Genomic DNA, 121,168 nt, shown 5'->3' on the forward strand with positions numbered 1-121,168 from the left:
CGCCACACTGTGATGAAACCCCAAAAAGACTGTGGGGAAGCAAATGCAAAAATCATTCTTAATTCCACAACTAATAAGAGGCCAGCAGTAACAGTTACTCCTTACCACCAGTGGCACAGGTAAGACTGGCCTTGGGAGCAGCGTAGCTCCTGGAGCCCTAAGTCCACGACTTTCTCCTACACCCAAGGAACATATTGAAATAGTATGCGTTTACTGTATTACAGAGATTATTTTAATCCTCTTAAATTTATATTGGTAAAAGTCTGTTAATTACCAAATCTAGGTCCTTTAACTATTATCAATATATAGGAGGTTGTTTTCTCTTTTTCTTTTCTCCCTCTTCCTTCCTCATCCCCATGTTAAATCAGCTCCCGCCGCAAAGGGTTTATAGGGGGAAAAAAGAGAGACATCTGTAATACTCTCAACAATAAAGATAAATTTTTTTTAAAAATCAGCTCCCTCCCCTTACTGGTTGATAGGTGCCTCCAAAGTTATATTCATTTTCTATTGCTTTCTATATATTTAAAACCTATTTGATTGGGGGGGAAAAGACATTTGGAATCCATAATACCCACTAATGTAATTGTATTATCTAAAATGTCAGAAAAAAATCTGTGTATTGAAAATGGCATCTCTTTTAAGAATGGTGTACAGCATAGGGAAAAATTAGGTTTACAGTGTGAGTGTGTAAAACACTGAGTGTATTCTTGTATTATTTATTACTGGATTATTTTCTGTATGAACTGTAAACCTACTTTTGCCCCATACTGTATATATGTGTGTGCACATACTTGTGTCTTTGTCTTTGTGTTTTATAATTGAAATGGGAAAGCATTAATAACAATGCATTGATTTATGGCGGCCCAATTTAAGCTTTCTCCCACAATTTACTAACATAACTCAGTTATTTCCTGTACGCAGACCTTTGCTTCAATCAGTCATTTCCCACATTTTGACTTCCTGTTGTGAAAAGAATGCATGAATAAACCAAAATCTCTCACAACCATGTCTGATAAGCTAATATCCAGAAATGTTTTCAAGTATTTCCTCTCTATAAAAGGAGCCCATGGGCACCACACTGCATATTAGCCTCTATTTTAACTGAGAAAAAGATTTAAAATTGCCTCCCTTGCTTTTATTTACCCCAGTACATTTGTGTAACCCTTGGCGAGGTAATCTGAGGAGGTTTTAATCTAGCTCCGATTAGTCGAAGATTGCAATAAGACCGTTATCAGCAGCGTGTCAGTTTTAGCTGTTGGAGTGAGCTGTCTCTGACGGGCTGCTTCTGCTGCATCCCATAGGTTTTGGTGCATTGTGGTGTGAGATTATTTGTCTGGATGTATTTATTTTCTAATTTCCTTTGTGATTTTTTTTCTTTGACCCAATGGGTGTTCATGAGTGTGTTAATTTCCACATACTTGTGAATTTTCCAGCTTTCCTTCTGCTATTGATTTTTAGTTTCATTCCATTGTGTTCAGAAAAGATACTTGGTATGAATTCATTCATACTTAAATCTGTTAAGACTTGTTTTATAACCTAACATGTGATCCATCCTGGAGAAAGTTCCATGTGGGCCTGAGTTGACCACAGTCCCAGCCTCCATGCTACCCAGAGGTGGGTGGGGCCTCTGCTCTGAAACGAGAAGTGGTTATAGCCCAGGAAGGGGTGAGCAACAGGACACAGGGTGGGTCTGGGGCTCCTGGGTGGGGTCTCTGCATTTATCTTTGTTCTGTGGTCTCCACTTCATCTAATTCGCTGTTAATAATGTGGTTAAAGCAAGTCTTATTAATGATTAATAAGAGGGTTGGGGACCTGGCCGGTTTGGCTGCATGGTTAGAGCCACAGCCTAAGGAGAGAAAGGTCTTGGGTTCGATTCCTGGTTAACGAACGGCATGTACCTCTGTTGCATGTCTCTCACGGCAATGTTTTTTATTTTTCTCTCTCTCCCCCTCCTCCCTCCTTTCCATTCTCTCTCTCAAAAAAAAAAAAAAAATAATCAATGGAAAAAATATCCTTGGGTGAGGATTTTAAAAAACAAAGAAAAAATAATAACAACAGGGTTGGAAATGAAGATTTTTATAACCCTTTGCTTCCTCCCCAATTCTTTAATCCTCGCCGTGAGAAACATCAATGGGATGCCTCCTGCATGCGCCCCCACCGGAGATCAAACCCACAACCTAGGTGTGTGCCCTGACTCAGAACCCACCCCGCAACATTTTGGTGAATGAGATGACGCTCCAACCCACTGAGCCATCCGGCCAAGGCCCCCAAACATGTTTTAAATTTCTTTATAGTCTGGGCACACGTTGTTCAGGCTCAATTAGCCTCAGTTCTGTGAAGACTTCTGTTCTTGGAGGGGCTGGGCCCAGGCTCTAGCTGGGGCGCTCCCGCCCGGTGTCGGCCGTTGGGGGTTGTTGGGCGGCGCGAGGCGGACCGAACCGGCGGCTCTGGCTGAAGGCTGAGCGGCCGGCAGAGCATCCCAGGCAGAGGCTGAGGCGGGACGGCGGCGGGGGCCAGAGCCCCTGGGAGACGCGGCCGGCCGAGATGCTGGCGGGAAACGTGGTGGAGGCGTTTGAGAAGAAGGAGGACTGCCGGGAGCCGGTCCATGCTTGCTGTTTCAAGGGACCTGGCATATATGGCATACTGTTCTTAATATGTTTGCTCACCTTCTAGGCACTATGCGTTTTAACCAAGGTCTCTGAGAAAGGTTGTTTCCCCAGGTAGGGATTTTCCCCTGAAGTTAGGGAGGGAATAAAACCTCTTAACTAAGTGCCAGGCGGGTAATTAATCACTTTAACTATGAACAATCATGCTTAAGCTACATAATCTTTACTCCCTGGAATGGAGATAAGAAACGCCCTAACCTTTGTAATAGAGATTGATAGGATTGAATCAACTGGTATAACTACAGATGTAGCAAGACAGAGAGAGAGACAGAAATTGGCACAGAACCTACACAGAACATTCTCTAGAGACAGAAGAACTTCGCTGGAGAGAACATGGCAAAAGATCCTGGACAGAAACTGGCCTCAGAACCTAGAGACAGAACCTAGCGAGGGAACATGGCAAAAGATCCTGGACTGAACCTGACTACAGAAATTGGCAAGAGAACCTGACTAGAACCTGGTGACTGAACCTGGCTGGAGAACCTGGACAGAACCTGGCTGGAGAACCTAGTGAGGGAACATGGCTACAGAACCTGGCTGGAGAACCTGGAGAACCTAGCAAGAGAACATGGACACAGAACCTGGCTGGAGATCCTGAACAGAACCTCTCTGGAGATCCAGACCAGAACTTGGCTGGAGATCCTGGCTGGAGATCCTGGCTAGGCTGCTGATCAACTGAACACTGTCTCCGTGTCATTCCTTCTTCGCCGACTCCGTCCACACCTTTGGGGACCCCTGGACCCGCTGGGGTTGGACCCCAGCAGAGGACGAGCCCTGGTGCGACCGCTAGGACCTCCAGCAGGATCTCCAACTTGCTGCCGAGCTTGGGAAGACATCACTGGGTCGGAACCGAGGCGGAGGACTCCCTCCAGCAGGTGCACACAACCGTCGGGAGCAGCCGCAGGAGACGGAGGATCTGACCGAGCAGATGGAGCGCCCGCCGCAGGTGCAGGAGCAGCGATCGAAGGTCCATGAGTACCTCGTTGTCCTAACCAGGGAGCTGGATGAAGCCAACCAGCAGCTTGTTGCGGGCAACGAGGCCGCCCACCAGATGTTCCTGGGTGTGATGGAATTGGTCGGAAGCCTGAAAGCCAGCGTCCACCGCCTCCAGAGCCGAGTGGAGGAGCTGGAGTCATGTAGCCAAGCGGGGAGGAGCCAGGGGAAGCATGGCCCGAAGTCCGCCCCCGGCTTCCCGGGTGGGAGAGAGCTGTGTGACCTACGCCAACACTGCGTGTGTGGCCACGTGTTTGCAGAAAAGCTCGCTTCCTTGCCAGGTCAGCCCAGCCCCTGCACGGAAGAAAATAAGCTGCTGTCGGAGGCTGTGAGGACGCTGCTGGCGCAGCTGAGCCTGGAGCAGCAGAGGCGGGGGGGCCCTGGAGCAGCAGAGGCGGGGGGGCCCTGGAGCAGCAGAGGCGGGGGGCCCTGGAGCAGCAGAGGCGGGGGGCCCTGGAGCAGCAGAGGCGGGGGGCCCTGGAGCAGCAGAGGCGGGCGGCCCTGGAGCAGCAGAGGCGGGCGGCCCTGGAGCAGCAGAGGCGGGGGGCCCTGGAGGAGCAGAGGCGGGGGGCCCTGGAGCAGCAGAGGCGGGGGGCCCTGGAGCAGCAGAGGCGGGGGGCCCTGGAGCAGCAGAGGCGGGGGGCCCTGGAGCAGCAGAGGCGGGGGGCCCTGGAGCAGCAGAGGCGGGGGGCCCTGGAGGAGCAGAGGCGGGGGGCCCTGGAGCAGCAGAGGCGGGGGGCCCTGGAGCAGCAGAGGCGGGGGGCCCTGGAGCAGCAGAGGCGGGCGGCCCTGGAGCAGCAGAGGGGGGGGGGGGCCCTGGAGGAGCAGTTCGGGCTCGTGCTGGAGGAGAACGAGCAGCTGGAGCGGCAGCTGCGGGCCGCCAGCGCCTACCGGGCCCGGGCGCTGGAGCTGGAGGCCGCGGTGGCTGAATTGCGGCGGGTGCTGCAGGCGGAGCGTGTCTTCGTGCCTGGGATCGAAAAGCTGGTGCCCGACTCCCTATGGGCCCCGTTCAGAAAGCCCGGCCGGAGCCTGCTGGACGAGATGCCCCTGGCGGTGCCCGAGGCCCAGCGGAGGCCCCTCCCGGAGCCCCTCCAGCGCAGCCGCAGCCGCAGCAGCGAGACGGTGCTGAGCAGCTTGGCGGGCGGGGACGGCGGCCAGAGCCACGAGGGGACCTGCATCCCGAAGGCCAAGGCTGTGAAGCAGAGCGGTGTGTCCCGGCTGCAGGAACTCGACACACAGAATAGCGCCCTGAAGGCCAGGTCCGAGGAGCCGCTGAAGGAGTGTCAGCAGCAGAAGCGGGACTCACTGTCCCACAAGGCTGTGCCGATTGCCAGGGCTCCGGCCAGGGCCCCCGCTGCCAGGGCCCCACCCCCCGCGGGTGCCAGCACCAGCACCAGCACCAGCACACCCCCTCCCAGATACAAAGCGCTCTTTAAGGAGATCTTAAGCTGCATCCAAAAGAGGAAGCAGGTCGACAAGCAGAGGGGGAAATACCGCCCTCTCCCCTCTCCTTAATGGGGCCCCCAGCTCCCCTGCTCATTTCCTATCTCCCATCACCCCTCTCTCCCTCAGACCTGTGTCTGTAGACCCCTGAAGCCTGAAGCTGCTCACGGCTTTGCTTACTTAGCAAGTGTGTGTGTGCAGTGAGGAAAGAGGATGGCTCCTGGTACCAGTTTCCTAACCCAGGTCCCTTTAAGCCCCGCAGTAAGTCCCTCCCCTGACACACTGGCCTCTGGCTGCCACTCCTTCTGCTGCTCTTCCCTGAGAAGCCCCAGAAGCCCTGAGGGCAGGGCTGTGCTCCCGGAGAGGTGGGCCTGGCGCTTCCATACTCACATGCACAGTGCCTACTGCATTGGGAAAGGGCAAGGGAAACAAACTACACGCAGGCAGCCCCTGCTGCCTCCCTGTTTCTGGAAAATGTGGAAGTCAGCCGCCAACTTGAGCTGTCCCCAAGCACTGTTGGAGACTGTGGATTCGTGAAGAAGACCGTTCGGGAGAAAGTAGGGGTCTGATCCAAAGAAACAGTATTAACCCAGTAATTGCATATATTTTTCTAAAAACCAAATAAAACTACCTTTGAAAATGAAGAAAAAAAGGACTTCTATTCTTGAATTCTATGTGATTTCCCTAATTAATACAAATGAATTCTTAGGGAAAAAAAATCAGAGAAAAAAAATTTTACTTGAGCTTGTGCAAGTGAATCTTCGTTCTTATAATGAAAACAGCAAAAGTAAATAGGTTGGGATGAAAGCTGATGGAAGAGTCAGAGGCTCACAGCTGGCACTGGCCCTAGACTCAGGAGCATCAAAATTCCCGGAGGACCCTCTGGGGACCAGGGCTGATCCTGTTAGTTCCAAATTACACCTGATGCTTTGTTCCCTTGAAGGCTAAGTCCAATACCCTTCATATGGTGGAAAGCCCATTAACATTCCGAACTGAATTATTACAACAGCTGTTTCTAGCCCTCCCAAAGAAAATAAGATAGCTGTTCAAAGAGCAGCTGGGTGGGGAAGAAAGGAGTGGGGTAGGCAGGTGGCTCCAGTCAGCACCTGAGCCATGTCTGTCTAGAGGTGCTCGCAGCTTAGGCCAGGCAGCCAGAGACCTGCCTTCCAATTCTGTCTCCAACACCATTTGCCACTGCCGAGTGCTCGGCTGAGTGTCTGGGCCTCGATTTCCTTGTCTGTAAAAATGAGATGTATCACGCCATCCCTCTCACTAGACCAGCGGTTCTCAACCTGTGGGTCGCGACCCCTTTGGCGGTCGAACGACCCTTTCACAGGGGTCGCCTAAGACCATCCTGCATATCAGATATTTACATTAAGATTCATAACAGTAGCAACATTACAGTTATGAAGTAGCAACGAAAATAATTTTATGGTTGGGTCACAACATGAGGAACTGTATTTGAAGGGCCAGAAGGTGGAGAACCACTGCCCTAGACAATGCATGTGGAAACACCTGGGGTAAGCCCAGAGAAGGGGGCATTCACGGCTCACATGCCACAACCTGCCACTCACTGAATAGGGTTCTCCTCTGGGCTCGCTCTCCCATTCGTGCTTTCCACAGTTCATGGGCGATGGCTCCAAGCTTCTAGTGCCCTTTACGGTACTATTCAAAGGAGGCTTGGTGCCGATTGTGGCTCTGCTGCCAATGCCTGCTGCAATCCTGCCATCTGGTGGACATTTCTGCAGGCTCCCGCGACCAGAGCTTCTTGAATTGCATTCAATGTGCTCGTGAATCACCTTGAGGATGCTGTGAAAATGCAGATTCGGACTCAGTGAATCTGAGGTGGGATTGGAGATTCTACAACTCTCACCTGTTCCCAGGTGATGCCTATGCTGCTGCTCTGCAGGCCACACTTTGAGCAGCAGGTCCTGGAAGGGCTGAGGGACTGAAGGAAGAGGCAGGGAAGCAACGCCTGCGTGGGAGTCCCTGCTGGGTGCCAAGTCCTCAGGCATCAGCAACCCAGTCTGGCCTCTCCAATGCTAGGGCAGCAGTTTGCCCTCTGACCTCACTTCTTTTACGGCTCTGAGAAGAATTGTTGCTTTACCAGCATGTTCATCTTTGTACTTGCTAACACAGAGTGGCCACTCCAAGCTTCTTACATGCTAGACTAGAAACCATGCATTCCTGTCCAAGTAGCTCTAAAATGCACAAGTGCAAGTAGATATAAAAATGTGCTCAAATGCAAAATAAGAGGCATGCATATAGCAAAGGAAGAAATACTGTCGAATTTTGCAGAAAACACTATTCTTGTGTTTCTAAAAATTAACCAGAAAACTATTAGCAGTAATATGAGTTCAGAAAAGTGAAGGAGATAGAAATACCTTCTTGAAAATCAATTGTGTTTCTACATATCATCAATAGACAGAAAAAAAATAACAGGAATAATACCATATTTACAGTAGTATCAAAAAAATTGGAACAAACACAATTCTAGACATGACAGATGGAGTCAATAAAAAAAATTGTGTTATGTGAATATAAAGTAAGGCAGAGTGATTGGCCAGAGCTTAGAAGGAGAAATACAATAAAAATGACCTCAATTTCTACTGTGGAAGCTCTCAAATTGTAACAAACAGAACTTCTTTAATATGCTTATTCCCAAAAATTTGTATTTTGCTATGTCTGAGGGAAGGCCAATAGGAAACCTGGGCTTAAAAACATAGTTATTTAGTGTTTATAATTCCCCAAGACTCTACTGAACTACATGCATTGCTAGTGAAGAACAATTGAACAATACAAGGCTCTTTTGAAGGTAACAATGTTAGCTTCTTCCTATCAGATTTGAACTTATGAAGTAACAACTACTAAACTATACACCACTATTGTTTAAATTTTGTAAAATCAGTGGTATCAAAGATAACAGAAAATTCCAACTATTCAAAGTTAATATGTACATGTCAGATCAAAATTAATAGCACAAAGAAGAAAACACTTTTTAATAAATAGTGGGACATGCCGAAACCAGTTTGGCTCAGTGGATAGAGCGTCGGCCTGCGGACTGAAGGGTCCCAGGTTCGATTCCGGTCAGGGGCATGTACCTGGGTTGCGGGCATATCCCCAGTGGGAGATGTGCAGGAGGCAGCTGATCGATGTTTCTCTCTCATCGATGTTTCTAACTCTCTATCTCTCTCCCTTCCTCTCTGTAAAAAAATCAATAAAATATATTTAAAAAATAAATAAATAAATAAATAGTGGGACAGCAACAATATTAAATCTAATGAAGGTTTGCCTTTGATCCATACATCACACCATACGTTACCATAAACTTCAGATGAATTAGAATTAAACACAAAACATCATCATGATTACAAAAAGCTAAAAAAGAACAGAATGACATATTTATTCCAGCTGTGGAAGAGAGCGTGAAAGGAGGTATCAGAATTGAAACAGACATGTTCAAGCATACATTGTAAAAACAACTCTTGAATAAGGATAGGCTGATCGAGCAAAACTCAGTCTTCCCAAATGGAGGTTTCTCAAGAGTTTGATTTGAGAAACCTAAATATAGATATTCTAAATAGCTTTTAATATGTAGTAAGACAACAGACACACACAAACTTGTTCTGTTTTAATTTTTCACACCCTGCAGTGGTTCTCAACCTTCTGGCCCTTTAAATACAGTGTCTCATGTTGTGACCCAATCATAAAATTATTTTTGTTGCTACTTCATAACTGTAATGTTGCTGCTGTTATGAATCATAATGTAAATATCTGATATGCAGGATGGTCTTAGGCGACCCCTGTGAAAGGGTCATTTGACTGCCAAAGGGGTCGTGACCCACAGGTTGAGAACCGCTGCTCTAGAGGTTACCATCATGTTTTGTTTAAGTGATTGCCCTTTTTTTTTCTTTCTTTCTTTTTTTTTTTTTTATTTCAGAGAGGAAGGGAGAGGGAGAAAGAGAAACATCAATAATGAGAGAGAATCATTGATTGGCTGCCCCCACTGGGGATGGAGCCCACAACCCGGGTATGTGCCCTACCTGGGAATGGAACCTTGATCTCCTGGTGGGGTGAAGTGACTGCCTCTTGAATAGTCCTCAGAATAAATTTTTTCATGCCGTTTCCCGTGCATTTATTTTATCTTCTTTAAATGTGTCCTTGATTAGAAAAAGTGTAGTTCTGTGCGGATCTTTTCTTTAATCCGGGCCCATGCACATCTGCTTGCTTATAATTGTACCAGGCAGTACACATGTGCACTGTTCTCAATCAAGTGTCGGGAGAGGCTCAGAATCATCTGCTTGGTGCGTGTTCTCCTCATGGTGTCACAACCAATTGCACAACAACAAGTGAACATGTAGCTGACCACACAATAATCATGCCACATTATAAATGTGACTTGATGTGTAAGCTAGTTTATAAAGGCCAAATTCTGTTCTATTAAAGTCCATGTGTTGCATATAAAATTTTGTGCAGTTGCATGAACATTGAGTAAACTTGTGCATATGTCAAGTTTTAGTTTTACGGGAATGTGAGACACATTTACAATGTCTTTTTTAATCTTCTCAAGAAGTCGAAGATAAAAGGAAAGGAAAGAGAAGTCGAAAGGCTTTGCCCATGGTCACACAGCTAGCTAGTGTCGAGTGCAATTTGGACTCGGGTGTCTCGGAAGCCCATGCTCTTTCCACTGCTAGTAAATTACATTTCTGCTTTCTATCTCGTGGGAAAGCTACCTGATCTGATTGTCTTAATGGAGGGAAACTGGAAATAAGCTATTGGCTTCACCACAAAACAGCAAGATAATCTAAAATGGATGTGCTATTTGTTCAAGCCCATTGACCGTGCCTGAGGCCAGTGTCCAGCTATTTGCCTCAATGGGCAATAATGGTCAATAGAGTCTCCAGGTCCCATCTGCTTATTGGCTCCCTTTACAGGAGGGTTAATGATCCAGATATTGAACCACAGAATGCTTGGCCAAGAAGTACCTCAGTCTCCCTATTTTCCGACTTCCCCCAGGATATAGGAGCTGGTCAGCCATCATTCGGGGTGGGAGGATCTTAAGCAGCTTCCACTTAGTGTCTCCACAACTCAGATTTAGTCATTCTCCTAACATGTCTGTCCCAATTACACACCTTGGTAGTAGAGAAATTGTCTCTACTAACAGAGCCCCTCAGCTTAATTACATTGTTTGATTCATCCAGAGCAACTTTGCTGCCATATCTCATGAGCGTTACCTGGAAATAAAGTCATTTCTGATTCTATAGCTATGAGATTTTCAAGTATTCAAGCATTCTCTTTGTGCATAAGACTTCAGGTATCACTTCTGTGAGTCAACTGAGGTGAGCTCAACTACTGTTACTGGGGAACTTAGAATCTTTGAACAGCAACTGGCCAATCCTTTATCCTTTTTTTCCTTCTTCAGTGTCTCTTTCAGAGTCAATGATTTCTGAAGGGGTAGGTGGATGGTCTTTCATTTGCTACTGCTATGAGTTGAATTGTGTGCTGCCCTCCCCAAATTCATATGCTGAATTCCTAACCCCCAGTTCCTCAGAACGTGACCCTATTTAGAAATAGGGATTATCACAGATGTATTTAGTTAAGATGAGTCATCCTGGAGCAGGGTGGGCCCCCTAAGTCAATATGACTGGTGTCCTTATAAAAGCAGAAATTTGGATGGACACATACGCACAAGAGGATCCCACATGAACATGAAAGCAGAGACCAAGATGATGCATCCACAAGTCAAGGAATGCCAAAGACTGTCAGCAACCAACGAAGCTAGGAGAGGCATGAATCAGATATTTCCTCACAGCTCTCAAAGGAACCGACCCTGCCAACACTTTGATCTCTGACTCTGGTTTCAAGAACTTAGAGACATACATTTCAAGAACTTTGAGACATTAATTTCTGTTGTTTAAGCCACCCAGATTGTGTCACGTTGTTCTGGCAGCCTAGGAAGCTAATACAGGGAGCAATGGTCGAATGACCCATCTCCACGGCTTATAGCAATCAGTTCACCTATTGAATTACCTTGGGAGTGGTATCAATGACCTATTGACTCCATTTTTCTATATGGAAACCCCCTTATAGGCTTCCCTTATGACATTTTCTGAGGTGTACAGAAGTAAGGAGGCCAACTGTCCCATTTTGCCTGGGACTAATGAAGTTCCTGGGACATAGGACTTGCAGTTTTAAAACCAGGACAGTTCAAGGTAAAGCAAGATGTGTCAGTCATTTTACACGAGCCCTCTTTCTGCTCAGGTCCTTCTAGGGCAGTGGTTCTCAACCTTAGCTGCACATTAGGATCGCCTGGGAATCTTTTTAAAATCCTGATTTCTGGGCCTCATCCTCGGGAAATTCTGTTTCTTTGTTACTAATGTGGCCCCACCCCATAACAAAGAAAGAATTTCCGGAGGATGAGGCCCAGAAATCAGGATTTTAAAAAGATTTCCAGGTGATTCTAACGTGCAGCCACGGTTGAGAACCACTGTTCTAGGGCCCAGTTGGGCCCAGAGCAACCATCTGAGTTCCCTCAGCTGAGCCAGGTTACCACAAGAATTGGGGAATTCTGGGCAGAGGAGATACATGTTGTGAAAGGGGTGAAAGCAGTGAAGAGGTCTGGAACAAGATAGGAGGTTCTGAGAGGACGATGGCAGGGGTGCAGGCAGGGCGTGAAGATGAAGTGGAAAAAGCTGTTTCAGGGTCCAATTGCTAAGAACCTCTGGCCCCATGTTCAACAATCGTACATCATTCTATCCTGTAAGAAAAAAGGTGGCCTCTCAGAGAGTTTGAAGCAAGAGAGTTGCCATCAGAGCAGATGCTTTAGGAAGATTATCATAATTTATTCATGTTGTCCTTTTGTAAACTGTGGAGAGACCATCGGTATAAAAGAGACCTAAAGACGTACAAACCAACTTCAATATATGGGCTTTGTTTGAAAAACTGGGGAAGGAGATTATGAGACAATAAGGGAAATGTAAACACTGCATATTTAACGATATTAAAGGATTTAAAATGTTTAACTCTGGTTATGTTTTGTTGTTGTTGTTTTTAAGGGAAGGGAGAGGGAAAAGGTATTAACTCGGGAACTGAGAGAGGAAGACCCAGAGCGAGAGAGTGAGTGCTTTGCTAGCCACTGTACCCTTTCAAACATTCCCCCGCCAGTCACTGCGGGGAAGGAGAGGTGAGGGGTGAAGTGGGGACCCACCTCCAAACTGTGTCTTACAGTCTAAACCTGACCTTCGAGGCTCTCCATATCTAGATACATAAGCATTCCTCCCCAACCTTTTCCTGATAGGATGAGGCATCAATGACACATGGAAGCCACACACGTCAAAGAACTTCGGGGGGAGTCTGTGCCTTGGGCCCTTGTCACCGGCCGTGTCTGCGGCAGAGAACCTCAGACGGTAGGGGAGGCCGCGTTGTCCTGGGTGACACGCCTTCTTTGAGCGTGAGGCAGTGTCTGAGCAGAAAGGATATCAAGAGATTATGGAGGGCCCTAACCGGCTTGGCTCAGTGGATAGAGCGTTGGCCTGCAGACGGAAGGGTCCCAGGTTCGATTCTGGTCAAGGGCATGCACCTTGGTTGCGGGCACAGTAGGGAGTGTGCAGGAGGCAGCTGATCCATGTTTCTAACTCTCTATCCCTCTCCCTTCCTCTCTCTAAAAAATCAATAAAGTATATTTATTTTAAAAAAAGAGAGAGATTATGGAGGGTCCGCGAGAAGGATAAGTTACTCTGGCTCAGCCTTGGACTTCGTCTTAGTTCTCAGGCTTTGGTTCTCATGAAAGGGCTTGCGGTGTGATCTCGGGCAGGTCGGTCCTCTCTCTGAGCCTCCGCGACCTTATCTGCAAACCCCGGGAGGCGGCAGAGGTGTCCTAAGGGCCTCCAGCTCCGACATCCTCTGACTCCCCCGGGAGGTGCAGCAGGGGGTCTCCGCTGCGGAAGCCGACTCCCAGCTGGGCCGTAACAAAGAGCCGGGGTCGCGGGCACGTCCCGCCCCCCGCAGGTTTTGGAAACGCCTTCAGACCGAGGGGCGGGGCTTGGTCACGCCGCAGCCAATCAGCAAAGGCCCAGGGCGCCGGGGCGGGGCCTCCGCGAGCAGCGGCGGCGGCGGCCGGGCTGGGTCCGAGCATCCCGCGGCTGCGGACCTCCGGGCCGGGACATGGCGACCGTCCGGGCCTCTCCGCTCGCTGCCCTGCCGCTTCTCCTGGCCGTGGCGGGAGTCGCGGAGGTGGCAGGGGGCCTGGCCCCGGGCAGTGCGGGTGAGTGACTGCTGGAGCGGCGGTTCGGGGCGGGCCGGGGCGGCCGCCTCAGCGCTCCAAGATGGCGCGGGGCTGGGAGGGGGGGCGCGCGACCCCCAGACCCGGCCGAGTCCGGTGACCCAGGGCCGGAGGTCCCAGCCGGCGGGGAGGGGTTCCGGGGCGGGACGAGCGCGGACCCCGCTCCACCGTCGCCTTCCCCGCCCCAAAGGTCTGCTGAGCCGGGAGCGGGGACGCAGGTTCGAGGCCTTGCTCTGTCACCCACCCCACCGGGCATCCCAGTTCGTCCCTTATCTGCTCACCAGACTCGGGGGTCTGTCCCGAAAAGCGTGAAATGCCTTCGCCGCGGATCGTCGCGAGGGTTGGACGGGTCTGGGAGGTGCAGCCAGCCCACCGCCGCCCTGACCCGTTGTTGTGACTGGACCCTCGCCGGGTTCCGAAAGGCAGACCTCGGGCGGCGAGCGTGGACGGGCCCAAGTCCCAGAGGAGAAGGGGCCAAGCCTTCTGACCCGATGGCGCTGCGGGCGCCGGGCTCCGGCTGGAAACGCTAAACCATCAGGCAGCCTCGCTCTCCGGGGGCTGGCAGGCTGGAGCAGAGTTTTGGACTTCGGTTCCTTTCGGTTCTGGCTCCGGAGGAATTAAACCAGAAGTGGCGAGGAAAGTGGTCAGGGCTTACTGCGTCTCCTTTGCTGGGCTTTAGGAGTTGATGCGAATACCTGCCTGCCCCCCAGTAGTTCTCTGGCTAGAAAGTGGGGTGCATACAGCAGGACACAAGCTGTGGAATGCAAGGCAGGAGTGTCCAGAGCAGATGAAGGGCTGTGGGTGCACAGAGGGAGGGAGCTGACCTCCGCCTCGGGTGGAGGAGAACTGACCGGTCCTCCAGCGAGGCACTGTACCAGCGAGGCACTGTACCAGCGAGGCACTGTACCAGCGAGGCACTGTACCAGCGAGGCACTGTACCAGCGAGGCACTGTACGTGCAAAAGGGGTGGAGCGGGTGCATCGTTGACCGCGAGAGCTTGCACCGGGAAAGAGCAACACCAGCCCCGACAGCTTACAGTGTTAAAGCTTGGAGGGGTTGTGGTGTTTTTTTTAGGCAAAGAAAGTCTTTAAAGAAGGGAGAGAATTAAGTCAGGAACCTGGGATTAGTTCATTGCATTGGGTTCTAAATTTAGCTGTCAATTAGATGGAAATCAAATGAGAAAGAGAGAGAGAGAGAGAGAGAGAGAGAGAGAGAGAGAGAGAGAGAGAGAATGCTTTGTATTCTTGCTAAATCAGCTTACCTTTCCGGGCCTCATTTGTCTCATTAAGTTAAAGATACTGAACTAAAGTTTTTCCAAAGTTATGGCCCATGGTTCATTCTCATCTCACAACTAGTTGGTTCTGTGGTTGATTGTAGAGTAGTAGAGTGGAGTAGTTAAGAATACTTGAACAGGTTACTTAGCCTCAGTCTTTTATTATATATATATAGAGCCATATATAATAAATTTTTGGTGTGGGAATTGAGGTAATACACGAAAAGCATTTAGAATAGCATATAGTAAGCACTGAGATGTTAGCTATTGAATGAGTTTGGGAAACGCTGCACATTGTACCCCCTTTCTTATAAATTCAAAAAGCTTGTTAGAATCCCTTGAAAGGGTCCAGGGATTCCTGTGGTAAAGAAACTTGTTTGCTGGGGGAATGGGCAAATGAGTGCTAATGAATATGGGATTTTCTTTAGGGTAATGAAAGTGTTCTAAAGTTAGATTGTGGTGATAGTTGCACAACTCCATGAATATACTAAAAACAACTTAATTGTAAAAGGAGGATTTTGTGTTACGTGATTGTTACTATCTAAAGTGAGACATTAAAAATTTAAGAGTTCATTTGAGCAACAAATGATTCAAATGGGCAGCACCAAACAGGACATGACAGGAGTTCAGCAGAAAGACTTCCATAGAGAAGAGGTGGAAGCAAAGCAGAGACATTATTTGTTTGGCGATAGTTTAAGTGGATACCTTATTCAGGAAAGCCTAGGTGGCTGTTTGTGATTGATTGTCCTTAGGTTTCAATTCCTTAGCCTTAAGGTATTATAAGGTTAGGGTTTGGATTGCTTAAGTAGGCTACTAAGGAAAGCAGTAAAGCCACCTCAGTCTAATGGCCTTGTTTAATCAATTTATCATGATTTATATCAATAAAATTATTATCCTCCTATATAATAAAACCCTAATATGCAAATCGACTGAACAGCGGAACAACCGGCAGAAGGACTGGTCGCTATGATGCACACTGACCACCAGGGGGCAGACGCTCAATGCAGGAGCTGCCCCCTGGTGGTCAGTGAGCTCCCACAGGTGGAGTGCTGCTCAGCCAGAAGCCGAGCTCACAGCTGGCGAGCCATTTGGCAGTGGTGGTGGCAGCGGGAGTGTCTCCCACATCCCTGGCAGCGCTAGGAGCAGCGAGCAGGTGGGCAATAAGGACCGAGGGGTCCAAGACTGTGAGAGGGATCCCGGACTGTGAGAGGGCGCAGGCCGGGATGAGGGGACCCCCCACACTCACACACACAGTGCATGAATTTCGTGTACTGGGCCTCTAGTAGAAATATAAAAACTCGTTTGCTTCTAGAACTCTTTTCCCTTCTTAGCACCTGGGCTAGATGATTTCTAAAGGCCCTTCCAACTCTAAAAGTCCATGACAGCATAGAGTTTGCATTGTTTGATTAAAAAGAAAAATTTCAGTTTGATCTAAATGTGAGATTTGTCCCTTGTACTAAATTCTAGGAAACATTTATTACCTGTTTCTTTACATAAAGGCCATTGAGTACTACAATGGACAAAAGCTTCCTCTGTGTATCTGCAGAAAGTGTGGAAAATGTTCTTCAATCCTAAGCAAAAGTTGAGAACACAGTATTAAATTGTATTTCAGTGAAGGCTGAGCTTATATTCCTGCTCTTTCCCCTGTCCTTTCCCCGTTCAAGATTGGATACGCCTGTTTACTCTGGTATAAGATTTTACAAGTCTTATCTGTTCTGACACAGATTTTCATTCCTATTCTGGGGAGGGTGTCGAGGTGAGAGAGTGATATTACTTGCTCAATGATTATCATCTCTTGGGAAGTTTGGCCACACCCTCTACATTGGAGTAATGCCACACTTCCCATTCCAGTGCACTTTCCTTCCACCCCTGTCCTCCCACCGCCCCCTGCACCCCAACACACACTTCTAGTGTTCCCTTTGAAGGATGGGATGGGACCTTAAAATGCAGTGGATCTGTCATGCGCCTGATAATAACTCTGTTTCTATTTAAGATGTTTTGTTACAGAACAAAAGAGGCGAAGAGCAAAATTACGGGCTAGGTTTCAATAAGTTGACATTTGAGGAATTATATAATAGTCAATCCAGAATCCTGAAAAAGAATGTAATAAATTTTAAGTTAGAAAAAGCAAACGGCTATCTGGAGGAAAGTAATAAGAAGCAGATTTTATTTCCAAAGAAGTATCTTGGCCCACACACTGCAGAAAGAGCTAGAGTTGGTGATAGACCAGATATGACAGTTTATTCTGGTATACTGCTAAAAGTTCCTGTCTTATATCCATAGATTTAGGCAACCTTTCATTAATCATACTTTCCACCATGTGCCACTTATGGAAAAAAGTAGAATAATATCAAGAGGTGTTTTTTTATATATTAAAAATGTGGGTTTTAAAAGAGCAAAACAGATACTACAGGTGTTTATTCAAAATATATTTATTTATTGAGTGCTTACTGCTCACTATATGTCAGGTACTCTTCTACGTGTGGGATTGATGTTCTTGAGGAGCTTACATTCTAGGAGCGGAGATGTGGTGGCCTGTTTCTCTCTTCTCCATGTCCCGCATGGAGAAGGAAACAGTCCATTTGCTGAGTGGAGGAGCTGGGGATTAAGAAATTAAAGAAAGACCAAGATGCAGAAATAGATTTTAAGCTGGGGCCAGGTGGGCGCCATCCTCTCTGATGGAGAGGCGGCAAAAGCGGGCTGAGCTACACAGCAGGTTTATTTTAAAGGCCTAGATTTACATATCTAGTTCCGCCCCTGCCTGATTAACATGTCCAGCCTTATTGGGGAAGCATGTTCCCAGGAAGTGGCTCTGCCTATGCTCTGAGTTCAGCTGACAATAATTATAAGAAAATGCCTAGGTGCTTCCCAGGTGGCCCTCTACACGGAGAGATAGACAATCAACAGATAAATAAGATGATTTCTAGTAGTGATAAGGATGCTATGAAGGAAACCAGATGATAACATAGAGAATTCTGTGAGTAGAGAGAGAGTGGTTCTTTACATAGTGATGACGAGAGGCCTCTTTTAGAAGGTAAAGTTCAGAACCAAGATCTGAAGACATGAAGGTGCTGTCCTTAGGAACAGAAACCAAGGCGGCTCAGGATTAGGGGATTAGTTATGTGGCCTCTAAGAGGGGAGCACATAGAAATCCAAGGGTAAAAAATTCAGCACAACACAACCTCAGAGACTATTTTGGAAACTACAGGACTGCCAGGAGTCAAGACTCCTTTTGGAGACAGTCTCTCTGTACCTCTGATTGGTTCTGTCTCATGCATCTCTTGTATTTCCTACTCTCCACCAACCAGCTTCTTCTTTTAACTGCACCACCATGAAACTTCAATTTTTCCCACCCATCTCTTCTTGACCTTATGGCTGCAGAGCCCACCACCAACTGGTTGCATACCTCTGTGCCTAACTAAGTATATGATTGGGATCAAATTTATCTTTTGACTTAGGCCAAACTCAGAAGATGTTTGTTAAATTATGGGTTGGTGACCATATGAAATGTGGTACTGAAGTGGTACAGTGAGAGAAATACAACTTTTTGTACTTTTTTCCCTAATACAAAGGCATTTTATAAGTAGAAAAGTATTACTCAATAACCAATGAATACAAATTTTTGAGCTGAGCACTGTGCTAAATGGGTACAAGAAGTTTACAGCCAGTCTGGGGATACCATAAGTACAAACATGAAATGATGAGAGAAGAGTTAAGTTAAAGTTTCTAGTCCTGACTAGAATAGTAGGGCTTTAAATAGCCAAGAAAAAAAAACCAAAAAAAACCCCAACATGGCTTGGATTTGTTGGAAAGAAAGGCTCACTAAGTTAGGTCAGCAGGAGAGGGCACTTGAGCATTTCAGGCAGAAAGCCGTGTTCAAGGTAAATGTCGGCTTTCCTTGTTAAGAAATAATAGAATGTCAGGGCAGGAAAAGTTAGAAGATTTGCAAAATTTAGAATTAGAAAAGCAGGAAGCCATTATAGGCTCTTGATTAGAAGAGTAATAAAATGAAAGGGCTATTAAAAAATTAATCTGGCCCTAGCTGGTTTGGTTCAGTGGATAGAGCATCGGCCTGTGGACCCAAGGGCCCCGGGTTTGATTCTGGTCAAGGGCATGTACCTTGGTTGCAGGCTCCTCCCCAGCTGGGCCCTTGTTGGGGCTCATGCAGGAGTCAACCAATCAGTGTATTTCTCTCATCAATGTTTCTCTCTGTCTTTCCCTCTCTCTTCAACTCTCCCTAAAAAGTCAATGGAAAAATATCCTTGGGTGAGGATTAACAAAAAAATAATAATAATCTGGCAGTCATATCGGTAATAGAATTAAATGAATATACAGTAGGTCCTCGGGTTACGTCGGAGATCTGTTCCTACAGCGCGACGTATCGCGATTTTTGCCGTAAGTCGGAACCCACCTACATAAGCACCTACGTCGCTCACATGGAGCACATACATAGCAGTAATGAAGTGAAACAATAAAAAAAAAAATTTAAAAGAAAGATAACAATTCCTGACCTTTACTTGTGGTAAATAAATAACAAAAAACATAAAGCACATATGTACATACGTTGAAATGACGGAACTTTTTTTTTTATAAATAAATGGGAGATGGTGATGTAACCATAAAACGACGTGTCGAGTCCAACGTAACCCAAGGACTGTCTGTAATTGGTTTTTGCAGCAGTGCAATATAAGGCAAGCAATGGAGAAGTTTATCTGTAACTTGCAAGTGATTCAGAAAGAAATAGAATATCTGTCCAGATAGATAGGTAAAGCAGTACAACAAGATGATAAGATGTTAGTAATATTGAATCCAGGTAGTTGGGTATATGGATAATCATTTTACTGTTTTTACTGTTCGGTTCTTCATTGGCTGTTGATATATATCTATATCTATATATCTATGTATCTATATATATCTATATCTATATGTATATATACACACATATACACACACACGTATATTAAAGGGATAAATGCAACAATTGCAATAATGCATTTATAAATTAAAGTTGCAGTTGTCATTTAAACATTTTTAAAGTAATTGTCCATTTCCAGACTGTTTTGGAAATAAAAATTTGACTAAGAGTAAGAACAGATTTTTTATTTTTTATTTTATTGATTTTTTTACAGAGAGGAAGGGAGAGGGATAGAGAGTTAGAAACATCGATCAGCTGCCTCCTGCACATCTCCTACTGGGGATGTGCCTGCAACCAAGGTACATGTCCTTGACTGGAATTGAACCTGGGACCTTTCAGGCCACAGGCTGACGCTCTATCCACTGAGCCAAACCGGTTAGGGCCTTTTTTTTAAAATTTTTTTATTTTTTTTAAAGAACAGATTTTTTATTAACATGTCTTTTTTATTTAGAATGACCTTTTTCTAGTATCAGCTCAGATATAGTTTTTCCCCATCAATAGTTTGGAATACATATGTTCGGTTTTAGTAATTTTTTAGGAAGGCATTAATTAGAGAGAATCTTTATTTTCTTTAGAAAAGAAAACAAGCATGGTTTTTCATTAACCAAATTGAATTATAGCTTTTGAGAGGCTTCTGTGGCAAATTCTCTTTTAACTTCAAAAATCCTATAATTCTATGAATATTTTAGTTTAAATTAGGGTGTGTATTTATTTTTTTAAATGCTGGTTGGTCTTAGAAGTTGCATTTTTCCCTTGTGGCTGGAGCATGTGCTTCCTGCTTACTTGCCTATCTTTAGTACACATGTGGCCCAAACCAGCGGCCAAACTTTGATGTTTCTAATTATTGGATAATTTGGCTTGCATAGTTCTGGGTTACACTAATACCTTCTTAAACACAAGATACATGGCCTTTAGTATCAGTTTTTTGTCTATTAATTTTATAATTACAGACTCTTGGAATAAGAATGCAAAATAAGACATTCATTCTTATGTCTTTAATGAGAATAACACTATTTTCATTATATCAATATCAATTTTTATTTTGATTTACCTTTATTTGTTCAATTCCATTTTGTGAGAATAAGTGTTTTTCTTAAAGACTAAGAAATTAGATTAGAATCAAATTATAAACACAAATTTCCGGAATTCATTGTCTTTTGTATAAAACATTAGGCCTTGGAGAGTTTTTTGTACTATAATAGTTGACTGACCCAATTAATCCATTTAATAGCTCTAAAAAGCACAAAGAACTTTAATTGCCACATTAATTACATTTGAAACCCTTCTCCCCATTCTTAATGAAGACATATGAATTGATGCCTATTTGTAGACATTTATGTCTTGAAAAATATGCGTTATTAAAGATTCTAATAACTTTTTGTTGTCCCAGAGGAAGAAATGTGTACCAACATAATAATGGTTAAAGTTAAGAATAGAGTGTGGAAAATGTGATGGAGCATAGGTTCCCTAGACTGTTCAAGGGAGGGTGGCAGTTTTCTCCAGGGAGGAAATGTACTATTATAGAGGAATGCTTGATTGTGAGGGGGAAGGGAGTTATTGCCAGAAAACTTCAGGCTGACCTCTTTTACCCTGTTTTGTCAGAAATATCAGGCATTTGGAAAGACTAAAAGAAAATATGTCAAAATGTTAACATAGGTTCCAGCAGGACAGTGAGAGCATAGGTCATTTTTTTAAATCCTCACCTGAGGAAATATTTTTTTGATTTTAGAGAGAGAGGAAGAGGGGGGATGTTGATCAGTTATCTCCCATCTACACCCCGACCAGGGACTGAACCAGCAACCTAGGTATTGTCCTGACTGATAATCAAACCTGAAACCTTTTGGTGTACAGGACGACGCTGCAACCAACTGAGCCACCTGGTCAGGCCTTTTCTTCTTTTCTTAATTAAAAGAAAAAAAAGTTATTTCAAAATTTTAACTTGGGGGAGTCACTCCACTATAAATTTCACCTTCACCTTTAAGTAGGAAAAAATAGGCTTTTTATATTTATATTTTAAATAAAACCTTCCATTGTTATTGAAGTTTTAATTATAACACATTTTGTGTCTCTGTTCTTTAGACCTTTCCTCTAAGAAACTTTTTCAGAAATCCCTAGGCCCAAATCAGACTCTTGTCTGCCTGATTGTTTACTTTTTGCTAAGCCTCTGCTTATTGGGACCATATGTTATCCTGAGCTATGTATCATTGCTCATGATCAGCTGGATTTTCTGCCCTCATGTGACCTTTATGTTAGACTAGAGCATTGATGTTCACTTTGGCGTTCCACAGCAGGCACACTGGTGTGCCACAAGAATTTTTAAAATATGCAATACCTGCCTGGCCGGTGTGGCTCAATGGTTGAGCATCGACCGTGAACCAGGAGGTCAGGGTTCGATTCTGGTCAAGGGCCCATGCCTAGATTATGGGCTCAATCCCCAGTAGGGGAGCATGTAGGAAGCAGCCAATCAATGATTCCCTCTCATCATTGATGTTTCTATCTCTCCCTCTCCCTTCCTCTCTGAAATCAATAAAAATATATTTTTAAAAAAATGCAATACCTGACTATTTAGTCAGGGCACTGACCTCTCTTCCCTTAGATTGTCAAATTAAAAAATGACAACAGCCAACACAATAGTTGTCTACTGTGAATAAATCAAAATTTTGCCACCCTGGCCTGTGTGATTCAGTTGGTTGGGCATTATCCTGTGTACGGAAGGGTTGCCAGAAGGGTTGCTGGTTAGATTCCTTGGTCAGAGCACATGTCTGAGTTGTGGGCTCCATTCTCGGTAGGGGACATGTGGGAGGCTGCTGATTGATGTTTTCCTCTCACATTCATGTTTCTCTTTCCCTCTTCCTTCCTCTCTCTCTAATAATCAATTTTTTAAAATCTTTAAAAAATTGTGCCATTTTTTTTTCAGATCAGCAAAATATATATATTTTTGATGTGCCACAGGATTTTAGTAATTAGTTTATGTGTGCCATTAGATGAAGAGGGTTGAAAATCACTGCTCTAGAATAGTAACACACCCCTCCTGATTATCTGTATAGCCAATTTATGAATTTTTCTGGGCCCATAATGCTGTTCAGCAACATTTTTTCTTTTCTCTAATTTGATATTTGGCAAACTGACACTCTGAAAATGTTAAGTGGCATCAAAAAAGTTTTCTGTGCTGTGAGAAATCAGTCTACTTAGATGCCTTTATAGGAGATTAATAATGAATATTAGCATTTTAAAGTATTCATGAAGTCCTGCAATGAAGAATTCTCTTTATCATTTCCATATTTATTTGTATATGGAACTTTTTCTCTTAAGGGATAGATAATAACTCATGAAACAGTGTTTAATAGAACACAAGTTTGAGAAACATATTTATACTAGAGGCCTGGTGCATGAAATTCATGCACAGGGGGCGGGGTGCCCTCAGCCCAGCCTGCAAACGATACCCGAGGCCCCTCCCCTCCCTGCCCTCCACGTGGCTGGGACCCCTCCCCTCTCCTTTCTCCATGCAGCCGGGGTGCTAGCCCAGCATCCCTAGCCCTAGCCTCTGACCCAAGGCCCCTTCCCTCCTTCCGCATGGCCAGGGTGACGCCACCAGTGTCCTGCCCTGGCCACTATGGGCGCCGCCATATTTGTTGCAGAGTGATGGTTAATTTACATATTACTCTTTTATTAGATAGGATACCTTCTTTCTCTGTTCTTCAGAGTGGCTGTTCCAGACCTCTACAATTTCAGTCCAAGCCTCCAACCCCATCTCAACCCTTTTTGTTTTCAGACCTAATCACTATTTCACTGAGAAAATGTAGGCTGTATTGATTTATGAGTGCCCTTTCATCCTTTCCTCTTGTCTAGACTTTGTTCTACCATCAGACTGTAACCTGGATGAAGTCAGAGAGCATAAAACATTTATTCATTATTATATCCCTAGTCCCAAATACAACCCACATCCTATATTCTGGGTATACAGCAACTGGTATACAGCAATTCAATTCTGCACTGACCACCATAGTTAGAACAGACCATACAAGTTGAAGAGCACGAGCCTTAACAAGACTGCCCTTACTTTAGACACCAGCCACACTTTGGGGGTCCTCAGGCCACCCACACTTCCAACCAGCTGGCTATAAATCCAGATTTACCATGACACCCTCAGAATGAATAATTCACTGCAATGATTTGTAGATCTTGGGGAAGTACTATAATTATGTTTACAGTTTTATTATAAAGGATACAAATCAGGAGGACCAGTCAAAAGAAGAAACATACATGGTCAGGTCTGGGAGGAAATGCAGAGCTTCTGTGTCCTTTCCTCATGGAATCAATGTGCATCATCCTCCTGGCACATCAGGGTCTTCACCAGCCAGGAGAGGTTCACTGAGCTTTGGTATCTAGAGATTTTATTAGGATTCCGTCACATAGATGATTAATTGAATTATTGGCCATGAGGTTGAACTCAATCTTCGTTTCCCCTGTCCTGCTAGAGGTTGAGAGATCGAGGTGATATCCTGAGGATCAAAGCAACTCTCTTATCACGTGGGTGACCTTTCTGTACCTGATGATATCTAGGTGAGACCTTGGGTCACTTCCTAAACATAACAGAGGCATCCCTATTACTCAGGAAATTCCAGGGGTTTAGAGTTTCCCCAGAACCATGGACAAAGGCCAGTCTAAAAAATTGGAAAAATCTTCCCTTGATCCTGTATCCTCCTATAACTACCACTCTGTTTCCCTTCCATTACTGCTAGACTTCTCTAGAGCTAACTTTATTTGCTATAAACAAATACTTCCTCATCTCTGGTTTACTTCTTAATATCATTCACTTCTACCAGCTTCACAGAAAGTACGTTGTGGCCACTAAGTGGCCTCGTCATTAGTAAACCCATTTCTTTTTTGGTCTTCAACTAACCCGACTGTTCTGGTGTATGACACTAGCTACTCCCTCTTCTGTGATGCCATTGCTACCTTTCTGACCATTCCATTTCAATCTCTGTCTTTGTTTCTTCCATGTCTCAGATATTGCTGTTCTTTAGAATTTGATGCTGTGTTCACTTCTCACTAGAAGCTCTCCTTAGTCAATGTCACTGATTTCCATATACCTTCTTTATGCTGATGTTTCCAAATTTGGATCTTTAGACTTGGCCTTACCTACAATCCAGACTGGACTTCTGACTTTACTGGAATTTCTATCTGGATGTCCTGTAGGAACCCTAAATTTAACATGTCCAAAACAAAATTCACTCTTTTTTTCTTTTTAATTTAACTTTACATTATAAGTATAGTACTAGAATAGAGTCCATAGGGCAATTGTAAGCATTGAATAAGATAATGCATAAAGCAGCCGAAACCAGTTTGGCTCAGTGGATAGAGCATCGGCCTGCAGACTGAAAGGTCCCAGGTTCGATTCCGGTCAAGGGCATGTACCTGGGTTGCGGGCATATCCCCAGTAGGAGATGTGCAGGAGGCAGCTGATCGATGTTTCTCTCTCATCGATGTTTCTAACTCTATCTCTCTCTCTTCCTCTCTGTAAAAAATCAATAAATATATTTTTTTAAAAAAGATAATGCATAAAGCAAACTTAGTAAAATTCTGGCACATGGAAAGTACACAGTGCATTAGCTATTATTACATGACAATCTCTCCTATGAGACTACAAGCTTTTTGAGGGCAAGAACCAACCGAGCATTGTCCTTGGCTTCTACTAGATACACAGTAAAGTTTTGTTGAATTAAAATGAGTAATAATAATCTGTTGAATAAATTGTTTGTTGTAACCATTCAATTTAGCTTAATTATTTTGTTTATTTAAAGTGGGCAACTTTGGGTATTTGTTTTTTCTTCCTAGGTGCATTGTGTTGTGATCATTCCAAGGATAACCAAATGTGCCATGATGTGTGTGAACAGGTAAGTGTACATAATAATTCTAGAGGGTATTAGTTATGTAATTGTTTATAATTACATAAATGGATGCAATGCATGATCCTGGATTGGATCCTGGAATTAAAAGATTGCTATAAAAAGAACATTATTGGGATAAATTGGTGAAATTTGAATATAGACTATAATAATATTGGATCAGTGCTTGCTCTGAACCAGAATTTGGTGATTGTATTGTGGCCAGGTAGGTGGAGCAGCCTTTCCACCTTGTTCTTAAGAGATGCATGCTGGAATTTAGGAATGAATGTTGTGTCTGCAATGAATTCTAAAATGTTTCATCAAAATAATAGTAATATATGTGTTTATGCAGAAAGTTAAACCATATGTTACAAAATAGTGGGCCAATCTACATGAAGACTGGATGTTCACTGTACAACTTTTGAAACTTTTCTGTAGGTTTTAATTTTTCTTGTTGAGCCTTTTCAGGCGAGTTTTACTGAGACAATACCTAAAGTCTTAAAGTCTTCCCTTTCTTTCATCATCTTGGTTGTGTAGTTTTAGCCTTAGTGCTTGAGAAGTAATGGCCTCTATCACCTTTTGGAGTTCTCAAGTAATTACCTGGATTTTGTCACTGCCTAAAACCAAGAAAGCTATCTAACTGGGATTAAAAGTACTCTCAAGCAATATTATGAATTTAGAAAGATTTTTGCAAAATACTTTCTAATTATAAAACAAGACAGTGACTTGGCTTGCCTCAGAATTCATGTTGAAACACTATAGCAGATTAAGTTTTCTACAAATTTATTGCCAGAAAAATAGCTTTTAAAAGCAAAAATGGCCCTTTGATGCTGTCACCATAAGGGAGTTTTTAAAAGCTCTGCTACTTTTGGAAACATTGCTTTCCTGACTTTTTGCTTTGTTTCTTCTTGTTTTTTTCCACTAGGTGTTCTAATAGGGTGAATGATTTTTATGAGCCACTTGTAACAGGCAAATTCTAATTTCTTAAACTCAGAAATGTTGGAAATTCTATCACTTAGTAAATTAAATGAATACTGTAGTTACCCTAATATAGAACATTCTTCCCTGACCTAGTTTCACTTTAATTGAGAAATTAGGCAAAGAAATAAGGCAAATTGGACCCTAGATATTGCTCTTATTAGTAGTTACACAAGTGTTGAATGTAACTTTTATCTCCAGGTACACACTAAACTGCAGAATTAGATTTATTCCCAGATGGGGAGAGAAGTAAGGTCTGGGTTACATATGTTCACTTTCTTCTACCAAACTCAGCAGTCGGGTAAGTCATTCAGCTAGTCAGTCTTCACAGTCACTTGGAGGCGTGAGTGAGTGAGCCATGTGGAGAGAAGCCAGGCTGCTAAAACTAGCAGAGCTCACTCAAAATGAAAGGAAATACCCGGAGTAAGGAATAATTATTTCTTCAGTAGAGAATAAAGAAAGTATGGAGTCTTGATGACATTTAGGTTTTAAGTTGGAATGAATAGTAGTATCCCTGACGGTTATGGGAGGTTGGGAAAATTTTCTTTTGGGGACGGGGAGGGGAGGGGAAGGTGAGTTGCTGAATCATCAGTGAAAACCACTGTGTGAAGACATTTGGAAATTTGGAATTAAAACTTTAGAATTTGAATTTAGATAAGTTAGGGCTGGTGTTTTATAATAGTCAACGAAAGAAGGTATCAGATGTCAAGGAGTTTGTGATCTGAGAAAAGGCCCTTAATTTTTAAAAGAAAAATTAGGAGAGATACTCTAGAGAAGGGATTTTGTTTGCTTTGTTTATGCTGAATCTCTCACTCACTGCTTAGACTAGTGCCTCACATGAAAACTCTCAATAAATATTTCTAGATTGACTGACTGGGGTGGTGGGGCTCAAAAGTCATAGTGCAGAGATTTAAAACCTTTTTTTACATTTAAATTTATTATGTAATATTTCAAGTTTGCAAAAATGTATTGTTTATATATATATACTAGAGGCTTGCTGCCCGAAGATTCGTGCAAGAATAGGCCTTCCTTTCCCTGGCTGCCGGCACTGCCTTTGCTCTGGCCAGAGCCGCCTTTCTACCTTCCCACACTGCCCAGAGGCCTGGAGAGGCTGGGGCGGGGCGGGACACAGGCATCCTGCCCCACCCCCAGCTGCTCAGTGGGTGCGCGCTGCCCACAAGCCCGCCATCTTTGTTGGGTTAATTTGCATGCTCACTTCTGATTGGCTGGTGGGCACCGCGAAGGAATGGTCAATTTACATCTTTCTCTTTTATTAGTGTAGATATCAGTATCTTTCCAGCTGTTATAAATTCTTTGAATATAGAGATTGTAATCTGTTTTATTCATCTTTGTTGTACTCATATCATACCATTGCTTAAGGAAGTTGGTCAATGAATGTGTACAAGTTGTTTGGTGAAGACATGGATGCAATGAAAGGAAAATGTAGGATATTATTTGGGGAAGTCAGTAAGTCAGTGCAGGAAATTAAGATTTGTTTCAAAAAGAGAGTCTTTGCTTGTTTGAAGACAAAACTAAATAAGTTATGACAGAAAGAAGAGATAAGTATGAGTTAAAAACCTCTCAAGATCAGGAGTGTAAGCTCTGTGATCTGATTATTTCTGCCTTGAATGGGGTACAGTTTTGGTTATTAAATTTTTTGCTCTTAGATGATTTGTGTAATCATAGTACATATTCTGATATACTGGGTAAGTATTCATCTTTCTTAAGTGTGATTATCAGTTTAGTGAGAAAAGTAACTGCTTCTGTTCAAGTCTTTCTTATCTAAAAATGTACATGCTGCCTCTGTAAGCTAAATTAGTTATTTAACTTATTTATAGTCCTAATATTATTATTAGTTATTTACATTTCTAATAAGTTATATCAGTTATTTATATTCCTAATAACTATCTTTCTTGGTTAATTTAATCTGCTTTATAGAATTATAATTTTGGAGGCAGAGTGACCTGATGGACTATCTAACTTTTTTTTTTTAATTAATCCTCACCAAAGAATATGTTTTTTATTGATTTTAGAGAGTGGAAGAGAGAGAGAGAAACACCCATCGGTTGTCAACCAGGAATCAAACCCACAATCTGGGTATGTGCCCGACCAGGAATCCAATTCGCCCCCTTTCATTGGGTAGGACAACGCTTCAGCCAACTGAGCCACACTGGCTAGGATGATTGTCTAACTTCTTAATTTTGTTTGTTAGATATTAAAAAAACTGAAACCCAGGGAACACATTTTTTTTTTTAATATTTTTTCCTGTGTACCAGGTTCTTTACATGCATTATTTCATTTAATGCTAACACTAAGTCCTTGAAGGAGATAATATTATTGTCTGCATTTTATAGATGAGGAAACTGAGGTATGGCAAAGTTAAATTACTTGCCAAGGTCTCAAAGGAAATAACTAGAGGACCAGGGACTCAAACTCAAGTGTTTGATTACCAAGTCCATGCTCTTAGCCACCAGGTTGAGGCCAAGTAGGTCGCTCAGTACATTGTTCTTTCTGCTGTTCTAAACTGTTTCAAGTATTGTAGGTTCTTTGCTTTGTTTGCTTGTTTATTTGTTTCTGTTTTGTGAGGAGATAAAGTTGAGGCAAAAGAGGATGAGTGAAAGCATAGCTTTCTCTGTACTTCTTTCCATTCCACTACCAAAGTCATATGCTTACTTCTTTCTTTCTACCTGTTTTTATTCTTCTTGCCTTTCATTGTCTTTCCCTTTCCATTTGTTTTCCTTTTCTTCTTTTTTATCTTTTTATCATGGGAATTGTCATACACACACACACACACACACACAAAGGTAAATAAAAATATAATAACCCCCCCCCCAAGCTGGTGTGGCTCAGTGGTTGAGTGTCAACCTATGAACCAGGAAGTCATGTCATGGCACATGCCGGGGTTGTGGGCTCAATTCCCAGTGTGGGACATGCAGGAGGCAGCTGATCAGCGATTCTCATAGTTGATATTTCTATCTCTCTCTCCCTCTCCCTTCCTCTCTAAAATCAATAAAAATTTTATATATATATATATATATATATATATACACACACACACACACACACACACACACACACACACACACACACAACAAACTCCCATATTCAGCTTTAGCATTATTAAGTCAAGGCTAGTTGTGTTTCATTTATACACCCATCCACTCCTCCACCCCCAATTATATTGAGACAAGTTTATATTGAAACAAATCCCAGTTGTCATATAATTTGATCTATAAATTTTCAATTTATATAAATACTCATTAAAGTAGTCTAAAAATAAAAACATCATTATCACTTCTTTTACAATGTAATATTCAAATATCTAGTTATTTTTCAAATTTATTGTTTTACTAGTAGCTCCGCGCACGAATCCGTGCGCCAGTAGCTCGCTGCCACCCTCCAGTAGCTCTCCACTCGCTACCCTGCCCTCCTATAGCTTCCCACACTCCCTCTCCCCCTCATAGCTTGCTGCCCTGCCCTCTCCTGTAGCTCTCCGCCACCTGCTTGTAGCCAGTAGCTTGCTGCTGCCCTCCCGTAGCTCTCCGCCTGCTGCCCCACCCTCCTATATCTCCCTCCGCCTCCCCTTCATAGCTTGCTGCCCTGCCCCCTCCTGTAGCACTCCGCTGCCCACTTGTAGCTCACTGCCCCACCCTCCTGCTGATCCGTGTTCTGGTCATTACACAGTTGGTTGGTACGCTTCCTGGCATAAAGACCATTTGCATATTACATCTTTATTATATAGGGTAAGTTTATTTTTAATTTGAATCAGAATCCAAGGAAAATATTGGTTATATATCTTTTGGTTATATATATCTTTTCTTTTGATATATGGGTTTCTTCTTACAATTTGATGAACAAATCTGGTAATTTATTCTGTAGTGTTTCCCACGGTCTGAATCATGTTGTTCACATCCCCATGGTTTTAACGTGTTTCTCTTTTCTCTCTATTTCTTAGCAATTAGTAGGTAGATTTAAAGCAGAGCTGTTCAATAGAAATTTATACAGTGATGAAAATATTCTATATCTGTGATCCAGTTCAGTAGCCTCTAGCCACGTGTGCCAAGTGAACACTTGAAATATGATTAAAGAGACTGAGGAACTGAATTCTTAATTTTATTTAATTGTAATGATTTTAGTTTAAATTTAAATAACCACACATGGCTACCAGCTACCTTATGAAACACATCCAGAGGTTTGACCAGATTCACGTTAGGTTTTGTTTAAGTCTTCCTCATAAATAGTATTGTATCTGGTTGTCTTTTTTTATAATATTATCAGTCATCATTGATAATCACCTAAATGCATTAAGTCACTAGGGGTTGCAAAATGGCAGTATTCTAGCTCTCTTCACTTATTAATTACTAGTGGCCCAGTGCATGAATTCATGCACATTGAAAGGAAATTAATTAGAAGAAATATTTTAATATCACTATTCGCCCTTTCTCTATAATAGAAGCGTCAACCAAATTCACGATTGACAGTGACAGATCAAAACACACTTGTGCGAATGACGCCAGCAAAAGCTTTGTATCGCTCATGCACAAATCAACTTAGCCTTTTATAGATATAAAATAAACTTGCTTAATTAGACCTGCGTTCTGATTTAGCTTAACTTTTTCCAGCCCAATGAAGCACCCCAACTTCTCTTTTAGGTAATTATCAGCAACACAGCAGTAAATATCAACACGAAGCAGATTATTATTGTAGATCACACAGGGAGAACAAAGAGGAAAAGATTTAACTGCAGCAGTGTTTGACTCAGTGAGAAAACCTGAAGTCATTTTCAAGGTCCACCACTTCTTCTTTTCAGTCAGGTCAAGTTTCTAAGCTTTCTAAATCTCCATTTTCTGGCTAATGGAAAGAGAATAGGATTCCACCGAGTCTCCTACCTACCTACTCCAGGACTTCTGTGAGGATCAAATGAGATGAGGCATGAGAAAACACTTCACAGACACTTGGTTAAAGTGTAAATGTTCCCATCTAGCTATAAAGCAAGTCGTATTCCTGGGCTGAAGAAACTCCAAGGAGGCTGGCTAGTTGCTAGGGAAGGAAGCCAGGCGTTGCTATGTGACATCATTACCCGGGCCACAGCCACTGTTTCCGGGCTGGGCTGGGCTGTGGGCCCCATTTTGCACCATGGGATCTCGGCAGCATCAGCTGCAATTTGATGGGCTGTCGCTCGGGGTGGTAGCAGGATCTGTGTCCCACTTGGGGGAAGCCGAGTGTTGCTTTGTGGGCCCCAGGTCCGCGGTGCCTTTTCTCTGTAAATGGCCAGTGCACATCACAGCAGCTCCTGTGTTGAGCATCTGCCCCTGGTGGTCAGTGCATGTCATAGTGACTGGTTGGATGGACACTTAGCATATTAGCCTTTTAGATAGATAGATAGATAGATAGATAGATAGATAGATAGATAGATAGATGATAGATAGATAGATAGATAGATAGATAGATAGATAGATAGATAGATGATAGATAGATGATAGATAGATTGTTGGTAGTTTGGAAGGAAAAGGCTACTAAAACTAACTGTAGATAAATCTTTTTTCACTGTCCTTAGCATTTATGGATTTTATAGCTTTAACTAACCATGAAGGTTTGTCTGATATACATGAAGATTTATAATTTACTTAGACATCAAATAGTTAATTTCATTAACTAAAGTTCTGTTTGGAAGTGAGCCAGGTAGCCTGTGAGTGAACTGTCAGCTCCTCAGCATCTATATTAAAAAACAGTTTTGTTTCTATTTTATGGCACTTTGCAGAGAAGTTTATGCCATAATGCTATTCACAAATTCTTCACCAATATCAAGGTATAACGTAGTGTATTTTTTATTGTGGTCAGTTGATTTAAGCAGTTTTGTAGAACAGTTTAAGATAAATTTACTGGGGTTCTTTTCTTCTCCTCTCTCTTTTTTTTTTTTCTCCCAGGCTACAGTTTGGTAGCCTGAATTTCTCTATTTTTGGTCATTAGGAAATAGGGTCTAGACTTGCTATATTTGCATTTTCTTGATTATTTGCCAAATTAACCAACCTTTTTAAAAATGTCATTTTAATGTAGATCCTTTCAAAGGTTTTCCATTTATAAGAGGAAGATATTCTAGACAACTGATAAATTCAGAAGATAATACATTTTACCTCTTCTTATTTCTTATGAAAAAATGCCACAAAAACTTTTTTTTTTTTTGTCAAATAGATATTCTCCTCAAAAAGTGAATCCCGACTAAAACATCTGTTGCAGCGAGCCCCAGATTATTGCCCCGAAACAATGGTAGGTCTTGTTTAACTTAACTATGGAAGGTTTTGTCTAAATGAAGTCATCTAATGAGTTCCCTTTAGATTTAGCAAAATTTTCAATGTGAAGGAGGTTTGTGGTCAAAGTAAAATGTTAGATTTATCTAGGTACTTTAAAAAGATCTTCACATAAATTACTAGATAAAATATCTTTCATTTTTATTGTTTATTCTCTGACATAGGAAAAAATAATATTAAATACAAATGTAGTCTTTAAATTTCATTATAATAGTTTATCTGGAATTTGGAGTTGTACTTACTATATTTTGACAATTTTATGAAAACTATATTAACTAAATTTTATATTTACTTTGACTTTGAAAAGTTGTATTTGTGATAAGGGAAAATGTATGATTTTTCATTATTCCTGTCTTCCCATTTTCTGGTATACAGTAGATGTATTGCTTGCCTGTCTGAATCATGTAACTTAAAATGTCTCTGTTTGGGTCATCATCCTCAGTGTTTGAGGTGCTCATAAACCAAGCTAAAAAAATCTGAGCTTGCTATGAGTGAGTCTCTTTAGATACGATATAGTAGCTTGGGTTATGTGAGGGGGGAGATGGAGATCACACAATTCTGAGTGATTCATTTTCCTTTAGTCACTCTATACTTTTGTCTTTGTACTTAGAAACAGTGATTCCAGTAAGCAGCTTGAATAACCAGACTAATCTTCAGTGCTCTTAGATGGGAAGATGGGAAAAGAACAAGCAATATTTTGCATTTGTTTGATTTTTCCCCCCATAAATATAGCTGGTTGATACTCATATAGTACTAGAACATTGACTGTTATAGACACAAACGTAATCAAAACAACTGTACATAATTTCTGTAGAAATTAAGTGTTGTATTTAGGAACTGGTTATCTACATAAAAGCCTTTTGGTGATTACAATTTTAGGTTGAAATTTGGAGTTGTATGAATTCATCTTTGCCAGGTAAGTAATAGAAGTGTAACATTTAGCACTTTTATTTTTAAAAACTTACTGTGATTGTAAAATCTGTGTCATAGCCCTATAACTTAATGTATGCCCTTGAGTTTCTATCCTCTCTTTTCCATAGGCAATCAAATTTTCAAATGTATACTTTATCCTCATTTACTCAATACTTAACATGTTAAGTGCCCAGCCTGTTTTGTCTTCTGGACGGAAAGTATAATGTCAGTCACTGGTGACTGACAGGGCGCTTAATGTGTTAACTGTACTTTTGTCTCCACTTCACCAGGATCTTAGTTTGTAAATCTTACAGCTTTTTCTCAGTACTTACTCTCTTTGATTTCTCTGTACATTTGATGATATTGACCACTTACCTCCTTGTGGCTGTACTTTGCCCTTTCTTACCTTTTTCCTCTTAACACCCCCCCACTTCCCACTGCCAACCACTGCCCCAGGACTGTGGTTATTCCTGAGTACAATCCTCTTCCATTCTTTCTCCACACTCACTCTGCTAACTAATCAGCTCTGGGAAGGTAACTTTCAAATCCTCGTCAAATCCTCGTCAATTGGTTTTTTGGGTTTTTTTGGTTTTTAAATATATTTTATTGATTTTTTACAGAGAGGAAGGGAGAGGGATAGAGAGTTAGAAACATCAATAGAGAGAAACATCAATCAGCTGCCTCCCGCACACCCCCTGCTGGGGATGTGCCCACAACTAAGGTACATGCCCTTGACCGGAATCGAACCTGGGACCCTTGAGTCCGCGGGCTGACGCTCTATCCACTGAGCCAAACCGGTTAGGGCCCTAGTCAATTGTTTGTGATTTCTAGACATCTCTACTTGGATCACTGCATCTAAGTGGTATCTGAAGTGCAAATCCAAAACCAAACTCATTTTATGATTGTCTCTCTTGTGAATGATACTATTGGAGATCAAGTTATCTTTGGCTGCTTTTTCTTTCTAACTCCTTTGACTCTCTGCTTATAAAATCTTGCATCTGTCTTCACTACTCCTCGTTCAAGCCTTTTTTATATATATAATATATTTTTATTCATTTCAGAGAGGATGGGGAGAAGGAGAGAGAGAGAGATAGAAACATCGATGATGAGAGAGAATCATTGATTGGCTTGCCTCTTGCAGGCTCCACACTGGGATCGAGTCCACAGCTGGGCACATACCCTGACTGGGAATTAAACCAGGGATCTCCTGGTTCATAGATTGAAGCTCAACCATTGAGCCACATCGGCCGGGCAAGCCTTTCTTATTACATTCTTGGGATAGAATATTATAATAAACTTGTAACTGGTACCAGTATTTCAACATATCACAGCTGTCCTCCCCAGCCTTTCAAAAAAAATCCCTCAAGGGTATCCATTTCTGTTGAAATAAAAGCCAAATTCCCTAGCCTTGCATTCATGGTCTCCTAGGATTACTGGTAAAGCTTACTTTCCAGTCTTAGTTAAAGCCGGTGCCTTGAAAAACAGGAATAAACCTTACATATCTCTGAACTTTAAAGGCTGTCATACAGTGTGAAATTTGCATTTCAAACATTTATCTTTCTGGCATTGCCCACATTCTTACCTGTCTTCCTAATTATCCCTCTAATGTCCTGGAATTTTATTTATATACTAGAGGCCCAGTGCATGAAATTCGTGCAAGTGGGGGAGGGTTCCCTCAGCCCGGCCTGCACTCTCTCCAATCCGGGACCCTTCAGGGAATGTCTGACTGCCTGTTTAGGCCTGGTCCCTGTGGGCTGTTGGACATCCTCTCACAATCCAGGACTGCTGGCTCCTAACCGCTCACCTGCCTGCCTGATTGCCCCTTACCCCTCTGCCTGCCTGCTGATCACTCCTAACCGCCTTTCCCTGCCAGCCTGATTGCCCCTAACTGCCCTCCCCTGCTGGCCTGATCGCCCCTAACTGCCCTCCCCTGCCAGCCTGTTCGCCCCTAACTGCCCTCCCCTGCCAGCCTGATCACCCCTAACTGCCCTCCCCTGCCAGCCTGATCACCCCTAACTGCTCCTCTGCCAGCCTGATTGCCCCTAGCCACCTCTGCCTCATCCCCCGCCACTGTGGCTTTGTCCGGAAGGAGGACCAGACAACCAGCAACCCGGTCTAATTAGCATATTACCCTTTTATTATTATAGATATATATGCATATACATATACATACACATTATTTTTACCAAACTGATTTCTATAATGGAATAAATCATATATTTTATCTATTTCATAGTCCACAGAATATCTAATAGAGTGTCTTGTACATAGTAGAGGCTCAGCAAATATAAATGCTTGTCAAATAATATTTTCTAAGAGGCCACTGGGTATGTGGAAACAGCAATATATGGCATGATGGTATAAAAGTTCACAGAATTTATGACCTACAGTGATTCCATTCAAAATTATATCTAAAATGTGAGTGATTCTCAATAGCAAAGATTTAAAGGAAACTAGGCAATGGGGCTAGAAAAGAGTCTGTTGCCCTTTTTACTCTTAAAACATGTAGGGATATAGAGGCTTATGATATTCAGTATTTTTAGCCAATTGTAACAATTGGGATGGTTTATATTATACAGGGTTGGGCAAAAGTAGGTTTATAGTTATTTGTATGGAAAATACTACAATAATTAATAATACAACAAAAAGCTGTATTTTGCATCCTCACAACTATAAACCTTTTTTTGCCCCACCCTATATTTTTAGAGCTTTATCTGTGGGCCACTTTTTTGCTTTTGTTTGTTTTGTTTTTTAGCAGAATGCTTCTGTTTGTTGTGTTAAGTCCTACTTTGATTTGGAGAACTATGCTACTTATAGCTTTTGAATCCCTGACATTTTTTTCAGATGTAAATAATAATCTAATTTATTGTATATGTAGGTTTGAAGACCCATGTATTACATGGAAGCAACATAAACCATTTTTAAAAATACCATTTTATTCATTTTTAGAAAGAGGAAGGGAGAGGTATATATAGAGAGAAACATCAATGATGAAAGAGAATCATCTATTGCCTGCCTCCTGCACGCCCCCAGATCAACCCGCAACCCGAGCATATACCCTGACTGGGAATCAAACTGTGACCTCTTGTCCTGGTTCATGGGCTGATGTTCAACCGCTGAGCAACACCATCAGGGCCATAAAACATTTTTTAAAAGATATAAGGAGTTTGCAGCATCCCTACAAGCATAAATCTTTTTCCTCTTCATGATTATTATATCTCCTAATTTTATTCTATGAGTCATTCATTGACATTTGATTACAAAAAGGGCTCTAAAAATACACTAAATTATTTTTTATAATTTTATAAAAGTGATATTATGATATATCTTGTTATCAGTGATTTGGTTGGAGAATTAGCTGCTGTACATAAACTGAACCAGAAGAGTTATTTTGCCCATCAAAATTAGTCCTGGCTCATAGGAGATGTTCCTGTCTGTTTACTAAGTACTGATTTTAAATGGTGCCATGGGCTTCACACTACTGTAGGTATTTAATATGTTTGAATTCAGTACCTCTTTGTTAAGTTAAATTGGAATCTTTGCCTCTGCTTCACAGTCTAAAGGTGAGGAAGGCCTCTCCTTGCTTTCCTGAACCTGTATGTCCTCTAAAGATGCTACCTACCCAAGAATGAGAATGACCTAGAGCAGCGGTTCTCAACCTGTGGGTCGCGACCCCTTTGGGGGTCAAACGACCCTTTCACAGGGGTCGCCTAAGACCATCGGAAAACACATATATAATTACATATTGTTTTTGTGATTAATCACTATGCTTTAGTTATGTTCAATTTGTAACAATGAGATTGGGGGTCACCACAACATGAGGAACTGTATTAAAGGGTCGCAGCATTAGGAAGGTTAAGAACCACTGACCTAGAGGGGTTTAGGGTGGGCAGGGAGATGAGAGAAAAAAACAAAAGACCTGATAATTACGCTGTGAGGTACCTCAGGAGACTGATAGCATGGGAATAAGGCTGAGGGGAGAGGCTTACTAATTTTGAGGCCCTTTTGTCTGAGCTAGTTTTTCTGTAAACACTTTGATTCTTAGTGGTATCCACAAACCAATTTGACATGCTATTTGTATTTGTCACTGTTTATGACCAAAACATTTGAACATTTTGTTTTTAAGGTGTGTTTAAGAAATCTGATGGCTGGGTTGGCTTAGGCTGCTGTGAACTGGCTATTACCTTGGAGTGTCGACAGGCTTGCAAGCAGGTAATACTGAACAATTAGGCTCTTGAAAAGCATGAAGTGCAGTTTGGGTTTTAGTTGTGCATATGCCTTGAACCTTGGCCACCTCATACCTTTGGAGAGGTGACCTATAAAGCTGAAAATTTATTATTTCTTGCAGAGACCACTTCCTTTTAGACTCGCTGCTTTTTCAGTTAAGGCTGCTGCATATAAGACCCCGAGCCCTCTCTTATTCTTTCTCAACCTCTCTGCCACACAAAGAAAGAATATTCATAAGTTATATAAATGTCTAATCACTGTGTTATATACTTGAAACTAATATACTATTGCATGTCAACTGTAATTAAAAAATAAAAATTATTGAAGAAAAATAATGAATATTGTAGGAATTGAGGCCTTTTGTACTTTGCCTGTGGTCATGCTTAGTCAGTGCTGAATGACTCCAAATGGTCATGTGAATTTGGGCTATGCCTAAGTAAGAGCAGTTGATACAGTTGGCTTATTTTGCTTTCATTTTCCCTTCTGTCTTTCATCCTGGGTTTTCCCTGAGTATGTTCTTATATCCCTTCTCGGCTCCTAAGGTGAGCATGACTCCTACAGTGAATTATGACTTCTTTTTTATTTGATATATCTCTAGTCCAGTTCAGGTTAGGCCCCAGAGTTACTCCTCATTACGTTCATTTTCATGTGGCTCCTCAGAGTGTTGTCAGAAAACTAGTCTGATTCCTCATACTCCAAGTGGTGGGAGTAGACTTAACTGGGAAGTTCAGGTGGACCTGACACCACAGCTGGAAAGCTTCTTTGATTTTCTTCTTCTAATTACTGTCCTCTGGACAGGGGTATGTGAGACATAGTGTCACTTTCACTTTTATACATACCACTGCAGCATCCTTTGGGCAGTATACAGCCCAGCTATCTGCTGCTCTCCTCCAGCCATTGGGATGAAGCTGAGTTGCAGGAGATTGGAACTATAATGGATCTAGTCCCCATCCTCTTCAGCTGGCCTATTCAAAGTTACATGAGCTTAGGTGATAGAATAGAGGAAATAGAACAAGGGACCAGAGGCCATGGCTCTAAAACATCCCTAAGTAGGGACTGATATCATGTGGAAGAATAACCACCCCTCAGCAGATTCGTTATGGCTTGTTTTATGTAGAAAGTACATACTTTCTATGTAAAAACTTAATATTTCTCTGAACATCAGTTTCTTCATCTGTAGAAGAGAAAATATCTCTGTTAACTTGTTAAGAGAATTACATAAAAATAACTTGTTAATTTCTAGGGATAGCCTTTCCCTCTTTAATTGCCCTTTTTGTTATATATGAATCTTTTCTGAGGAAAAGTTAGTATGAGAACTTATAATATGAAGGGTTAAAGAAGAAGCAAAATATAAATATCCTGGCAGAGCTTCACAAGAAAATTTGCTGCAGAGTGGAATTCAGCTAAAAAAATAAAAAGTCTTCTGATTTACATTTCCTTCAAAGTTATCTAGTTTCTGAAATAACAAAAAGACTATGTTATTATGTGAGATTAAAGCCATAAAAGGTTAGAGTGAGTTCTAGCATATCCGATAGGTTCTGGGGCTGATGTTTGTTTAAGAGAAATTGCATGAAATGTGTTTGTTGTATATAAGGAATTTTAAAATATTTGAGCATAAGGTTTTCCCTGTTCTTTTTTATTCTGTGCTGAATAGCAATGTATAATAAAATTAATGGAGAAATTTGTTGTCTCATTTAGGCATCTTCAAAAAATGATATTTCCAAAGTTTGCAGAAAAGAATATGAGGTATGTATAGTATTTAACAAATTTGGATAGACTATTCAGATATTATAAAAATTGATAGAATCACTTAAATTTTAAAATGAATTCATTCTTACATAAATTGCCTTTTACTTTTCAGAAAATATAGCCTTGACAAAAATATCATTTGTCTTGTTTAGAAATCTTAAGACTTTAGTTGACTTTTGTTGAAATTAAGCATTAATTTTAAATGAATGCCTAAATCACATATACAGAGGATTTAACCTATAATGTTTTCTTAACAAAGCAATTGGTTGTATCCAAAGTTGTAAAATAATTTTTCTTGGGATCCATATTATCTTTTCCCCTTTTCCTATCCCTTGACCCCAAAAAAAGAAAAGAAAAGAAACAAACCCATATTGCTATTGTAAATAGCTTCTATTTTTCCTAGGATCTTGCATTTGGGTGGGGTGGGGTGAGGTGAAAGTACTAACTTACAAAGGCTGTATTAAATCTGAAGGACTCTTGTCTCCCAATGGTGGTATTTTAAGCACTGTGATATAGAGAGGGGAGAGTTATTAGGGCAGAAGTAGGTAAGGTGTTTCCTATCATGCAAATATGTACAGAAGTGTCCCTGATGTGAAAAGGTTCCTTATTGGGACTGCTTTGTTTCTAGAATTTCATGGTTAAATGTGACAGCATTATTGTTTTTTCATAATATAAGACCATGTAATTAAGGATACTTAAATGCATATACCTCATTCATCATCTATAATAATAAAAGCATAATATGCTAATTAGACCGGACATCCTTCCGGATGAAGCAGGGCTACGGGGGAAGCCCGTGTCCTGATTGCCTGCCAGCGTCCGGAGGGAAGCCCGGGTCCCAGGTGCCAGAGGGAAGCTGGTGCCAGCATCTGGGGGGGAAGGAAGGCCTACTCTTGCATGAATTTCATGCATCGGGCCTCTAGTTTTTATATATAAACATTGGAATTCTTATTGCTTTTTTTTTTTCATCCTCTCCCAAGGATATGTTCATTGATTTTAGAGAGAGAAAGGTGGGGAGGGGGAAGAGAAACATCAGTCAGTTGCCTCCTGTGCAAGCCCCTACCAGGGTTTGAACCTGCAACCTAGGTATGTACTCTTAGCAGGAGTCAAATCCAAAGCCTCAAAGCATATGGGATGATGCTCTAACCAACTGAGCCACCTGGCCAGGGTTCTATTGCTTCTAATAGTCTGTGTGCTCTTGGAGAAGAAAGACAGGACAACTTTCTTAACTGCTTCTAGATTATAGTTCTGATTTGCTTTTTTTCTTTTCTCAAAGCTTATAATTCTGCCTCTTGATTAATATTTTTAAATTGGAGAATCTTATTTATCTTTTGTCTCTTTGTACTATTTGCTAACTTACCTCTGTTCCTCTGAAGACAAATTTCCAAATTAACTGTAACTTTCCTCTCTTATTGAAGAGAGCCTTGCTATAAAGAAGTAAAAGATCTTTTTTTTTCCTTCTTATCTTTCTACCTTTGAAATAACTAGTTTTAGTTTCTCTTGAACAAAGTGGCTAACTATAATTCCTTCTTTTCTCCCACATGATGTCTGACATTGTCCATCTCCTGTAGCCTGTCCTCCATTATTTTAGTGTGCTCCCTTCTCTTGTCTGGATTTCCGCATTGCCCTAGGAAGTCTGCCAGTATGTGTTGATGAAGGACGGGACAGGAAAGGTAAGAGAGATAAACACTGTCCTATGAAAGAAATACTAAGAGTAGTTTACTTTTAGTAGTTTATTTCTCTTACTTGGTTTAGAATTAAGAACCTATTTTCCAAAAAGCTACATGCCAAGAGAGTTCATTTGTATATATAAAAAAGTTGAACCTCCTAATAATTCAAGATATTTCAAAACTCAGTTTGATTTCTTATATGTATTTAGAAATGAAAAGAGAGACAAGAACACTTTAATACAGAAAGAAGGTTCTGCATTATAAACCCCAAATAACAATCACTGTCATGATTGTTGAAATTTAGTTTAAAGATAAAGGGTAAAGTGAATTGGGTAAGTTTGGTATTATGGAACCTATTTTAACTGGATTGGTTGTTTATCAACATTAGAATAATTTATAAAATTAGGCTTTTAGTATCTTTTTCTTAACACTAGAGTGGTCCCTGGGGTGAACTTCTAGTTGTGTAAGTTTTCCTTTAGGCTTACAATATTAGGGGTTAGCATTTATCCTGAAGGATGATTTTTTATAGTTTGATTAGAGATTCAGAGAGTGAATAATATATTCAAAGGAGCTAATGTTTCTCTTTCCTGGTGAGCTGATGCAGAATCGCCTTTGAGGGGATTTCCTAAGAATTTACTTACTTGAATAAAGTTAAAACATTTTAATAACATTTAAGATTCTGAGTTTTGTTTTCAATGAAGCTAAGATAAATCAGTTAAAAAAAAAAGATAAATCAGTTAAATGTAAGACATTATTATGTCTGATTTTATAACATCTGGTTTCTTACACAAATCAATACTAGTAAATATTTATTGAATACCGAGAGGCAGGGTTTTTTTGTTTTGTTGTGTGTGTGTATGTGTGTGCGTATATATATATATATATATATATATATATATATATATATATACATACATATATATATATATATATATATATTTTTTTTTTTTTTTTACTGATTTCAGAGAGGGAGGGAGAGGGAGAGAGAGATAGAAACATCAATGAGAGAGTCATTGATCGGCCTCCTGCACACCCTACGCCAGGGATCAAGCCGCAACCCAGGCATGTACCTTGACCAGGAATTGAACCGTGACCTTCTGGCTCATAGGTCAACATCAACCACTGAACCAAATCAGATGAGGCCCTAAACTAGGCTGATAGCAACAGAGTCGAGTATTCAGGAATAAATGAGACTTGAAGGCAGAATCCATCCACAGAATTTATTGATGGATTCAATATAGGAAATGATATTCAGGGAAATAAAAACATAATTATTAGTGAATCAGTGAATTGGGAGATAGAACTGAAGAAATTGCCCTAACCGGTTTGGCTCAGTGGATAGAACGTTGGCCTGAGGACTAAAGGGTCCTGGGTTCGATTCCGTTCAAGGGCATGTGCCTTGGTTGTGGGCACATCCCCAGTAGGGGGTATGCAGGAGGCAGCTGATCGATGTTTCTCTCTCATCCATGTTTCTAACTCTCTATTCCCCTCCCTTCCTCTCTGTAAAAAAATCAATAAAATATATTTAAAAAAGAAAAAAGAACTGAAGAAATTATTTGGCATAGCTGCATATAGGGACAGGCTGAAAGAGTTTAAGGGAAATGGTGGATAGAGAAAGTCATCTAATTGGAATACTAGAAGAGAAGAAAGAATATGGAGTAGATTCAATGTTTAAAGAAGCCCAACAAATCCCCAGCAGGATTTTAAAAATGTATATTTATAGACACACCTCATAGCCAAAGATCTTAAAAGCAGTCCGAAAAAAAGGACATCACCTTTAAAGGAGACCATTAGCTGATTTCTCAATAGCAACAGAGGAGGCCAGAGACAGAATGATACCTAAACTGCTCTGAAAGAAAATAACTATTAATCTAGAATCCCATGTGTAGCAAAAAATTTTTTTCATAATTAAGATATTTCCAGACAACAAAAGCAGAGAATTGCCATTACTGGACCCTTTATAGAAAGACTTCCTCTCTAAAGGAAGTTCTAAAATAGCTATAATTATTGAAATGCAAAAGAAAAAAAAAAGAATGATGACAATACAAAGTGAGTAAGTCACAACATACACATTGTTTAAAACAATGTATTTTTTAGTTTTTTAAAAAAGCAAATACACAACAGTATATACACAACAATAGCATATACATTGGGAAAGTTGTTTAAAGAAATTGAAGTATGTTGAGTGTTAGGTCTTTTTAAATAACTATATCTCAGAGGTAGTTAGGAATGCGGGACTAAAGAAGAGAAGAGAAATCATGCCCGAAGATAACTGTGAAGTAAACCTTGAACTTCAAGAGTAAAAGAAAACAATGAAAGAAAAAGCATAGAAAAAGGGAGAGAGCTGGGCTTTGAAAGTTGCTTCTTTAGGGAACTAGAAGAGAAGGAGCCAGATACTAATCTGAGAGGACCAGACCTATGTTCAAAATGAAATGAGATATTCCAAGAAAAAGAACTTCCTATCACTGGCAGTGTTCAAGCAAAGGCTTACTGGATTCACCTGTTGTGAAGGGGATTTCTGTAGTGGACAGGAGATTTGACTAAAGATCTCTCAACTCTACAGTTCTCTTATTCTGACCAACACTTAAGAAAGAGTGCTTCCTTCAGTAGTTAAGAGTACTTCTTTCAGGATCACATCTGTTTGGTTGGGGCCACCAAAATCAACCAGTGGCTTGGAACTCTGGCATGGTGTCATGAGAATGCTCACTTCCAGGTTCTCCATGCATTTTCACAGGCTCAGTCCTTAGCCCTAGAAGTATTGGTCAGGCCACCGGATTCATGAATAAGTGATGCTAGAACCAGAGATGATACTTAAAATATTTAATAACTGGAACCCCATAGGCACCAACAGTCAGAACAAATGCGGGCTATAAACCATCAGTGTAGCCATACTAGTGCACATTGGCTGATTAGAACTAAAGTAAAAACGAACCCATGTTTTCCATGAGTTGTGATACAAGTGTAATTTTTAAAAATTGTCTGATGATAGTTATTTTCTTCCTTGAACGTCGTAATAAACATCAAGATTATCTGAGGCTGGTAAATTTCCAGGGACCTGGCAATGGTTAATGACACAAATTTTAGTTTCAGGCTGATAAATCCATTTTGTACCTTTATGTCAGTCCTTACCTGCCATTCTCTTAACATAATGGCCATAAATATAAACACCTTTCCACTTGCTGCATGACCCACTGAAGTATAATGCTACAAATTTGTCATCAGACTTACTTCGTCCACAGATTCTTCTTTATGCTTTCTTTATATTTTCAGAAATGTCATCTTCATTTCTCTCCTTTCTTTCCTAGCTTTGTTCAGTCCAGTTATTTGATGTTACTTTATAAGGAAGATGAGAAACTGTGAAGGAAAGTCTGTAAAAGATATTTTTGTGAGGACTCACTTTTTAAAAATCTTTAGGCATTTAAGTTGTAAACTCAGCAGTTGTTAAACAAAACTAAAATAATATTCTGTCCTGGAGCTCTGGTCCTATAAAAATACTAAAATAAAATTAAGATTCATGGTGTTAAAAAGAGGCTCTAAGAAGCTCAATAACAAAGGTGGTTGGCCTTGTGAGTTTTAGGCTCAGTTCTTTCAGCATCATTCTATCAACATGCTGCTAAATGCATAAGAGAAGGGTGCAGGTATGTGTTAAATTTTATTTTTTGAATATTCACATGGTTCAAAATTTAAAATGTTATACAATAAAAAGTCTTTCTTTCACCTCTTGTACTGCAACCACTCAGTTCCTTACGTTACCAGACATATCTTATGCATATAAAAGCAAATATGTACATATATTCCTCCTCTGCCCCCCTGTAACACAAATGGTAGCCTGCCATACACTTTGACCTACCCCTGGATGCCAGTGTTTGGTGCATATTTATGTATGTCTACATACAGTATATCCTCAGGAAATTCAAAATTAAATGTTTGTTCTAAAGATTTCTGTGTATTTTATTTTGCTTCATTTTCTCTCAAATTAACCTTGATTCTAGATTTACTACCAGAAGCATAAAGAAAAGGGATAACAAAATATCCCCATTTAGAGATAGGATTACCAGGATATCAGCACCAGCAGGATTATCTGGATAGCTGGAGGCCTCCTACACCTCAGTGTGATTGGATCTGTGCTGCAGTGGTTCTAAGAATAGAGACAGTCAGCTGTGGGGGGTTTTAGCAAAAAGAATCTTGTGGTACTTTGTCCCAGCAAAGCCTTCAGGGGACCTAAATGTAAAGATAAGGAAGCTCTGAAAATTGTCGTGGTATAGTAAGTAGAAAACTGAATGGGAGGCTTGGTAATGGTAAAATGCTATATAGGTGTACTGTATCAGAGTAGATTTGAGCCGTTACCTGCAGCTGATGAGCTCCAAAAAGAGCGAAACCTATTAGGTCCTGCAGTACTGGCTTAAGATACTATAAAACCTTGATTATGTTCCATTTGTATATTGTTTCATTTTGTCATACTTTATATTATAGTTTGGGGAAGATAATAACTCCTATTTAGTCTCCCAGTGCTAGTATATTTCCTCTGTAGTCCATTTTTCCGAGAAGTCACCTGAATGAGATCATACCAAAAGGAAAATTTAATCGTTCAGATTGTATTATGACCTGGTCTAATCTCCATGGCCAGGTTTTCCCCACTAGGCAATCTCATCTACTCCCCCATAACATCATTGCCCCTATATGATGACAAACCCAGAATCTTCTTTGCTAGCTTCGCTTAAGTACTCCTGAATCACTCTTGAATGTGTACTTTTGATATTCAATTGGCATTTCAAATCAGGCAAACTGATTATTACCCTTCCTACCTTCCTTCCCTCCTTCCCTCCTTCCCTTCTGCTGCATACCCCCCTCCCCCCTCCACACACACATGAACTAAACCTTTTTCTTACATGTCTTGCTTGGTTCCAGACACATAAACTAAAAACCTAAGAGGTATTGACTATTTTTTCATCATCTCCCACAAATAACTAGCTATCAAGCTCTAAAAATTTGCCTTCGAAATATATCTTAAGTCAGTCTGCTTTCCAGATCCTCAATTACTGTCTTAGCTGAGGCCTTTAAACCACTTTCTGGACAACAGCTGCCCAACTAGCTTTCCTATCTCTAATTTCTTCTTTTATCTACTACTTTCTTAGAATAGTTTTTTTGAAAGACCAAATATAGTCATATCACTCCCTTAAATAAAATACATGGTTTATGGCAGAAATTATAAGTTGCATAAGGGAGGGAAGCGTCAGAGGCTAGATAGAGAAGAGTTTGGTATGTCAGACTGAGGAACATGAACTTTATCCTATAGGTGAGCCATTGAGGAGTTTTGTTAATTGTAGTTGTACAACCTGTTTGTTCTACCTGAAAGTCCCTCTTTCTGAATCTATCCTATTACTCCCCATTCAGTGATATGATGGAACTGGGATTTTACTAGCTAGGGATAACCGATTATTAAATATTCAGGAGTTTTGTAAACCAGTTTTAAGTTTGAAAGCAGCTGTGATTAGGGTATAATGGACATCAGCAAATACGGCAAAATCTGGACTCTTCCCCCAATCCCCAAACTCCCTTGAAAGCTGATCCCAGCACACCACTACCCCTATCCAACTGGCAACTTTGCTTCAAATTTTGACTTAGTTTCTATTTAAAAACTTTCCTGCCAAGTTCTCTTGCCTCCACACACATAAAATTGATTGCTACTTCTAAAGTCCTTTACATGCTTTATTATATAGCATTTGTCATCTTATAGGATAATTCTGTTCACATGTCACTTTTTAACACTACACTCTGAGTTCCTGGAGGCAGAGTTTATGTCTCTTTTGTCTTTGCATCTGTCATTCATTTATTCACTCAGCATTCATTGAATTTATACACTCCAAAATGATAGACTTAATTGGTGTCAGACACTGTTCTCAGGGTACAAAGATGAAAAGATTTAGCCACTACCTACTAGAAGCTCATAGTCTAGTTCATGAGAAGAGAGAAATTCAAATAGTTCATTACAATACAATGAGACAAGTACATTGCTAGAAGTCTGTACAAGACACATTGGTGCCTGGAGGAACAAAAATCCCTGTTCAGGGTAATGGGGAAATCTCTACAGAACAGGTAAGACTTAAAGGATGCACAAAAATTTTTTGCCTTGTAAAAAGGTGCTACAATTAGTATTTTTATAGATAGAACTAGAGGCCCAGAGCACAAAATTCATGCACTGGGTGGGGGGGGGGGTGTCACTCAGCCCAGCCTGAGCCCTCTCACAGTCCAAGGAGCCCTCGGGGGATGTCCAACTGCCGCGGAGGTGGGAGAGGCTCTTGCCAGCATGAGCCTGGCTTCTGGCTGAGTGGCGCTTCCCCCTGTGGGAGCGCACTGACCACAAGGGGGCAGCTCCTGCGTTGAGCATCTGCCCCCTGGTGGTCAGTGTGCATCATAGCGACCAGTCATTCTGCCGTTCGATTGATTTGCATATTAGCCTTTTATTATATAGGATTTTTAACAGGAGTTTTTTTCACTCTGGACAGCTGACTTGCACAGGTTCTTTGTTTCAGAATAAGTAACACTTGTATAAAGTCTATAAATTAGGCATTCTTTGGATGAGTAGAGAAAGCACTTAACACATTTCGTACCGCTCAGGAGTTTTCTCATGTTTCGTGTGCGCCATCTGTTAAGGACCGCCCACAAGTGTTCTTGTTTTTCACGCCCATGGAAAAAGGAACGAATCTAGATACTTATGTAAATTTTGTTTGGTCCCTCTTCATAGAGGAAAATGTTTTACGCAGTACCATACGTTAAAAAAGTACTAGGAACTTTAATTGTTTGTTTTTGTAAATAAAAATGTTATAATTATTGAAAAACAACACCTAAAGTGCATTATGATGATTTAAATAACGTGCAGTTTGCCCAAAAACGTGCGGTCCCTGGAGTATGTCTTAGAGATTTCTATGCGGTATGCAATGTGTTAATCTAGCACATCATTGAAAAACATCATTTTGTTCAACATTGTTTAGTAATGATGTTGGTGAGAGATGCTGTAGGAACTTAACTCTTGTTTATATCAATTAGCCAGTGGTAAAATAGCATTATATATTCTTTTGTGAAAGTCACAGAACCTATCAACGATGTTAAGTGCAGACTTACTGTATTGTATCTGTTTTCACAATAATGTTGTCCAGCTGTTTAGTGAAGTTGAAGATCTCTTGAGACCCTGTCAACTCCAGTATACTGACATGTTCTTTGGGTCTCTGATGTTGTGGTAGATCTTCACTTCAGTAACACTGTAAGTTTGATCTAGTCTAGGGTAAAATGAGTGGTGAGGGCACTGTTATAGGAAGGCACATTGGGTATAATATTCATGGCAGAATGTCAAAAGAGTCTCCATAATTATAAACTCTCAGTTACTTCCTGTTTTTGCCACCAGATGGCGATCAGACATTTGAAGGACAATTGACTAAGAACTCAAGATTGGCTATCTTAAGAAATGAGGAAAGCCTGGCTGGCATGGCTCAGTGATTGAGAGCCGACCTATGAACCAGGAGATCACAGTTCGATTCCCAGTCAAGGCACATGCTCAAGTTGTGGCCTCAATCCCCAGTGGGGGGCATGTAGGAGGCAACCGATCAATGATTCTCTCTCCTCATTGATGTTTCTATCTCTCCCTCTCCCTTTCTCTTTGAAATCAATAAAAATATATAATAAACAAAAGAAATGAGGAAATATAAGTTAATGCTGTGACTCATTATGTGTATATCTTAAGCCCTGTCAAACTAATCAGCAGTAATTAAACAGTGAAAAGTGGAGTTATCTATGGTTTAGTTACCTAAGAAATAATTTATACCTAAATATAGTTACTTAAGATTAGAAACCTTTTATCACAAAAGGTGACATGATTAGAGTCTATGTAATCATGATGAGTGTAAAGTAATCAAGAGAAGGGTTGAAGGCCCATTCTTTTAAACATTAAAATTGGTAAAGATAGAGATATAAAAACAGTATTAACACTGAGGAAATATAAATGTTTTTGGTTCAACAAATTAGAGTAAATCTATTTGTGAAGGGTCTATCAATAGACATTAAGAGAAATGAAAGATACTTAGGGAATATTTCTGAACTCTCAATATGATGTCAAGGGAGACAGCTGTGCCCTTCTTCTAAATCAGGGGTCAGCAAACTTTTTCTGTAAAGAGCCATACAGCAAATACTTGAAGCTTGCAGGCCATAAGGTTTCTTTCTACCCAATCCTACCATCTTGGTGTGGGTAAAATCTAGGGTCTATAAGTGTTTTCCTTTCTAGGCCTGTCTCTGGCATCTGTCAAATAAGGAGTTAGATTAGATCATCTCTGACATTTTTCAGATTTTGTGTCCTTTTGTACATCTCTCAAGCAAAGTGATCCCACAGGCTGACCCAGAATGATATTTCTTTTATTTGTAAGGTCAAATTTTTATTTTTTAAAAATATATTTTTATTGATTTCAGAGAGGAAGGAGAGGGAAAGAGAGATAGAAACATCAATGATGAAAGAGAGTCATTGATTGGCTGCCTTCTGCACACCCCTACTGGGGATGAAGCTCGCAACCCTAGCATGTGCCCTGACTGGAAATCAAACCACAACCTCCTGCTTCATAAGTCGATGCTCAACTGCTGAGCCACACCGGCCGGGCTTGAAGCTAGGTTTTAAATATCAGTAAAGCTGGTCCTTTAACAAGTCCAGGTCACATGGCTGGCTTGTGATTTAGCTGAACTTAAAAGCCCAAATCATCTCTATTCAACAATAGGGTGCACTTGATTTCCGTTTACCTTTTATTTATGTCCATATCATTTCTTTTAAGAATTCATCCTTTTCCAATTGTGAGTGATAATAATCATAGCTGACAAGCCCTGAATATCCAAATGGCCATGTATAGGAATATTTTGTTTTTGTCTTTCTTCACTTCTTCTTTTCCTTACAATGACTTTAACACAGTGTGATATTATCTAAGAGTAATCTAAGAGCTCTATAAACACTAATTTGAGTCTCAGGCTCTGCTTTTGACTTGCTCTGTGACTTTGAGCAGTTTATCCCCTGCTGAGAAAACCAGTCCTTCATCTGTAAAATGATAGATTCCCATCTGTCCACAGGATGGCTATGTAAGAAACACCTTTGAAGCCTTGTTTAAATTTTTGTGCTTTACTCCTGAGTCTGTTTCTTTGTCTAGGACAGGGTTCCTCAAACTACGGCCCGCGGGCCACATGCAAATACAAATATTGTATTTGTTCCCGTTTTGGTTTTTTACTTCAAAATAAGATATGTGCAGTGTGCATAGGAATTTGTTCATAGTTTTTTTTTAAACTATAGTCTGGCCCTCCAACAGTCTGAGGGACAGTGAACTGGCCCCCTGTTTAAAAAGTTTGAGGACCCCTGGTCTAGGATAAGGCCTAGGAAGCTCAGGTGATACTAGTGCATGGCCAAGTTTGATAACAATTGAAGATGACCTCTAAGGTTCTGGCAACTCTAAAATGCAGTGGTTATATGAAATATGTATATTTCCCTAGAGGTCCTTTATTATATGTCATTTTCTGGAACTTCTATATATTTTTGCAAGAAATAATTGAGATTAATATATTGTAGTTCCCCCCACATACACACATTGGTATAGCTTTACATAAACTTGGTTTGCCATACATGGCCAGTTTATGGCTCAGATGACAATCTTGATCCCTAATGTGTATTAGAAGATGGTTTCCCTTTTCACCAGAATGCCATCGTATAGCTTTTTTGTTTTCAGTCTTGGATTTAGAAAGAATTAAATGTTTGTGATATCCTGATTTCCATATAACCATAAAGTGAAATAAAATTAGAAATTCAGTGTGTTTGTTAATTTCTGTTTGTTTTTAATTTACAGAATGCTCTTTTCAGTTGCATTAGCAGAAATGAAAGTAAGTATGTTATTGACGGTTATACCAACAGTCCAAAGAGCAAAGCACAGTTTACAGATTATGATTTAGCTGTTATGAACACTGCCAAGACCCTGCGTTATAACTTAGGCTCTTAGTAAACCATCTGAAGGACTGTGCCCGCAGGGTTCTGATAGGCACCTTCCTCTGGAGTGCTTAGGCCATTCGTTCCCATGTCCTGTACTAGTGCTAGATGTATTGGAGGAAGGTCACGCATTTACCCCGTTTGAGTAAATAGGATCACTTTCAGAAGTTAAGCACTCCACGTGACACAATGCTGCACTTGCTGAGGGCTGCCACTCAGTTCAGTTCAGCGGACTTTCACTACGTGCTGTGTGTGGAGCAAATACACAGCTATAGGGGCAGACGCATGTGATAAATGTAGCCATTAATAATTGTTCTTTGTGATGCAAATGAACAATGCATCAGTGAACACAGTAAATTTGGTAGTAATTTCAAGTCGAAAACTTATGTGGCACAATAGGTATGAAACAGTGTCCTTGCCCAGGGAATTGAGGCCTGTCCTGCATTAGTTCAGTCCTAGTTTAATTAATTTATATATGCTCTTATCACTACCATTATTATTTCTGGAAGTTGCCTGCACAGGCACCAGAAATCTGATTCTGGTTCCTCCATAACCATCTCTAATGATTATCAGAGATTTCCTACCTGCCTTTCTCTTACCCTTTTCCTGCCATATCTCTATCATGTCTTCCTTCAGCTTCCCACAGATTGCTTAGCCTCTCTATGAATATTTCTTGCTCTTTCCATTATAAATTCCACATTTGCACTACCCAGTCACTCATCTAGCTCTTCCCAGATACTTTAAATGGTCCTCTTGATTTTTAAAAATACATAAATCCAGAGTCAAATGTGGGTTTTACTTTTCAAAATTGAAAAGGTTATATCAGTTGTAAAGTGAAGACTATTTTAATTTAGGCATATTCTTACAGATGTTCAAACATTGTAGGACTTTGGTGCTTTTGTTTCAAAATACACAATTATATAATAGTCAAACTTATGAAATGATCCTGATATCTCTTAGTTTTTTCAAAATATATTTTTTAATGATTTTAGAGGGGAATGGAAAGGGAGAGAGAGATAGAAACATCAATGATGAGAGAGAATCGTTGATCGGCTGGCTGCCTCTTGCACACCCCCTACTGGGGATGGAGCCCATAATCAGGCCATGTACTCGGTCAGGGAATTGGACTGTGACCTTCTGGTTTATAGGTCGATGCTCAGCCACTGGGCCACACCAGCTGGGCTATCTCTTAGTTTTTAATGGTCCTATTTTATAAATGTGAGACATTTGGGGCTTTGTTTTATTTTGTTTTGTTTTGCTTTGCTTTGTTTATAAATCTCCACAAATCTAATGTGGAAAGCTTTTCTAGTAGTTCTCACCATGGGCACTATTGGCATTTTGGGAAACATTGGCTGTGTGAGACTGCCCTGTATGTTGCAGAACATTTACTAGTCCTGACCCCCATGCACTAAATTGCATTAATGTTCCCCACGTCACGAAAACCAGAAACATTAACATATGCATTCACATTCTCCCAGGGGGATGGTATTACTCCTGCTGAAAGCCACTGGACTATAAGTTGACCAATAGTGACTTTCTTATACTGGTGAGCACCTGAATGTCCTAATGGCTATGCCTACATTAGTGCTGATTGTCAGTACTTGTCTTCTGTGGCATGGTTTTATTTCCAAAATTCAAAACGACACATGTTGTTCTGTCATGATGATGATTTATTGTTAGCAAATAGCTGATCCATTTCAATGTCCTCTCCTTTTTCCCCCTCAGTGGGCTCAGTATGTTGCAGCTATGCAGGCCATCACACAAACTGCCGAGAATACTGTCAAGCCATTTTTCGAACGGACTCTTCTCCTGGCCCATCTCAGATCAAAGCAGTGGAAAATTACTGTGCCTCTATTAGTCCACAATTAATACACTGTGTGAACAATTATACCCAATCTTACCCAATGAGGAACCCAACAGATAGTAAGTAAAAGGGACATATTTCTCTCATTTCAATCTTTGGTAAAATAACTTATAAAATAGAAGTAAAATTTTGTAGATATCTGCAGTCTGGGGCATTTGGGAGATACCAGACTTCCTTTGGTGTTTAGATTTTACAGATTGGACATTATTGTCACAGCTAAAATATGCCAGAACAACGGAGCTGGCAAGGGTATGAAGAAACAGGCACTCTATTCTGAGGTGGGAGAATTTGTTAGTACAGATTTGAGGTTACAACCATGAGAATTTCAAATAATTATACCGTTTAATCTAGCAATTCCACTTATTAGACTTTGTCCTTCAACAACACTTGCAGATTGGCAAAATTTTGTCTACACATATAAAGGATATTTGCTACAATATTGGTGATAATAGAGAAAAATTAGAAAAACCTAAACATCCATCAATAGGTTATTGGTTAAAAGTGATAACTAGATAACTAAATCATATAGCTATATAATAACAACAATTATCTATTTACATAGAAAGAAGTTCAATATATAATAAAGTTGCAGAACTAAATGTATAGTATGATACATTTTTAGTATATAACTATTTGTTCCATATTATATGTATCTGTAATGTTTGGATTTTTACTAATAAACAGTTATTACTTTTTATTATAGAAACATCATTAAATGAGATGAGATCCTGCTATTTTTTAAAATGTCAGCTTGTATATCCTATAATCAATTTTTTTCAGGTTATCAAAGTTTAAAAAGCTGACTAATTAACCAACTGACAAAAAACTGATAGGATTTATAAGCCAGATGCCATTGTTTTGATTTGTACTGGAATATTGAAAGACTTGTTTTTCAATAATGGTGAGTTCAGGTAATAGATACCTAGTCTATAGGTATACCTGGTAAATAGCTTTATTTACTATACTGCAAAGTAATGGAGAGAGAATTTGGTGGGCCCTGTATACTGCAGATATTGATATATGACTCAGAGAAGTAATGGTTTCCAGTATAGCACCATGTTCTTTTTTTCTGAGTAGTACATGACATAAAACCAGCTAATTAAGCTACTTGTATCCTGAAAATGTAGGTTTATATTGCTGTGACAGAGCTGAAGACCATGCTTGCCAAAGTGCCTGCAAGAGGATTCTAATGTCTAAGAAAACGGAAATGGAGATTGTCGACGGCCTCATTGAGGGTTGTAAGACCCAGCCCTTGCCTCAGGATCCTCTTTGGCAGTGTTTTCTTGAAAGCTCACAGTCTGTTCACCCTGGAGTCACTCTGCACCCTCCTCCCTCTACAGGCCTTGATGGGGCTAAATTGCATTGTTGTTCTAAAGCAAACACTTCAACATGTAGGTTAGTATCTCATTTTCCTTTATTAAAACCAGTAGAAAATAGCACTTTAACTAATGATTTTTAAGTCTAACAAATATCTGTTATACTCTTGCATTGTGTAGACTTGAGTTTAGAAGATATAAAATTTTTCATTCTTTTATCCAGCAAATATTTATTGAGTATCATATATACAGTAATCCCCCCCCCCCCCCTTATTTGCAGTTTCGCTTCCCATGGTTTCAAGTTACCCTGGATCAACCATGGTCGGAAAATATTAAATGGAAAATTCCAGAAATAAATAATTCATGTTTTAAATTGCATGCTGTTCTGAATAGTGTGATGATATCTCACACCATCCACCTCATCCATCCTGCTTTGTCCTTCCCAGGATGTGAATCATGCCTTTGTCCAACAGCTCCAGGTTGTATACGCTCCCTGCCCATTAGCCACTTAGTAACCTTCTAGGTGATCAGATCAGCTGTCAAGGTATTGCAGTGTTTGTGTTCAAATAGCCTTTATTTTACTTAATGGTCCCAAAGCTTAAGCAAGAGTGGTGATGCTGGCAATTCAGATATGTCAAAGAAAAGCCAGAAAGTGCTTCCTTTAAGTGAAAAGGTGGAAGTTCTTGACTTAATAAGGAAGGAAAAAAATCTGAGGTTGCTAAGAACTACGATAAAAATGAATCTTTCATCAGTGAAATTATGAAGAAGAAAAAAGAAATTCATGCTAATTTGCTGAGAGAGAAAAAAAATCACATTCACATAACTTTTATTATAGTATGTTATAATTATTTTATTAGTTTTTGTCAATCTCTTACTGTGCCTAATTTATAAATTAAACTTCATCATAGGTATGTATGCACAGGCAAAAACATAGGATATTATAGGGTTTGGTATCCACTGAGGGTCTTGGAATGTATCCCCTGCAGATAAAGGGGGACTACTATATACACAACATTGTTTTTGTACATTGAGTGGTGAAAGCACTGTATTTTGGGGTAGAGAGGATTAGTATTGGCAGGGCTAATAAATATTTTTAAGTAATACAATATGGATTCCACACTTGAGGATATTAAGTAAGCTTATAATTTAGAATATATTTTAATATGTCTGTCATCTTAAGGGATATTCTCTTTGTTAAATTATGACACTTTGAACTTAACCAACTTTTTATATATATTAGTAAATAGCCTGGGTTGACACTTATACCCAAAGTTAGGTAGCAGTGTATAGACATTCATTTGGGTGATACACTTAAGGATAAAAACTGACAGTACAGATACAGGATGGAGGAGACACAAGCTAGAGACAGGAATAAATGGAGAGAACTAAGGTCCTGGTGGAACACAGGTGAGAAAGAAGTTTACTTTATTAGAGGTATTTAGGGTGAGAAGGGACCAAATATTACTAGAATATCCTGAAGTGAATCTGACATAACAGGAGTAAAACCATCTTTCCTGTGGTTTCTAAATTGGATGGGCCGTTAGCAAAAAAGTGTGCCTAGAATAGCTCATCAAACTTTACCAAAGAGATGGAAAATATCCAAAGAAAATTAATAGAAGGACTTAAAGTGAAGTGAAGTTGGTCCTGTAATTAAGGAGGTTGGGTTGCTGGAAGGAACTGATAAATGTATTTGTGGGAGGGATGCTGAGTAATTCTTTGAATGTCCACAAAAGAGTTTATGCCCTAAAGTCGCTGGAGATTGGAATGGCTGTGTTGTCTCAAAATTCAGTAAAAAATACTGTTTGCCCTCTCTTACTTTGATGTAAGGTTTTCTGTCAACTAATGCTTTAACTTCCATCTTATTTTGTCCTCATTAAACTTTGTAAGATGATTGATTGGTATCTCAATTTGTATAATTTCTGTTTATATATAGAAAACTAACTCTGAAATGTTGTACAGAATGTTAACAAAAGGGCTTAAAGAGTAGTTAATTGGTCTGTACTAGGGAAAGGACTGATTTCCAGATCAAGGTACCCAATGTAACATGATCTCACCTTCCTCATCCTCATGATGCTTAAGTCCTTGAGAGCAGAGACCTGGTCTCTTTTATTCACCACTGCATACCTAGTGCCTTAAACAGGGCCTAACACAAATTCGGCACTCAATAAACATTAATAGAGCGACTGAACAAACATGAAATTAAAGATACCCTCCTCATAGGAGTAATTATGAAAACCAAATAAAATGTTACAGGAATGGAGAATTTTTACTTGTGAATTTGCATATTTTTGTAGTATTAAAGTTTTGTACTACATGTATTTACATTTTTATTATATTTATAAATTTTAAAAATTAAACAAATGAATATAACGTGTAAAAGCACTTTAGAAATAGTAATGATATTATTTTTAACTATATACATGTATTTAAGTTGCACTGTAATCATTGACTACTGAAAATAAGAATGTCATGTATTAACTACAATAGTAGATAGAAGCTTTGGAATTCATAAGCCTTTACATAGAGAATGTCTTAATATATCTTCAGAAATATAAGTGGTTTGGGGATAGTTTTTCAGGGAGAAACTGGTGAACCCTAAATCTGTAGTGCTTATTAAAAGATGTCTGAGGACCATGTAACAGTTTGCCTTCTGTGATTGGAACATAAATAAGTGAAATATATTTCTGTGGAGGCAAAATTGTATGCTTTAACTTCACATAAAGGTAAAAGAGAAATCAGAAATTTGGAGGGCAAGAATTTTGCCAAGAATGAGGATGTACAAATACTATAAATTAAACGTTAAATTTAGCACTGAGCTTTCTAGCAACTATAGCAAAAAGGAAAGAGATGGGTGATAAAAGAAGGCTAATTCTTTCATGAAAAAGATCACTTTTTCTGGCTCTAAATTCTAGGAGATAGATCTTGGTCTTTTGGTTTTTGTAATTTTTTTCACATATTCTAAAATGCAATTCATAGAGTTTGAATTTTATGCAAATCAAATATTTATTCATTTGGCTTACCTATATGTTTCTGCATTTGTGCTTTCATTTCAGGGAACTGTGCACTAAACTTTATAGTATGAGCTGGGGCAATACACAGAGTTGGCAAGAGTTTGATCGCTTTTGTGAATATAATCCAGTGGAAGTGTCCATGCTGACCTGCTTAGCAGATGTTCGGGAACCTTGCCAGTTGGGCTGTAGAAACCTTACTTACTGTACTAATTTTAACAACAGGTAGGAGCAAATTACTGTACATGGAATGGAAGTATTTTGTCCTTGGTTTTCTTGTTTTTAAATAAGTGAAAAGACCACTATATTTTTATTTTGTTAAGTTAAAAGGCAGTAGTCTTTCTTTATGATTTCACCTTTCAATGCTATACTCCATGTGGTAAATCCTCTCTGGGAAAGGAAGCACTGTAACAGAGTTCCTTCTAATCTAGGAGGATTTCCTGATTAGAATTTTACCCACCGCTTCTCTCTATAAAGTAATTGCCTCTTGATTCCATCTGGCCTTTTTTTCTCTTCAGGCCAACAGAGCTTTTCAGGAGTTGTAATGCTCAGTCAGATCAAGGAGCCATGAATGACATGAAGCTATGGGAAAAAGGAAGCATAAAGATGCCATTTATCAACATACCTGTTCTTGACATTAAAAAATGCCAGCCAGAAATGTGGAAAGCAATAGCTTGTTCACTGCAGATTAAACCTTGTCATAGTAAATCCCGGGGGAGTATTATTTGCAAGTAAGTTTCTTTCATCATAAAGACTCTCCAGTCTGGGTTCAGACCCTCCGTGATCTTCACCCGTAGCCTGTTGGAGTTTTCTCTCCCACCGCTTCCCTCTGCCCATCACCCCCACAGGTCACAGGCTTTGCCACTTTTCTTCCTGTGCTTGAAATTTCTTCCTACATCTCCATTTGCCCACAGCCTGTCCTTCCTAACCCCTCAAATACCTGTCTTTCCCATGGATTCTTCCCACTTTTCTCCAGCTGGTAGTTAATCCTTACTACAGATTTCTTATTTTTACTAATCTTAAGGAACTTGATTCAACAAACATTTGTTGAGTATCTTCAATGCACAATTCTATTTTTACATTTCAATTGTGTACGTATATTCTGTTCAGCATGGCTCTCCTTGAGTTTATTCTTCTTGCCTGCTTTTTTCCTGTATCCTCTTTCTCTTCTTTGGGGATTAGCATAATCCTGACACATGTTTGATAAGTGAAGGAGTTGGTGCGTATAGTCATTAGGGCCTGTTTCTAGTAAACACTTAGGAGTGGTTTGCTTAGGAGATCTAGGACAAAATAAAGATGAAAGCTGCTATGGTGGGTGAAGCCAAAAGCATTAACTACATTGTATTCAATGTCAGCTGCTCTTCAGACACTTTTTTTAAAAGCTTTTCCAAAACCAAATAAATATCCATCCCCTAAATCATTGTGTGGCTGGTGCTGCTGAGCACTTAATGACTGATTGCCAATTATTTCATTCTTAAACAGGGTCTAGATTTGTCCTCTGACATGATTTGGGGATGACCTGATTAGGGGAGAGATGAGGGTAACTATTGGATGACAAGCAAGCATCAACAGGTGGGAAATTTATAGACTCTTAGCATAGAAAACTTATAGGAGTCAAATCCCTAATGAAGACTGAGAAAATTTTAAAGTAGTATACTTTCTAATTGTTATAGACCAAACACCTTAATGTTTATAACTAAAAGAATATTTTTAAAAAGAAGAAAGGGAAAAAGTAAGCATGCTCCTGAGAGAAAGGATGTATAATTTCGCAAAGAGCAAATCAACTAGCCTAAGTTAATTTTCTTTCAATGAGTGAAATGCCACATTGATGGTAGTAACAGTAAGTATAATTATAAAATTTGAGCAAGGCCTTTGATCTCATGTTCTTAAGAGAAAGTTAGGGATGCTTCCATAGTGTAATACATTGCTTACTATTCAACCTTAAGTCTGCTATGATTCCTGTTCTTTTTTGCCATACTTACACCTAACCAAGTGTGAAACATTGTTATTAAAACTCACTTTCTAGAAAGCTTCAGAAACAAAATTGATATTGACTAGACCAGTGGACCAGAGGTCCAACCTTTTGGACCTCACGGACTACCAGTGGTCTCCGGACCACTGGTTGGCGACCGCTGGATTAGACAATATGAGGAGGTTCCTTGAACCCTAAATTTGTATGTGTTTTCCTTTTTAAGATCAGACTGTGTGGAGATTCTCAAGAAATGTGGGGACCAGAACAAATTCCCTGAAGACCATACAGCTGAAAGTATTTGTGAGCTTCTATCACCTACAGATGACCTGGAGAGTTGTATACCTTTGGATACATACCTCAGTAAGATTTTTAAACTTCCAAACACTTCTCCCTTCCATCTCTGCCCTTAATGTTTGCTTTGGATGAACATTTGGTTTAATGTTACTTTCTCAATTGGTGACTCTTATCTTGCTTGGCCTTTTTGGAAATAATTGTCATCTTAAAATATATAAACAGAAGCAATTATCATATCAGACTGAGGAGGCAGTGAGCTGTTGCAATCAGGAATTCTAAGCAGTGAATCAGGGGCCAACATTCTCAGATAACCAGCTCCATATCATTGCTGTCTCCTTGCCATGATTTACTAGGAAGTGGAATTTCCTCAAGCCAGGCATTGGCTTGACTCACCCACCGAATAGGGAGTAACGAATGATGGTTGGAGTTAGCACCTGAAAGTGGAAGTTTTTTCTCTGCCCAATACTCGTGCTGAGAGCTGGAAGAATATGTTGGTATCCCATCTAGGGATCCTAGATCTGAGCTTCCTGGCAGGAGGTGACTGTATGGTGGAAACCAGGGGTAACAATTAGAACGCCTGCACACCAAGGAGGGTGTAAGCTGCCACCAGGGGGCGTTAGTGCCATGAACTGGCCGGAAAGAGTGAATTTAGCGCCTGCTTTGTTTTCCTGTGTCAGATAGGATTAAGTTCAACTGCAAATAACAGAACAACAGATAGAAGTAAAAGAAAGCCCAGAAAGAAATAGTCCGGGGCTGTTATGATGGGTCCATCATCAGGAATCCAGGTTCCTTTTTCTTTCTCCATCATCTTTAGTGCTTGGCTTCCATCATCAAAATTACTTCCTAGACTTCATCATCACAACATGGCTACTGGAATTCTCGCCACCATATCCTAGTGTAAGGGAAAACCACCCCTAATTGTAAGGGAAACTGGGAAAGGTTATCTTTAGCTGTGGGCCCATTGCTATCCTAAGTAAAATCGGAGTTCTAGTAAAATATCTGCCATATTTTCTCAAGACCACAAACTATTTCCCTTAGCCTTTGTGACTAGTATAGCAAAAAATGAAAGCATTAGACTAGAATCATAGGCCTCTGTGACTTTGAGCAGACTACATCTTGAGCCTCAGATTCCCTATTTATAAAATGATTGGGCTGGATGAGATAAACTCCAAGAGCCCTTCTACCTCTATTATACTTAAAGTCTGAGTCTGGCCTAAAATCAAGTAAGCAAAACGAATGTATTCACAACATATTCTCTCTCTCTCTCTCTCTCTCTCTCTCCCTCTCTCCCTCCCTCCCTCCCTCCCTCCCTCCCTCCCTCTCCCTCTCCCTCTCCCTCTCCCTCTCCCTCTCCCTCTCCCTCTCCCTCTCCCTCTCCCTCTCTCCCCTGCTCCTTATTGTCTATTTCCTGACCAGATCAGAATATAAACTCTGTTCAGGTGTGTCTGTTTTATTCACTACTATATCTCCAGTACCTAGAACTTTGCTGGGCCTCCTATATAATAAAAGGCTAATATGCAAATTGACCAAACAGTGGAACAATCGGTCGCTGTGACATGCACTGACCACCAGGAGGCAGACGCTCAATGCAGGAGCTGCCCCCTGGTAGTAAGTGTGCTCCCACAGGGGGAGCACCACTCAGCCAGAATCCAGGCTTACAGCTGGCAAGTGCAGCAGCGGGGATGGGAGCCTCTCCCACCCCCACAGCAGCACTAAGGAGCGGGCCTAAGCTCTCAGTCGGACATCCCCTGAGGGCTCCTAGACTGTGAGAAGACTCAGGCCTGGCTGAGAGACTACCCGCCACCCCTCCCCCCCCCACCGCCCTCGTGCGCCAGTACACTAATTGCACCGGGCCTCTAGTATTATATATACCCAATAAATAAACGAATGAATATATGTTTGTACTAAATTCACAAATGACCAGAAAATCTGGGTGTTTTATTAGCTTACTAGGATCAGGCCTTGCTTTATGCTTATCAGCTGTCCATTTATTTCAGACATAATTAATCCAGAGAATTTACAGACCTCTGCTACTCTTTTGGTTAGGTTAAACTGACCTGTGTTTTTGTTTTCAGGACCAAGTACTTTAGGTAACATTGTAGAAGAGGTGACTCATCCCTGTAACCCCAATCCTTGCCCTGCTAATGAGCTCTGTGAGGTAAACCGGAAAGGGTGTCCATCTGGAGATCCCTGCCTTCCATACTCTTGTGTGCAAGGTGAGAGGTAGATGGGGTGGGATGACTGTGGATGTGTTGCTGGCGTTTCTTTATAGGAGTTATCCTATAAGGTCACAAGGGACTTTATTTTCTAAATTATGTTTTTCTATAATGTTTGTGGTTTTCCTAGTAAACATATCATTTGTGTAAGCAAAAAGGACAAAGACAAATGTAATTATCAATAGTCATTTAGATTATAAACTAATATTGATCCAAAACTAGGCTCTCATAATGATTATATGGTTCTTGACAACAGAAGGAAAAAGAACTTTGGACCAGTTTTTTATACTTTGTACTTTGTGTTGTAATGTTTGAGAATATGTACTGAATGTTGTTTGTGGTTTTTCTTCCTTTTTTTAATATTTAGAGAAAAGGCATTCTCAGTGGGATGTGTAATTACTCCATAAACTTTTATTTTATTTATTTATTTTTGTAATCCTCACCTGAGGATATTTTTCCATTGATTTTTAGAGAGAGTGGAAGAGAGAGGGAAAGGCAGAGAGAAATATTGATATGAGAGAAACACATCAATTGATTGCCTTCTGCACCAGGGCCTGGGCCAGAGAGGAGCCTGCACCTGAGGTGCATGCCCTTCACCGGAATCAAACCTGGGACCCTTGGGTCCGCGGGCCGATGTTCTATCCACTGAGCCAAACTGGCTAGGGCAACTCCATAAATTTAATGTTGTATAGAAATGTATATGACTTTAAGGCAGAACATTTTTTATCCCATAGAATTTTGGTAGTCTTTAGCTCTTTGTCGGTTCCTTTAAAATATAGTTGAGGCAACATTGTGCTTTCATTTATTTATTTCCCAATTGAAAATGTTTCTATATCATGTTAGACTTAACATTTTTAAATGTGTGTAAAATAAAAAGGAACAAAAGGTAAAATTAAATAAGCATGATGTCTCAAAGGATCATCTATAATATTTGTATAATACCATAATATACCAGCCATAGAGTCATAACAAATCTTGTTAAAATTTGTAATTAATGGGTTTCCCTTAAGCCCAATCAAATATTCAACTTTTTTTAAAAGTTAAGGTATACTTACATTCCATCACTAAAAGTTTTATGACCAAGATTATTCTAAAAATACTATCAGTTTTTATACTCTATTTAAAAAATATCTGTGATTTTAAAATATCTTTGATAAGCCTCCCAAAATAAAAAAAACTACATATCTTGTAGCAATTTTAAACAGAATATAGCAACTTTGGGATATAGGTCAGTGATGGCGAACCTTTTGAGCTTGGCGTGCCAGCATTTGAAAAACCCTAACTTAACTCTGGTGCCGTGTCACATATAGAAATTTTTTGATATTTGCAACCATAGTAAAACAAAGATTTATATTTTTGATATTTATTTTATACATTTAAATGCCATTTAACAAAGAAAAATCAACCAAAAAAATGAGTTCGCGTGTCATAGGTTCGCCATCACTGATATAGGTCCTTAATCACCACCATCTCACAGAACATGGAATTTTTGTTTGCGAGAATATGTTTTTGGCCAGTGAATCAAAACAATTACTTACTTTGGTGAAAAAGTCTCTTAATCTGTAATAGACACACAGAACCTATAAGACTTATGTGAAATGTATCTAATGCATAAAATAGTATCATAGAACAATACCATCTCTCTCAGCTAATTTTTGTTTATACAGGTTGCAAATTGGGAGAAGCCTCTGATTTCATCGTTCGTCAAGGGACACTAATCCAGGTGCCATCGTCCGCAGGTTCGGAAGTTGGTTGTTATAAAATTTGTTCATGTGGACATAGTGGACTCTTAGAAAACTGCATGGAGATGCACTGTATAGACCTTCAGAAGTCTTGTATTGTTGGAGGAAAAAGAAAAAGTGAGTCTTGAACTGTATTTATTTGCTTTTTGTTTTTAATATGAGATTAGTTATCTTAACTTTGTAGGAAGAACATTGAATGGATTCTCACCAAAGTCTAAAAATCAGATACTCCAGGGCAGTATTTTTCAAACTATACAAGGACACCAGGACTTCTGAGGAATTCTCTTAGAAGCCTCCTCAAGAAAGGACCAAAAGCTAATAATAATTAACACTTACTGAACTCTTAACTGTATGCCATGCACTATGCTAAGTTTTATGTATGAGATCTTATTGAAAAAAGAGTGCTCTTGGCTTGCAAATTTCTGCCCTAGAGCATTTAGTTCATATTCTGTTTAGCTAAAAAAAATGTCAAGTAGGTACTTTGTATCACAGAAAATATCTAAGGATAAACAAATCCCTTCCTTCCATAAACTTTCACTGATTAATATCTATTCTGTGCAAAAGAGCGTACTGGTGCCCTGTGGAGCTGAGACTGAGATGAGGGATTGAGGTCATGCTTTCCTTGATAAGAGGGGAGAGAATTTGAGCCACAAAAAGTAGCAAACCAAGCACTCTTCAAGAAGCCAGTTATTTCTGCAAGGGCATTGGGAGAATCTGTGGTCCAAAGGTGGCATCAGGGCTGGTCCTGGAGAGATGAGTGAAGTTCCAGAAGGAGGAGAGCATTGGAGGCAGAAGAGCAGCCAGAAACATTCTCAGAATAGGGAGCAGTCTGGTGAGACCAGCCCGTTAGGGCTTTGGGGGAGAGGGTGAGGGAGAAATACACAAATATAAATATAAATATACAGATTTAACTCCAAAATTGTATATTCAGAAGTCAATTTTCAAGAACTTCTATTTTAAAACTTTTAAAACTATTAAGCTTTAAATTTATGATTATTTATAAATGCATGATATGGAACAACATTTTATTTCTCTCAGGTCATGGAACATCCTTTAATATCGACTGCAATGTTTGTTCTTGTTTTGCTGGCAATTTGGTGTGCTCGACCCGCCTGTGCCTCAGTGAACACAGTTCAGAAGATGACCGGCGCACCTTCACAGGTAACCGTGGTCACGGGGAGAGGTCCTTGGCAGGCCAGCCTCCCTTTGTACCCATTTTTCCTCCCAGGCAGCTTCTCTGGTCTTGCCTCAATTGCAAAAATACACAGTAAAATGAGTGCATAATCTGTTTTTATGAGAGCAAGATCCTTTCCTCTCTGGATCTGTTTCCTCCTCTATGGATTGAAGGCATTAAACAAAATGGTTTCTTAGGGCCCTTTCAGCACTAATATTCTGGAATTTCATGCAAAAAGAACAGGGTCGGTCAGTGATTGGGATGGTTTTAGTTAAATGGAATTTTTCTACCTGCTAAAATACCCCATTTACCCCTGCAAGTATGGTCATGATCTAAAATGTCTGTGTATTTTCTATGTTTGTTTCTGTTCTGATGCTTTTCTCACCACTTTCTTTTTTAAAAATATATTTTTATTGATTTCAGAGAGGAAGGGAGAGGGAGCGATAGAAACATCAATTAGGAGAGAAAATCATTGACCAGCTGCCCCCCACTAGGGCTCGAGCCCGAAACCCGGGCATGTACCCTGACCAGGAATCAAACCATGACCTCCTGGTTCATAGGTCGTTGCTCAACCACTGAGCAACACCAGCCAAGCTCACCACTTTATTCCTTGACTAACCTTAGTTTAGCCCACTGGTTCATATACGGTAGAGACTCCTATAAACTAAGCTATAGGTAGGAAAAGTAAAGACTGTTTCTCCCAGTCTGGTGTATAAAATCTAGAATTTAGATGTTTGAAATCTGGCTTGGGGGATTTCTGGGAAGTTAAAGGGAAATACCAAAAACAAGACAGAAGGCTGTAAACTCCTCACATGGGTTCTTTCCACTGGTTTCCTTAGGGGTTTCTCCAAAAAATTAACCTGGAAAATTGTTTTAATTTTGAGACAAGAATTTTTCTGAACAAATTCAATTAAGAATACTACTTTCTTGACTTTCCTATGCTTTCTGCTACTGGAATGCTCACACCAGCTACAGTAGGTGAAAATGTTGGTGAGATGAGATGCTCTTTTCTTGAGATGAAGCTGCAGTTGTCAACAGCAGCTGCACAGTCTACTGGTATTTATTGGCCTCGGCTTTTTCCCAGATCTGAAATACCGCTGGTTCTGGGTAAAGAGGAACCAGGTGGTTGCCCTTGTCTTGTTTCAGACTGCTACAGCTATTGGATTTTTCTTTCCCTGGAGTGGGGTTGGGGAGAACAGGATAGGGTTTACCTACATTGTATCTCCAGCACATTGGAAATAAGAAGGGAACAGCAGACTGATGGGGAAGTATAGGCAAGATGAACTCCACCCCATCCTCTATGAACCCTAATAAGCACCAGCCCTCATTGCTAATTGTTGTTCTTTATTTATTATTATCCTTTATCTACTCTGCTCTGCTCTGCTAAGGACAATAATTCTGCTTAGAAAAACCATGAAACTTCCATAGGAATGAAGAGTGAACTAAGGATGTAGCCGGGAGACATTTATTTATTTATGTATTTGCTTACATTTAAATGATTTTGAAAGATGGACTTTACAATTATCAGGACCCCTTTCCCTGCAGCCCCTCATGTCCTGCAATAAATTAAGTTCATGACTATTTAGCTAACAGACTCTTAGGAGATTTTACTGGCCCCAAAATGCACATTTCTTGGTACCCAGATAGTGTTCCAGTCCAAACATGACTCAGAGAGAGAGAGAGACATTCATAAAAATTCTTAAGCCTCAAAACTACAATAATTTCCCAACTTACCTTGTCCTCCCCCTTCCAGAAGGAGACGGGAAGAACCTCTGTGAGGAGTTCTAACCTTCTCTACTTTGTCTTGTTTTTTGTACTTGTTGGTCCATATTCTGCTTACCTAAAATCTAAGGTGGGTACAGTCTAGAAATTCCCCAAGCCAAACTTTAAACTTCTAAATTCTAGATTTTATACTCCAGATTAGGAAGAACATTCTTTACTTTTTCTACCTATACCTTTGTTTATAGGGGTCTCTAACCCTGGCATCAAAGTCTGGGGGCCCTCAATTATCTGGCAATAAATGATACAAAGGAAAGCCATTATTCAGCAAGTGGCATTTCAGAGCCTGCTGCCTTTTAGAGATTGTAGGGCAAGTTTTTTTAAACTTAATTTTCAATCTATCTTAACATGAGACCTCTACATGATTGTTAGTGGTTTGCCTTCCTAAGGCAATATCAGGGAAAGGGGCATATACAAGTCCACATCTTGAGACTGTTTCCTCTCTTCAGGACTGCCCTGTAACTGTGCAGACCAATTTGTCCCCGTGTGTGGGCAGAATGGACGCACCTACCCCAGTGCGTGCATTGCTCGCTGTGTGGGCCTCCAGGACCAGCAGTTTGAGTTCGGATCGTGCATCTCAAAAGACCCATGTAATCCTAACCCCTGCCCAAAAAACCAAAGGTAAGTCAAATGGCTCCTCATCCTTTTAACTGAAGATGAACATCTAGTATGTACAGACAATGAAAATACAAAGATGAATTCAGAAGGTCTCTGCCCTGGTGGGAGTCTAGAGGGCAAGAGCCATGGAAAGCTGGTTGGTGACTTGCTGTGTGATTGGGGGCCTGGGAGTGGAGCAGCTGGTGCAGCCTGGGGGAGGCCGAGAAAGCCTATATGATGTGACATTCATCTGGAAAGATGAGTGGGACATGGCAGGCAAGGTTTACACTGGAGGAAAGATGGTGTTGCAGTGAAGGCAGAGAGAGCAAAGATCCTGACTGCTGGCCATGAGATAGCACAGTATATGCTGGGAGCTATAGCAACAGTTGTGTAAAAACTGGAACAGAAAGTGTGAGGCAAGGAGGGATAACATGAGATGAGAGAAATGAATGTATTCTAATTATTAACTATTTATGCCCGATAATAATGGGAAATTTTCTTTTACTTACCTACCTCCATTTTAGGAACTGAATGTGAGAAATCTCTGGAAAATGCAGCTTACTTCAGTATTATTTGAAATTATTTGTTAGGGGCCCTTTCTCTGCAGTTTTCTCATGAACTCGGTAGAGTTGACCTGCCCTTCGTGGATTTCTGCAAGTGGTGGCCACAGGGCGAGTGTCCTGCTGGCTCTGAGGTTGCAGCCTCTGGAGCTGGGCTTCACTGGCCGCCGCATGGACCTGAGCAGGGCACATCCCAGTGCCACAGTCCTTTCCTTAGGAAGGACTTTGTGGGAAATAAGCAGTTGCCTCTCTCCATCCTTAAAACTCTGTGCAGTAGGGAGGGAGAGGAAGAGTTTCTGATGTGTTAAAGAAATAGCAAAGGGAATTGGTTGCCCATCTGGCAAAGTTTATACCATGAAATCTAAGGCCATAAAGTTCCTATGGAACGAAGACAGAGTGCTATGCATTAAAAAAAATATATAAAGAAGTAAGCCAAAAGGATAATATAGTTGTGTTGGGAGGCAGAATTGAGGGTTGTTTAGTATCTGCTTGTTTGTTTTCCTCTATTTGCTAATCTTTCTAATAGATTATCTTGGTTTTATAATTAAAAAATGTATAAAATCTCAAAAGTGGGATGTCCTTTCTGAGTATAATACAGTGATGGCGAACCTATGACACGCGTGTCAGAGGTGACACGCGAACTCATTTTTTTGGTTGATTTTTCTTTGTTAAATGGCATTTAAATATATAAAATAAATATCAAAAATATAAATCTTTGTTTTACTATGGTTGCAAATATCAAAAAATTTCTATATGTGACACAGCACCAGAGTTAAGTTAGGGTTTTTCAAAAAATGCTGACATGCCGAGCTCAAAAGGTTCGCCATCACTGGTATAATACAAAATCAACATAAAAAATTGAAAACTGCAGCTATATGAAAATGAAAATGTTCTTCATGGTCACAGACAAATAACAAACTGGGAAGAATATAACAGAGAATGGTCCGATGTCCTTATAATATAAGAGTCCTTACAAATCAATGTGTAAAAAGATCAACAGTCTAATATAAAAATGGGCAAAGAGTGATAACATAATAGAAAAATGGACCAAGGACATAAACATAGAAAAAGAAGTAACAAATAGTTCTTGAACACTTGAAAAGGTGCTTTTACCCCTGGCCAGGTAGCTCAGTTGCTTAGTGTTGTCCAAGGTTTGAAATACACATGCTCTTTGAATCAGCATTTTCTCGATACACCAAGGTTGCGGGTTTGATCCCCGATCAGGGCACATACAAGAATCAACCAATGAATGTGTAAATAAGTGGAACAAGAAATCTTTCTCTCTCTCATCAATAAATAAAAATAAAAGATGCTTTTAATAGTTAGGGTGAGTAACTCTAGCTACTGTATATAAACCCCAAAGTATCATTACTTTAACATTACAGAAGTTCAAATACAGTCCATTTGGATGTTCAGCAGGTGGCTTTCCACGTGGTGACTCAGAGACTTAGGATCCTTCCGTCTAGTGACTCTGCCAGCTCTGACCTCGGCCTCCTAGTCCTCCTCTGTGTCTTCTGCATCAGGCCAGCGGTGAGAGAAGGGAGGTGATGGAGATTGCTCCTGAGAAGCTTTTGTGGGCCAGGTTTAAAAGTGGCATTCATCTCCACTTCCAGCACATTCCGTTGTCTAGAACTTAGTCACTTGGCCACAATTGCCTGCAAGGGAAACTAGGAAACGTAATCTGGATGTGTTCCCAGGAGGAAAATTAAATGAATTTGATGAATGTCTACTAATCTATCAAAATGCTTAACCTTCCTCATATTAAGCAAAATGTAAATTAAATTAAAACTCCAAGGTGTACCATTTTCCATCTACCAGATTGACAAAGATAAAAAGTTTGATAACAAGGAAACATATGTAATACTGTATGTAATACTTTAAACCATTAAAAAAATGAAAAGAAAAAAAAAGATTTCCACTATGAAAAAAAAAAAAACACGTTTGATAACACAGTATAGAGAAATAGGCACTCCCATACAAGAGCGGGTTAGAAGGAGGATTGGTATGTCCTCCATGGAAATTTAGTAATAGTGTTTGCTGCTGGTGAAGGGAACTCAGTGACTGGGACACAAAAATAGGAGAGAGACTTATTTTTCACTATATACCATTTCACATTTTTTCAGTTTCACCATGGGCTTGTATTATCTGTTCAAAAATAATTGTTTAAAAAAATAAAAAGTATTCCTTCATAAAGTATGTACCAGGCATATTCCTAAATGGTAGGTCACAACAGTAAGCAAGACAGTAACCCATGTTTAATTTACCCCCCAGTTCTCAACTTTTCCTATTGGTCCTCTTATTTCTATACTAGAGGCCCAATGCACAAAATTCATGCAAGGGGCTCAGCCCTTGCAGCCCCGGCTTTGTCCAGAAGGTCGTCCAGAAGGTCGTTCGGCTGTCCGGTCTAATTAGCATATTACGCTTTTATTATTATAGATATTCAAATTGAAAAGTTTTTCTTCGTAAAATTACCAAGTTTCTCCTGATGGTCTTGGTTCTCATTCCTTCCATGTTAGTAAGTGATTAAGTTCTAAATATTCTTTTCCATTATTTCCCTTCAAATATCTTAAATTTCCATAACTGCACACAATCTAATTTTCGATCCCACAAGAAAAGACAACCGTACATAGCAGTACTGATGGTGGTGGTGGTGGTTTCAGTGCAGGAGGCTTATCCCTAAGAGGATGGAAGTAATTTCCTTTGAATTAAATAATGCTGGCTACTATCTTCTTTTGTTTTACAGACTAATATTTGTATATCTGTTACTTCAAAGACCCAGTGAAAGCTGAACATATTATCTTCCTGTAGAAAGTTATAAATACTCTTTATAGAAATGAGGGAAGCAGAAAGGTCTAAAGAAGAAAAGAGTCATCGTCCCTAGTCCCTCTTAGTTCAGGAGTTGAGGATGAAGCCAGGTCCAGATGTTCCTAGGAAAACCTGGCTTCACGGAGTGAGGTTCTCTCAGGGACTCGCAGCCAGCCAGCATCAGGTCCCCAGCCTCGTCAGCACAGAAACCTGAATTTTTCAGCACATGTTGTGAAGCCTCCTCTTAAGATAGACTGATATTAGCCAAGCTAAAAACGAAGTCCCTGAAAATGTTTCATTTATTATTGACTCCAGGGCTTCCAGCGTCAGCCCCACTTGATGGCCTCATGTCGTGCCACTCCTGCCTGTGCATTCTTTGCTCCTGCCCGCAGGATCACCTGCCCTTCCCAGCACCACAGAGTCTTGAGCATCACACCTTTGCATATGCTGCTTCCTCAGCCTTCAGGCCAGTGCAGCCTCCTTAACCTCCAGGTTCCAGCCAGGGACCAGGCCACCCGTGCTTTCTCCAGGCTCCTCGTCAGGATGACTGGTTCCCATTAGCATTTTGTGCTCTTCTACCCGATAGCCTACTCTGTGTGCTCGACGCTCCTGCTCTCCGTAAGCTCTTGGGGATAGGAAGTGTTTTCAGTTTCTCTCCCGCTCTCGACCTCCTGTCCTTGTCAGTGCTTTGCCGCCCCCTCCCCATCGTCCTTCCTGGCTCCTGGTGCACCTTTGTGTTTTCAGGTGCATACCCAAACCACAAGTCTGCCTGACGACTTTTGACAAATTTGGGTGTAGCCAGTTCGAGTGTTTGCCACGGCAGCTCACCTGCGACCAGGTCCGAGATCCTGTTTGTGACACGAACCACATGGAGCACAGCAATCTCTGCACTTTGTACCAGCGAGGGAAGAGCCTCTTGTACAAAGGCCCGTGCCAGGTACAGTTGTGAGCTGACAAGCCCAAGTCACAGAGATAAAATTGCTTTTACAGATGAAGACCACTCGAAGGTCTTCTATGAACCCTGTTCCATCCAGAGAACTCGGCCCTCTGCTAAAAGGAACCATCCCCAGACGGCCTTTTCCTCCCAACTCCGGAGGACTTCCTTGCTAGCGTGTGTGCCTTTGCCCATCTAGTGTACCAGCAAGAAAAGAGAGTGGCTTCTTATAGGAAAAGAAGTTAAAGTTTCCCCCCTCAGCATGAGTCGGCACCATTTCCACTTTCCGTAGTTCTGTGGGCCCTCACTGGAAAACAAATCAGGAAGAATGGGCATTAAAACAACCAAGGAAAGAGTTCTTTTCCAAACACTCTTCCAATGAAGTCCCTATCACATCACTGAAATTATTCAGAAGTTTCTCTAAGACAGTGTCTTTTTATATCAGTTTATCTTTGTGTCTTGAAAGGTTGTGGAATCTGTATTCATGTTTTCATGTTTTAAGAATAATCTCAAGGACAACCCCACTGAGGCTTCCCACACACCACTGATCTGTGTGCTGGCCCCTCTCCCCGGGAATCCTCTGCCCACAGCCAGCTAACACCTGGCATGATTGCTTCTCATTTCCTGGTCTTCATTGTCAGGAAAATCCCTTCCTCAGTTTCCCTCCCCAGGGAGCTTGTGCTCTGATACCTGCTACATTGAATTCCCAGTCTTCTCTTCTCTTGTGCCCTCTTCCTGGCAATTTTTCTCTCACAGAGTCCTTACCTGCTAATGGATCTGAGCAGTGGTTCTCAACCTTCCCAATGCCGCGACCCTTTAATACAGCTCCTCATGTTGTGGTGACCCCCAAACATAAAATTATTTTCGTTGCTACTTCATAACTGCAATGTTGCTACTGTTATGAATCGTAATGTAAATATCTGATATGCAGGATGTATTTTCATTGTTACAAATTGGACATAATTAAAGCATAGTAATTAATCACAAAAACCATATGTAATTATATATGTGTTTTCCGATGGTCTTAGGCAACCCCTGTGAAAGTATTGTTTGACCCCCCAAAGGGGTTGAGACCCACAGGTTGAGAACCGCTGATCTAGATAGAGTCTCTCTGCCCCACGGATCTCTCCACTCTTCCTTCTCCTTATCCCGTACCCAAGTGTGAAATGATAAAGCCTCCATATTTGCATGAAGAATTGATTTTGTTTTCTTCAAACGGGCACTTCTGGAATGATAGAAGTCTGAGGGAGTGGGAGTTTTATCTCCTATCGGTTCACACGAGTGAGTACCAAGTCCCAGAACGGCTGAGAACAGTCATCTCTTCAGTTCATTTTGGGACAGCCCACTTGTCCCCCTCCACCATGTGGAGCCCACCTCAGGAGCTTAATTAAGAGGGTCCCCAGAACTTATATCTGCATCTTTTCTCCTTCCTGAAAGTAGGGAGACCTACTGTGGAGCCTCGGTTAGGAAACGTGCACCATACAGGTTTCCAGGTTAAGTGTGATTATTTGCCCTCAGCCCTTCTGCAGAGCCACGGAGCCCGTCTGTGGGCACAATGGGGAGACCTACAGTAGCGTGTGCGCAGCCTACTCGGACCGCGTGGCAGTCGATTACTATGGGCCCTGCCAGGCCGTCGGGGTCCTCTCAGAGCACAGTTCTGTCACGGAGTGTGCTGCTGTGAAGTGTCCTTCACTCTCGGCAGCTGAGTGCAAACCCATCGTCCCACCCGGTATGTGGGGTGGGGCAGGGGCGGGATTGGGAAGCCTTGATTATCTGCCTCCAGTCAGTGAATCCCTCAGGAGAGCGTTACGAGCTTATTTAAAAATTTCAAAAAAAATCTTAACTCTACCTGATACTGCTTAGGTGCATAACTCTAGGTTGACCTTAAAAAGCTATGGATTACCTTAGACATCATCTGGTCCAGTGGTTTTAAAACAATATGGCCAACTTTTTTCAAGCAAAATCTCATACCAAACACCTATATATAAACAGATAAAGCAATATTTAATGACTAAAATTATGATTATTTGTTCAAATGCATAATGTTTACTTTTAAAATATATATTACCATAAAGTTAATGAACAAAGAATTAGTAATTAACGAATGAATAATTGAAGTAGTTTTGATGAACACAAACATTTGAAATTGAGAGAAGGCCTAACCCACATGGTCGAGGAGAAAAACAAAAGACAGTTGTTGTCTGCCGTAACTGGTTTGGCTCAGTGGATAGAGCATTGGCCTACGGACTCAAGGGTCCCAGGTTCAATTCCACTCAAGGGCATGTACCTTGGCTGCGGGCATGTCCCCAGTGGGGAGTGTGCAGGAGGCAGCTGATCGTTGTTTCTCGCTCATTGATGTTTATAACTCTCTATCCCTCTCCCTTCCTCTCTGTAAAAAAATCAATAAAATATATTAAAAAAAAAAAAAAAGACAGTTGTCTTAAATTGGCCTTAGGATCCAATTTAGTTGTTTTAGTTGCGTATAATGGAGGAAGTCTTGTAAAAAGACTATTATAAGCGATAACAGTTTTCTTAAACAACTTCCCTTACAGTCTCTTACTCTTCAGTTAAACAGAGCGGGCAGAAGAGACTTTATCCCAAGTCAGAACAGATTAGTGCGAAGGCCAGCAAGTCCATTGCTCCACCCATGAATTCATCATTTGTTTTTTGAGCTTCCACTATGTGCCACATACTCTTCTAGGCACTGGGGGCTCAGTGAGTAAACCAAAGTCTCCTTCCTCCTGGAGACCTTGTTCTGATATTCTGTTGGGGTTTCTTTAACACTTTAAAATAATTTTTAAAGTTATATTAGAGTTAGACACCCATGGAATCCCTGAAGTACCTGCTCCTTTGTTTTCAGGTGAAATCCAAAGCCCAGGAGAGCACTTGCCCAGGGTCACAGTGAGGCTGAGGCGAGGCAGGGCGAGGCTTTTGTCTCTGTGCTGCCTCGCACCACAGCACCTCACCCTGAGAAGTGGTAAAGGGTGGAGCGAGGATGGAGGAAGGATTTGGGTAAATGTATAGACCAGCCGTGGGCAAACTACAGCCCGCAGGCCGGATCCGGCCCGTTGGAAATGAATAAAACTAAAAAAAAAAAAAAAAGACCGTACCCTTTGATGTAATGATGTTTACTTTGAATTCATATTAGTTCACACAAACACTCCATCCATGCTTTTGTTCCGGCCCTCCGGTCCAGTTTAAGAACCCATTGTGGCCCTCGAGTCAAAAAGTTTGCCCACCCCTGGAATAGATTGTAAGACCCCAGGTTGGTAAGGGGACCTAAAGTGCAGTCATCAGGGAGGCCAGCTGCAACTCTCCTAGCACAAAGCGAAGGGTTGGTCCTGTCACCAACTGTTTTGTGTCCGTGGTTCTAATTCTGACCATAGATGATATGGTTTCTGTTGCACAGGTGCTTGTTGCCCATTATGTGCTGGGATGTTAAGAGTTTTATTTGACAAAGAAAAACTGGATACAATTGCCAAGGTAAGTTGCTCTATATGCTGGGCGGAAACCTATTGGTAAACCACTGTAACCCTTCAGAGTAGAGTGTGTTGTCCCAGTTATAGATGAAGAGACTGAATTGCAGAGAAGCAGCTTGCCCGAGGCCATTCAGCTCGTAAGCGGTGAAAGGAGGGTTTGAACTCCAGCTGTCTGGCTCCCGATCCTGGGCTTCCTTCCTACACCCTGGCTGGGTGGTGACCTTGCTCCGGGCAGCACAGCCCGAGCCTTTCTGGGAAAGGTCCCCTCCTGGCACAGGAAGCAGGTTAGGGCTAGAGGCAAAACCAGGCGGCCAGAGACTGGTAGCTGCCAGATGGTCTCGGCCTTGCCTGCCCTCTCACGGTCCCATTCCCCTGTGGGCTGCTTCCAGAGCCAGCCACCATCCCGTGAGAGCTTTGCCTCTTTTCTTTTTCTGTACCATCGCTTTTACTGCCCACTGTTAACGAATGAATCATTGAAGTACAGGTACACAAAGCAGGTGGAAACAGGGCTCCCAGACATGTAGCAGCCAGTACCTGTCACTGCCTCGAAAGTTACCCCCATCTCCCCCTTGTCCTCAGAACAGTCACTTTGAAACAGAGCTTCTGGTGCGAGTGCTTATTTTAGCTACAGAGCTCCAAGTCAGGCAAAACCTCATCGGCATCAACTTCAAATCCAGCTGCAGGGCCCTGCACTAACGGGTTCCTTGGCCAAAACAGCCCCTTGGCTTAGGCAGTAATGAGGAGTTCTTTTTTTCTGATAATAGAAATTTATTTTCTCTTTCTAGGTAACGAACAAAAAGCCAATAACGGTTCTGGACATACTTCAGAAAATCCGCATGCACGTGTCCGTCCCACAGTGTGACGTATTTGGATACTTCAGCATTGAATCCGAAATAGTGATCCTGATCATTCCTGTCGATCATTATCCCAAAGCTCTGCAGGTGGGGTTCAGCATACAGTTGTGCGGCATGTTGTCAACTTCAAGTTCGGTGGACTTGGCAGGGGGTGGGCACAGACCAGCATGGGGAGGATCAGGTGGCGAGGAGAGGAAAGGAGGCATTTCGGCGGGGCAGGAGGGAGAAGCTGGGCGGTGTCTGAGGGACAGAGCTGCACCCTCAAGCACTTTGCGAGGTGACGGGCCAGGTACACATTTGACAGCAGAATGCTGAGTCGGGAAGGGGAGAGCTTGAGATGCTGTCACTCTCAGTGTGGGCAGATGGAATGATCTGCTCATCCTACAGACAAGGCAGCTGGGCCCAGGGAGGCAAGGGAGTGGCAGGTGGCACAGTGACAAAGCAGAACAGACTCCTGTCTCCTGAGTCTGTGCTCCCACCGGGAAGGAGGAGCTGGTCTCGTGGGCCCCAGTTTTTCTTCCCCACAATATCGAGGTGAACCTCACTCACATAGACCCCCAAGTTTCACCATCAAAATAGTGAGGGCCCAAGTGAAGGGGGGAATACAAGCGGCCTCTAAACTGCCATCATTAGGAAGTTCGTTCAGCCTAATTACTTGCCTCTAATTGCTCCTTCAGCAATTAGATGTGTGAACAGGCATGAAAGTCCGTTCCCTGTGACTGTTTAACCATGAAAGCTAATGTCTGAGTGTGGATAAGCAGTGACAGGATTGTGGAAAAAGAAGGGACATCGGCGTTGTGGATCCTTTCATTTCTGATTTGATTTCCATTGATGCTGTTATTATTTATGTGGTGAATTAAGACCATAATTAAATGTTACTTTGGCTAAGAAAAAGACAAAGTGAAAGCACATTCCCTGTGTTGGAGTAGATGTGGAATTTGACTTGACCTTTTCATGGGTTCTGTGGTTTTATATTAAGAGAATATGATTTTCCTCTCCCAGATTGAGGCCTGCAATAGAGAAGCGGAGAAGATCGAATCCCTTATCAACGCCGACAGCCCTACCCTGGCATCCCACGTCCCGCTCTCTGCCCTCATCATTTCTCAGGTGCAGGTCTCCAGCACCGTGCCGTCAGCCGGGGTCCGGGCCGGAGCGCCCTTCCCCTCTGGCCTCTTCCTCCTCACGCTGGGCTTCGCCTTGCACATGGTCTAGGACATCACTGGCTGCCCGTGAGACATGCAGAATGTTCCTCAGTCTACTTTCCTGCCTGCAGGTTCCAAGTTGGAGAGTGGCCAGGTCAAAGCATTCATCACCTCTGTTCACCACACAGTATTTTTTTTTAATCTGCCAATATTAGTAGGGGTTTGGTTTTGTTTTTATAAATGTTCAAAAATTTTCCTCCAAATACTAATGAAAAGAGGATGTTTCTTCTGGTGGATCACTGCCTTCCAATTTACAGGTTGCTCATTAGGTGGCCCCTCCCTAAAATATGTTCAATGTCACTGATGAATGACATTGTCACTTTTTAGAAAGATAACTCACTCGACTGTGGGCTTTGTATCACAGGAACTTCATTTTAGAGTTCCTGTAAGTGTTAAGGGCCCCTAGTGTTTGTGTGTTTGTTTACAGACAATCACCTACTCTGTGTAGAAGCTGGGGGCACAGTGAAGAGCCCCTGCATCAAAGGAGAGGATGGAGATGAAGCATCTTTGGAACTATCATTAGATCATCCGGCAGCCTTAACTTACAGCATTTAATTTAGGAACCCATCCATTGTGGCAAGCGAAAGCAAGCTAACCAAATGGAATCGCAGTCTCAGTGGTTACAAGCATGTGTCTGTGACTTTGGTGAAAGGGAGGAGATCTATCGCATCAAAGCATCTTGCATTGTGCATCTTTATGTTAACCAGATGTACATTCCATTCTCAGTATTCATCGAGGTAAAGAGTTTTTAAACATCAATCTTTAAACCAATTGCTGCTACTTAAATAATTGCCAAAAAATGAAATAATTAGTAGCTCATGTAAATAATACATGATTTTCCTATTTTATTATGAAGAAGGTGAATAGCCATATTTGTAAAGTGACAATCATGTGTACTAACCCAGTACTTTCCGTTTTGAAGACACATTTGCGTTTGTGGCATGCACAGTGTAGATATGTGTTCGGTCTGACTTTCTTTTCTGATATAAAATTATAGAATTATGGTTTATATATTTAAAATGTCAATCTAAATGTTAAAATGTTTGCATGTTGTCTAAGAAATTGAATACTTTGAATGTTTCACAGTTTGAAATAAGCTATTCAGTGTAATACTTTTTTGTATGCACATAAACTTAGATTTTACATGAAGTATTTTTTCAGTATTATATGTACCCTCTGAAATATATAAGGATATGCTTATTATACCAAAATGTTGTTTAAACGCGGGCACTTAAGCTTTCAGAATATCTCAATGCCAATGTAGCATGTTTGTTGCAATTGCTTTTTTATATAAATGTCTTCAATGCAATATATTGGAAAACTTTTATATTTTAATAAAAATGATCTTTATATGGTTATGTGTGCACTTCCGGGCAACGTGGACATTTAAAATAAAGCCCTTTCTCGCTCTGGGGTGAGCTGTGTCGCTTGCTCTGGACTCTACGGAGGACATGTTACGGGGCCAGGCTGGGTGCTGGCCTCCCCGGGGCCTGGGCCCCTCCCTCAGGGGAAGCTGGGGTCTGTTTCAGCTCCACTGTGGGAAGAAAGTCACACCTGCCAGCAACACTAATGACCTTGACACAAAATCCATAGAAAACATGTTCCTTCGTTTGATTTAATTAATGATTTTCCTTCAGCCACAGGCTCCTGGAGGTCACCCTCCCACACGCCCACAGGGGGCGCTCTACCCTGAGTGGCCAGATTATTATGACCACCCCAGCAGGACTTCATTGACACTTCCAAAAATACTGAATATTGAAAACTTCCTAAGCAAATACTCTCAAGGTTTTATTATTATTATTTGCATAACTGATTCACTTCACTGTACTGATGGGGTGGTCATAATAATCTGGCCACTCAGAGTATTTCTCAAAGGGACCGGAGGCTGTGCCCCGAGCCTTCCCCCTCTCGCAGCTGCTGAAGAGGTTGAGGGAAGGGGAAGGGAAGCAGAGGGAAATTCCTTTCCCAGCCCAACAATCCCGAAGCTGAAGGGCTAGGCTCCACTTTGTCCCTCGAGGGAAACAGGCCCAGAGAGCAGAAGTACTGGTCCAGTTCCCGCAGGGAGTAGGGCAGAGCCAGCACTGCAGCCAGGTCTGGACTTTCCCTGGCGCCGGCCGCTAGGCAGGGCGAGTGCTGCTCGGGGACGGAGCCGCCCTGCGGAGCGCCCCACGCACAGGTGGACACGGTCAGCTGAGGGGAGTAGGCTCGGCAGACCGACAAGGCAGGCTGGCGGGGTGGGTCTGACTATCGGGCAGGACCAAAGAGCAGCAGGAATCATAAAAGTCACGGATCAGCTCTCCAGCACTTTCGTTTCCACGGTGCTTTTCACCTCGTCCTCTCACTGGCCCAGAGCAAAATGGTGCACAGAGAACAAATGCCACGTCTGAGGTGGAGCTGAGTTCTCAGGAGGCAGGCTGGTGAGGGTAAGGGTAAGGCAGGGGCCCTTCACACCACACGGGAAGTTTGTTAACACCCTTGCCACGCCTCCACCTTCTCTCATTTTTTCCAAAACTGCTAGTATTGTTTTCTCATTATAAAAATAACATGTGCATTCCCCAAAGTACCTAGAAATAAAAGCAAAGAATAAAGTCACCTGCAGTGCACCTGACTCTACCAGTGGGTGCAGAATCCTACGAGAGCCGCCCCTGTGCATTAATCGCTGCATTGATGGGGACAGGGCCCCTCCGCTGTCCACGTGGGAGCGGGACTTACCTCGTGCCCTGTGAGGGAAGTGAGGGAACATGGCTTCATGTTTGGGATGGCTTCTGCTGGTTGGCACGTGCCTGCCTAGTGATTCACAGGTGGAAGCCCCATCTTGGCCAGACTCTCACCAGGTAATCAGGCGAAGCTCAGCCTCACCTGTTATCCCCAGACCACTCTCCCTCCGAACTCTGCTGGACAGTCGCTTTACCGAGCAGTCAGGCAAGTGTTCATTTTGGTCAGGGTCTGGCAGGAAAATAGGGGGGCCACCCAAATTAGGATCATTCGAGGGAGGCTTACTAGTGAGACGAATGACACGGGTGTGAGCAGGTGCAAGAAAGCACGGAGTGTGCCGGGATGAGCTCCCCTAGCCCAAAGGTGAGGGGAGGCGCTGCGTGGAGCGGGCACGTCCTCCCTCCCTCCCTCGGCCTCGTCCCCCTGCGGAACCCAGTCGGAAACCAGAGGAAAGGGGAACCCGTTGCCGTGACCTTGCAGGCCAGCCTTCTGGGCAGAGAGCAGGGTGGAGAGTCAGTTTAGGGAAGGAAGTGGAGCAAAAAGCAGCCAGCACAGCAGGCCAGGGCAGTGCCAAGAGGACCAGGAGAGGTGGCGGTATGTGCCAGTCATCCCCGCGCACGGCCCAAGGTGGGGAAGGCCTCTTGCTTTAAACTTTTGGAGGCGCTCCACTGAACGCTCCTTCCTTCTGGACCCCATTCAGCCTCCTTAGTGCCTCTCCATCTTCTCTCCCAGGCCTTCTTCGGGCCCACATTTCCAGAGTCTCTCCCCAGCTCCCTGAGAATCCTCACCCTCCAAACCCAGAAAAGGAGCCCCCCCCCGCCCCCCCCTCCGTTCTTGAGTCACACAGACGTGGCCAGTGCGCCAGCCCAGAGCAGAGCTCCAGGCTGCCCGCTGAGGCTGTGGCAGGAACCTCTTCTGTTCAGGCTTTGCTGGCTCTGAAGTGGCGGACCAGCCTCTGGCCCACGTGTGAGTCCAGACCACCTTCCCCGTCAGCCAGGACAGCGCCCCTCATCATGGTGAGTGTTCCTTTTCTTCCTAAAGCAGCTCAGGCTGTCACTGGTGAGGACGGGATATCATGCTTAGAATAGAATCCATTTGGCTATGTGTCTACAGCAGCGGTTCTCAACCTGTGGGTCGCGACCCCTTTGGGGGTCGAACGACCCTTTCACAGGGGTCGCCTAAGACCATTGGAAAACACATATATAATTACATATTGTTTTTGTGATTAATCACTATGCTTTAATTATGTTCAATTTGTAACAATGAAAATACATCCTGCATATCAGATATTTACATTACGATTCATAACAGTAGCAACATTGCAGTTATGAAGTAGCAACGAAAATAATTTTATGGTTGGGGGTCACCACAACATGAGGAACTGTATTAAAGGGTCGCGGCATTAGGAAGGTTGAGAACCACTGGTCTAGAGAAATGAATCAGTACTTGGTTGCTTTTAAAATGGGTTGTTGTTGTTGCTATTGTCAGTATTTCCCCAGTGATACATTCTAACTGGTTATTGATGCTGTGTGGGAAAAGCTATTGATGTTTTTTTAATATTCTTGGGTCTGGCTATCATTAAAAATTTTTAATATTAATTTAATAGATTTTCTTAGGTTTTTCCAGGGAGGAGTCACAATGAAAACTATGCTCTTCCTTTCCCAATATTTACTCTTCTTCTCTCTTTTTTGCTGTCCTGGTATTGGCTAAAACAATGTTGAATAATAGTGGCGACAGCAAGAAACTTTGTTATGCTCTTGATTTGAATGGGCATGTCCCATTGTTTTACTGTTAAGCAGTCTGATGTGTTTTACTGTTTGTTTCAGGATGCTTCTTTTTATTCTGCTAAGGGAAAGTAAAAAAGTTGTTCAACTCAGTTATGGATATTGAATTGTATCAAAGATATTTTCAGCATGCGTTTACCTTATATTTTTTCTTTGTCTTATTATAAGTTCTGGATATATTTCTTAATATTAAGCCATCCCTACACCCTTAAAATAAACTTTATTTGGTCATGATGTACGCTGTTAGATTCAACTTGTTGGTATTTTATCTAGGATTTGGTGTTTACATTCACTATGGTTTTTTGTACTTGCTATATTTTTCAGGTTCTGGAATCAGGATAATTCTAGCTTCATGAATTGAACAGGGGAGGTTATCTATGCTTTAGAACAGTGATAGTCAACCTTTTCCATCTCCTGGCACACATAAACTAATTACTAAAATTCTGCAGCACACCAAAAATGTGTTTTTTGCCAATCCAACAACAACAAAAAAAGGTATAATTTTGATTCATTCAAACCAGACAGTTATTGTTCTGTTAGCTGTTGTCATTTTTTAATTTGACAATCTGAGGAAAAAGAGGTCAGTGCCCCTGACTAGTCAGGTATTGCATGTTTTAAAAATATTCATGGCAGCCCTAACCGGTTTGGCTCAGTGGATAGAGCATCGGCCTGCAGACTCAAGGGTCCCAGGTTCGATTCCAGTCAAGGGCATGTACCTTGGTTGCGGGCACATCCCCAGTGGGGAGTGTGCAGGAGGCAGCTGATCGATGTTTCTCTCTCATCGATGTTTCTAACTCTCTATCTCTCTCCCTTCCTCTATGTAGAAAATCAATAAAATATATTTTAAAAAATATTCATGGCAAAAAGTGAAAAGGAAAAAATATTCATGGCACACTGGTGGAAAATTACTGCTTTAGAACATGAAAATGGTATCAGAATCATCTGTCTCTCAAAAGTTTGATAGAACTTGCTTGCAAACCCAGCTGGGTCCAGCTATCCTAATATATAAAAACCCTGGGTCCGTAACTTCGTAACGACTGGAGGCTCAGCCAACCAGAAGTCAGTCCTGCAGTCAGTGCTGGGTTGCCGGGGCGACCTTCACAGCCGCTGCCACATGCTGTAGTATAAAACATAGTGTGCAAGTGATCAGAAGCACAGGCACCCCCTCCATGCCACCCCCCCCCCCGCACCCCGCCTCCATCAGTCCCACCGGCCCTGAGGCGCCCTCCCCGAGCTGTTTCTGGGAAGGGCGAGGCCTGAGGGAGGACCCCGCCCTCAGAGCGCCTGGAGCGCCCAGAGGCAGATTACTAAGAGAAATTATGAATTTGAATGTTGCATTTGGTGGGAAAGTTCTCCTTCTTGGAGGGGATTTTCGACAGTGTCTCAGTATTGTGCCACATGCTATACAATCGGCCATAGTACAAACGAGTTTAAAGTACTGCAATGGTTGGGGATGTTTCAGAGAGTTGTCTCTTAAAACAAATATGAGATCAGAGGATTCTGCTAATAGAAAAACGGTTAGTAAAACTTGGAGATGGCGCCAAAACCGGTTTGGCTCAGTGGATAGAGCGTCGGCCTATGGACTGAAGGGTCCCAGGTTCGATTCCGGTCAAGGGCATGTACCTGGGTTGCAGGCACATCCCCAGTGGGGGATGTGCAGGAGGCGGCTGATCGATGTTTCTCTCTCATCGATGTTTCTAACTCTCTATCTCTCTCCCTTCCTCTCTGTAAAAAATCAATAAAATATATTTAAAAAAACAAAAACAAACAAAAAAAAAACTTGGAGATGGCAAACTGGATAGCAATTTTCATTTAGGAATGGATATTATTGAAATCCCTCATGAAATGATTTGTAACAGATCTATTACTGAAGCTACCTTTGGAAATAGTATATCTATAGATAATATTAAAAATATATCTAAATGTGCAATTCTTTGTCCAAAAAAATGAGCATGTTCAAAAATTAAGTGAAGAAATTTTGGATATACTCGGAGATTTTCACACGTATTTGAGTGATGATTCCATTGATTCTTAATAGTATTACTCCTTTGGGAATGCCATGTCATAAATTAAAATTGAAAGTGGGTGTAATCATCATGCTACTGGGAAATCTTAATAGTAAATGGGGTCTTTGTAATGGTACTGGATTTATTATCAAAAGATTGTGACCTAACGTTATCGAATCTGAAGTATTAGCAGGATCTGCAGAAGGAGAGGTTATTCTGATTCTAAGAACTGATTTGTCCCCATCTGACACTGGGCTCCCATTTAAATAATTTGAAGGCAGTTTCCCGTGATGCCAGCATTTGCGATGACTATTAATAAATAAATCACAAGGACAAACTCCAGACAGAGTAGGAATATTCCTACCTGAACCTGTTTTTGCACATGGCCAGTTATGAGTTGCTTTCTCTCAAGTTCAAAGAGCATGTGACGTTAAAGTTGTCAATACTTCGTACAAGGGAAATTACTCAAGCACTCTGAAAGAATTTTTACTCTTAACGTGGTGTACAGGGAGATATTAGAATAAGTTTAATCAATTTATCACTCATTGTTTGTATCAGTGTTGTTTTTACAACATGTTGTTTTTATATCATGTCTTTGTTGTTATATCATGCAATTATTTATTAAAAAATTTATATATTTTATTCATATACATTTTACTAATTTTCTTTCATCTCTGACACTTCTATTATAAAGGACAAAGAGCAATATTAAAATATTTCCTCTAATTAATTCCCTTTTTAAAAAAAATATATTTTATTGATTTTTTACAGAGAGGAAGGGAGAGGGATAGAAAGTTAGAAACATCGATGAGAGAGAAGCATCGATCAGCTGCCTCCTGCACACCCCCCACTGGGGATGTGCCTGCAACTAAGGTACATGCCCTTGACCGGAATCGAACCCAGGACCCTTTAGTCCCCAGGGCAACACTCTATCCAGTGAGCCAAACCAGCTAGGGCTAATTAATTCCCTTTTAATGTGCACAAATTTCATACACCAGGCCACTAGTATTTAGATAAGCAGTGATATTTTCCTTTTTTTTTTTTTTTAAGCATTCTGTATCTCTGTATTAAAAAAAAAAAAATTTTGTCCATGAGAAGGGAGCCAGATGTCAGTTTCCTACGAGGGGGGGGGGGGGGGACGTTCTCGTGCAGGTACTGTAAGGCCAAGTCGGTCCACTTCATCTCTTGTTCTTTAACAGATTCTGTGGTGCCACCGTTGTCCTGCTCAGGTTCAGGAAGCTCATTCAGTGGTATTGCCACATCCTCGTAGGGCAGCTTATCTTCTCGCCAAGCATCATCAATCAAATCCAAGATCCTTCCATCTCTCTGTACTTCACTGTCCATTCTCCTTCAGCTCTGATCTTGTCAATTTCGTGTGGTTGTCCTGATCCTGAAATGCTCGTTCCTTTCTTTCCCCCGCAGCTGATCTCCCCCCTTTTTTTTTTTTTAAGGCTATATCAGTTCATTTAGATATTTTTCTCACCTTAAATAAACCTTGGTAATTTGTATTTTCCTAGAAAACTGTCCAGTTCAGAAAATCTACTAGTGGAGAATTGTCCATATTTTCCTGAACACTTCTAAGAAGAGATTGCATCCCCTTTTTTATTACTAATGTGATACATTTGATTTTTCTTTCCTTTTAGATAGACATTTTTATCTATTTGATTTTGTAAAGACCTGTCTATTTAATATGTCTTCCAGCCCTTGGCTATATTTTTCAATTCTGTTCTTTTCTGTTTTCTAATGTATTCTTTTCTGCTTTTATCTATATTAACTTACTCAATTAATTTTAAAGACTTTGTTATGAAAATTTCAAACCTACAGACAATTTTATTTTATTTTTATTTGTTGTTGTTGCTAATCCTCACCTGAGGATATTTTTTTTCCCATTGATTTTTAGAGAGAGTGGAAGGATGGGGGAGAGACAGAGAGAGAAACATTAATGTGAGAGAGAAACATCAATTGGTTGCCTCCACCACAGCCCCGACCGGGGGCGGGGGGCGGAGGGAGAGGGGGGGGCGGAGGGAGAGGGGGGGCGGAGGGAGAGGGGGGGCGGAGGGAGAGGGGGGGGCGGAGGGAGAGGGGGGGCGGATCAAGCCTGCAACTGAGGTATGTGCTCTTTACTAGAATCGAACCCTCAACCCTTCAGTCCGCAGGCCAATACTCAAACCACTGATCCAATGGGTTAGGACATCTACAAACAATTTTAAAGTGAAAATCCATACACTCACCCTCTAGATTCTTAATGAACATTTTGCTGTGTTTGCTTTTTTCACTTTTATCCATCTCTCCTATCCATGTACCTTATTTTATTTGTGTTTCAAAGTAACTTGAATCCATTTTTTATGCATTTCAAAGTAAGTCGCAAACATCATACATTTCACCTCTAAACATTTTAGAATTTATTCATTAACTAGAATGCAGTATTTGTTTATGATTCTTTAATTATGTTTTGTAATTTGTCTAGTTCCTTTAGTTCAATACTTAGTTTATTTTTCTCCTTTTAAATAAGTAGTATAATAACATTTTTTTTTAATATATTTTATTGATTTTTTACAGAGAGGAAGGGAGAGAGATAGAGAGCTAGAAACATCGATGAGAGAGAAACATCGATCAGCTGCCTCCTGCACATCTCCCACTGGGGATATGCCCGCAACCCAGGCACATGCCCTTGACCGGAATCGAACCTGGGACCCTTCAGTCCGCAGGCCGACGCTCTATCCACTGAGCCAAACCGGTTTCGGCAAAATAAGTAGTATAATAACATTTAAGATATACTGACGATATAAAAAAAAAGATATACTGACGATATCAATCATGTTTCAGGCCATTTTAGGAGACCCCTCCCAAATTTATTTATTTTTTTAAAATATATTTTTATTGATCTCAGAGAGGAAGGCAGAGGGAAAGAGAGATATAAACATCAATGATGAGAAATAATAATTGATCGGCTGCCTCCTGCACACCCGCTACTGGGGATCGAGCCTGCAACCCGGGCATGTGCCCTTGACCAGAATCGAACCCGGGACCCTTTAGTCCACAGGCCAAACTGGTTAGGGCTCATTTTATTTTTTTAAATCAAAGATCAGGAGAGAGTCTGCTCCCTCCAGGCTCCAAATTAGGTAATAGATTATTTTTATTATAAGTCAGTATATGTAAGGTTCAGAATTCTAAGATACATGTCTTAGCTCCGGTTGCTATAACAAAATATCATAGGCTGGGTGGCTTATAAACAGCAGAAAATTGTTTCTCACAGTTCTAGAGTCCGGATCGGGATGCCAGCATGGTCGGGTTCTGTGAGAGCCCTCTCTGGCTTACAGACTGCTCACTTCTGGTGGTATCCCCACGTGGTAGAAAAGGAGAGGGAGTTCTCTGGGGTTTCTTTCTTAAAAAAAAAAAGAGGGTTTTTAAAATTATTATTATTGATTTCAGAGAGAGGAAGGGAGAGGAAGAGAGAGATAGAAGCATCAATAATGAGAGAGAATCATTGATTGGCTGCCTTCTGCACGTCCCCCATTGGGGATTGAGCCCTCGACCCAGGCATGTGCCCTGACCAGGGATTGAACTGTGACCTCCTGAGTCATGCATTGATGCCCAATCACTGAGCCATAATGGCCAGACTGGGGTTTCTTTTTTTTTTGGGGGGGGGGGGTTCTTTTATAAGAACACTAATCCCATTCATGAGGGCTCTAACCTCATGACCTAACCACCTCCCAAAGGCCCCTCATCCAAATACCATCACACTGGGGATTGTTTCAACATAAGAATTTTAGGGGAACACAAACATTCCATCCATAGCAATACAGATACCACCTAGAAGGAATTTTCATTAAAGTGTTTTACTTTCACATCAAGGAAGTATTAAGTAATAATAAGTCACTATCTACACATTTTTCTCAGCCCTTTGCTAGTGAAGCTTCTCTCCTTCCTGGTTCCTAAGCTCGGGGCAGAGAGTCAGAGAAGCCCCTCTCTTACGAAGGAGGGACAAGAAGAGACTCATCAACAGTTCAGTTCCATGGACGTGACCTGGTGACAAGTCCTCTCCCTTCCAGCTTCCTGCTTCCCTCTTACTTATCCAAGATGGACAGTGATGTCATCTAATTACAGCTTTTCTTTCTCATTTGGACTCTGACAGATGGACTTGGTCTATATGCTCACAGGAAAACTCGACGCCTTATCAGCAAAATGTGAAATCTACCAAATACGCCATGTTCAGCTGTATCTTACATCGATGATCTCATGGGACCACAACAGCCTGAGCCTTGTGTATCACGCTCTTCTACAGACAGTCCCCACTGGGAGAACTGTCATGTGACAAATGGCCAAGAAGGTTCCTGGACCACTTACTGAAAACTGTCCAAGAATTACTTTCAGAGAAGCACACTACCAAGTGCTTTAAATGAATTACCTCATGCAATTCTCACAACTTCTCTATAGAGACAAATAATACTATTAACACTGTTCACAGTTGATGCAACTAAGGCTTGGGAGGTTAAAGAATTTCTCTGAGGCCGAAACCGGTTTGGCTCAGTGGATAGAGCGTCGGCCTGCGGACTGAAAGGTCCCAGGTTCGATTCCGGTCAAGGGCATGTACCTGGGTTGCGGGCACATCCCCAGTAGGAGATGTGCGGGAGGCAGCTGATCGATGTTTCTCTCTCATCGATGTTTCTAACTCTCTATCTCTCTCCCTTCCTCTCTGTAAAAAATCAATAAAATATATTTAAAAAAAAGAATTTCTCTGAGGTCACATGGCTGGTAAGTAGCAGAGCAGGGATAGTTTGAACCCAGATGTAACTCAAAGCTTATGTTTATATTTATTATGCAGTGTATTTGCCTCTCAGTACAGCTTTGGCTTCATCCCATTCCATATATTTTCCAACAGCAATAAGAAAGAGAGCATAGCCCTAGCTGGTTTGGCTCAGTGGATAGAGAGCGTCAGCCTGCGGACTGAAGGGTCCCGGGTTTGATTTTGGTCAAGGGCACATGCCCAGGTTGCAGACTCAATCCCCAGTGGGGGGCGTGCAGGAGGCAGCCAATCAGTGATTCTCTCTTATCATTGATGTTTCTATTTCCCTCTCCCTTCCTCTCTGAAATCAACAAAAATATATATAAATAAAAATGTATTTTTTTAAAAAAGAAAGAGAGCATAACTTAGTAAAATAAGGATATTTTCTGCCAAGGTTTTTCTTTCCTCTGCTTTTCTAGTTTCCATGGCCTTCCACTCATCCAGCTATTACAATTAATTTTTATTCCAAAAACCTCTGTAGATCAAGAGCCACAATGGCCAGACTGGGGTTTCTCTGTATAGATCAGCGGTTCTCAACCTGTGGGTCGCGACCCCTTTGGGGGTGGGTTGAATGACCCTTTCACAGGGGTCACCTAAGACCATTGGAAAACACATATTGAATATATAATTACATATTGTTTTTGTGATTAATCACTATGCTTTAATTATGTTCAATTTGTAACAATGAAAATACATCCTGCATATCAGATATTTACATGACGATTCATAACAGTAGCAACATTACAGTTATGAAGTAGCAACGAAAATAATTTTATGGTTGGGGGTCACCACAACATGAGGAACTGTATTAAAGGGGCGCGGCATTGGGGAGGTTGAGAACCACTGGTCTAGATCAAGGCAAAATTCTGCTGATGGGAGAAAACTTAAACTTGCTCATTGAAGGGAACTTGGCCACATCTACTTTCATCTCTTGGGGATAAATACTGAAGCATTCTAGAATCTTTGTCAGCTCCCCTCCACACCTCTGGGCCAGCCCCTCCAGATCCAGGTTCTTGGACAGAGCTTCTGTTTGGCTGAGCCTGGGTTGCATGCCTTCACGCCAGAAAGAGAACACGGGAATGTCGGCCCCCCTTTGGGGTGCAGTTAGGTACAAGGTCTTCTGTACTCAGAGAGTCCTCCGCATGCCGAGCAGCCTCACAGCAAATGTTTCCCGTCCCTCCCTGTTCAAAGGGGGGGTTTTGTTTCCGTCCTCCATGGTCCCCAGAATGTTCTACACTCCATGACTCAGCCCTTCGCAGAGTCCACGCTCTGACATCATTATGAATTCTTCCCCAAAGGATGGCTTAAGGCAGCAGTCGCCCGCTGGTGGTCCGTGGACCACAGGCGGTCTGTGAGGCTGAAAGGGTGGTGATAGCTGGTTTAAAGTACAAACTATGCCTATAAAAATTGTGACCGTGAAATACGGCACAGACAAACATATGCGGCATTTAAAGGGTGCTTTTGACACACTGCGGACCAGTAGTTTTATTGTTAGTTTTACCCAGTGGCCAGATAAGTTTCCATTGAACAAGTACAAAAAACATTTTACATAAATGCTAAAGGCACGCTTTAAAATTAAATACCCATTGCATTTTGAAGTTATTTATTGCATGTTCTTACAAACTAATATCTTTTTAAAGTATGATTGGCCACAAGCCTTAGAACAGAAAACAGAATTCTCGTGATCCGTCTGCAATGTGTTACGTGTGATCTGAATCTAAAAAAAAAAATAAAAAATAAAAAATAAAATCCTCTAAGATAGGTATTACTGTCTTCATTTCAAGCTCCTGGATCAGAATCAGTTGTTGGACAGCAGAGACAGGACTTGGACTTGTGCCCCACGTTCATAACTAAGTATTCTAATTGTCCTTCATCTCTGCACATCTGTTTTGATTTTGCCTCATTTATATTGTTGATTCATGAGCAGTGGACTCACGGCCAGCAGCAGGATGACTCATGCCCAAATGAAGCTTATCTCACACACATTTTCTCCATCAGGCACACCACAGGCTTCCTGCACGTAGGAACACTACACCGCACCTCAACACCGCACTTGTGGGCATTTCAAACAGCAAAGTCACCAACACAAAAATGCAAGAAGCATGGCACTAAATACACTGGGAAGAGGCCGCTTGTTGACAGTATGGGAGCCGACACAGGACAAGCGTCTCCTTTCCGACATCACCTGGGAACTGTGTGTTGGGCAACTCAAATTCCCCGCGCCCTGCACAGTCCTCAGATGACTGTCACAGCACTGAGAGTACTGATGTCAGGGTTACAAATAAATCCTAGCAGGTAGGCAATTCATAAATACAGAATCTAATACATGAGGACGGGCTATATTGATAAACCTTTAGAAGACACAAATTACCAATATCAGACAAGATAAGGGGCACCGCCACACTGCATACAGACAGTAAGAGGATAACACACTATCAACTCCTTTATGCCTATAAATCCCATGATGAATGAAATGGACGAATTCCTTTTAAGGTACAAGTTACCAAAGCTCACTCAAAGAGATAGATCACTTAAATGGTTCTGTATCTATTCATAAAGCTAAATTTATTATTTAAAACCTCCCATCCCCCCAAAAAACAAAATGAAAAAGAAAAACACCTTCATACCTAGATGGCTTCATTGATGATTTAGCAAATGTTCATACAAGAAATAATACTAATTCTTTACAAACTCTTCCAGAAAACAGAAGAGAGAACCCTCTTCAACTTCTTTTCTAAGGTTAGCATCGCCCTGATTTCTAAATCTAAAAAAGACATTGCAAGAATAGAGAACTACATAGAGAGCAACATCCCCGAAAGCATAATTGAGGGAGATCAAAGAAGATATGAATAAATAGATACACCACACAGATGGGTCAGCAAGTTCAATATTATGAAGAGGTCAGTTTTTCCCAAGTGTATGTATCTATTCAAGGCATTACCAATTAAAACCCCAGCAGGCCTTTGGTTTGTTTGTTTGTTTTGCAGTAATTTACAAGCCTATTCTAAAATTTGTATGAAAATGCAAAGGACCTAAAATGGATAAAACAACTTTGAAAAGAAAAAAATGAGAATTTACACTACCTGATTTCAAGACGTACATAAAGCTGCAGTAACTTAGTGTGTATTAGTGTAAAAACACATAGATCAATGGAATGGAATAGAGAGCCACATATATCTGGCCAACTGCGAGAGAATTATCTTTTCAAGAAATGGTACTGGAGCAACTGGATATTCATATGCCAAACAAGAGAGAGAGAATTACAACCCTGACTGCATACCACATGCCATAATAATCAAAATGAATGTAGGAGCTAAAACTAAATGTAAAAGCTAAAACCCTGAAACTTCTAGAAGAAAACAGAGACTTTTAATGATCTTAGAATACATCAGGAGTTTTTAACTAGGACATTAAACCAAAAAGAAATGATAACTTGGGCCAAGCACTCTCTTTGCTGCCGTTTCTCTTGCCTGTGCTGCCTGGGTACCAGCTAGGACCCACTGAGCAGTGACTCCCCCCAACCTGCTCAGAGCTCTTGATAGGGGGCAGCTCTGGCACTGCCCTAACTGTTCCACACACTGTCCCTTCCGCGTGCCTGCTGCTAAGGCCTTTAGACTCGAAGATGGCACCGAGTTCAGATTTTGCCCCCCACCCACTCTCAGGCTCTCTCTAGCCTCAGCCTTCACCTCTGTCCAAGGAGATGTGAGCGGAACTTGTTGGTCCCCTGATGGGCTTCCCTCTGTGTGCAGTGAGTGGCTCCCTGTGCTCAGCTGTCTCCTCCCGAACGTAGCCTTGAAGTTTTGGTCAAGAGGGAAGCAGCCTTCTGGAGATGCTGGAGGCGACAGGGATTTCTTCCGACTGGTTCATTTGGCCACGTCAGTGGGGATTTATTGGCAAACGGGAAAGAGAATTGAATATAAAGGATCAGATGCCCGCCTAGCACCAGAGTCCCTTTTGACTCCGAATGAGCCAGCTCTCTAACACCCTAACACGGGAAGTACTCAAATCAGTAAGTATTTGCCTGGTCACAGTGTGAGGGAGTGAACAGGGTGGTGCCCAGCCTTACTGTTTCCCTATAACCAACAAGCGAAAACTAAATGTGCCCGCTTATTGAAAGGTCTTTAAACCAGCGTCCTTTAATTAGAATTTACTGGGCTCTTTCCCCAGGAAGAAGTTACTCTGGGAGGCACACTCAGGCCATGCCCTTGTGCTACTGCCCTTCTCCCACAGGGGCGGGGCCTCGCTGGGACCCAGGCTTCCCAGGGCCAGGTGTGTACTGACCACTGCCCGCAAGGCCAAGAAGGGGACGGGACAGAAGGCCCTGAGGGATGGGTAGGACTTGAATCGGCAGAGACGAGCCAGCACTCGAACTCCGACCCGGATTCGCACCAGAGGGTCTGTCCCGGGGAGAGGACGGCCGCGCCCGGGTGTCACTGGACACGGCGAGGCGGCACACGCGGGGCGGCGGCGGGGAGAGCTCCAAGTCCGCGCCAGATTCTCCTCCAGCGCCACGACGGTGAGCACCAGGGTCCGCTGAACGGCTACTGAGAACCTGCTGGGAGGCGCGTGATTCCCAGTCCCGAGAGGGTGCAGCTCGGGGCTGAGACCCCAAAGGCCCCGGGCCCCCGGTGCGCACCTGGAGAGCCTGGGGCTGGCCCTGGAGTCCCTACGCGGGTCCGGTTCCCCGGAGCCGGTTGGGGAGGCTCGCGGTGCGCAGGGCGCGCAGCGCCTCCTCGGGCAGCCGGCGGGTGGCCCCCGGCGCCTTCGCCTGCAGCGGCTGCTGCCTTATAAGGCGGGGGCCGGGCGGCGCCGGGGAGGGGCTGCGGAGGCCCGGCCCCTCCGAGGCTACCCTAGCGGCTCGCGGGCCCCGGAGCGCAGAGGCAGCGGGAACCCGGGAGCGCGCCGAGCCGGCCATGGGCAAGTCAGGTGAGGCCGCCGGGCCGGCCGGGCGGGGTGGGGGTGGCTCGGAGCCGCGGGCTCTGGGATGCCCGCCGTCACCTCCCCGCGGCGGGCTGCATCTCCCGGGCTGGGCGGCCGCCTCGGCGCGGGGATGCGGCTCCGGCTGCCAGGCGGGACCCAGGCGCGAATGGAGCGGCGCAGGGGGCGAAGCGCCCGGAGGCGCGTGGAAGGCAGTTTCCGGGGCAGCCAGGAAGCTGGGTGGCCGCGGGCCCACCGGAGAGAGGGAGGGAAGGCGAGGCTGAGGGAGGGACCCCCTGCCTGGGAGCCGGAGCCGGAGCCTGGGAGGGCTTCCCGGCGCTCAGGGTCCGGCCAAGGCGTGGCTGTTGCTTTGTTTCTGGCGGACAGCGTTAGAAGTTGGAAAAAGCCAAACGGTGACAGCATCTTTCCCTGCGAAGCGGCGTGCTCCAAGCAGTCCTCCTAAGGACAGCTCGAGCATCCTTCTGTCGTTGTCCCTCCTCCCTGAGGCCCCCTCTGTGCCAGGCTGTGTGCCAGGGTGTGTGCCAGGCTGCTAGTATGTGCCCGGGTGTCTGGCTCCACCAGGGCACAGACTCCCGCTTCCCCTTTTTCTCCGACCTGTTGGTGGCCGGTGCTCAGCACTGTGGCTGCCCGCGGTGAACTTTCTAAAATGCAGATCTTACCTGCCACTCCCAACACCGTCCACCCCATGGCCTGCAGGTGAGAGGGTACATGCTTCAGCCCCAACATGGAGTCCTCGGGGAGTTGGTGTCATCACCTCCTACCTCCACTCAGCCATCCGGAGGCTGGCACTCCGGTCCCAGCACCCACCCCCATCACTCTGCCTCTTCCACTTCCCTGAGGTTTAAAATCTTCCCCATCCTGGTAGACTCAACTCCGGGGCTGAGAGGCCATCCATCCCTGGCTTCCCTCCGCCTAGAAGGAGGGCAGGTCTCTTCTTGGCTGCAGCCAGGGAGATGCAGCCCGCCGGGGGGGAGGTGACCGCGAGCCTCCCCCTCCACAGTCAGCTTGGGACACTGCCCAGCTATAGACGGCTTCCCACAGACACCTCACTCCTGGCCGCCAGACAGGGGCCCTGACTCTCTGGGCATAGCTACTGCCTCATGGGAGGCCCTTAGTGAACAGCTTGAACAGAAGTCCTGCTTCGTGGAGGCTGGGGTGTCAGACTGAGGAGGGTGAAGCTGGGTCCCTTCTGGAATCTGTCCTCGAGATGCAGCCTCATGGGCACGCGCTGGGAGTATGCCTTCCCCTGGCATTGGTCTTACACTGCCTTGCCCGTAGTGACAGGTCTGGCCTCCAGCCCTGGCTGTGCTCACCACTTGCTGTGTGATCCTGAGCAAGGCTCTTTCCCCATCTGTACAGTGAGGTGGCCCAAACGATCCCCTGGGTCCTTCACAGTGTGGAAAGGTGACATGAGGTGTCATCATGAAGCTAAAATTCATGACAGTAGGTGGTGATGGGGCACGAGCATGGCAGATGTGAGTGAGCACTTTAAGGAATCAACTCCTTTCCCTGTAGATTAAGAGAAAATCCGCAAATTTCCTAAAGCCACATTTTAATCAGTGGTTTCCAGCTCCTCCCCTGAGAAGCAATTCTCCTGCCCTGCTGTCGGCTGAGTGCTCGCTCTTCTGTCTGTTCAATCATCTGTCCATCTCTCCCTGCCTTCTTGCTCCCTTCTCTCCCTCCCTTTTTTTCCATCCATTCCACCGTCTGTCGGCTCTGTACGGTGTCCTCGGTGCTGTGGAGGGCATGACCCGGTCCTCAGGAGTGTTCCTTTGGATTGTGAAATGAATCAATGAATCAAATCATCTGGGGATAAGACAGGCATCACATGCTTCAATGAGAGGCGGGAAGTGGCTCAGCCTCCAGACAGGAGCAGGTGAAGGGCAGTGGGAGCTCAGGGGAAGGAGAGTCTCCTTTGCAAAAGGGCTATTGGAAGCTCCTGGAGGAGGTGGCCAAACCCCAGAGAGTCTTGGGAATTTGGACTTTATCCCTGAGACCTGCAGTGCCATAGAAAGGTGTTCACTGTCGGTGGCAGGAGAGTGATCAGGTGGGAAGAGGGCAGAGGTGGGGGTCAGGAAGAGGGTGCTTCAGTTGTCAGGCAACCGATGACAGGGACTCTAAGGAACTGCAGAGGAAGAGAGGATGGGTTTGGGAGGTGGTACCCTCAAGCCAGTTTTGGTGACTAACTTGTAAATGAAAGGACAGTGCCACAGGTATGTCTGGGTGCAAGATGGTGGTGACAGCTTCTAGGACTGAAGATACAGAATCAAGCAGGTTTCAGAGAGAAGGGGACAGTGGCAGAGGGCAGGTTAGAGCTGGTTCAGGCAGGTGCCACCCCCCCACACACAACCAGGGACCTTCCAGAATGCTGGCTCAGGCCTCTCTCCCTCATAGCCACATGCGTTGTATTTGTCTCTCCCAAAGACTGGGAGCCCCCAGGACCATCCTGGCTCCCCTAAGGGTCTCCAAGAGAAAGTGAGCTTTCTGGGTAGCCCAGGCCCAATGGGCCTTCAGTGCAGTCCCAACCAGCAGCTCCAGGCCACCAGCCTGAGGTCTGCGCTGCAGGGCCCGTAGCTCTCACAAATGTGTAGCCCTAAGGGGCTTGATGTGATTTCATAAAGGCCATTGTAAGGAGCTGGTCCCTGCCTCTTCTGTGCCCTCGTTTCCTCATAGGAGCTCATCTCTCTTTAATCTTAAACCTCAGAGATACCACAGAGCTACTTGGGATTGGTAGGCATTGCTGGAAAACTGTTACTGCGCTAACACAGGTTTAATTCCAGGAGACGCTCAGCCCAGTATGCAGAGACTTCCAGGTCCATCGCCCACCTTACTGGGCTTCAGTTTGCAGCAACTGTGCTGGGGGCAGAGAAAGACAATGGGCCCTCAGCACAGGCCTTGGGCTCAGCGGAAACCGCTAGTCCCTAATATAGTGACAACCAACTGTTAAGCTCCTGGTGCATGCCAGGCTTGGAGCTTCTTACTGTCGATTGTGTAGATTTATAGAGGTTGAGTACCATGCCCAACTCAGACCTTGACCAGTAGGTGGACAAACTGGGATTTGAAGCCAGCTCTCTGACTTCCCGGATGTGGGCTTTCTCCCGTACCACCCTGATCCCTTGCCACCTGCTCCCTGCCTCCTTCTCAGCCTGGAATCTGGCTCAGGAGGGACTTCTGCACACCCTCTAATTCCCTCTAAAAATCTTGAAGTCCCCTCCACCCACCTCTGCCATCAGGGCAGAAAGCATTTAGGGACCAACTGGCCCAGGAATTTTCTACTGAGCAGGGCCCTGACACCTCTGCAGGGTGTGGCTGTGTGGGCCACATCGGTTCCAGCTGTTCCATTTTCATCTGTTGATTTTGCTGGGGCTGGAGTGGGGGAGGGGCGGAAAGTTCAAAGAAAGGGTTTCCCTGCTTTGAAGATATTTTGAAAACCACAGGTGTCATACTTCCTTCTCACACAGATGGGGATGTGGAACCCAGAGAGGCAGGCCTGGAGCATGGGCACGGGCTGCCCTGGCTCCTGCAGTCCCTCAGTGACTGTCATCTGCAAAGGGTCAGCCTGGAACCATCAACCACCATTCTTGCTTAGGCAAAGGGAAGTACATGCAAAGTGGAAAGTAGGAGAGATTTGAAACAGAGGAGGCTGCTCTTAGATCTAGCTCGAATGTGGACTCACTGTATGAAATTGTGAAATTCACATGTCCTCCCAAAGACTCTAGCTTCCTCATCTGTAAAGAGAAGACTATGGTCCTGTTCATTTGCTTACTCATTCACTCAGCAAATATCTGATGAGCTCAGAGGTGCTGGAAGAGGTCATCGAAGATTGATAGAGCCCGGCTGACCTGGTTCTGTGGTTGAGCCTCAACCTATGAACCGGATGGTCATGGTTCAGTTCCTGGTCAGGGCACATGCCCGGGTTGCAAGCTCGATCCTCCGTGTGGGGCGTGCAGGAGGCAGCCGAGCAAGGATTCTCGCTCATCATTGATGTTTCTATCTTTCTCTCCCTTTCCCTTCCTCTCTGAAATCAATAAAAATACGCTTAAAAAAAAAAAAGATTAATGCAAATACCAGCAGTCCGGCTCCCGTGGAAATCAGGGATGGGATCCGATGGGACAGCGTCTCCCAAAGCCAGAGGCTTTGTTAGTAATGATATCATTATAATTGACACCGAGTAACTGTTCACTGTGTTCCAGAACTGTTCTAAAGCAGTGACTTAGAGTAATTCTTTTAATTCTCATAACAGCCCTGTGAGGTGGACACTGCTATCTCCATCTTTCTATGCGGGGGTGGGGGGTGGGTGTTGGGGGGGGATGAGGCTTAGAGTGATTAAGCAACTTGACCAAAATCACACAGCTAGTCAGAGGCAGAGCTGGTATTTGCCTCTTGAATTTCCTGGAACAGAAGCTGCTCTTTCTTCCTTTCTCCCCCCCCCCCCCCTCAACTTTTTATTCTTCCTTCCTGATAAACCAGTTTTACCCCAAAGGTGGGACCAGGGCAGTTTCCAGTGTTAAAGAACAATATTCAACCGAGTACATTTGAAGATCTAATTGGCTTTAGTCAGCAGTTCATGGGTTCATTGCTTTCCAGCAACTAGAAGGGTGCTCTGATGATAGTTGTCCAAATGGGAGCTGTTATAGGCATAAAGAGGGTGAGACTAAGAACTGAAAAGGGTGTGTTACGTTAGGCAGGGTCCTCTCCCCTTCGGGGGAAGCAGCAGGTCTGATCAGGCAGTTTGTCCCATTAGTGATCAGGAAATTCGAGACTGATTGGTGTAAAATTCCACTCCAGGGAGGGGCTGTCACTGCAGTCGGGTTAGTTACTAGGTTTTGGTTTGGTGAGGGGACTTGGCCAAAGTGTTTCACACCAGCTTCTTGCCAAGGGGCCTGTCCACAATTCCTGCCCCGGCCTCTGACAGTCCTGGCCTCTGGCGGGAGTTGGGAGAGAAATGAGGCGGCCTCAGAGGAGGACAGATGCTGAGGGAGGAGCCTGTGCTAGCCCACAGCCAGGCGGGAGGAGGGCACAGACCTCCTTGGAGCCTTTGGCATTTAGAAGCCCAGGCCCCAAAGGACCTTCGAGAGCCCCCAGGTCAGCCCCCCCCCCCCCCCCCAGATACTGTGCCCTCCACTCCGCAGGCAGCCTAGCCCTGCCCCTCCCCTCCCCCCTCAGCCCCAGGGAGCCAGCCCAGAGGCCCCTTCCACCTCCCAGCAGCTCTGACCTTGAGCCCCAGACCTGCCCCTGGAGCTTCTACTCCTGCAGCCCCCGGTTCGCCTCTGGGGCCCCTCAGGCAGGTCTGAAACCTCAGTTCTTTTCTCCTCTTCCCCCCTCTCTCCCCTCAGAGATTTGAAGGCAGCTGCCAACCTCACTGAGCCCGACCGTCCTCCAGGTCTGGTCGGCCCTCTGTCCCTGTGATGTCCGTTGACTTGTATCCCCTGGAGGTGGTGTGGGGTGAAGGACAGCGCTTCTCCTCACGGGCCCACCCCTGAGCCAGGTGTGGGAATGTGCACAGCTTACCTCCCTCCTGAGCCTCGGTTCCCTCCTTTTAAAGAATGGACAGCTCCCACGAACAGTGGTGAGAAGTCAGTGAGAGGGTGCCCAGCCCGGCACCCAGCAGTGGTTGCCAACATGCAGAAGAAAAGACCTCCCTCATTCCGGGCCGGCCCCCTGAGCTCCGTGGGTCCTCCTATGAGGACATAATCCCTCTCCCCATTGAGGGCTGGCCGTGAGGGCCCTCCCTGCCTGGTGCGGGATGGGTAGGTTTCCCTTGACCTTCTTTTCCCGATGTTTATCTTCGTCCTTGGGCTTTTCTACAGAAGTGGGGTGTGCCTCTTGCTGGGTGTGGTCACCAGTGATCTCTTGCCTCCCTGAGGCTGAGTCCCTGCTGTGTGGAGCCTCCAGGGCTGGGACTGTCTGCTGTGCTGGGAGGGGACTCCTCCGAGGGGGTGGGGGTGCCTCCCAGAGGGTGGGGAGGGAGGGCTCCGTCACGATTACCAGGAAGTTCTCCTGACCCCTTCCTGGGAACCCTGCCCCAGGGAACTGGGCCTGGTGGGGACAATGACTGGCTTTGGTTTCTAGGCAGCAAGCTTAGGTCGAGCACAGGAACTTTCACTTTTATTTCTCTTAACTTCCCATAGTCTGGGAGTGCAGTGACCTAGTTTTTAGCAGCCTTATAAATATCCCTCTGCCAAGGAGACTGCAGGCCCACAGCCCTGCGGACCAAGTGGAGCCCGGCCCTGGCTCCAGGGGCTGCCTGTCCACGGGCTTCGCGTCCCTGTCCTGCCTACATCGCTGTGCCTGGGCCTCCCCGGACTGCCCTGCTGGGCCCCACAGCCCTCGGGGCCGGTGCCACTCATTCTGCAACTCGCTGAAAGCCCCTGGGACAGCTCTGCCTCCTCAAGGGGCAGCTGTCTTCACCTCCCCTGGGTCGGCATCTGGCCAAAAGCTCCTGAGGGCAAGTCTGGCCTTCTTCCCCTCAAGTCCACTCCCCGGCCCAGTGAGTTTGATCTGAAGGCCCAGGAGACACGGGGATCTGGCTGAGAGAGGGGGAGGGATTCCCTGGTGGCTCATCTGCTCAGCGCCTGGGGTGAAAAGACAGCCGAGGAGGACAGCTGACTAACGAACGTGACCTGGGGTAATGGCAGGAATAACCAATGCTTCCTGATGCTTCTGTCATTCTCCAGTTTACTCCCTGCCTGCCCTCAGCCAGGCCTTGGGGACAGGCTCCTGCCAAATGGGACGAGCTCAGTTTAAGGGTTCTCTGTAGCCCTCACTCCTGACTCACCCAGTTCACCCCATTCCCACGGAGGGACACTCCCAGATCCCTACAGCTGTCACTCAGGGCCTTCACAGTCCACGCTTGGCTTGCTGCTGTCCAGACATCTTTGGGGCCTCCTCTCTGGGGTCACCTCCTTCCTGAGTCCCCAGACCACGTTAGGTTGCCTGTCAAGTTCCTCTTGCACCTGTGCTCAGCTGCACCAGGGCCCTGTCGCCCCGTTTGCTAGTGTCTGTCTGCAGGCTGTCTCCCTTCGGAGTGTGAGCTCTTCGAGGCAGAACCTGGCTGTTTTGTCCCTGCGCACCTCGCACACCATACGGGACCTGGCACGGAGGAGGTGCTCAGAGAGCACGGGAACCGATGGGTGGGCTGGGGCTGGGTGGATGCTGCTGCAGCAGAGAGGACAGATCAATGGATGGATGAATGAAGGGTGGAGGGATGAACGGGGGTGTTGGATGGATGGGGTTCCGTTTCAGATCCAAATTGATGTGACTTCTGTCCACTATTGACCTTTCCTGACCTGGCTTCCCCCACGTATTCTTTCCCTAATCCTAGCCCCCAGACCTTGCCCTTTCTAAGGTCATGACCCATGGAGCACAGGCTCCATTTCATCCCTCAATGCACCTCTGCACCCAACGCCAACACATTCTTTCCCACACTCTCCCCTCATTCACTTCCCAATGCTGCCCTTCCTGGTCCTTTTTTCTTCACCTGTCCCCCTGTCTTCTTGATTTTACCGGCCCAGTGTGGGCTCCTCCACCCCGGCCCCTCTCTCTGAGCGCCCGCCTCCAGTCCTGCCCAGTCCCCACCAGGCACCATAGGTCCAGTCTGAGATATCCAGTCTCCCTCAAACATTGTCTTTCAGAAGTCCCATTGCTCACTGCCCAGCACCCCCACCCCCACCCCAACATCTGCCCTGCACCCCTGGCCCATCCTCCACTCAGCAGCCAGCAGGAACTTTCGGAAACACTGATCTCACCAGCTCACTCCTCTGCCCCCAGTCAGTTGCTTCCCACTGCTTTGGATAAAGACCCAGGTCCCTCACATGGCCCATAGGGCCCTGCATAATCCATAGGTGCAGATGTGCAGAGGGGTGAGGGAGGGAGATGGGGTGGCAGAGGGGTGAGGGAGGGAGATGGGGTGGCAGAGGGGTGAGGGAGGGAGACAGGGTGGCAGAGGTGTGAGGGAGGGAGACAGGGGGCAGAGGGGTGAGGGAGGGAGATGGGGTGGCAGAGGGGTGAGGGAGGGAGACAGGGGGCAGAGGGGTGAGGGAGGGAGACAGGGGGCAGAGGGGTGAGGGAGGGAGACAGGGTGGCAGAGGGTGGAGGGAGGGAGACAGGGTGGCAGAGGGGTGAGGGAGGGAGACAGGGTGGCAGAGGGGTGAGGGAGGGAGACAGGGGGCAGAGGGGTGAGGGAGGGAGACAGGGGGCAGAGGGGTGAGGGAGGGAGACGGGGGGCAGAGGGGTGAGGGAGGGAGACAGGGGGCAGAGGGTGGAGGGAGGGAGACAGGGGGCAGAGGGGTGAGGGAGGGAGACAGGGGGCAGAGGGGTGAGGGAGGGAGACAGGGGGCAGAGGGTGGAGGGAGGGAGACAGGGGGCAGAGGGGTGAGGGAGGGAGACAGGGTGGCAGAGGGGTGAGGGAGGGAGACAGGGTGGCAGAGGGGTGAGGGAGGGAGACAGGGGGCAGAGGGGTGGAGGGAGGGAGACAGGGGGCAGAGGGGTGAGGGAGGGAGACAGGGTGGCAGAGGGGTGAGGGAGGGAGACAGGGGGCAGAGGGGTGAGGGAGGGAGACAGGGGGCAGAGGGGTGAGGGAGGGAGACAGGGGGCAGAGGGGTGGAGGGAGGGAGACAGGGTGGCAGAGGGGTGAGGGAGGGAGACAGGGGGCAGAGGGGTGGAGCCTCACATTGTCCCTTTCCTGGGGCACTGAGCGGCCTGCTATTGGCTGAGAAGGTGCCCTCACACCCCGGCGGGTCTTCTCCCTGCACTGAGACAACCTCCACTTTGGAATCATTGCAGCTTCCAAGCAGTTTAACAACGAGGTCCTGCGGGCCCACAACGAGTACCGGCAGCAGCATGGCGTCCCTCCGCTGAAGCTGTGCAAGAAGCTCAACCAGGAGGCTCAGCAGTGAGTCCCCGGCGCCCCGGGGTGACGGCCCCGGGCCCTGGCGGGCAGGATCCGTCAGGCCTGAATAACCACCCTGCAGCCCCTTTGTCCCTCTGAACCTCAGTTGGCTCCTCTGTAAAATGGGCTGTTTGGGGCTCAGAAGAGCTGCTCAGAAGGGACGCTCCCCGTTTGCGCTGCGAGCCCCGAGCCCCGAGCCCGGAGCCCCGGAAGGACGGGCGGCCACGCCGGTTCAGGGCTCATCTCGGCCCCCCTGGGCGGCCCCTCTGAGAAACACCATCCTCCCGGCAGGTATTCGGAGGCGCTGGCCAGCACGCGGATCCTCAAGCACAGCCCGGAGTCCAGCCGCGGCCAGTGCGGGGAGAACCTGGCCTGGGCATCCTACGATCAGCCAGGTGGGTCGCCTCCTGGGCTCCCCTGCCCTCTGCCCGGCCTCGGCAGCCCCTTCCAGCCCCTGGGGCTCTCCCTCCGCGGGTAGCCGTGGGCACCACGGGCGCAGAGCAGAGCCGGGCAGGGACCGAGCTCCGCATCCGGGGCTGAGGGCGGCCCCCGCAGCGTCCCCGGTGGGGCCAGGCCTGTGCTGCCGCCGGGGACGCAGAGAGGAGTCGGACTGCCCGCACCCCCTTTCGGAGGAGCAGGGCGCGCCGCAGGCCTCTCTGGCAGGCCCCCCCACCCTGCTCCCCAGCATCCCCAGCTGCAGAAGAATGTCACTTGCGTCCCATGCTTCTAAAACAGATTGTTTCACGGAGCTGGGGTAGTAACTTTCTCACCAGAAAAGCACAGCAGAGCTTTTAACACGTCGGAAAGAAAATCACCATCATGGGCAAGACAGCCCTTCATCTGACGTCTCAGCCTGCAGAGGACCCCGCCACACGGGCCAGACATTCTTGAGCTTCCTGGTCTGACAGCCCTGTCCTGGCTTTTTAGGAAAAATGTTGGCGAGCACGGCCTCCCTCCCTGAAGCCTTCTCCAAGCCCAGCGGGAGCCGCCCCCTCCCTCCCAGGCCTCACATTCCTGGGAGTTCCCTGGGGAGGCCCGAGTGTCCTCTTGGTTCCCCAGCTCGGGGCCCCCCGGGGAGAGGGGCGCACATGCTTCTGGGGAAGGCGGGAGTCCACAGCCCCCAGCCACCTCCCCGGCCAGGCCAGGGCGGGCCCAGGGGAGGAGGGAGAGGGATGGGAAAGAGCCAGTAGGAGAGGAGGTTCCCTCCCAGCCTTGAGCTGGCTCCCTAGGGAGCCTTGAGCAAGCCCTTCCCCTCTCTGGCCTCAGTTTCCCATCTCGACAGAGAGGGGGCTGGGTAAGTGGTCGCTAAGGCAGCGGCTCCCCACACTGGCTGCACATGGGATCTTGTGGTGCTTTTTAAACACACCAGGCCCGGGTCTCTCCTCCAGAGATACATGTACCATCCGTTTGCGGCAGGTCCCAGGCACCAGCAGCTTCCACATGTTCCCCGACGAGGCCAGTGTGTGGCCACTGCTCTCGAAGGCCTTCCTTGCCGCTCAGAGCGTGGTGCATAGCCAGCAGCAGCCTCGGGGCACTTGTTGGGAATGCAGACTCACAGGCTGCCCCGAGACCTACTGCACTTTAGCAAGAGCCCCAGGTGACGGGAGCACACATTCAAGCTTCCGATTCTGCTCTGAGCTCCGAGGCTGCTTCTAGCTCTGACCCTGAGATCGGAGCTCCCAGGGAAATGCTGTGCGTTTCTCCCATCAGCACGTCTAGGCCAGGGGCTGCTCCCAGCGAGGACCCGGCTGCCTGCCGCGGAGGCCTGGGCCCAGCAGCCCAATTGCCTTCCCTCCTGTGGATATTCCGGGAGCCAGGCTTGGGGTGGGAGGAGGGGAGGCTCTGGAACACTAGCAACATCATCAGCAGCCCCTGGAGTGCACTGCATGTAACCCACTTTACGGAGGCCCAGGGCGGGGGAAGGCCTTGCCTAGGATGCCACGGCGACTTCGTGGCCGGGCGAGGAACAGATGCGGGTGATCCCAGGCCAGGGCTCCCCCGAACCCCCAAGGCCACCTCTTGAGCTCGGGTGTGCCCCTGGGCAGGAGTCCTGTTTCAGCTCATGGGTGCTTTCTCGGACCCCTCCCTGTGGGGTGAGTGGCTTGCGGTTGGTGGGAGTAGATGGAAGGAATAGGAGTGGGTTGATTTTGCTGCTGAGTTTTAAGCAGCGTCTTCTCCGTACAGGACAGGAGGTAGCTGATCGGTGGTACAGTGAAATTAAGAACTACAACTTCCAGCAGCCTGGCTTCACCTCGGGGACTGGTGAGTGACTGGGTGGCACCACTGGCCTCGCCCTGGACTGTTGGGTGTCAGAGAGGAGCTAACCCTCTGAAAACCAATCATTTCCCTCCTGTTTTACCTCTCCCATATTTGTCTGATTTGACTTTGCCCAAAGGGTAAAACCCTGTTTCCCCAACACACACACACACACACACACACACACACACACACACACCATCTAAGCTCCCAGGCCAATGCTGTCCGTCCCGCCAGCTCCAAGTTTCCGGATGACGGGCGTGTGTCGTAAGGGGCTGTGCATTTTAAAAGCTGCCGGGTGCTGCTTTCCAGAAGTGGTGCCTCAGCACTTGTGACCTGTCATCCTACTTCTGGTCTTGCTCCCTACATCCAGCCTGCTCCCGAGCACCCAAGATGTTCCCAAACCCTCTCTGCCCACGTTGCTCTCCTGCGTAAACTGCCAACAGCTTCCTGGGGCTTCAGGAAAAGGGCCACGCTCACTCTTCCCTGGGTTTTAACTCCCTCACGCCCCGCTGCCTTCCTGCCACAGCCCCAGGCCTCATGGCCTCCCAGGCATTCTCCTTCCACCTTCAGGCTGCCGTTTGAGGTTCAGGTGAGCTTGGGTTGCAGAACCCCTGGAGCTAGTCTCAGCCCTGGCACTGCTATTTGTGTGAACGTGGGTCGACGTCCCGTCCTTCCCTGTCTTAGAGGGAGAGGGGCAAGGTGCTGGCCTCTACAGGACATTCTGGGAGGTGGCGTTTAGATGCAGGAGCCGCTGGCTGGGGGACCATCCAGCCTTTCTCGTGGGCCTCCCCTGTGAGCTGTAAACACGTAACCCCCTCAAGGCCCACCCCAGCCCTGCCAGCATCTCCGAGCGCCGGCTCCCTCTGGCCCCTCTCCAGGCCTCACCCGGCTCCTGTCTTGCCCCAGAACCACTGCAGGTGCACCCGAGGCGGCCAGGATGGGTTGGAAGGGGCTGTGAGTTTCTCTGACCAGAAAAACTGAAAAGGGGATTCTTGACCCACCCTATCCCTCTCCTCCCCACCCCACCCATGGGTGCAGCCTCTTACGGCCTCCTGCCCTCTGGAGGTTCTTCAGAAGCAGGAAGTGACATGTTCTCAGAACCAGTCACTGTTTCCTGTGGTTTTCTGCTCACCCCTTCGGGCAGGAGTTCTTGCAACCCTGTGGGCAGGACTATGGGGCAGGAATCAAAACATCTGCTGAAATGCTTCTCCCCTGGGCACTCAGGCCTGAGGGGGCTGGTGCCAGGGCCCGCAGGGAGACGTGATGGCTCTGTGGCAGCCCAGTTCCATCGATGAGGGAGGGGGCAGTAACGGCTCCTCCAGTGATTAAAATGTGTTGGCAGAACCTGGAGTCCTTCTCATGAAGATCTGTGTCTAGGAGCCGTGTGATTTTATAGTGTCTGGGTCTGCTTCCGCTGTGAGCAAGACTCACGGGCCATCGGACAGGTGTCAGAGTGAGTGGTTAGCTTTGCTACCCGTCCTCGGCCGGGAACCTTGCAGCGCCATTTGGAGGGGGGGGGGGGGGGGCTTCAGGCCACGAGTTTCGCAGAGGGGACGCTGAGCCCCAGGAAGGGCAGAGACCTCTCTACCCCTCTGTCCTCAGTCTGATGCTCTTTCCCGGCCCCTGCTCCCAGGAAGGAACCGCGCACGGTATATAGTAGATCTTGGCAAGGAATCATGTGCAACAGTAAGGAAGAATGGGAAAGCCGTTTGCATTGATACGGAATAAAAAGCTGAGCCAGGAGCGGGACTCAGCTTTCCGTGATCACTGACCACCCGCCTCACCGTCGCTCCACACTGCCCACCCCTAAAGAGGAAAACCCCAGAAGAACTGTAGTCCCTGTGTCATCCCAGGTGAACGTGGGCAATGCCTGGGGACGGACAGAGCCTGAGCCTAAGACAGGAGCACAGATTTGGGGGGAGTTACCATCAGGGCTCACAAGACCCTTACAGATCTGCAGGCCCGTCTCCCACCCCAGCCTCCCCCAGAGCGGCACCTAAGGTCATGGTGTAGGTGGAAGGGCCTTTGAAATATCTACAATCTCCTTCCAGCCACCCCACCCCTGTCAGCATCTTGTGGTAAAGAACACAGTTCTATGCCAAGTGCTGAGTGGAGGGAGATGGTTTCTTGCAACTCCTTTGTTATATTCTGTTTTAATGAGCAGGTCTGTTTGTCGGTGTATTCTGAATTAGCGGTACTTTCACGTGGCCTGGTCCGTGTCAGCTGTAGGAGGGGAAAAGCCTGCCTTCCATCCCTGGCCAACCACTGATGCCAGTTTCCCGTGTGTCATTGTAGAGTTGTTCTGAGCTTATGCCAGGATTTGTGTAAATATATGTTTTTGTTTTCTTTTTTATATTCTGGTGTCGGATACGGGATCTGTTTTGCACTGACTTTCTTCACACAGCAGATTGGCAGACATTGCTCCCTGTCGGTACAGAAAGAGCTTCCTCATTCTTTCTTACGGTTGCGCATGAGTCCCTGGCAAAGCCCTGCTGTAACTTAATGTGTTTTTCAAATGTATATTTTAGAAAGTTTGGGTCCAGAGCAGGAAAGAGGATGTGATCTATTTAGGAGAAAAAGAAAAAGCAAGCTGTTAGTAGTTTAGAGTTAGAAACCAGTGTGTATCTGATGGTTGCTAAGGAAGTCGTGTCCTTTAGCTCATCTGTGAATACCATACTCAGTTATCTCGGGGCGGACAGAAGCCTCCCGGGCCAGAAGAAAGATAACAGTCTCATCTGCTTGGAAAAGGCTTCCACAGGCATTCATGCTGCCGAAGATCATGTTGTGTCTGTAATCAGATTCTTGGCAACCAGTGGATAAACAGCAGCTCTTTCTTCCTTTTCTGGGTGACAGAGGGAGTGGGCGGGTCTATGGCCAAAGCATGTGGTCTGTTGAGAGAAAAGGCTTGCCTGAGAAAGGACGTGAGCCTTGATGAACAGACAGCCCGTAGAAGCGGTGACGCCTGGCAAAGCTGCCAGAAGCCTGGAGCTGCGACTCACAACCATAAGGACCAGGGTGAATCGGCAAGAAGTGTTTCTCTGTTCTGAGGTGAAAATCAGAGTTTTGTTGGGCAATGGTTAATACAAGCGTAAGGATTAGCAGAAAAGGTGCACAGTTGTACTTAAGGTTTGTTTTCTTTTCATTCTTGCGTTATCCGTATCACATCGACTCTATTGAGTAGTGTTTATGTTTGGTTATTTTCAGAAAGGAAATCTTTTTTGTATGTAGACAAATAAATAAACTATACCTAAATTTTTTTAAAAAAGTTCAACTATAGGGGAAAACACACCATTTAATCAATGAACAGTTATTTATTCAGTCCTTACCATTTCTGATACACATGGGAGATATCACTGTTTTCTTGTCCCTGGAAAATTGGAAAAGTGTAGCTACCATTATTTATTTATTTATCTATGCATTCGTTCATTTATTCCTTTCTCTCTTGCTTTAATTTTGTGGTAAAATATACTTAACATAAAACTTACCATCTTAACCATTTTTAAGTGTAGAGTTCAGTGGGACTAAATACATTCATAGTGTTGTGCAACCACCACTCTATGAATGAAAAAGTTCATCTCCAGAACTTTTTCATCATCTCATATTGAAATTCTGAACCCATTAAACAATAACTCCCCTCCCTCCCTATCCTTCTAGTAACTACTATTCTATTTTCTGTCTTTATGAATTTGACTATTCTAGGAACCTTATATAAGTGGGAATCACTCAATATTTGTTCTTTTGGGTGGCTTATTTCACTTAGCATAATGTCCTCAAGTTCATACAGGTTGTAGCACATGTTAGAATTTCATTCCTTTTTAAGGCTGAGTAATATTCCATTGTATGTATATGCAACATTTTATTTATTCACTTATTGATGGACATTTAGTCCTCCCCCCTTGGCTATTCAGTCCTTGTGAATAATGCTGCTATGTACATTGACGTGCAAATATCTACATCCCTGCTTTTAATTCTTCTGGGTATATACTTAGAAGTGGGCTGCTAGGTCATATGGTAATTCCATGTTTAACTTTTTGAGGAACTACCATACTGTCTTCCACAGCAGCTGCACCAGTTTACATTCCTATCCGCAATGTACAACTTTTCAAATTTCTCCACATCCTCACCAAAATCTGTTTCTTTTAAAAAAACACACATTCTAATGGATATAAAGTGGTTACCCTCTTTCTTTCTGAACCACTCTGTGAGAAACTGGGCCACTCTGATCGTGATTTTCCTCCCTCTCCCTTCCCTCTGTCTCTTCTTCATCTGATATTTATTGAGCATCTGTTCTGTTCCAAGTCCAGTACTAAATAAACACTGGGGATATGGTGGTCAGTAAGGCTGCTGAGGTGCCTGCCCTCCAGGAGGAAACACAATTGCCTCAAGGTTACGTTAGCAAACAGATGCCATCCTGTGACGTGGCAGTAAATATCCCATTGATCTGTCACCTCAATAGTAAAAGTGGAAGAGATGAGCTCCCGACCTTTACTCTCAGGAAATAAGAAGAATTTATGGCATTGAGCAGAGAGTACCTTTGCAGCATCAATTCTTTGACCCCAAAATGGGAGGGGAGTGGGAAGTCAAGCCTTGTTAGCACCTTGAAAGGACCCATGAGTGAGGGGCAGGTGGCCTGAGTGGATGACTGACACTGAGAAGCTTCAGCAAGCCACGGGAGTGTCTGGAGGGTCGGGCAGTAACTTGAGGAAGAACTGGTCTGTTTGACTGCGAGCAGAGGGAACTGGAGGAGGCTCTGCCTTGTTAAGGTCTCAAAGAGTTCATAGAAGGCCTGCACTTCTAGTGACAGCAGAGCCTGAATCCAAGAGGATTCTTTCATAGGCCTTTCATTCACTCATTTCATTCCGTTCACTCATTCAGTAAAAGCTGCATGTGCAGGCTGTGCCAGGGTCCTGGGTATACTTTGGTGAATAAAACAATTTGATATCTGCCCATGTGGGGCTCTCTAGCCTCTTGAAGAAGCCAGGCAATAAGCCAGTACTCAAATCTAACATTGCAAATGGTAGGAATGTTAGGAAGGGAAAAAACAGGTGTGATAAGACTATGTTGGGAGGGAGATGCTCCGGAAGTCAAAGGGATTGTGAAAGGTTTCTCTGAACAAGTGACATTAAGACTGAGGCCTAAGGGACAAGAAGACGTTGGTCGTCAGAAGGTATTCCGCACCAGTGTGTGCCAGGGCTCCATGTGGGAAGTAACCTGGGGTGTTCAAGGCATGGAAAAGAGGCCCCTGGTCCAAAGCACTCTCTCTCATTCCAGGTGCAATTGGAAGCAATCGAAGGATTTTTAAGCAGGGAAGGACCAGGTCTGACTTAGTCACAGAACCATCACTCTGGCTACTTAAGCAAAAAGTGAATTGGAAAAGGCAAAGGTGGAAGCTGGGGAACCAGCCAGGGGACTATTGCAATGGTCCAAGTGAGAAAGTTTGTGGATGGGACTAAAGTTTTGGGAGTGGATGACTTGAGATGCCTTTTAGATATAGTTAGATTTGTCAGGATTGGGTTGTTGTGGGGGAATGAAGTAGGGTGAATATAAATATTTCTCTCTTTTCCCATGTCCAGCGCGGCTAGAGAGCGGTCCGGTTCCTGAGTAGGGGCGACGGGGAATTGAGAAAATGAAAGAGACAGACACACATACAGTAGGAAAAGCTGGGACTGGGAGGGACCACTGTCCTCTGATGGAGAGACAGGCACCCAGAGCCAATACAGCATGTTTATTTTATACAGCAAAAACCAGGAAGTTTTACTAAAGGTCAAGACAAAGGAGATTATGTGCATTCTTGGGTGGGCCTGAGTCGTGTTGATTCCTGGTGCTTGGCTGGATTTAGATAACGAAACCCACCCCCTGGCACCTGGGCTGAAGGTCAGGCTGACAACACTCCTGCCTCTGGCAAGGCCTGTTTCCAGGACGTGGCTCTGCCAACGCCACTGGATTCAGCTGACAATAATTAAAGAAATGCCCATGTGCCTTCCCAGGCGCTCTCTACAGGTGAGGCATACAGACCTATCCCTAGGATTGCATGCATGGAATTGTCATGAAAGGAAATGGGATGGTGGGGAGAAGGATGACTTGGGGCGGCCCAAAATCAAGAGTGAGGTTAAATGTGAGATGTCTGTGAGTCATCCGAGTGGAAACGTCAAGTAAGTAGTTGTGTTTGGAACACAGAGGAGAGATTTGGGCTGGAGAAGTGAATTTCGGAGCCAGGGAAAGGTGAAATGCCTAAGGAGTGCAGCAAGAAAAGTGAGCCCAGACGTGAGTCTAGGGAAGTGCAAGTCCTCCAACATTTACAAGTGAGATCAGGAGGAGGAAGAGGCAGTGAGATGGGGATAATGGCAAGAGGTGGCATCATGGAACCCCCAAGAGGGGCGTGCTTTGAAAAGGTGAGGAGTCGACCTAATGTTCTTGAGATGTCGAGTAAGATGAAGACAAAACGTGACCATTGGAGAGGAACATGGAGATCGCTGGCGACTTTGAAGAGTGCGGTGTGGGGGAGGGTTGAAGGCAGGTTCGAGGTAGGGTGGTATCCTAATTGTTGGGGTAACTTGGATTCGTCATGATGTCTGGGAGGCCACGAAACCTTTGGGCATGGATAAGTGGTGAGGCGAGCAGAGAGGACCTGATGCTATAGAAAAGCAGGCAGTTGGTATGTTCCGTGTCCTATGTCTCTGACGGGTGTCTGTGAAGATCAAGCTGCCCTGAGCCTGGCAGGATGGTGCAGGAGCTAAAGAATCTCTTGCAACATCCTTCTCCAGACGTTGCTAACTAACCTGTGTCCCTCTCCCCATCTGCTCCCCTACAGGACACTTCACGGCCATGGTATGGAAGAATACGAAGAAGATGGGAGTGGGAAAGGCATCTGCAAGTGACGGGTCCTCCTTCGTGGTGGCTAGATACTTCCCAGCAGGGAATGTTGTCAACCAGGGCTACTTTGAAGAAAATGTCCTGCCTCCAAAGAAGTAACTTGCCCAATGTAATGGGCAGGTGGCAGACTAAGAACATGGATATCAAGTGCCTAGAACATCAAAAGCTCAGCTGTGTATCCATCTTTGTGGGTGTATGTGCTTGCGTGTGTGATGCATGTGCGTGTCTTGCACACACACCCTTGGATATACAGTTGTGCATGAACTAATTCTTATCAAAGGATTGAGCCAATGAAGCCTTTACTCTGATGGTTAGACCACAATTATTTGGACTTTGGGGAAAAATCAAGTTTTAAACTTTTTGGGGTTATTTTTAAAGTAAACTTCTTCTGTACCTTTCTTACTTTTAATATCCATCCCTGGACTTTTTGTACTCCAAATGTTTGTGATGCTGGGAGGTGACGGTCATTTCCTGTGATCTTCATGCATTAGAATCTACTTGTGGTAGATATTGAAGACTATTAAACCCTCATTTAAATGTGACATAGAACACAGCTTTAAACACATAAATAATAAAGCAGCTTCCATCAGAAACATGGTGCGGGCAGGGGTTCCATTTCACAGAATTACTGAGAGTTCTTTGTTGTAAGACATGATGTCATCTGCATGGCCCCTGAAATTCTCGGATGGGATTGCCAAAGAACAAATGGAGAAAAAAGCTTCACTTCCTTGCATTTTTCTACCTTAAAATAACAAAGTTCTCCTCCTACCACCACCCCTTGATGCACCCCCTTTCTTTCTTAAAGCCCCCTGACATTTCATAGCTCAATATGCACCCCCTGATTTCTGGGGAGCTGGGTTAGGCCTGAAACACACACACACCCCAAGTCTGCTAGGTGGCCCAGGGCCTGTTATGGGAGAGAGCCCCTCATATTGCCTGGGCTCTAAGCCAAACGGCCTTGGATGAATGAAGTCAGCGTTTGGGTGAGGGTGAGCTCACTCAGGGCCCCCAGAGGAAACCCTCCAGCCCCTGCCCTCCCTGACACGCAGGGCGGGAGCCAGGCTGTTCCTGGCAGCTGTGGCTGCAGCTGTGCCGCTGCTCCTTCCTGGAATGTGTGACAGGCCCAAATGTTCCTAGGAGATATCCCATGCGGGGCTTAGAGTCAATAATTTGGCTCTGTGTTTTGCCTCAAACTACACAGAGTTCCCCTAAATAACAATTTCACGGCCCATGGGGGAGGGACCAACCCAGACGCCAAGCCGAGTGTCCCTGAAATCATGACCTCACTAGGGGGTAAGACAGCAGGGGCAGGGGTTACGGGGTTGCCTGCTTCAAGACTGGAGTCTGAGCAGGCCAGTCTTTGAAACCTGTTTCCAGAAGGTCTGTGTTGCACTGTGAACACAGTTTCGTGCTGTGCCCTTCATTTCACCCAGGGATACTGACTAAGACAAAAATAAAATCTTTTTCTTTTGTGTAAAACTTTCCTCCCTGTGATTCATGCCCGATTCTGAATCAATGACTAAGGTAATCCATAACTGAGTTCCTGTAATTCAAGCTTCTGAATATTTCCAGCCTCTCCCCTGTAGACTGTCTCCTTAGGCTGCCATGGTGTGAACCATGTGACCATGTCACACAGCTGACTGGACTAGAGTGGACATGGGATCCAAAGGTAGTCATTCCATGAACTGGCCATGGACCAGAAATTTGGTAAGAAATATGAGAGAATTTACCAGTGGAACTGAAAAAAGTAAGGATGCCATGAGTTTGAATTAGGGCCATGGCAAGCTAACGTTATGTGCAAGCCAAATTATGAGTTGGAAAATACGGAATAAAGAAGTGAAAAAGCCAGTTGTTAAAAGTACAAAAGAGGTAGAGATACTGAAAGACGGTTCCTGAGTTTTCTGTTTCCAGGTCAGGTCTGTGTAACTTTAAAACATGCACCTCATTTTCTTCAGGGCTTCCCAACAAATTGATATATCAACGGATGGTCCCAGAAAGTTAGAATATTAGGGTCCCCTCCTCTAGGGAGTCGTCATGAACAGAAAATGCTGAGCTGGGCAGGAAGCCAAGGAAGGATGGAAGGCCCTGGGCTGAGGTCCTTTTCAGGCCACCTCTAGGCAACCACCATGAGCAACGGATTCACTGACCAGTTATTGAACTTCCTAAGAAACACCCTCCACCCAGTACGTACACATCTATAACCAGGCGTGGACGCTGGCACGCAGCCAGCCCCTTTAGGCCCGTCCTCAGCTGGCTGGAGTAAGGAAAAAGCTGACCAGAGGAGCTTCCCAGAGTGAAGAAAAGCCAGACAAAAAAGCTGACTGAGCAGATGGGCAGTAATCGCATGCCTTTTATTGGATTTCTTAAAGATGACAACTCCCACAAGTTCAATAAAAGCAGACGAGAAGCCAGATTCCAGGTCTCCATTGTAACCAGAGGGCAGCAGAAGGAGTCAGGAACCCTGGCTCCAAGCCTAGCGCTGAGAGGTCTGAGTTGATCAAGGTCCTCGTCCTCTCTGGGCCCCAGTTTGTCCAGCTGTACAACGTCTGGAACATGGAAAAAGGTCTCCATGACACGTTCCTAGGCCCGGCTTTCTTAAATGGATGGAAGCATTTGATGGGAGACCTGCCCACCCTGGTGTTCAGGGGGCCTGAAACAAAAGCAAAGGGGTACAACCACCTCCACCAAAATGGCCCCAAGGCTGCAGGGTATGGGGGGGGGGGCAAAGCAGCGGGCGAAGCAGTAGGACCCTCCCCTCCCAGCTCCTACTTTTGGGTACAAATGCCCCAGCAGGTGAGGTCTGCCACCCTCTCGGAAGAGCAGGCCTGGAGGCCAAGGGGAGTGAGAAGGTGTTTGGCATTAACACCAAGAGGCCTCACCCTCTGCCCAAGTCTTGCGAGATCAGGGCTGGAGAAACAATTAGAGCTCAGTAATGCTTACGGGGAGAGAACGGAGCCAGGTGGAGCTCATCTAAGGCCGCTCTGTGGAGGGGCTGAGGTCTCAGCTGCCTTCCCGTCGGAAAACACAAGCGCCTAAGCCTTGTGCCGACAGGTATCTCAGGAGACTGCGCGCTCTGTCCCTGCCAGGGATCAAGGTGAACGCATTCGGCATGAAAAGGTAGGTCCTTTTCAGTAATTTGCAAAGTATCAAATGCCAGGATGAAGGAAAGGCCAGGTCTGGAATGGAAGGATGCGGGAGAGCCCGGGAATAATGAGAATTTGACTCCGCCGGGGGAGGGGTGGGGGGTGACCGGCTCACGCCCCCCTGGCTCCAGGCGACGCTGAGTTTTCCCAGTGGGGCGCTAAGGGCGCGCGGAGGGCCAGGAGTGGGGCTCCGCGCCCAGGTTGGAGGAGACCCGAGGCGGGGGCGAGCCCAGGTCCTCTCCGCGCCATCAGCAATGCTGCTCGCGGACTCGACCAGGTGGGCCCCCGCCTCCGGGCTGGCGTGGGGCTCCCGGAGTGCCCGCAGCGGCTATCCCAAGGAGGGATCCATGTCAGCCGAACCTTCTGAGGGCCCCGCCGGACCAGCCCTTGGGGGTTCCCAGCTCAACACGCGCGCCGGGCGGGGTGCCGAGGACGGACGCCTCGATCTGAGACGGCTCCTCTCTGGCCTCGCGGTCCCGCACACCCTGTCTGCGCTCGGTGCCCCATCGGTAACCTGGACACAGGTCTGTGTGTGGTGAGCCTAAGAGGCCAGGCATTTCCATTCCGGGGTCGGAGCAGACGGACCTGACCTGCGCCTCTGTCCTGGGGGACGCAGGCGCCTGGCAGCCCAGCGGAAGAGGGGAACCCCCACGGGTCTTCGCACCCCGGAGAGGGGTGCAGCGGGGTGGCGCGCTCGGGTAACTGAGAGCCTGTAGTGTCCACCCACTGGGTCCCACACAGGCGGGAGATGACCCTCCAGCCCCACCTTGTGGCCACAGGCGGCTCAGGAGCGCCCTAAGGGCTGGCACATTCCAGACTTCCCGACAGTATCCATGCAGGAAGGAGCCAGGAATGCCCTGCTTGGCTGGACTAATGTAATATTAATAAAATAATGACGGCTAGCATTTATTGAACGTTTTCTACAAGCCAAACACCGTGCTTAACATTCTCATTTAAACGAGTTTCTCATGTTAACTCAATACTCTGAAGCAGGTACTATTATTCCCATCTCACATGAATGGGCAACTTGGAGAGAGCTGACCCATGACAGACGCCAACAGTTTACAACTAGAGACTGGGAAATGTGGGGTGAATGTCCCTGTTTGCTGTGGAACTGAAATAATCAGGGCTTCGGAGGCCCTCCCATCCCCAGTACCCCGCCAACTCCTGCATCAGTGAGCGGCCTCCATCTCTTCCTCTATTTTAAGGAATGGCATCTCCCGCCACAAACGTCAGAGCTTTTCTTCTCTGATGCCCAGGAGTCTTGCCCAAGAAAGACACTTCAAGGCCTAAGAACCAGAGACGGGGAGAGCTGAGTAGTTAGGAGACGCCTGGGAGAGTGGAAAGAGTCCTAAGTTACAGAGGATGGGTTCTGCTCCCAGCTCGCTATTAATCTTGGGCAAGTCCCCTCTCTTCTCTAGGTCTGTTTCCCTCCTGTACACTGGGAGGATTCTTCTAGACCAGCGGTTCTCAACCTGTGGGTCGCGACCCCCTTTGGGGGTCGAACGACCCTTTCACAGGGGTCACCTAAATACATCCTGCATATCAGATATTTACATTATGATTCATAACAGTAGCAAAATTACAGTTATGAAGTAGCAACGAAAATAATGTTATGGTTGGGGGTCATCACAACATGAGGAACTGTATTAAAGGGTCGTGGCATTAGGAAGGTTGAGAACCACTGCTCTAGACGATCTAATAATCCTTTTCCTTCCCCCGCCTTCCCTTATTCCTCCCTACACCACCCCCATCCAAAGTGGCTCTGACATTCCAGAAGCAGCCTTAAATTGAGGTTTGAAGGTCCCAGGTAGGAGTTGCAACCCTGGTTTCCTTCTGAGCACTGGGCCCTCGGCACTAGGTCCTAGTAGGGTATTTGGTCTTGGCAGGTTGGAGCTGTAAGAGGGGAGAAAGGCCTCAGAGGGGACCTGCATTGTGATGACCTCATCCACTCTATGACATCATCCTCTCTCCCACACCCACTCCTCCCTGATCAACTGCTCCACAAACAACCATCAATTTGAATCCCAAAGGCCTGAGAAAGTCTGTTCTCCAGTACCTGCTGCTGCTCTTCTCCCTCAGACAGCAAGAAAGCACCATGAAATTGGAATTCACTGAGAAAAACTACAACAGCTTTGTGCTGCAGAACCTGAACAAACAGAGGAAACGGAAAGAGTACTGGGACATGGCCCTGACTGTGGATCACCACGTCTTCTTTGCACATCAAAATGTGCTGGCTGCCGTCTCTCCACTCGTGAAGAGCCTCATCTCCAGCAACGACATGAAGACCACCAATGAGCTCTTCATCACCATTGACCCCAACTACCTGAGTCCAACCACAGTGGAGCAGCTCCTGGACTACTTCTACAGTGGCAAGGTGGTGATCTCAGAGCAGAATGTGGAGGAACTCCTTCGTGGGGCCCAGTATTTCAACACGCCACGCCTTCGAATCCACTGCAGTGACTTTCTGATTAAGTCCATCCGTCGTGCCAACTGCTTGCACTACCTCTTCTTGGCCGAGTTGTTTGAGCTCAAAGAGGTATCAGACCTGGCCTACTCCGGCATTCGTGACAACTTCCACTACTGGGTTAGTCCTGAGGGCTCCATGCACTTCATGCGCTGTCCACCCGTCATCTTTGGCCGCCTGCTTCGAGATGAAAACTTGCACGTGCTCAATGAGGACCAGGCTCTCAGCGCGCTCATCAATTGGGTGTACTTTCGAAAGGATGAGCGGGAGAAGTATTTCAAGAAGTTCTTCATGTACATCAATCTTAATGCCGTCTCCAACAAGACGCTGACATTCGCCTGCAACAAATTGATGGGAATGGAGAACAGCTCAGCTCACGCAACCATGATTGAGAGTGTCCTCGTGGACCGCAAGCAGGAGAAGCCATGCAGCCTGCTGAGCTACCAGCGGAAAGGGGCCCTGCTTGATTCGGTGGTCATCCTAGGAGGCCAAAAGGCCCAGGGCAAGTTCAATGATGGAGTATTTGCCTATATCATACAGGAGAACCTGTGGTTGAAGCTCTCAGAGATGCCCTACCGGGCAGCAGCACTTAGCGCCACCTCTGCTGGTCGCTACATCTACATCTCTGGTGGCACCACTGAGCAGATTTCAGGTCTGAAGACAGCCTGGCGGTATGACATGGATGACAACTCCTGGACCAAGTTGCCTGACCTCCCAATTGGGCTTGTTTTCCACACCATGGTGACTTGCGGGGGGACAGTGTACTCAGTGGGCGGAAGCATTGCCCCCAGGCGGTATGTCTCTAACATCTATCGCTATGATGAGCGCAAGGAGGCCTGGTACCTGGCAGGAAAGATGAGCATTCCGATGGATGGGACAGCCGTGATCACCAAGGGTGACCGGAACCTGTACATTGTCACTGGGCGGTGCTTGGTCAAGGGCTACATTTCTCGGGTCGGGGTGGTGGACTGCTTTGACACCAACACTGGGGACGTAGTCCAGTGTATCACCTTCCCCATTGAGTTCAACCACCGGCCCCTGCTCTCTTTTGATCAAGACAACAACCTCTGTGTGCACAGCCACCGGCAGAGTGTGGAAATCAACCTGCAGAAGATAAAGGCCAACAAGACGACCACCACAGTGCCTCTCTTGCCAAACTGCTGTCCCTTGGATGTGTCCCATGCTATCTGCTCCATTGGAGACAGCAAAGTCTTTGTATGTGGAGGCATCACCACAGCCAGCGATGTCCAGACGAAGGACTACACCATCAATCCAAATGCCTACTTGCTGGACCAAAAGACAGGCGAGTGGAAGATCGTGGCCCCCCCACCAGAGGCACTGGACTGTCCTGCCTGCTGTCTAGCCAAGCTACCTTGCAAGATTCTTCAAAGGATTTAAACCACTTTTTAAGTGGGAGAATAAGTAAATGCATTATTATTCGCAATTTAATGAGAGAGGGAAAGAAAGGAAGATGGCCTGTTGGTTCCTTCTTTGTGTTCCAGTCTGTGTTCATCCTGAAGGTGGAGATTCTGGGTTGGGCTGCTCCCAGGGGGTAGAAATTCAGGACCACTCTGTCACTGGAGGGATCCAAGCTGAGGCTGAGAAGGAGTCCCTGGTGGGTAGCATGGAGGCATGTCCTGGGCACTGGCTCCTAGTGGGTGGAAATTCAGGGTCACTTTGTCACTGGAGGTTTCCAACCTGAGGCTAGTGGGTGAGATTGAGACATCTCCTGGGAACTGGCCAAGATGAAATCCGGAAAGCCCCCTGTTCTATAACCCTGTAGTCAAGTTGCAGGCATCTGCTAGACCAGCGGTCGCCAACCGGTGGTCTGTGAACCACTGGTGGTCCATGAGGTCCGAAAGGTTGGCGGCCGCTGTGATAGACTGATAGGTAAAGCATTTGTTTAGTTGGAAGGTCTTAGATTCCTCCAACACTCACTTCCCTAGAGTCTTCCCAGGAAGGCAGGGGAGGTCCAATCCCAGGTCAGGGAGAATAGCCCCCTGGGCTGGGGAGGAAGAAGGTGATATGGGCCTGGCTCAGGGATGGGGCATAGCCAATGGGTTGGGGGTGGAAGATGAAGTGTAGAAGATGGGGGGGAGGGGCAGGGTATTTTACTATGAAGTTATGGTATGTCTGGGTATCATTTGAGGGAAGGTTCTTACAATTATTTACAGTGAGCAAGGTTCATTGAAAACTTTCTCTAGAAATATGCGGTCTGAGGGACTCGGAAGAGAAGTCAGTAAAGGGTGAAGAGAGAAATATATCTATTGGAGAAAAGCTTGGGGATGAGGCGAAATGACAGGCTAAGAGAGACAGGATGGTATAGTGGTTGGTTACGGTCGCTGGGGACAGATGGGCTAGTTCAAATACCAGTTCCATCACTTATTGGGTAATCCTGGGCAAGTTACTTAGCACCTCTCTGCCTTAGTTTCCTTATCTGTATAAGGCAGATAATAAGAGTGCTGGCTTCACAGGATGATGTGAAGTTTAAATGAGTTACAACATGCAAAATGCTTAGGACAGTCCCTGGCATATATTAAAAAGTGCTACAGGAGGACTTTTAAAAAATTACCTTTATTGTTGAAAGTATTACAGTCCCCTCTTTCCCCCCATTGACCCCCTCCACCACACTTCTGCCCCCACCAGGCCTTCACCACACTATTGTCTGTGTCCATACGTTATGCGTATATGCATATAAGTTCTTTGGTTAATCTTTCCTCACCCACCCACCCTTCGCCACCTTCCCTCTGAGATTTGTCGGTCTGCTTCCTGCTTCTGTAAAGGAGTGAGGCAAGGGTCCAGGTTCTTGGCCCTTATATTAAGTTAGGTTCCATAAAATGCTTTCTGAAACTTCCTACCTCAAAGCTTTGGTGAGCTTCCTTCAATTCTAACTACCTCTGTTTCCCTTTCATTCATTTATGTACTTACATATAATCCTCAACAATTTAGAAGAAACTGACCAAGTCCTTGAACACCATATACAACCCTCTTTCATCCATTCACCTCATTCATTTTTGAATTTACTTAGCCACTCAATTCACACACACACACACACACACACACACACACACACACACACATACACACACAGTGTGTCCTCTTTCTAGGCCAGAACCTAGGACTTCACTGCTGACCCCCTCTCCCCTGGAACTTGTCCCATACTTCTCGTTCTCCAATCCTGGGAAGCCCCCATCTCTGCTCGCCTCACTGCATCCCCCCAGCTAGAGGAACGGGGTCTTATAGATCCATGCAACTAAGCCCAGCTGCCCCAGCCCCCAGCCACTCCGCTTAGCTGACCACGGAGTCACCTCTTACTGACTCTGGATGCCATTCCCCACAGCTGATTCTCCAACCCTCTCTGGTGTCCTGGGGCCCCACGGCTTCCCTCTCTTCTTTCTCAGCCACTTATCTCTCATCCTGCCACCAGAGCTCCAGAGAGTTCTGAACCTGGTCTCCATAAACAGTCCCACGTCCACCACAAATCTCTCCAGAGCTTTGGCTTCTTTTCTGTGCCTCAGAGGAAGAGGTGCCCTTCCACAATTTGATGTTGATCCCTCCTATCTCCTCATTCTGTCCCCTAACAACTTCTCAGGCTCCTCAATTCCCTCTCTACATCCCCTTCCTGATTTCTTCTCTCCATCCCATAAATATTCTCGTTTCTCTGATCCTGACAACAAAGCCACTTCAGCTCTGAGGTCTTCCTTTTACTATTTGCCCATCTCTTCCCTCAGTTGAGCTTCCCAAAGGTTGTCTATGCTCTCTGGCTCCAGATCAGCCTCTAACCCACTCAGGCTGGCTTCTGTTCTCACCATGCCTCCAAGATTGCCTAATGATGACACTGTCCCTTTTGTCCTTTTCTCAGTATTATTTCTTTTCCTTGCTGTACCAGATAGTATTGACCATGACCGCCTGCAGCAGAATCACTGGGGTGCTCGCTAAAATAAATCTTTAGCAGAGGGGAATTATAATTTGATATATTAACCAATGTAGTCCTTCCTTCCTCCTTTTCTTCCAACTCATTGAGCTACCCGGCCAGGGCTAGTTCTATAGATTTTTGTCATAGGAGAGGTAAAGTCCCCAACTATAATTGTGAATTTGTGTGTTTCTCTCTTAAGTGCTGTCACTTTTTGCTTCGTGTATTTTGAGGTCATTGTTGTTACTTACATATATATATTTAGGATTGTAATGTTTTCTTGGTGAATTGATTG

General features: G+C 44.4%; 3 protein-coding genes and 1 pseudogene across 5 annotated transcripts; all 4 read left to right on the forward strand.

Moving 5' to 3' along the window:
* Positions 1-2,544: 2,544 nt before the first annotated feature.
* LOC308527729 (cerebellar degeneration-related protein 2-like) lies at positions 2,545-5,657 on the forward strand (annotated as a pseudogene). The gene is made up of 4 exons: positions 2,545-2,590; positions 3,428-3,541; positions 3,613-4,053; positions 4,365-5,657. The product of its transcript is annotated as a cerebellar degeneration-related protein 2-like (transcript).
* Positions 5,658-11,932: 6,275 nt separating this feature from the next.
* On the forward strand, positions 11,933-78,455 carry RECK (reversion inducing cysteine rich protein with kazal motifs). 2 transcript variants are annotated; one of them, XM_081103664.1, is made up of 21 exons: positions 11,933-13,365; positions 25,410-25,468; positions 32,630-32,704; positions 33,625-33,661; positions 37,784-37,869; positions 39,583-39,630; positions 51,167-51,200; positions 53,029-53,226; positions 54,295-54,562; positions 57,537-57,716; positions 58,010-58,222; positions 59,687-59,823; positions 61,833-61,973; positions 63,641-63,832; positions 64,754-64,876; positions 67,118-67,289; positions 71,375-71,567; positions 73,083-73,293; positions 74,974-75,047; positions 75,829-75,984; positions 76,900-78,455. In XM_081103664.1, exons 1-21 carry the CDS (start codon positions 13,266-13,268, stop codon positions 77,107-77,109), a joined length of 2,907 nt encoding a protein of 968 aa, XP_080959790.1. In that variant the 5' UTR covers positions 11,933-13,265; the 3' UTR covers positions 77,110-78,455. The 2 variants fall into 2 exon arrangements, with proteins under 2 accessions (XP_080959790.1, XP_080959791.1); XM_081103665.1 differs by lacking the exons at positions 11,933-13,365; positions 25,410-25,468; positions 32,630-32,704; ... (1 more) ...; positions 37,784-37,869; positions 39,583-39,630 and adding an exon at positions 41,271-41,306.
* Positions 78,456-93,270: 14,815 nt separating this feature from the next.
* On the forward strand, positions 93,271-112,825 carry GLIPR2 (GLI pathogenesis related 2). The gene is made up of 5 exons (XM_081103834.1): positions 93,271-93,316; positions 102,113-102,221; positions 102,510-102,613; positions 104,403-104,480; positions 111,289-112,825. The coding sequence occupies exons 1-5, from the start codon at positions 93,304-93,306 to the stop codon at positions 111,447-111,449; spliced, it is 465 nt and encodes a 154-aa protein (XP_080959960.1). The 5' UTR covers positions 93,271-93,303; the 3' UTR covers positions 111,450-112,825.
* Positions 112,826-116,591: 3,766 nt separating this feature from the next.
* CCIN (calicin) lies at positions 116,592-118,358 on the forward strand (the record flags this gene model as incomplete). The annotated part of the gene is made up of 1 exon (XM_081103857.1): positions 116,592-118,358. The coding sequence occupies one exon, from the start codon at positions 116,592-116,594 to the stop codon at positions 118,356-118,358; it is 1,767 nt and encodes a 588-aa protein (XP_080959983.1).
* Positions 118,359-121,168: the final 2,810 nt, after the last annotated feature.

Source organism: Myotis nattereri (genome assembly GCF_964212035.1).
Source record: "Myotis nattereri genome assembly, chromosome: 12".
Classification (NCBI taxonomy): domain Eukaryota; kingdom Metazoa; phylum Chordata; class Mammalia; order Chiroptera; family Vespertilionidae; genus Myotis; species Myotis nattereri.

Coding starts and splice junctions, on each gene's coding strand:
- RECK (XM_081103664.1), top strand. CDS start 13,266: ATGGCGACCGTCCGGGCCTCTCCGCTCGCTGCCCTGCCGCTTCTCCTG. Junction 59,824..61,832: donor ACCTTTGGATACATACCTCA/GTAAGATTTTTA, acceptor TTTTGTTTTCAG/GACCAAGTACTTTAGGTAAC. Junction 61,974..63,640: donor TCCATACTCTTGTGTGCAAG/GTGAGAGGTAGA, acceptor TTGTTTATACAG/GTTGCAAATTGGGAGAAGCC.
- GLIPR2 (XM_081103834.1), top strand. Junction 102,614..104,402: donor GGCATCCTACGATCAGCCAG/GTGGGTCGCCTC, acceptor TTCTCCGTACAG/GACAGGAGGTAGCTGATCGG. Junction 104,481..111,288: donor TGGCTTCACCTCGGGGACTG/GTGAGTGACTGG, acceptor GCTCCCCTACAG/GACACTTCACGGCCATGGTA.